This window comes from Macrobrachium nipponense, chromosome 23 (assembly GCF_015104395.2).
Source record: "Macrobrachium nipponense isolate FS-2020 chromosome 23, ASM1510439v2, whole genome shotgun sequence".
NCBI classification, from domain to species: Eukaryota; Metazoa; Arthropoda; class Malacostraca; order Decapoda; family Palaemonidae; genus Macrobrachium; species Macrobrachium nipponense.
Window position 1 is genome coordinate 79334535 of NC_061090.1, and position 132763 is coordinate 79467297.

Here is a 132763-nt window from a genome sequence, read left to right on the forward strand (position 1 = left end):
AGAATGTATCTTAACAGAAAACGAGATAGATCACATTCACGAGTAGGTTTCCGCCTAATAGTAATAGCAATTATGGTAGGTCAAAGGGTGGACGGTCTCATTTTCATTAATTATTCATTAGCAGTTTCTTCACTGAGAATGATGTATCACATTTCCAACCAAACCAGATTGGTTCTCAGAAAGGTATCGATACACAGCAATTAGTGAGAAAGACGTTTACAGAAAGACCTGCAACGGACTTTCTTACAAGAATAGTTCTGTATACTTTATGATAATAAGAGAGATTTTATTTAAAGCAGTTGCCCCTCGATCCCAACTACTTTTTACTTGCCATTTTTGCTAAAAATAAAACGATATGTAATAAATGAAGTTATAAGTTAAGAACCACCATAATTAAGGGGCAGTTTGCATTTAATTCTGTATCTATATTAAAAAATACATTTAACATCATCATTCCTACATATGATTACATAATCGCACAATTTTGCTTAGGTAGAGTATACGTATTCGTGTTGGTGGGCTTCTGTTTTCTAATATTAGCAATTAAAACTTGGTCAATCAATGAATGGTCTCTTTGTCAATTTTTCAGAAGAATGTATCTTAACAGAAAACGAGATATTTCACATTCACGAGTAGGTGGTTTCCGCCTAATGATAGCAATTATGATTAGATCAAAGGGTGGACAGTCTCATGTTTATCAATTTTTCAAAAGAAGTTTCTTCATAGAGATTATTTCACATTTCCAGCCAGAATAATTAGAAATACAGAACAGCTCCAATACACTTCCAAACTTTTTTGATAACTGTATGACCTTAACCGGACTGTTCCTACTTTCACAGAGGAAGCGATTTGAATGTAATGGGAGATATTGTAACTATTACTAATTCACCTCAATCCCCTTCAATTTATATTTACTTTTTTTGCTAAAAATAAAACGTTATGTAAAAATAAAATTGTAAGTTAAAAACCACCGTAATTAATGAAAAGTTTGCATGTAATTCAGTATTTATGTATAATAAAAAATACATTTAACATCATCATTCCTATTTATGATTACTTTATAGCATAATTTAGCTCTATATGGTAAAGAATCGACTGGACTGGCCAAGCCACTGACAACCGCATTTGTGGCCACCCTCCGAAAAAGTACTTTAACACGTCCTGACACCGGAGATGGTCATCAGTCATGAGGTCAGAGGAACAGCTAGACCTCTACTCTCCTTTCGAAATAAGTATTTTCTCCAAAGTTAGAAATTAAGGCCATATCATACGATTAGACAAAGGGGTATGAAAAGTGTGACCAAACGCTGTGCACACTACCCTCATGACGCTTTCGAAATTTTTACTTACAACTAAAAATGTTTCGAAGATTGACGCCATCTCGATGTTTGCAGAGTCGCTTGTATCAACAAACTTCCCATTTCCTGTGCTAAATCCGCACACCACTTGTACCCATAGACGCTAGGGTACTTTCATCACAACAATCGTAAGCACCGACTTCCAACCACTACTTATCCAAGGGAACTACGAATTTTAGTAGAAGCCATAGCGTGCACTAGATAATTATTTAAATAAATAGTTAAATGGCAGTATAAGGTCATGAATTGCATAAATATTTTAACATATTCATGATTATTAATTTGAAAATATCGTTGTTGAAAAAGTAACTACATTCCTGACTCAAATATCAAAAGTTTTGCTTGTGAACGGTACCTCCGCCGTTCTTCACGCTCTTCAATTGTTTATCAAGTTGCCAATTGGTATGTGTTTACCCTCCAAACTGGGTATAAGACTCACACAAAACCGGGGAAATAAGAGAAATTAGCATATCTATTTGTAGTATATATACATAATACATCAATTTTATCATTACTGCACTACTATGAAAACTAGAATTCATGGAAACAGTTTGTAAATGCATCTGCGTATGTGTGAAGCTCCACTAGATTGGCAACGATGCGGCGTCGTCTGCTCGTAAGTACTTCAGAAATATCTAACTTTTCGGGGTTAATTTGGTTGCAAAAAAGGGATAATAGCCAAGAATTAAATAAACATTTTGAAGTAACAAAGTAAAGTTAAACTAAATAATGAGTAAAGTTTCAGTTGTGATGGCAGTGAGGATAAAACCACCGATTACAAGGTAAAAATGAATTTCAGTTCAAACCATGAACCCCGGGAATAAAAAGTTTCATATTTTCACTAATATAGGCAACAAAATGTTGTTTTATTGTGTTGATTACAACTGCAATCTAGAGTAAGATCACTAAACGTTACATATATACGCTAACATTGTTCAAATGAGTGCCGGGAAGGCTGGGAAAGATAGTAGATTGTCTGTGATTACAAACGGTAAGTCACGCCTTGAAAACATATTTTACGAAGAGCTCACATGCTTATTTTAGTTCGTTGCATCCTCACTTCAACTTTGAGGTCCCAATCGTTGTAACGTCTGTAAGCAGGGACACTGTTCCACAGTCCAACGGTATGAGTGTAATGGGAAAAATATTACTTTAATTATTAGTGATTTATTTAGGAATTGATTCATCATCATCCTCGGTTAATGTCTAGGAGAGGGCCGCATGAAGATATCAGTGATTTTCAATGTATTTTTACTAGAATGTGTAGGAATGTATGTAAATAGTGGTATACGAGTGAGATAATTTAGTGAAATTCAATAACAGTCGAAATATCGACGATCAAACTCACGCTACTCTTGTCTTCCTCCCAGAATTTTTCCAAGTCTGTTGTTATTGTTGACTGTGTCTTGTTTTTAGCTCAAATGAGCCCTGTAACTACTATAATCCGCAGACAAACTAGTCCACTATGACGTCTTAGGCTAAGGCCCCACCGAATCCGTCACGGCGCGTCGCGTGCGTCCAACACGGCTATCCGTCTACAAGCGTCTCCGTCTTCTGCGCGTGTGGCCCAACCAGACAAACGAGTGACGGTTATAAGACGGACAATTCAAACTTCAGCAGTAGGTACTTGCCGTTATGAAGGGAGAGCGCGAGGTTTTCCTCTGACTCGGTGCTGTCAACCAAATTAGAGGCGTTGAACAGTAGGAAAATCTGGACTTATGACATAACTTTAGATGAGGAAAGAGTGAATAGGCAAAACTCTTTCATAAGTTACGATAGCGTCCAGACAAGTTTTTTTTAAAATATTGTCGGATGCCGCGGAAAACCTTTGACTTAATTCACGAGGGCATTATATCTCGAATATCAAAATTTGATAACAATTACAGAAGATCCGTATCAACGTAAGAAACTTGTAGTAACTCTGAGGGAAGGATTACTGATTTCGAAATTAAAGTTGCACTTTATTTTATTTAATACAAAAATTAAGATACGTAGAATTGTGTGTGAACTGAACACTTTGATACAGGAACTTCTGAAACAAAGATATTTACATAAATGTATCCATTAGAATATAATAAAAAAAATACTTTAATCCTTTATCATAACCGCAAATCATCACATTTGATTATAACTCAAAGTTGGGTTGGTGGTTCAAATGCAGGTTGTTGTAGGTCTACCACAATTTCTTCCTTCATGCGGACCCCAGCTCGGAGACGCACGTCCACGTGCGGCTAAAAACAAAATGTTTTGTTCCTTGTGCGTCTAGTCCGGTAACGCACCTGACGCCACGCACGCTCATGCGCCGTGTGGGGCCACTCGTGTTTGAACTATGACAGTTGATCGAAACGCACAAAATGCGTAGCCGTGTTGGACGCACGCGACGCGCCGGATTCAGTGGGGCCTTAGCCTTAGCCTTAGCCTTACGCATTTGGCCAATCACAGTTTCATTTTCTGACACCTCATCAACTTTGGCCACTGGCGCGGGTGTTTGAAAATTTTCTCAGCGCGACAATACATTATCTTACCCAGAAATTTCAGTTCGTTCTTAGACATGGAGGCCGTAGCAAGCACTTCAGCTGTTATTGCACAAGAAGTTGAAATTCCAGCTTCTTGTCCTGACTGTTTCCTTAGTTACGGTGAATTTGTTTTAGCGTATTCGGGGACTATTGAAAAACTAGTGGATTTGTGCCAGAGACAAAATTTAATTTTACAAAATAAAATTTGTCCATATTGTCATGAAGTGTGTAGGGTAGAATATAAGAAACATAGTTTTAGGTGGGATAAATCTTACATTACGAAAGGACGTAGACGTAAGCGTTGTTCATATAAAGTGTCTTTGTTTGTGGGTACCTGGTTTTCAAAAGTGAAAGTGGACATTGAAACTAATTTGAAATTTATAGTTTTGTGGGTTCAAAATTGGTTTTGCTACGAAGTAGCCATTTCTGAATTAAAATTAAATAAAGGTATTGTATGCGATTGGTCGTCATTCTGCAGGGAAGTAGTAATTAATTGGGTATTTCGGCGCAGCAAGAAAATTGGCGGCAACAATTGTATAGTGGAAATTGACGAGTCAAAATTCGGCAAGCGGAAATATAACATTGGCCGAGTAATAGACGGCCAGTGGGTATTTGGTGGTATTTGCCGCGAATCACGAGAGTTTTTCCGTGGAAACCCGGGATCATGACACCCTGCTCTCGGTGATTAAGGAGAAGATCGAGCCAGGCACAACCATATTTCTGACTGTTGGCGCGCATATGACTGTCTGGCAGAGGAAGGTTTTAAGCATTTGACTGTTAACCACAGCCTTCACTTTGTTGATCCCCAGACACAGGCTCATACCAATACTGTGGAGAGGAAGTGGCGGGACGTGAAGAATTTAGTGCCTAAATTTGGTGGGAGAAAGCAACACTTCGTTGGGTACCTGGCCACTTCCTACTTTAAGTTGCATGTCAGGGAACCTTCGCAACGGCTTCACGTTTTCCTCAAAGCAGCAGCACATCTTTATCAACCAACAGTTTAAGGTAAGCTTCATTAATTTATAGAGTATATTATAATGGTGGTAGTATAACGATGTATACAGCAGTACCATCACTTTGGATTTGGTTTGATGGATGTGTTAGGTAGTGGCCTTAAGGGGGGGTCGCAGGGGGCGGAGCCCCCCGCTAGGCCTAGGTAGGGGTACAGGGCCCTAGGTTAGGTTAGGTGGTTGTATTAGGTTTGGTAGTGCCCCGAAAATCACTTTTCTCCTCCTCCCCCCCACCCAAAAACCCTGCTTCCCACTGGGGTCCCCCATAATTGTAGTAGTAGGTTTATGCTTACATTTTGTGTGTAAGAGTAAGTCTTACCTTGTTTATTATTCATTTCCTCATGTTTCTATGCGATGTGCAACACCAACCTGGTCGTTTTTTGCCGTTTTTCGTCGTTAATACTTGAAAAATGGGTGCGGCCTTTTCCTGGACATTTACCTCCTCCTCTAATATCTTTACACTGCTGTTGTAAAAGTGATTGGAACTGTGAAATGTTTTTGTTTTTGTTGTGGACACGAGTGCGTGGCAGTGTAGCCAGTCCCTTGTTTTGTTTTTCTCTCACTCTGAGTATGGGAGCGCTGCCCTGAATCTTTCGTCTGCATTTTGGTAACACTAAAAGACCATGTAAGGATCACAAATGCTTTCATGTGAGGAGGATGTCAACCGGTCCATCCTTCATTTTGGCTATTTTACCAAATTGTTAATACAAATGATTATCTATCCCTTGCAAGGGATCTAGTCCAGGAGTTCTGAAGACTTGGTAAATTAACCAAGTCCAGGAGACTAGGCCTGGGAGAAATTTGGCAATGATGTAATGAGTAATAAAGAAACAAGCGGAGTACCAGGAATTTTCTTCAATACCCCTAAAATGGAAATCAGCACTTCAATTGCCTCCCAGTGGGAAGACATCACCTGGCCTCATCAGTAGTAAGACCTATACACACAAGGAATATCATGTAATAGCAGGTAGGACAGGCCTACCCGTGTCAACTATGACAGTACCATTCTCCGACCCCTGTCTCTAGGCAAGAAGACTGACAACAGTGCATATGTACACTCGGCAAGGAATGTTAAGATACAGTTTTTTTTAAATCTTCGGACATATAGTGTTCAATAATGCCACACCTGGCAACTCTAGAAAGGGGGCGGAGCTTCAAAATCGTAGCGTTTTTTGCTTTCTAGATTTCCATTAACTTTACACCATAAAGATTCTGTAGAGGTCCTTTAATAATTCTTACTTTAATGTAGAAACAGGCTCTATATTATTCGTTAATGTTGGTTTGGTAACATCATTTCAGAGTAGAATATCGATCATCCTTTTTTAAAACGTACTGCGAAACCTTATTTATAAGTAATGTTTGACACTAAACTAACGTAACATTCATGCGTAATTGAAGACGGATCTTAAACAATGAGAGAAAGTGTTTTAAAATTTGGTCAGTACTTGTGGAAATCGTGAGGAACAATACAGTAAAGAATCAAATATTATGGCGATAGAGAGAGAGCGCGCAAGCATACGCCTATCGATAGAGATACTTAATTCCTTATATTCACTTTGAGAGATTAAGTGATATTTTTTTCAAATGTTTCAAAAGGGGAAGAGAGAGAGAGAGAGAGAGAGAGAGAGAGAGAGAGAGAGAGAGAGAGAGAGAGAGAGAGCACAAGCATAGGCCTATCTGTAGAGATACTTAATTCATTATATTTACTTTGAAAGATTGAGTGATAATATTTTTTCAAATGTGTTTTAAAAGAGAGAGAGAGAGAGAGAGAGAGAGAGAGAGAGAGAGAGAGAGAGAGAGAGAGAGAGAGAGAATCTGCTTACGTGAAAGCTTAGGCCTATTTATAACTACTTAATTTCATTATATTTTCTTTGGGAGATTGAGTGGTAATATATATTTTTAAAATATGTTTTAGAGAGAGAGAGAGAGAGAGAGAGAGAGAGAGAGAGAGAGATTATAGTATTGGTGACGGACTTGTGACGGGGAAAGGCAGAAGAAAGAGCGGTGAGTCGGTGCACAGATACCTGGGAAACGGGGTGATATGACTGCCAAGATCGTGCTGCACTATGCTAGATAAAATTTGAAGGATCAGAATATTCAAGTCAATTCTCTAAGAAATTCATACCTTAATCTTGATTTCATTCGACAATTGCCATAACATTCAAAGATTGTAAAAAGACATGGAAAATTTTAGACACAGGCTGCGGTCATTCTTGCTCTCTTGATGTAATCTGTACTTTTGAAAATCAGGTTTCATCCACAAATCATTCCCGAAAAAAGCTGTGTTAAGTAAAAATAGTTATTACCACAAATAACTCAATATGTATTGCACAGGCAATTATAGTTTTATATCGTGCAAATAAAGCTGATGTGTTGGGAGATCTTTCAGCCTCGCAGCAAAGAAATGCAGTCGTGTAGGGTTGTAGGCTACTACGAACTGCTTTGTAATGGGAGCATATAGCCAGTAAATCTTTGAGCTGACATGCTACTTTAACCTTGATAAAGATTTATGCTTAATGACGGTAGCTTTGTAAACAGCAACTAGCATTCGATCCATGTCAACGTCAAAGTAATCAGTGTGAAATCCGTTACGTAAGCCAGTATCCAGTGACTTGCGCTTTCCCGCTCGAAGTTCTACGGCTCCTCCACATCATAGAAAACGCTCTTGCGGATGCTACTAGATTTGCTCAACCTACCTTAGCCTTAGCAACATTGGCTGCCATTGACGTCGGCTTACATTAAACGCTTTGGAATACAAGCATGAGTTTGTAGAAGCTAAAAATAATTGCATTCACCATTTACAATGATACAATAATATCCCCGTTCATGAAGGAAAACGAGTATATATTGTCGTCGTGATACATAGTACTACAATCAGAAATTCACATTCTATCTACCAGATCTCTATGAACGAATCCATCTGAGAAATTCCAATTACTTCGGACATATATCGTGTTTTTAAGTATCTGAACGGTTTTGTTTTGCAGTTTTAACTAATATGATATAATTTGCAGTGTATTTTCATATTCTAGATTAAATTTAGCGATATGTCTTTTCAGTAAAAACAAATGGGAAATTCGATGAACGAAAGCTAATGAAAACTGTATCTTCAGTTTTCTTGTCGAGTGTACAATAGTATTATTACCTTTGTATATGTAAAGTAAATAGTATATTATTATTCTCGTATCTTAATGTCATGGTGGGGAAAAATCCTCCCGTGACATGAGGAATAAAGGTCCCCTGTGATTCTTTCTCAATTAACTATTATCTTTTGTTACTTCTTTGAAATAAACACCATATTCTTTGGTTAAACAAAACTATTAATTAAAACGCAAATGGCAACTCGAGATGTTTCAGTGGTCAAGTCGTCTAATTCAGGATATCTAAGGCCTCCTACGAAATGTTGTTATTGGTTAAGCTGGCCTTATGCCAACACGGGCTCTTTATCAGGTACAACAGAGTCTGGAACTCAGCCTACGAAAGGGTTTCATTTAATAACTCTTATGGAAGCTTTTCTAGTATCTTCGATGTAATTTGATATACTAGCTGACCAATCCAGTGCTACCTATGAAAACAATCCTTCTCCCTAACACCCACTCTACCTCTCCTCCTTTCTCCTCCCTAACTTCCCTTCTATTCTCTCTCTCTCTCCCTCCCTTTGTCTCTCTCACTCTCCTCTTCTTATTAAGAAAGTTGTTTAAATTACATTACCCCGCATTTTTGACATATTATATTTCACCCCCAATTCCTACCATGGATGAACTTGGGCTTGAACTACAATGGGAGCGTTATTATTAATCTCAGCAACCACGAAAATTATAGATTAGACACTTTATATACATATGTCAATGTATTTTTCACCCCTTCTCACCACACATTCCTATCAGGACTGAACTTGGACTTAAAGGCATCAAGTGTCACCATTTATCTTAGCAACCTAGAAAACTATGGATTACACACTAAAATCTGTCGTTTTTGGTTATTTTTACATGTCACATCCTTTTGTTGCCAGTAATGTCTTGCCCCCACAGTTTTCTTTTCCAGGTAGTAAGTCATATGCATACCGAAATTATGTATGATGAATTTGTAAGAGTTTATTTAGCTACTAGTCTATGGGCAGTATAGGTATACCAGCCCCGTTTCAGGGAAGCCAGCCCTTCCCACCCCCTTCAGTACTAGTGTGAACTTAACAGCAACGCTTCCTCCTCACAATCTAAGCAGGAAAAGTGGATCCACTTTTCCTGCTTAGAACAACCATATTCTCTAAACGGCATAGCAACACAAACTTCATTATATGTCCATAAGAAGACCCTGATGGGGAATCTTTCCTACAGGAAGAGAGCAAATGCATATTTAGGAATAGGATCATATATAAAATTCGTTTTCCATTCTAGCCAGACGTCTATCTCTGTCAAGAGTAAAACGTTATGCAATAAATGAAGTTATAAATAAAAAAAATCTAATTAAGAAACAGAAAGTATTTAGTTTTGAGATGGTCCTATATATATGGAAAAATCTCGCAAGGGCCACTGACTTGAAATTTAGGCTTTCAAAGAATATGTTGTCCATTTGAAAGATAGTAACAGAGGGTAATAACAGGAAGTAACAGTGAGGGCAAAAAAGAGCCCGTGCTGGCAAAAGGCTTGATTCATCTAAAAAAAAAAAAAAAATACAAATCTTACATTATTAGTTCATTACAGGTAGGCATCATACCAAATTGTAACTGCGGTTAATCCATTTTCATATACTGGTACTTTAATTTATCTCTTTCCTAATATGTAATCTCCTTTCTGTATATCCCATTCTCTTTTGTTACTTTCAGGTCAACACCATATTGTTTGGTTGAATAAAGCGATTAAAACGCAAATGGCAACTTGAGGTGAATCAGACGTTCTTTGGTCAAGTCGTCCAATTCAGGGAATCTCGGGCTTTCCACGAAAGGATTCTATTCAATAGCTCTGATGGAAATTTTTCTAATGTCTTTAATATTATTTGATACAAGCTGACCAATCTGGCAACCTTAAGCAGTTACAACCACTGTTTAAGTTTAAAAAAATAAATAAATAAACAAAAAACTTGGCACCACCTCAGCAACCAAGAAAAAATAACAAAAGTTCTACCAACGTAAATAAAAAGGTGTCTATTTTTCCTCTAGTCGATGTACATGCCTAGCCTGCTTAATTTTACAATAATTGCTCCCTTTCCCATAACTCATACAGACTTGAAAGTAACTATTATTGTTCTCTGACCAACTTCACGAAAAGTTGTAGTTATTTGGTAATACCAAATACCCCATTATAAATACTATGAGCAAATAGCTTTTTTTTTTTTTTTGGAGGGGTGGGGTATGGAGGGCATAGTGGCACAGCTCACTTTCACATTACGCAATCCAAGTAAATATGAGTTATTTGATATTACTCCCTATAGCCATTACATGAAGCGACAATATTACTCCCTATAGCCGTTACATGAACCAACAATATCACTCCCAATAGGTGTTACATAAACAAAAACAATGCCATAACATTAACCAACAATATTATGCCATATAGCCGTTACACGAACCAACAATATTACTCCCTATAGCCATTACATGAACCAAAAATATTACTTCTTATAGCAGTTACATGAACCAACAATATCACTCCCTTTAGCCATTGCATAAACCAACAATGCTGATCCCTATAGCCGTTATAAGAACCAACAATACTACTCCCTATAGCTGTTACATGAACCAACAATATTACTCACTATAGCAATTACATGTACCAACAATATCACTCCCTACAACCATTATATGAACCAACAATATTATGGCCTATAGCCGTTACATGAACCAACAATATTATTCCCTATAGCTGTTACGTGAACCAACAATGCTACTCCCTACAGCCATTACATGAACCAACAACATTACTCCTTATAGATGTTACATGAACCAACAATATCACTCCCTATATCCGTTACATGTACCAACAATATTACTCTGTATAGCCGTTACATGAACCAACAATATTACTCCCTATAGAAGTTACATGAACCAACAATATCACTCCCTATAGCCGTCATATGAACCAACAATATTACTCCCTATAGCTGCTACATGAACCATCAATATTACTCCTTATAGCCATTAAATGAACCAAAAATATTACTCCCTTTACCCGTTACATGAACCCAAATTATAACTCCCTGTAGCCGTTATATGAACCAACAATATTACTCCCTATAGCAGTTACATGAAGCAACAATATCACTCCCTATAGCCGTTACATGAACCAACAATATCACTCCCTATAGGTGTTACATAAACAAACAATGTTACTCCCTATAGCTGTAACATGAACCAACAATATTATGCCATATAGCGTTACATGAACCCACAATATTACTCCCTATAGCCATTACATGAACGAACAATATTACTTCTTATAGCAGTTACATGAACCAACAATATCACTCCCTTTACCGTTGATGAACCCAACAATTACTATTCCTATCGCCATCCATGCCACCAACAATACTAATCTCTAAATAGATCACATGAACCAACAATACTAATCCCTATAGCCATCACATGAACCAACAATACTAACAATACTAATCCCTATAGCCGTTATAAGAACCAACAATATCACTCCCTATAGCCGTTACATGAACCAACAATATTATGGTCTATAGCCGTTACATGAACCAACAATATTATTCCCTATAGCTGTTACATGAACCAACAATGCTAATCCCTACAGCCATTCCATGAACCAACAATATTACTCCCTATAGTCGTTACATGAACCAACAATATCACTCCCTATATCCATTACATGAACCAACAATATTACTCCATATAGCCGTTACATGAACCAACAATATTACTCCATATAGCCGTTATATGAACCAACAATATTACTCCCTATAGCCGCTACATGAACCATCAATATTACTCCTTATAGCCGTTAAATGAACCCAAAATATTACTCCCTTTAGCCGTTACATGAACTCAATATATAACTCCTTGTAGCCATTATATGAACCAACAATAGATTTTACATTAACCAACAATATTACTCCCTACAGCCGGTACATGAACCATCAATATTACTCCCTATAGCCATTATATGATCCAACAATATCACTCCCTATAGCCATTACACGAACCAACAATATTACTCGTTATAGCCATTACATGAACCATCAATAATACTCCCTATAGCCGTTACATGAACCAACAATATTATGCCCTATAGCCATTACATGAACCAACAATATTAAGCCCTATAGCCATTACATGAACCAACAATATTACTCTATATAGACGTTACATGAACCAACAATATCACTCCTGTAGCTATTACTTGAACGAACTATATTACTCCCTATAGCCGTTACATGAACCATCAATATTACTCCCTATAGCCATTAAATAAACCCAAAATATTACTCCCTTTACCAATTACATGAACCCAATATATAACTCCCTGTAGCCATTATATGAACCAACAATATTACTCCTTACTGATGTTACATGAACCAACAATATTATTCCCTACAGTTGGTACATGAACCAACAATATTACTCCCTATAGCCGTTACATGAACCAACAATATCGCTCCCTATAACCATTACATGAACCAACAATATTACTCCTTATAGCCATTACATGAACCAACAATAATACTCCCTATAGCCATTACATGAACCAACAATATTATGCCCTATAGCAGTTACATGAACAAACAATATTACTCCCTATAGATGTTACATGAACCAACAATATCCCTCCCTGTAGCTATTACATGAACCTACAGTATTACTCCCTATAGACGTTACATGAACCAACAATAATACTCCCTATAGCCATTATATGAACCATCAATATTACCTCCTATAACCATTTCATGAACCAACATTATTACGGCCTCTAGCCGTTACATGAACCAACTATGCTACATGAAGCAACAATATTACAATATTACTCCCTATAGCCATTCCATGAACCAAAGTTATTACTCCCCATAGCCGTTACATGAACCAACAATATTACTCACAATAGCCGTTCCATGAACCAAAAATATCACTTCCTATAGCCATTAAATGAACCAACAATATTACTCCCTATAGCCGTTACATGAACCAACTATATTACTCCCTATAGCCGTTACATGAAACAACTATGCTACATGAACCTACAATATTACTCGATATAACTGTTTAATGAACCAACAATATTACTCCCTACAGCCGTTACATGAACCCAAAATATTAATTCCTGTAGCTATTACATGAACCCAAAATATTACTCCCTATAACGATTACATGAACCAACAATATTACTCCCTGTAGCTGTTACATGAACCAAGAGTTGATTTTATCTGGTATTTCTTCATATCCCATCACAAGAATCACGTAAAACATAGATTTGTGATTATTTGTAACTATCCGATCACTTGAAAGACTTAGGAGGAATTTCGATATTAGGCACTACATGAACCTGTGCGTGCGCTCAAATCGTCTTTACTACAGATCTTTGATTCTGAAAAAAGACTAAGTTTATAATTTTCTTGAAAAGCTTTTGGTTATGGACGCAAGCTTCTACTCAGTGGGATTAAGTCTAAAAATATAGCGAAGACGTTCAAGTTTTGAATGATGCCGTCAGAGTATCATCAGTATCAATCAAAGAGTGAATATTTACTAAAATATATTGAGGGATATGAATCCGACATACATTGGGAAACGAATGGGTCTGGTGAAGGATACAAGACTCGTTGTTATTATTATTTTCTTCTATCTCAGTCACCCTATTCAGCTGGGTGGTTTTTAGTTTGGGAGGGCCGGGGGCGTTCTGGGTTGCATCCTATCTCCTTAGGAGTCCATCACTTTTCTCAGTACGTGCGCAGTTTCTAATAACACGCTCTTCATCATGAGTCCTGGACATTGGTGTCCGCAGAAAAATTGCAGGGGGGGGGGGGAATTATATGTAGATCACTATAGTGGGGGAGGGGCTATCCCCTTCCCTTTAAAAATAATTGTATCCCGAAGTGCTTAGATACAAAATAGTGGCATTTTTTAATTTTTTATCTAACAAAGTAGCTCAGGTACATCATCTGTGGAGCATTTTGTGATCATTTTATTTTTCGGAAACCTTATTTAACAATTAACGTACGTGAATGACAGCGAATAACTTCGATTAGAGTAATTTCACAAAACAGGCAGAAAATTAGATTTCGGGGAAAACCGAACAATTGACTATGGAAAGGTAATACTAGAACATTGAATTATAGAAAACTGAATGAACAGGAGAGAAGTGTTCCTGATATTTTACTGATTTTGCATTTTTCATGTAATTTTTTCTATCATTTTGTATTTTCCATGTATTTTTTTCTAAATATTCTACATGGGACAAATACCCGCCTTTGCCGCCCCCTGCGGGCACCCATGATCGTCGAGGTACTTTGGCATTTAGTTTTTCTGGGATCCTTTTCAGGGATCTTAGGATCGTGCCTATAATGTTCCTGAGATTATGCTCCCCGACCTCATGAATACAAAATTGAAAAAACAAAATAAGTAACTTAGGGTTCCATTAAAGCTCCACGTAGTATGCCTTGGGAAAAAAAAAAAAAATAAAGAGTTATCACTAAAGAACACTGCATGCTACATTTTCAGAGGTATAATTTTCTTTAGTGCAGCACTGAGATACATCGCTATCACGAAAACGACGAATAGTACAGTGACACTTATTTTCCTTATTCTTAATTACATTTTTTTCTTTATAGAACAATAGGTCTCTTTTAGCCGAGGTTGTGAGTTATGATCTTCACATAAGTATTATTTATTCATTACCCTACAACATTACTACCCTAAAAACAATTCTCGTTCTCATTTGATAAGTTACTCACATTTGTATCAGTTTACTTATCGACTTTTTTTTTTCTTTTCTAGTAATAACAGCTTTCCTTATGTATTTCAAATTACGTCTTTCAAGTGAACACCACATCCTTTGGAAGCTTGAATCTCAACAGCAACAGAAAGTATAATGAAATACAGAGAAAAGATCAGTTATTAGAAAAAAATAATGTGATCAATTAGCTTATAAATGAATAAAGACTAAGGGCCCTGAACTCGTCAAATGTCATAGTTTACCATGAAATTCAATATTAAGAACAAGTAGAAGCGCCAAAGAAAACGACCATCAATTGTGATGACAGACAAACCGCCTAATCCAACCTCCTAACACCCGAAGGTGAAGAAAACAAATGGTCAAATAAATTCAGTAAAATAGATTTTTTTTTTATATTCCGGTTTATTCCTTTTTTTTTATTGCATCAGAAGGAAAGTTACACAGCGAACAGAGCAACAAATAATTTTCTGCTTAGACTGTGGGAATTGCGAGTAAGTCTAGGCAGGAATTTTAATTGGATCATAGAATTTAGACCAAAAGCCAAGCGGTGGGACCTATGAGGACATATCATATGTCGTTTCAAATTTTAGCAGGCTATCTTTGACTGTAAATTGTACTTTACGACAATGCCCACATCAATTTTGTTGCTACATCCGGCTGCAAAAATTCACTCATAATAGCTACTGTGTCGCTTTTCAACATATGGTATTTTGGAGTTGTGACACATGATACATATATTATCCTGCGATTTGCCAAACGTTTGTACATGCTTATTGCTGGGAGATATCTCATATACATTACTAAGTTTCCTTTTACATGTAAATATATCAGTAGAAATGATCATTTCCATTCCACGCATATGGAAAGTGGCAAGTAGGCATTAATTTTCCCTTCCCTCAACAAGTTGCAGATGGATATTACAATAAACTGTGTGTCAGCAACCACTGTCTGAGTCCTAAGAAAGACCCAATTCAGTCACTTTTCCTCCAAAGTCCCATCGCACTTACACAGTCTCCTGGGAACAGCCCATATTGGTAATTTTTGCTAAAATATGTTCTCAAGTGTGGATGTCTACTTCTGCAAAACATTTATCTCCTTTAGATAGAGTATACGTATTCGTGTTGTAGGTTTCTGTTTTCTAATATTAGCAATTATGACCCGGTCAATCGATGGATGGTCTCTTTGTCATCATTCACTCGCCTGCCAGCCACCGGCCAGGAAGGTTCTCTCCTATAGAAGCTCCAACAAGCAGCCCTCATTAGAAGCTCCAGCCATAGCCTACCAAGGACAGGATCCCCCATTCTTATCATTATTCCCCCTAGCCCCACCCCATCCCCTCCACCAAGGGCCTAGCCCCAAATTTCTACTCACCCTTGTATCTCTCCAAACCTCAATCTCACAACTTCTTCCAACTAACACCATCAGCAGCCCTTTTTCCCCTGGAGTAGCCATTGTGGTCTTAAAACTCTCTAGGGGCACTGGGAGTGCTACACCGTCCAGGCTCATACTTCTTCAGTAGTGCCTGCATAGAGATAGGAGTTAGGTATTAGTCACTGCCTCCCATAAAGTGACTGCTAACACCTATTATTCTAATTTCTTATAAAAACGGTTTTTTGGTTCTACCACCCTTAATAATTGGAATTCTTTATTTTTTTGAAGCTTTGTTGAAAAGTTAATAATTCTCCACCTTACCCCCCTTTCAAAAATCATCCCCCGTCGCCGCATCACAATTTTCTCAAAATTTTGAAATTCACATAATTACCCAAAAAGGTTGTGCAAATCCCTTGATTTATTTTTCACCTTTCATAAAGAGGGAAATAATAACTGCTTTTACCATGACATAATGGGAAAAGTTAAGATCAGGGACACTAGCCAGGGACTTTATGAAGAATCATGTCGCCTGGCAATCTGGAATGTTCTACAGGACAAGTCATGCTTTATCCACAAACTTACTTACCAAGGCTAACAACTACTACTTAGCTGTAGCTGATGAAGCCACAATAGAGAAGATAATTCATCCTGACACCAAACTTGCACTACAAAATAAAAACTTTGAAGTTCTGGACCCCCCTCATTTGAATGCCTCACGTACATGTACATTGGTTGTATCCCAGGCTGACAGTCTGATATACAATCAATCAAAAGAAGAGATTAAGAATGAAATTGAACAACGGAATGGCATTAAGGTTTCAGCAATCATCAAACTTCCTACTACTAAAACTACATTTAAGGTGAAACTTGAATCTTCTCAAATGGTGAGAGACTGTCTCATTAAAGGTCTTCTCATCTCTAGCCAATCCTTCCCACCTAGATACCTAAGTCAGGAGATTTATGTTTCTCTATCCCAGTGTATGAGATGCTACAGTTATGATCATACCAAAAAGAACTGCCCTAAACCTACTACTTATAAAATCTGCTCCATATGTGCCTCAGAAGATCACTATTGGACCGATTGCTCCAACCAAGCAAACCAAAAGTGCATCACATGTAATGGTGATCACTCAACCATGGCAGCAAGATCTCCAATCAGGAAAACTCTCACTAAGACCAGACTAAAGTGATCAGAAACCAGCAATCCCAGATTACACTCAACAAGACCTTCGCTCAAGCCACAGCCACAACTACTCCAAACAGTGCTATTACACCCAACAACAACATCATCTCACTCCAACAGCTTACTGTAATGAACACGGCAATAATCACGGCAAATTTGAGTGAAGCAGTCGAACCAGGCACTTTCCAAACAATGATTGACGCATTCTACAAAGCTAATGGCCTACCGTTGGTTAAAATTCCTACAGAGGGTATCAACGCTAGTCAAGAAAGTATCAACAATGTTAAAATCAATCACAATAACACCAGCACTAATCAGCCCCTGACAATCGACGACGACATGGAAACTGAAGAAGCCAACAGGAAAAGAATACTTAGCGATTCAGACTCTGAAGTTGAAATGCCTTCACACACTGCAAAAAAACAGCCACCACAACAACCACAAGCATCAACCTCAACCTCTAACACTACAGACCCTGAAATACAAGAAGCTATGGCTCTTCCAATCCTCCCTTCCATCAATCAAACTAAGAACCCCAAAATTGGACTAAGACTGTACATTTCCATCAACACGGTAAACCCCGAAAACACAACCCACAAACCCCTAAAGAGGATAATTTTCGACAATAAAACAATGAAATACATCTTCACAGAGAAATTAGACAATAACGCAGTCAAACAATTCATTACGGAAAGTACAATAGAACTAGACAAATATAGTAACAGGATCACGAGGATAAATAATGACAAATTCCAAAAATTGAACTCAGGCTACTCTCTCACAGTCATTTAACATAACGTCTGAAAGCGGACTTTACTTCGTAGTAAGGAACTTAGTAACATTTATTCCTCTTTCTCCCCACATCTTAAACTTCTAAACTCCACGGGGATACCCAACTCCACTCGTATCAAGATCTGGAACTATACAACGTTTTTCAATGTAACACCACTAACGATCAAAATGCCAGGACGGCAATAGCAATAACACGGGATATCACAGTCAAATTAATTGACGGATTCAATCATGATTTAATTGCAGTAGAACCACAGACAGTTCGGGGACCAGTAATTGTAGCAACTACATATTTACCCCTCAGAAACCTAGTATTTCCTCAGCAAGATATCTTGTCCTTAATGAGATGCAATATCCCTGTCTATCTATTAGCTGACCTAAATGAAACTCACCTGTCCCTGGGCCATAACAGCACAAATCCTAGAGGCACCTTAATCCAAGGACTTATGAACAGAAATTTAGTTCACTTTCTAGGACCAGATTTTGACACAAATTTCAGCAGAAGATCCATGGGTAAACCTGACATCCTTCTGTCTAACAGATATAACATTAACTATTTAATCACTCAGGGTCCTTTAACTGCATCAGACCACCAACCTGTATTATTAAAACTCACTGTGAGACCCATTATGGCAGCAACTAGCCCAACACTCGAGTTGACCAATGCCAACTGGGAACGTTTCAAGGATATTCTCGATGACTCTCCCTCCAACTATGACGTACCTGAAAACATCATAAAGGATAAATCCTATATCGACGATAAGATAACATTATGGTAAAGGATGATCAAAGAAGCCTTAGAGCTTTGTATCCCCCTCAAAACTTTCAAGATCTTACCATATTCCAAAGAAACAGACAATCTCAAGCAGTTACAATATTACTATAAACAAGCACTAGCTTTAATAAATAACCAAGGTCCAACACATCAACTATTAGAATACATACAAAATATCAAAGAACGGATTAAAGTCGAAGCAAAGGAACTCATAAACTCAACTTGGGAGACACTACTAAATAAAGTTGAAGGTATCTATCGAGACCCAGGAAAGTTCTGGAAAATGATCAGGAGACTTCTGGGATCAGATTCTCAACTTATAGCCTACATCCTCCATAATAATAGGAAAATCTATTCACCCCAAGACCAGGAACAGATTGTCAGAGACTTCTGGGACAATATTTTTAGAATAAATCCACGTGAGAATTTAAGGTTTGACCTGCGACATGAGCAACAAGTTATTGAAGTACTTCATGAACATGACGATCAAATGATACCATATGACACTGTAGAGCTTGATAGGTTAGATGATGAAGAGCAGTTTATCAAACAAATCCAACTGCAAGATATTATCAAAGTAATCAATAACTTTAAAAACTAAGCACCTGGCCATTCTAAAGTTAACAAAATTATCCTCAAGCACCTGCCCATTTCCATAAGTATGGGATACTGGCCTGACTTTTTAAAGAGAACTACTTCGCTTTGTGGGGAAAAAGGGCAAAGATCTCACCTCACTTTCTAACTATAGGCCAATATCCCTATTAGAGGCACCTGGTAAGATCCTTGAAAAAATCATTCAAATAAGGTTTAACGAGTTTCTTGAAGACAACTTGCTAACCAACAGTAACCAATATGGGTTTACACAAGGTAAAGGATCTCAGCTTGCATTAACCAGACTCTAGGAGTTCATAGCAGTCAAGAAAAGTCTAGGGTTCGGCTGCAACCTTATCTCAAGGGATGTCAGTCGGGCCTTTGACAAAGTCTGGCTTGAAGGTTTAAAATTCAAACTATTGGAAGTACAATTGCCAGATTTAGCAACCAGACTGCTATGTAACTTTCTAGACAATCGTGTAGCAATGATCAAAATTAAAGATTTCATATAGGTCCAGAGTTCCAGTTACAGTTAGGTGTTCCTCAAGGTAGCATTCTCTTCCCATCACTCCACAACTTTTACATTAATAGAGAGATGAAAAAAATACGAATGCAAAAAGTTAAAGCATTTATTAGGTGAATCTGAAGCAACACTCCCAGCAAGGTAAAAAGCTATCCTGAACTGTACATTCCCTGGAAGACAACGACGCCGCACAGATGTTTGGTATCCTAGGCACTGGGTACCAAATCCCCCTACACTTCGAATCCTAAGAAGAAAGCTATCAATCAACAAGACAAAGTTACGAAGGTTTTCATTAATTTAATATCACAGTTAATTAAAGGATCTCGCAAGTGTAAAAAAATGGACTAACTTAAGAGTTAAGGAATCGAGTTTATTTTTAAAGGTTTGATGAAGGCGCACTAAAATAAGAGGGCAACTTTAAAGTCTTGTTCTGTGTGCCAAACGGAACTAGACTTACCTCAAAGAATGCCTTGCGCTGGTTTGTTCAGTTAAGTAATCCATTCAGGTGCGTAATCCATCCAACGGTCACCAAATTGATACCATCTTGATTGGCAGTTTCCTTGGACGTAGCAGCAGATCTCATGTCCCGCCCATCAGATATTACGAAAGCAGGGATGATAACGTATAGTCGTACATGAACCTCATAGCAAGATAATCCTTACGGTGAAACAGCCGAAGACTTCATGCAATACTGAAAATAATATCCACGTTAAATTATACGAAGATCAGTGACTTGTGTTCGCCGTGAAGAGTAGAAGGAATCTGTCCAGTCTTGGATAACCCTCGCCCAGGTAAACAGTAGTTTTAAGCGGCGGTGGCAATGAAACGCGTAACTAGCACTGAAGGTAGTTACGCTCATTAAGGTATATAAATGGTGTCTCGAAATATTTAAAGCACACAACAAGGCATATTCAAGAAATTTAATAATAAGATCCTTTAATCTTACTGCATATCTATGGATTAAAATGGAAGGAAACTGGAAAACGAAAAATAAAATAGAAAAAATGCACTACAGGTACAGTTTTTCGTATACCCCTCCTCCAACGCAAGGTTGCCTTCAAATCATGTTTGCAGATGATCATACCCAAGTCATAATTATCCCACCAAAGCTAAACGTATGTTACAAAGAAAGACTGTTAGAGAAATAAAAAAAAAAATCAATAACTACGAAAAGAAATGGAAGATAGCAACAAATATGAATAAATTTCAGCTCCTCTCAATATCTGCAAGACGTCCCATGGATACTATAATCAACAACAGGAGAATTCCATATAATCAACAAGCTACAATTCTTGGGTGCAAATTTAAAAAATCAGGCACTCTTCTCATGTACTGTCGGCTAAAAAACTCTTGGCAGTTTCATAATTTTTCGTTCACCTGCCTGACGCACGATTCAAGCCTTATTTATCTATTTTTCATTTCAAAGATGGAAGAAATCATATGTAATGACGTTTAAAAGTCACTGATATCTTTAGAACATTATGTTATGTTATTGTGTAAAACTATTTTCTATATAGCAAAATTGACGTGAACGAAACGAAGTGATAAAAAAAGTCATATCACAACCATAGATATACATTACAAAAAAAAAAAAAAAAAAAAAAAAAAAAAAAAAAAAAAACCCATATCCTAACAGTGTGAACCAGGCGACCTCACTCTATTGCGTTTGACGTTATGTGCACGTGAATCTAATGTCAATGTGTCATTTATCGGTCTAAGAAACATCCCTCGATGAGCGATAGAGAATTATTGCACTGCATTCGGTGCAATTAAGTTCCTGTTGGAGAGATAGCAAGAAAGCTTAATAAACCAGAGAGAATCATACATAGAAAAATCAAATTGTTTAAAGAACGGCAAAATTTAGAACATTGGCCTAGAGGTGGAACACCTCGAAGCACCACAAGAGAGCAAGACAATACAGTAGTGTAAATGTTGCTGAGCAACATTCATTTGTGAATTTTGAATTCTAGTGCCTCGTCACGACATTGCTGAACCAGGAATCATGACTAGCTCTACGCTTATGACTGGTGTCTGATGAATACTTTAGATGGAGAGGAAGAGGTTTTTAAATCTACACTTCAAATCTTTGATAGTTGTCTAATGAATAAGCAAACTTATCTTTGATGGATGAGAGATTCAGTTAGGCTTACTCTTTTTGTTTTGTTTTTTTATCGGTGGCCAGTGAATACCACGGATAGGGAGGGAAACAGTTTCAATGATGCATGCATTTTGTTTTCTTCAAAACCTAAAGAATACATTTTATTGGGAGATACTTTATTAACATCGGCCTAATCCTTTCATCACTCCAATACGCCACCTCCGTTCTCTTCTTCATCTCAGGTTACTCGATCCGACGAACTCGTATCGCGTGAAAGCATCACTAATGATAACGGTTATTTTAAAATTCCCCGCACCGACAACGGACGCCTTAAAATGGATGTTTATAAAATATTTTCTGTTCAAAGAAACTTTATCTTTCATTCCCCAAAATATGTGCGTAAACTCGTGTTACACCCTGTAGCCGTCAAAGAGCAACCCTTGATTAAAGCAGTAGGTTTTACTTGGAAAAAACAAAAAACTTATGAAATAGACTTAAACGAGAACGTCACCTTTCATATTTCTTATCCTTTCAGCTACTTATAATATGCTTATGGTAGTAGGTCTAGGTATACATGTGAAACTAATTTGAATTAATTTCTATTTGATCAACCTAAGAAAGTTTTAATGAAAGGTAAGCCTTTCTTAATGTATTCGTCAGTTTTGACTCCCACAGCTTTCCAACGTGTCCAAATGAAACAGGATGATATGCAAGGAATTCGATAAAAAATAAGACTGAATAAGGTCTGAGTTAATTATGTTAAGCAATTATGAAAAGGATAAGAAGAAAGGCGAACATGGCTAATGAAACAAGAATAAGCGGGAAATAACTCAAATAAGGCAAGATTAATATATTATATAATATATATATATATATTATATAATATAATATATATTATAATAAAAACAAGAATATGGGAATAACAATAAAGCAGATTAATATATATATATTATTATTATATATAATAATAAATGGATAATCAAATAAATTCATATTTAATATATATATATATTATATATTAGTATATTATATTATTATAACATATAGTATATTTATATTGGTCGATTTATATATCATTATAATATATATATTATATATATAATAGATATATTATCTATATATATACCAAATAACAAATAATCAAAAAACCAAGAATTTTAATAATCCATATTAATTATATATATTAGATATATAATTGTCGATTTATATTCATCAATATTACTTATCCGATAGAGTATGCTGCTGGAAAATACCTAGGGAGCTAATCATGTGGGAAAATCAGAAGTCCAATTTAGGCCCACTAAATGTGTCATGCAAATTATTTTATTGATCAAAAGAACAAAATTCGTTTAATTAAACATTGTTTTCAAGAATGTTAACGCCTTGATGTATTATTTATCGGCTGAAGGAGACGAAATGACAACACCCCAGTGCAGTACGATACGTTGAGTCAAGACTCGAGCGGCAGCAATTATGAAAAGGATAAGAAGAAAAGGCGAACATGGCTAATAAAACAAGAATAATGGGAATAATCAAATAAAGCAGATTAATATATATATATATATATATATATATATATATATATATATATATATATATATTGTCAATTTAAATATTCATCAATATTACATATCCGATAGAGTATGCTGCTGAAAATAGACCTAGGCTAATCATGTGGGAAAATCAGAAGTCCAATTTAGGCACACTAAATGTGTCGTGCAAATTATTTTATTGATCAAAGAACAAAATTAGTTTAATTAAAATTATTTTCAAGGAATGTTAACGCCTTGATGTATTATTTATCGGCTGAAGGAGACGAAATGACAACTCCCCAGTGCAGTACGATACGTTGAGTCAAGACTCGAGCGGCAGCAAAGCCACCTTCAAAATCCTTCGGTATGCTGTCACGAAGCTAGAATTGAGAATAAAATTAGAAATCGTGGACCCATCAGTATATATTTTCTTTATTTTGCAAAATAATTATCTTTAACACGTTGAATAAGTCTACTCAATTCTAATGTAATTTATTTCAAGTATATCACCTTTGAAAGGAAATGTTATTTATTGTTAAGTAAATAATCTGGCACCTGCATATGGCAATATTTCCATAACGAACAATGAATTAAGAAACTACACCAATTCTTCGTTGGCCATCTGTACAGGCGAGAATAGCTACCGCGAGGAAAACTGTCAGTAGGCTAAAAAGGTTCAAAGGACTGTCAACAAAAACTCAACTTAAATTATATGTCACTAGCCAGGCCGCAGTTAGAATACCCAGCCATCATATTTGGTGCACTGAGCAAAACATCACTCAATAAAAATGCAAGCAATTCAAAACAAAGCTCTGAGGCAAGCATATAGGGAATGTTCCCCCTACTTCAGCACAATAAGCGATTTGCATAACCGCTCCAAATTGGAGCCTCTAAATGTCAGGTTCCATAGACTTGGTCAGAAAACCTGGGACAAATTAAGTCTAGAAGACAACATTTTATTCACTACCACTAAAGATCTCACCACCAACCGAGTCCGAGATCACTACTGGTGGAGTAAGCTTGAGCCAAAGGTTAATTGTGACCCCCCCCCCCCCCCCCAGACCAAGATATATAAATACAGATTAAAAAAAAAATAACAAATGAATAAAGACATCAGTGGTGCCAGCACATCCCAGTCCTATAAACATTCAAAATCACTTCCAGTTATCACGGGCAATGAACCAAAGAAACCGATATTTTATAAATAGGTCTATGTTTATTCTGCAATGTTAGGATACCATATGAAAAATTTTCGAAGACACTACAAGCACTATAACAGCAGCAACAAAAACAAGAATAAACACAAGAACCAAAATAAAACAGTTGAATATAAGATAGGCCTATAATTAAAAGGTCATAAGCTGCCTAAACCAACATAAAGGCGTATACGCCCTTATAGGTCTACGTCAATTTTTATGATCCTGTTATCTCGAAAGAACATACTACACAGAGCAATAAATCGTAGTAATATCACTTACAATTCTATGAAATCAAGCAAAATATCACAGCAACTCTCCAACACAACACAACAAACATGGCCGTGGCGGCAAAAACGTCGTTCTTAATTCTTGATTACTCAGGTCAGAGTGGAGGTTTGACCTTTGTATTGGCAAAGAAGTTAATTTCAAACTATGCTGGCTGTGATGGTAAGCGGCAAAGCATAATTGTGGACTTTGCAGTAGAAATTTTGCAACAATCGTTCAGAAAAGCAACAATATATTTTTGATAACCGAAAGTTGCCAATTTCGGTGGTAGTTGCCAACATAGATATAAAAGCCTAGATGCCGCATCGGCCGGCTGGACATACGTCAACAAGTCCGCCATCTTGGCGTGGTAATTCAAACAATGCAGCAGGCTGCAGTATATGACATTTTTTCGCCACTATTCGCTTAATATTGCACGGATTTTCTTGTCTGATGGCTCGTTACAAAGCTTACATAATTCCCTACAAGGATCTAATAAAATAAAGTTGTTCCTTATTGTTTGAAAGTTAACTTGCAATGACTTTGTTTTAGCAGGTAGGGGGAAGGAGGGGGCTAGTTGTACACAAATGTTAATATTTACCCATAACTATTGCTGTAAACAATAATTTGAAATGCTGTGATAAGACAGATGACTAAAGTAGGCCTACAGCTATGGATCTGTGCAACTTAAGTAAAATCTTTGTCTCTCGAAGTGCTCTGTTAAAAAATCCCCCAATATAATTTTTGGCACAGGCCTACAAGTTTAAGTCATAAAACTGTAGGGTTGAGCCTAAAATAAACTACAGTAGGCCCTAGAATAACTAGGATTTCTGTGTTATCTAGCCTTTGCATCTCTGCCTGCTCCTTTGAGCCTGGGTGGGGTGGGGGTTCTTCCATTTTTTTGGAACGGGATGCTCCTCAGTGAATTCTGACCTCTAGACCTGGCTTTGGAAAATTTAGCGGGTATCAAGAGACCTCGTCTAGTGGCAAAAGTGACCTATCTCTAGACCTAATTTTATATGGTGAAATAATTATATAGAACTTAAATTTTTCACAAAACTACCTTTAATTTGCTCAGACTAAGATATATCATTATGGCAAGCATTAACAGTTCAATATAGCTCATCTCTAGACCTGTGTTGTCAAGGACCCAAATTATTATACCTTATTTGGGATAAGGGCCTGGGCCATCTCTATACTTCTATAGACCAAAATTGCCAAAATGAGCCAATCCTGACGAGCAACCCTGTATACCCGGTCATAGTAACCGTCCCCCCCCCCACCGAGCCTTTCAGCCTAGACCACAATCATAAGGCCAGTCTAATTTTTTTTCAGCTAACTGTTCATTGATTTGGTCACACATGTATAAATTTAAAGCTGTGGGTGGCCTTATGGGTCATTAAGCCTATACTTTGAAGTAACAACTCTCAAAATGTATTGCACAATGATTTATTTTCATGATATTTGTTCTTACATTGAATGTATATATAACATTTATTGTACATCTGTGCATTTATTTATAAATATTCCCAGCAATTTAAACAAGTTTTTTTTTCATTGCTGTTTCCAACAGTTTAATGATACTACATTGTAATGATAATCTATATGCATTGATATGAAATCAGCAGGCTATATCAAAACATCAACAAAAACTCATTATGTGCCTTGCTTGGCCATTTAGTTCTTATTACAAGGACCAGATTAACACTAATATTACATAGCTAAAATGCAGTGAAAGAAATCTAGAAACATCAAATTAGTGTCCAACATTTTACCCTATTGACCTAATGGCCCTTAAACAATATTGTTTTATCCATTTTTTTTTCGTAGGCTGTCTTATCACAGCATTTCAAATTATTGTTTACAGCAATAGTTATGGGTAAATATTAACATTTGTGTACAACTAGCCCCCTACCTGCTAAAACAAAGTCATTGTAAGTTAACTTTCAAACAATAAGGAACAACTTTATTTTATTAGATCCTTGTAGGGAATTATGTAAGCTTTGTAACGAGCCATCAGACAAGAAAATCCGTGCAATATTAAGCGAATAGTGGCGAAAAAACATCATATACTGCAGCCTGCTGCATTGTTTGAATTACCGCCCCAAGATGGCGGGCCTGATGACGTGCGCCAGCCTATTCAGCTAGCGCCCGATGCGGCATCTAGGCTTTTATATCTATGGTTGCCAACCACGAAATTCTGTTGCCAACCACCTCAGACAGTTTCCAACTTGGCAACCCTGTCTGCCCCTCACTTCTACTATACTTGACTTTCCCTCCACCTTTCCCATCCCGAGTATCTGCCGTTATGCTTGAACTGGATTGTATCCAGATGTACTACTCTTCCTTTTCCCCACTTACCCGTCCTTATCCTGGTCTGGTCTCTTTGTCAATTTTTCATAAGAATGTACCTTAACAGAAAACGCGATATTTCACATTCACGAGTAGGTTTCCGCCTCATAATAGCAATTATGACCAGGATAAAGGGTGGACAGTCTCATTTTCACTAATTATTCATAAGCTGTTCCTTCACTGAGAATATTTCCATTTCCAGCCAAACCAACCAGGTTCCCAGATCGATACACTTCCAGAGATAGACGTTTAGGCTTTTCAGAAAGACCTTCTTCGGAACTTTCATTCAAACATAGTTCAGATACTCTACAGTACTGAGAGAGATGTGTTACAGTTATCATTATTTCCTCAATCCCCTTCACTTTATACTTACTATTTTTGCTAAGAAAAAAACCTTATGTAATAAATGAAGTTATTAGTTAAAAACAACCATAATTAAGGGGCAATTTGCATCTAATTCAGTATTTATATTAAAAAATATATTTAACATCATCATTCCTATTTATGATTACATAATATCACAATTTTGCTCTATAAAACAGATACCTATATATAACCCTTGAGGTCACAGTTAAGGAAAGATTAAAGTGACATGTTTTTTAACATGGATTCGAACAGTTAATTGTAAATTACATCTTGAAATTTATAATTAAAGCTTTTTAAGTCTTCAAAGAAAACGAAACTGACACATGACTTTATACCTAGCTAATAGAAATTGAAACTGATCGACACATGACCTCAAAAGAAAATGATACCCACACCTGACATCAGTTTCTGAAATCATAGTAGAAACTGAAAGTGGCACCTGATTAAAAGTAAGAAGGTGACAAACCTTAATACTGCTACTAGTGAAAATACTGGAATCATTCCAATACTTCCTTTTCCTGTAAATTCCAAAAATAATTAACCTATTGTGTGTTTAGTTTAGTCTACGCAGTAATTAGACATCCGTTTTCTTTTCCACCACATCATCCGTCCTCTGTTAAAGTACTTCTATGGAAATTGAAATTTAAAATATTTACTATGAGATTCAGGGCCTCTGTAACACGGTTTTTTCGCAATAACTTTTAATCTATGCATTTCATAAATATGACCCTTATTCAGAATACACATTATATCTACACATAAATTTTGACTGTATTCTGCATTACGTAGGTTGAATAAATTTGGTACTTATAATGTAAAAGTTACTTTTTTTGAAGACAGGCCAACTTACCCAGAGAAAAGGTTTCGAACGCACTCGTTACGTAACTTATGACAGCATTTCTTCCCTCTTTCTCGATGTATGACAGTACACCTTTATGAACTCTGAAACCTCTCCACTGATAATTGTCATAATGAACAAACCAACAAAATATGTTAATAAATACAAAAAGACTTCGTTTATTAGTCTAACTCCAAGAAAAGTTTCCTAAGAAATTAGTCTACTTTATAGGTCACAATCAGATTGACAAGATGTAGGAAATAGTTGGTAATTTTCAAAAACATAGTAGACAAGCTTGATTTGATAACTGCTATATCAATGTCAAGCAATTTTTATTTATTGTCTTTCTACCTATTTGCTAAAAAAAAAAAAAAAAAAAAAAAAAAAAAAAAAAAAAAATTGCCGTTACCGCATTTTGGCTTTGAACCTTCACCAACAATTATCGTCAGAATGATGACTATATGAGGCTCCACCCACTTTGGCCTAGTAATAATTCAGGATAACACTGAAGGCTATAGTGGGGATTGCTGGATTAGAAAATTTAACTTTTGGCTATAAAAACTAATTTCTCGAGTAGTTGCAAGAAGTGCTAAATGATCCTCCAGAATCCCAGCAGTTGGCCTAAATGTTTAATTCATGTATATTACTGCTATTACTACAGTAGTATTACTACGCTAGCTCAGATACCCCACCCACATCTATGTATCGTTCCGCCATTCATAAAGTCTATCGTTCCGCCATTCATAAAGTCTTTGTCATGGCCACGGGCTTTCTCTTGACTGTAAAAAGTTGCAAGTCATAAGACAATGCAGTTTTGCAACCACGGGAAAAATTCCAAATCCTGTTAGCCATTATTGACTGCTATGGGTTTCAGAGCCGATGGAATAAGGCAAAAGAGTTTCTGTCTGGTGGATGGGCGGGGCAACATTTCGTCAAATGTTGTTTACCTTGCTTACGTAATGAATGTTTTTCGACTCTTGGCTTGTAATCATTGGCCATGGCATCGGCTGGATAATTTTTACTCTATAAAAATTAAAACTATCAGGTTTAGGTCATTGATAATGTTGCCAAAATTTGTGTGTGGTTGTAAAATATACATATGTCAACTTTCAGCTACATCCGATGCTTTGATAAGGAGCAAAGTCCAAAAAACCGTGTTACAGAGGCCCTGAATCTCATAGTAGTGTATGAAGAATATTCGCAAAAGAACACCAAAACCAATATGGCGGCCTTACCAAAACAACAACAAACGAAGTAGTTCCGGAAGTTTAAGCGAAACGGTAAAGGGGGACCCCATTGGGAAACCGTGGTTTTTGGGTGGGGCGAGTCAGATACGAGTGGCGATGACCACCGAAAACTTTATAAAAACGGTAATGGGAGAGCCTGTTGGGAACCGGGGTTTTTGGGGGGCGGGAAGCAGATACGATGTGTGGGAGCAAAAATAACTCAAAATTTAACAGTAGGTTGACCTCTTACTCTGCAATCATGATGCGGGCAACGCTAGCCTACTACTTACCCAAAGTTGGGACTTATTACCTATTTTAAATATGTTGACCTCTTACTCTGCAATCGCGATGCGGGCAATGCTATCCTACTACTTACCCAAAGTTGGGACTTATTACCTATTTTAAATATGTTGACCTCTTACTCTACAATCGCGACGCGGGCTATGCTAGCCTACTGCTTACCCAAATTTAGGACTTCTTACCTATTTTACTCTACAAATGGGAAACAGACCCAGGTAGCCTACTGTACCTACATCTGGTACTACTTACATTTAACATGTTAGCCTACAAACGAACGCGCCAAACCTGATAGAACCTACCTAACCTGACTTAGGGAGAGCGGCCTTCCCTAGCCGGGGGGCCACCCCCCAGTATGGTAACAAAGGTTGTGACCTCACCAATAGAACCAACCTAACCTGACTTAGGGAGAGTGGCCTTGCCTGGCCGCTGGACCCCCCAGTGTGGTAATGAATGTTGTGATCAATCTAATGCGACCAACCTAACTGTGTGTCTGGCCAGTCTAACCACGGACAATCCACCATCTGTCCCAGTGGTAACGAAGATTGTGACCTAACCAAAGAAACCAACCTAACCGCACTTACGATGTAAACTAATGCGACCAACATAATCGTGTGGCTGGCCGGTCTAACCACAGACAATCCAAAGAAACCAACCTAACCGCACTTAGGATGTAAACTAGCCTAAACACATTATTGCAATTACCTTAGACTTGAAAATCTTCCATGTCAGAGTCGGAAAATTCTGGTAGGGTGATTCTGGGCCTTTTGACTGGGGGTGGGACGTCTAGCATTGAGATTTCGGTTTGAACACCGCGTTCATGGGTTTGTTGAGGTTGTTGAGTACTGCGGGACAAAGGATGGATTTTCCTTGGCATTGACTCTGCTTTCTTTAATGGGTATGTGCGTTTAATGAGGTTGAGGACTGTTTTGAACGGGCAACCGCTGTTATTAAAGTAACGTTTTTTTATGCAATACATAGAAAAATACGAAGGGTACAGAGATTTCACTGTACCACTCCGCGGCAAAACGTTTCGTTTTAAAACCTGCCATGTAGATTCGATAGTGTTGGTGTGTATTTTTTTGTCGGTTGGATCGACTAAGTGTAAAGAGTGATTGATATTTAAGTGTTCTTTAAAATGCTTACTTAGTGTTGTGTAAGATTTCCAACAGTCTGAAATAATGATGGAATCTGGGTGAATGTTTTCAATGAGGATGGGAAGCAGAATTTCGGCTGATCGGTCCTGAACGATTTGGAAAAACATGTCCTTTGTTTCGCGGTCTATTCCACCTAAAACCCAACAACCATCAACACGCCAACCTTTGTTGAATTTACGTTTGCCAAACTTTGACTCGTCAATTTCAACAATGTGGCCAGGTCCACTGATTTTATGATTGTCCTGAATTAAAATGTTGATACAGACGTCCCGGCAGAAATGATACCAGTCCACCATGATGTTAGGTGAACCGATCTGAAGAGTCATTTGCATAAAGGCCTGTGGTAGCTTGTGGATCCAGCCATAAATTAATTGGAGGATTGTGCTGAAATCAAGGTGTGAGCGGGAGAAGAAAGAGCCGTTCCGTATTGCGATTCTTTTATGGCACGTGCGTAAGGAGCACCACCACACGAAATTGTCTTCCTCTTTAACGAGGCTGACTGTTCCCACTCTACACTGTTCACAAGTTCCACTAAAATCGCCCAAAAGTCCGCTCTTGAATAGATATGTACGTAATACATCAACGTCTTCACATAATTTAAAAAGAACAAACGTAACCGGACTTGCAGCCAAAAAAGCAGCGAGGGACGGGTGTGATGTGACCGGAGACGCCATAATGACTGCTTTGAAAACTCGCGGGGTTAAGGTCGAGCTAGGTGGAAGGGCATCCCAGGTCGAAGGGACTACTTACCATGGCAGATGGATTTGGTTGTTGTGCGGCTCGGGAAATTGGAAATTGGCTCCCAAAACTGTAGGTAAATAATTACGGAATACGCCTACAACGTCACCCATGTGAATAAAGTGAGATATAGTAACGGGATTTGCAGAAGCAAAGGCAATAGGGGCTGGGTGAGGTGTTATAGGAGACTGTTTTGAATATTCGCAGCGCGGAGACGCCATGTTGATTTGTTTTAATGCGCTCGCCGTGCGGCCCGGGAAATTGGAAATTGGCCCCCAAACCTGTGGGTAAATAAAAACGGCATACGTCTACATCGTCACCCATGTTAACAAATTGCGATATCATGACAGGAATTGCAGAAGCAAAAGCAATGGGGGCTGGGTGAGGTGTTATAGGAGACATGTTGCCTTTTTTTAATGTTCGCGCCATGTTTCGAATGTTCGCTGGGTGTAGGTTTTGATAGGTGAACTGCCACCCGAGGTCGTAGGGACTACTTACCGTGGCGGATGGATTTGGGTGTCGCGTGACCCGAGAAACTGGCCCGGGAATCTGTAAACTACCCCATCCATCTATATATAGATTACATTTCATGGTATGGTTATGTAGCATTAACAATATTCGCTGATAATGTGATTGAACAAAGAGGTAGGAAGAAGTGTACTGACTTTATTACAGGTCAAGGAAATTCATATATAAAGCGTGCAGGCGGAAATGTGGTGTCCGACCCGCAAGAGAGTAAAAAATGGGTCGGTGGCAGCCGATTTGTGTTTTTTAGGAGGCATATAATTATGAATATAAAAGCAGACAAAATATGATGTTACATGATATAGAAATTGGCGGGAAGCCCACTGAACGCTCTCTGGGATGGAAGCAAGAATAACGCAATTGTAGGAATATGTACAGTGAATTTGCGGATGAAGCGTTGTCCTTACACTCATGTTAATTAGGCTATTTAGTAAAATCCCTTGAAAACAAAAGTTGAGGAAATTTTCATATTAAATAATGCTTTCAAATGCTTAAGAAATTAACTAAAGTTCTTTGTTTGTGCTCAAATCCTAAATTGGGTAGATGTCAAAATCTTAAATGTCTATAAGTACCTACCATACGAGTCATTGCAATATGCAATGGTGTTAAAAGTTTGGTCATTTCACATACGAGTAGTGATTACGGTTTGGAAAAGCCTAATTTTCACTTTTTCCAAACTAAATCTTCTATTTTAATGCATGTCTTATGTAATTTCAAAGTTTAGCGGGTTAGCTTTGATTATAATTTTCACTTTACGACAATCTTATCGTTACTTCTGACTGCAAACATTTACTCATGATATTCAGCTTTTCAATTTGCAGCGTTTTGGAGATGTGACACATGACCCATTTATTATCCTACATTTACTAAATATGATATTGTTATGATACAATAAAGTTTTATGCATACTTACCTGGCAGGTATATATATAGCTGTATTTTCTGAAGTCCGACAGAATTTAAAAAACTTCCGACACACGCAGTGGTCGGCCAGGTGGTTAGTACCCATTCCCGCCGCTGGGAGGCGGGTATCAGGAACCATTCCCATTTTCTATTCATAATTTTTATTTCCACTGTCCCCTGAGGGGAGGTGGGTGGGTACTTGAATATATATATATCTGCCAGTTAAGTATGAACAAACTTTATTGTATCATAACAATATCATTTTGCTCATGAACTTACCTGTCAGATATATATATATAGTTGTTGAACCCCACCGTTGGAGGTGGGAAGGGACAGAATAGAAGGATTTTGGGACACAAATGCATGCAGATGATTTACATCTTGGTTCCACCTGTTAGCATAGCCGACTTCGTGATTACTGTCACCCAAGTCTGCTTCTGCTTTACTAGAGTTGCCAGCGAGGTAGAGACCTATGAAGCTGGTGCACTCCAGATGATCTGTCAACGGGGGCGTGACCACAATGTGACTAGACCATATTGACCATACCATGAGGGCTAAGAAGTAAAATAATATATATATAATATAAATATATATCACCACCTGACCAACCTAGCCAAAGTTAATGTGTGTTAACTAAGGCTTCAGGTTAAGAAGTCGCCGTTGTCAGCGACTCCACAACTAAATTAAGAGCTCTTCCTAACCATTTTCTACAGGATAGGATGAGTAGTACTTCTTGCCCCCAAGATTGTGTCTGCAGACACGTATGGCCCTAGCGAGCAGCAGATCTCATATGCCATCTTCACATCTCGCAGGGAGTGTGAAGTGAACCCAGAGTTGCTTCGCTAAAACATGGTACTCAGGATGTTGCTGAGTGCCATGCTCTGTTGAAATGCTTCCGAGGCCGCGCCCTCACCCTCGTGAGCATTCAGATAAAAAGCTTTCAAATCTTTGTGCAAACACAATGAAGGAAGGAGCACTTTTTTGAAAGAACTCCTTAACCCTAAAACCAGGGTGTACTTCGATATGGGCAAGTCTGGTCTTTTTCGGAACACTGCAGATTGCCCGACTGACTTCGACTTTCTTGATTTTAAGTAGATAAAACTTGAGAGACCTGACAGGGCACAGGACTCTCTCTGGCTCCTGCCCACTAACTTGTGCCCAAGGACAAAAAGGGTTTCCATTCTTAGGCCATAACGAAAGGCTTAGAGAGCACACCTCCTTGTGTTCTCTAAAGCCAAAACTTGTGACGATGGCTTAAAATCTCACTAACCCTCTTTGTCGTATCTAGGGTGGTTAGAAGAAGGCCTTCCTGATCACATACAAGAAGTTAACAGGCAGGAGAGGTTCGAAGCTTTGCCATCACGAACTTCAGACTACGTCTAAGTTCCATATTGAAAGCTTCGATCCGGAAATGCACAGGTCTGTACTAAGTCAGGTGAACGACCAGTTGACCAGTCAGACGAATCAAGGACAGCAAGGCTGTACCCTGAAGACCAAAAGGCACTATTCTTAGCTGAAGGATGAGTGTCTGGACTGCCTGGGCGATTCAATCTAAGCAAACCTTGGGGGTGTATCAACGCAACCCAACGTCGCCCGCAATCGACTTCGTCAATAAGAAACTCAGGGCTACTATATGTCGCCTGATCTCGCACGAGTGTCTGACTCCGAGAAAACAGGCGAGGCAAAAAGTAGATGGTGAGCTAGAATCGAGATTCCACAGACCTCAATGATCGTGAAGGTCTTTGTTGTTTGACAGATGCAAATCTGTCAAACAACATTCTCTGTTGTCTGTTCGCACTGGCAGAATTTTCAAACTCTCGGCAACCGCTAGACCACTGGTAGTTCAGGTGATCTCCCCCACGTTCCCGTGGCGCTGGTACTTGGAACTATTCCCGTTTTCCTCAGATTTTCTCTGAACCCTGTCTCCTGAGGGGAGGAGGGTGGGAATTTAATTATATATACCTGCCAGGTAAGTATGCATAAAACTTTATTGTATCATAACAATATCATTTTTATGCATGACACTTACCTGGCAGGTATATATATAGCTGATTGACACATTTGGAGGTGGGTCACAGACAGCAACATCGTCATAATTCAAAAATTAACTAATTTTTAAAATTATTTAAAATTATTTATTAAGTTCCTTACCTGCTAAGGTAGCTGACTTCGTAGGTCCTGCCTCTTAGCCTGCTAAACCTTAGTAGCTCTCAACTAGATGTGACCTGTTTGTTGAGAAAGCTAATAACAAGGGTCTGGACAACTGGACGGGGACCAATTTGTTGACAGGAAACCCTAGCCCTCTCTTACCAGGGGCATTCATGCTAGGATAAGTTAGACCACCTGAACCACACACAAAGCTAACGTAACACATTACACTTCACATACTGAAGAGGAAATAACCCTCTCAGATAACCATAAAAAGAACACCACTTAATTAAAATACCTAGCATGTTAGTAATCTATCGTTGCTGCCGTCGATCGAGACGATTCGTACGGACTTTTGCAATCCTGTCGAACCTCTAGATGATCGTTACATTCTACGTGTTGTTATAATAGGCTCTTTCTCGTAAACTCGAGCAGGGACCGAGAGAAGATACTTCTTAAGATATGAGAGAGCTGTGGAATATCAGAGTTGATGTGGACACTGGTTCCAAAAACTCGTTTCGAGGACTGGAGGGACTACCGAATTGCATTTACTTCTTTCAGATTAAGATCCAGGACATCTGAAACACTATCCAGATGTCCGGCACCTTCTTTTTATCATGACGCACTGAGAGATGTTCAGAATAATTCCTAGATCTTGAATAATATTTCAGTTTCCCGGTAGGAAAAAACTGTGGTCTGAATTGCAGTCTATTCGGGGAAACAAACTTCTTCAGGAAGGAAATGGTCCCCAGCAAGCTCATCCATTCCCTCCCCGAGTATGCTTACTTCCCTATAAGGCTGCGCTTTGCCTAAGCAGGAGAGCATATAAAAGTGCAATGTTGCGGTAGACTCGTAGTTCTATACCGTGCGGTAAGAGCACCGAAAGGATTAAGAGATAACTCTGTTGAACATAGTAAGGCAAACTAATGCAACGTTTATTCATTCACGTAAGAAATCCCCTCAATCTTAGGCTAAAGTCCGTGATTGTAGGACAGAGATACAGTTAGTCAGTCAATCCCGCAGGAGAGACGTAACCGCCAGCACAGAGATACGGTTAGTCAGTCAATCCCGCAGGAGAGAGAGACGTAACCTACAGCGCATGACAGCGCACGATCTGTTACTGGTGGCTCGGTTGGAACTTGGACAGTCAGGCCACACAGCAGCAACCAGCAGCTTACGAACGTCGTCTCTTAACTTTATGTCTGGGTTGCCAGCTACCCTATTCTACGAAGAAATAGGTCCGTTATTTTTTGAAACAAAAAGAGACTCTCAAGCTGGTATATTTAAGCGAAACAGAAAACGCTAAATATATAGATGCGTTTGTGTCGTCAGAACACTACCATACAACGGTAAAAGATAAATCGGAAACTCCTGGAAGGCTGCAGGGAGTGACGATTAAATGTCCTTAAAATAGAAGACAATAGACCTCTCGGTTGCCATCCGAAGAGGTAACTACAGCAAGCGTGTATGACTTGAACCAACCATAGTAAAATAACGCAAGGCAAAAAATTTTATTATATCACAATAAAGTTTGTTCATACTTACCTGGCAGACATATATATAGCTGAATTCGGAAATACAGCTACATACATATCTGACAGGCAAGTTTCATGAACAAAACTTAGAGAATGGAAGCAGACATCTCAAGCTTCTTAAGATACTGGACATAAGCGTTCATTGACGTAGTCTACAAGTCGTATTTCTTGTACGAGTCTGCGAATGAGGAAGGAGAGCTCTTCCGAACCTTGTCCTTATTCGCTTACGCAATATCAAGTTAATGAGATGTTTGTCAATGAGAACTAACCCATTAACGGTACAGAGAGATATTTTGTCAATGAGGGGAGACCCACTTACTTACTTGACAAAACGATAGTATATTGTCAATGGGGGAAAGTCACTGAATTGACAAAACGTAATCCAGGAAGTCGAGCCTTTTATTTTTCGATTCCCGTCTCAACAAGGAAGGGACAAGAATCCTGTTAAAAGACTGGGCTTACGGTAGGTAGAACGACGATGCTCAATCGGCATGGAAGTCTCGACTAGAAACTAACAAAATTCTATCATCTGAAAAACCCTTTCAGATGGTTCCTAAAAAAGCTTTCAAATTTATTGGCAGTATGGCAAAGGAAGTCTCGTCTTGCGCTTTGTTCCTTGAAGAGCGTCCTTTTGATGAGTGCCTTTGCAAGAATCCTACTGAACGTTTTGCCGAAAATCCTGACGTTCAGGGACGTCGAGCCTTTACATAACCCGTAACTGTCTTATCTCAAAGTCTTGACTGAGGTAGAGAAAACGAGATCTTCCCTTGAGCTTTCCTTAACTCCATCCACCTTTGCGAAAAAGCAATATAATATTGACAGAGACCTCTTGAATTCACGAAACCGAGGTCTTGTTGGGTTTCGAAGACGAAGTTCTGTTCACTTTCTTGAGGCTCAAATCTTAAACAAGAGCTTGAAGAGTTCAACAGAAACGTTCTGGTGCGCGCTCGGCGTCCACTGGCGAGGACGCTCGGCGTCCTGGTGCGCGCTCGGCGTCCACTGACGAGGACGCTCGGCGTCCACTGGCGAGGACGCTCGGCGTCCTGGTGCGCGCTCGGCGGCCACTGGCGAGGACGCTCGGCGTCCACTGGTGAGTGCTCCATCCGAGCGTCCTGTTCAAGCCGATCGTCCAAATAAGCGTGCAGAAAAGCGTCACGCTCCTGACAGGCGTCAAAACAAGCTAGAGAAACTGCCTTCTTTTTCCTTTTTCCTATTTCTTGGTGGAAAGAAGTACACGTGATCAGGCAACTTTCGCCTTCTTACTTCTCACTGAAACACATAACGAGGGAGAAGGGACGTGAAGCGTCCTCTTCTATAAAGCTTCTTAGAGGGCGCGAGTCCTTCCGAGAGCTCCAAACCTTGTGCGGGGGGGTGAGGACGCCTCGGAGGACGAGAAGCAATCCTTCAGGATTCGTGCATGTGCACGCACTTTGGCAGTCTGGGTATTTCATCAGAAAACTGCGAAGCACGCCAGATCGGTGGGGTTCCCTGTAACCCTCCTTCGGCTTTCGACATGCCCTCTCCCTTGGTTCTGGGAGTTCGACAGAGGTCTAGACCTAGAGGCGTTATAAGGCCGATCTGACGCACCCTCCACTAACACAAGGGCGCTGTTCACTGCACTTAGCCACTTCACTATTGCTCTCTAAAGCAAACACTTTCGATTCTAAGTTACGAATCGAAATAGTATAAGAGAAAGGGCAATAACCTCTACAGACACTGTTTTAGGGCCCGAAGGCAACATTACAGGGTTAGGCGTAACAAAAACAGAAGTAGAACTCTTCACAACAATGAAGGAGAGCGATCACCTCTCGCAGACATAGTCATAACCCGTAGGCCATACTACAGCGTTAGGCAAAATAAAGTCTACCGGTAAGGTTTAGCAGTATCACTACCCTGACTTTCGTAATTGATTAATAGCGTACATACTAAACAAACTTTTTCCTTACGGAATTAGACACGTTTACTGATTAATTGCGTACATACGAATCAATACTTTTTCCTTACGGAAATAGACATGTTTACTGATTAATTGCGCCCCCCAAGTGCGGAACTACCGAAGCTTTCGGTAGCCCACACCCTATCTTTGCAGACAACACCCTCTGAAACTAGCCTAACTAGATTCAGATATCTTATGCAAAAATGAATCAAATTCAAATCAATTTAAGATAGCGTATGCCTAGCCACAAATCCAAGTAAATAAATTAAAAGACAATTAGGATACTTAGCGGCAAATGAAGTTTCCAAAATCCTAAGCCGGAGGTACTGAAAACAGGTGTTTTCAGTACCGGCGACAGAAAATTTATGAATAGAAAATGGGAATGGTTCCTGATACCCGCCTCCCAGCGGCGGGAATGGGTACTAACCACCTGGCCGACCACTGGCGTGTGTCGGAAGTTTTTTAAATTCTGTCGGACTTCAGAAAAATACAGCTTTATATATACCTGCCAGGTAAGTGTCTGCATAAAACTTAATTTTTACATACTTATTCCTGAAATATCTCATGTACGCATTAATAAGTTTCCTGCCGCATATATAATTATATATATATATATATATATATATATATATCTATATATATATATATATATATATATATATATATATATATATATATATATATAAAGTAGAAATGGTTATTTCCATTCCACACTAGGCACATGGAAGATCGGAGAGCGGCGAGCCTTGCAGCCTTGTTGGGCAGCGTCAGCTTTTTAGCTTTCTCCAAGAGTTCGTCGTCGAGGAGGGTGTATGCGTCTGTTAGCTGTCCTCGGACATCTGGCTCGAGTTGCCACAGGAATATTTCGCGGCCCAGGCAGATTTCCATCTTCTTCCCGTCGGGACCTACTTCGGGCAGGCGGGAGGAGGCCCATCACCGTTTCCCAGGTATCCTGTGGGTCGGCAATAGCTGATTTGTGTTTCTTGTGAGACATATAATTTAGAATATAAAAGTACACAAAACATGATCTTGTAAGATATATACATTTTCAGAAAGCCCGCTGAACGCTCTCAAGGAGGGAAGTAAGAAAAACGCGATTGTAGAATTATAAACAGAGGAATTTGCGATAAGGCGTTGTCCTTACAAATACTCCCCCCCTAAGACAATAATTAGGGCGTAATTGTTGGATGATTTAGTGCTTCTGATCGCTACTTGCAGAAGCGAGCGGGAGGTGGCCTCGGGTGCGAAAGACCAGCTGCTGTGGTAGATCCTCGGCCTCGGAGTCCTTGGGTTTTTTTGGGGACGGGATGCCTCCCCTGAGGTGATCCTTGGGGGTTTGACCGTCTTCTGAGGGCGGCCGCGGCTACGACTGGGTGGTTTGGTGATCAATGGTGTCGCTTCTCACCAAGGAGGAGGAGTGAGGGGCCCTATGTGATCCGCGTCGGCGTACTCTTCGTCCATCAGGAAAGCTGGTTTCAGTCGGTCGATTGTGACCCAGTCCTCGCGACCATTTATGGATATGAAGTATGCCTTGTCAGTGCGTCGGAGGACGCGGAAGGGGCCTTGGTAGGGTCTCATCAGTGGTGGGCAGCGGGCGTCGTCCCTGATGAAGACGTGTTTGCAGGACAATAGGGTCTTAGGGAGGAAGTGTTTGGTTCTGTTGGAGAAGGTCTTGATGCAGGGCATGAATTTTCCGGTGGATTCCCGAAGTCTGGTGATGGAGACGTCTGGGTCGTTGGCGTTGGTCGGGAAGAACTCTCCTGGGACTGCCAATGGTTCCCCATATACCTTCTCTGCAGGTGATGCTTCACCGTTCGCCCAGAGGCCGAGGAGGACCCAAGGTAGTTGGCTCTTCCAGTCCTCGCTGGTGCAGCGTGCCATTAGGGAAGCCTTGAGAAATCGGTGGACCCTTTCCACCATGACGTTAGCCGCCGGGTTGTAGGCGGTGGTGGCATGTAGTGATGTCCCCATCAGGTGGGCCAGGGCGGTCTACAACTCCGATAGGAAAACAGGTCCGCGGTCCGTCGTGATATCATCCGGCACTCCGAATCGACTGATCCAGCTGGCGAGAAGGGCTTGGGTGCATGCTTTGGTGGTTGCCTCCAACATCGGCATCGCCTCAGGCCATCTGGTGGATCGGTCGATTATCGTCAGGAGGTATCTGGCACCTTCAGACAGGGGCAGGGGACCCACGACGTCTACGTGAATGTGGCCGAATCTTTGTTTCGGCTGCGGGAACTCCCCCATGCCCGATTCTGTGTGCCGACTTACTTTACTTGATTGGCACGGAACGCAGGTCCTGGCCCACTTGAGGGAGTCCTTCCGAACTCCGTGCCAGACAAACATCTTCGTCACGAGGTGCATCGTCGTCTGGCCAGAGGGGTGCAAGAGTCCGTGTATGATGTTGAATACGGCTCTCCTGCGGGAGGCTGGAATCAGCGGGCGCGGGCGACCCATGCTGATGTTGCAGAGGAGCGTCGTGCCTGCGGGTCCGAAGGGCACGTCCTCCCACTTGAGGGAAGTGATGGCTGTGTGATATGCGGCAGTCTCCGGGTCAGCGGCCTGTTCCCGGGCGAGGTCTTTGTAATCGATCCCGAGGTGCACTGCGTTGATCTCTATCCTCGAGAGGGCGTCAGCCAAGGGGTTCTTCTCGCCTGGGATGTAATGGATGGTGCAGCCAAACTCAGCGATGGCTGCCAGGTGCCTCTGTTGTCTCACCGACCAGGCGTTGCCCGCCTTGGTGAAGGTGTGCACCAAGGGGCAGTGGTCTGTCCTGATAGTGAAGGGGGCGCCCTCGAGGAGGTAGCGGAAGTGGCGCACTGCTTGGTATACCGCAAGGAGCTCATGGTCGAATGTGCTGTATCTCGTCTCGGAGGGCGACAGTTTTTTACTGTAGAAGGCGAGTGGCTGGGAACTGCCCTGGACCATCTGCTCGGGGATGGCCCCTCAAGCAACGTTACTGGCGTCAATGGTGAGGCGTAAGAGCGCAGTGGGGTCCTGGTTGGACAAGGTTGCGGCTCTGGCAAGGGCCATCTTCGTGTTGTGGAAGGCCTGCGCTTGCTCTGCTTCCCACGTCAGGTTCTTTGGTTTGCCCTTCAGAACCTGTGTTAGAGGGGACATGGTGCGGGCGACGTCAGGGATGAACCAGTGTTAGTAATTCCCATTCTGATGAATTCTTGCAGGGCCCTGACCGTAGTTGGGGTCGGAAACTTTGTACTGCATCTACCTTCGAGGCCATGGGGCGCATGCCTGCTGCAGAGATCTCGTGTCCGAGGAAGTCCACCCTCTTGGCGCCGAAGGTGCACTTGTCGAATCAGACGACCAGCCCGTTTTCCTGCGGCCGTTTCAGAACAGCTTGGACATGGTGTAGGTGCTCCTCTTGGGACCTGGAAAAGATCAAAACATAGTTAACGTAGCAGACGCAGAAGGCCAGGTCCCCCAGGATGCCGTCCATTAGGCGCTGGAAGGTGGCCCCTGCGTTTCTCAGGCCGAAGGTGGAGTAATGGAAGACATAGGAGCCGAAGGGCGTGATGATGGCGGTCTTGGGAACATCCTCGGGATGCACCGGAACCTGAAAAAAGGTCCTTTTTTGTGAAGATTTTTGATCCATGGAGGGCCCCAGTCAAGTCCTGCATGCTTGGCAAGGGGTAATGATCGGGGATCGTAGCGAGGTTGAGTCTCCTGTAGTCTCCGCAGGGCCTCCAGGTTTCTGTACCATGTGGAGGGGCGAAGCCCAAGGGCTTGATGCTTTCCGGCAGGTACCCATTCATTCCATTTCCGAGTACGCCCTTTTTGCATCCTGAAGGCGGCCTGGAGGGAGTAATTGAAACTTTGCGTGCGTCGGGGGCTCCGCAGCGGTGATGTGGTGGAATATTCCATGCTTGGGCGGCGTCCCGGCTACCTGATGAAGTTCCAGTTTGAAAATTTCGGGGAATTCCTGCAGGAGGTTGCCGTACTTGTGGGGGGCGATGGTGCAAATTGTGAGGGCGCCTGGGCCCGCTGTGAGTGGTAGGGAACGGCATATCCCCATGTCGAGGAGGCGTTTGCGACCCAAGTCAACCAGGAGGCCGTTATGCGCCAGGAAATCCGGCCCCAGTAGTGGAATCCTAACGTCTGCGATGGTGAAATGCCAGACGTAGTTGTGCCCCAAGATGGATATTTCGAGGGACTTCATGCCGTAGGAGTGGATGGGGGTCCTGTTTGCGGCGACGAGGGCGGTTTGGTTGTCAGGCCCGCGGCTGCGGTCCTTTCCTGACGGCGGGAATATCGAGTGCATCGCCCCGGTGTCCACCAGCATCCTCCGGCCGGAGATCGCGTCGCGGACATAAAATCCTACGGCGTCTGGTTCCGACGAGACATATAACTTAGAATATAAAAGTACACAAAACATGATCTTGCAAGATATGTACATTGGCGGAAAGCCCGCTGAACGCTCTCAAGGAGGGAAGTAAGGACAACGCGATTGTAGAATTATATACAGAAGAATTTGCGATAAGGCGTTGTCCTTACAACATTAATTTTCCGTTCCCTCAACAAGTTGCAAGTGGACATTATACAATAAACTGTTATCATGCACTGTCACATAGAAGACCCAATTCATTCATTTTCCCTCCAAGGAGCCCATCACACCTGCGAAAGATCCAGTTTGGTAATCTTGACTAAAACATATCTCCAATGAGGATGCTTCTGTCAGAGATTTACCTCCATTAGATGGAGAAGCTTGTGGTGGTAGGTTTCTGCTTTCTAAATTTGGAGTTGTGGCCCAATGACGGATGGTATCCTGTTGTCAATTTTTCATTCTCTTTGTATATTATAATTTATGTACATTTTTATTTATGTATTTAGTGATTTATTAATTATTTTACTTCTAAGAACAGCTCTCTTCTTGCTAAATTGACTTCCTGTTATTTTATTATCTTTTGTTAGGTCTTTTATATGAACAAAATAATCACAGTGATAAATCTTTTGTTAGGTCTTTTATATGAACAAAACAATCACAGGTCTTTTATATGAACATAACAATCACAAGTCTTTTATACGAACAACACAATCACAGTGGATACCAGATTCATGACAGTACGATTCATATTCGGCATTGACTACCTACAAAGATATCTCTCGGAACTTTCTCAGACGCAGCGCTTTTATTTTTTGATCTTTCGGTCAATACAGACTGCTTCCTACTTACCATTTCGGGCAAAAATAGAACGTTATGTAATAATGAAGCTATGAATAAAAACAAAGCAATAATTACGAAAAAGAGTACATTTAATTTAGTATTTATACTATAAATCATAAGAAATACACTAAAAGTCATCATTCCATTAAAATGCATTGTTGCATATTTTCGCTCATAACCCACCAATTTATACCTGTAAATCTTCCGGGTTCCCTTATCTTTTTCTTAGTAGCCGCAAACTGTAACTATGTTTATTATTATTATTATTATTATTATTATTATCATTATAATTATTATTATTCACAAGATGAACCCCCTATTTATAAGGAACAGTCTCACAGGGGCTACCGACTTGAAATTTAAGCTTTCAAAGAATATGCTGTTCATTTGAAAGATAGTAACAGAAGGTAAAAACAAGAAGTAAAGCAAGATATCAGTTCTTAGAGGTAAAATAATTTTAAAAATTAACGAATACATAGATAAAAATGTGACGAAATTATAACATACAAAGAGAATTGTTATAGACAGTAAAAATAAAATAAAATAAAATAAAATGTATCTTCACTTAAACTTTTGAGTTTCCAAGTGTCGTAACTACAAATGACCCACCGGCGACATATCGGCCACCTTCCCGATAAAGTACTTGAATTTGCTGCCATGATCACACCAGTCAAAAGTTATGGCCCATCCAGGCAACACAACGTGACCTCTATACTTATCTCGAAGGAAGTGTTTTCTCCTAAATTATGAAATAATGGCACAATTTAAGTGTTTTTTTCGGGAAGTGGCCGCGTCCCGGGATCGGTGGCCGCTATGTCGCCGCTCGGTCATTTATCCTATAAGCAGGAAGGCTGTTCCACGGTCCAACAGTGAGGAAAAAAAAAAAAAACTTAATCATGAGCACATTACGGGTTTGCATCATGCCAGATTGTAACTACTGTTAATCTCATCGCATTGTAACAATTTACATAGGTATACCTGTTATTTATTTACACTTTATTTCTTTCCTGATATGAAATCTATTCTTCCTGTATTTCCCATTGTGTTCTGTTCTTTCAAGTAAACACCATTTTCTTTGGTTAGATAAAACGATCAAAACGCAAATGGCATCTTAAGGTGAATCAGACATACTTTGGTCAATTCGTCCAATTCAGAAATTCTTGGGCCTACCACGATATGATTTCATTCCAAAGCTCTGATGGATTCTGACTTCATAATAGAAAATAAACGGATACCTCACTTCATAATAGGCAATGAAACTGACACCTGACTTAATAACAGGAAATAAAGTGACACCTGGCTTCTTAATAAAAATTGAAACTAATTGACACCTGACCTCATTAAAGAAAATGAAACTCACACCTGACATCACAATAGAAACTGAAACTGGCACCTCTAAGATAGCTACTGGTGAAAACGCGTTCAAACTTAATCAATCCTACTTTCTTTTCCAGCAAATTCCAAAAATAATTTACCTATTGGGTATTTAGTTTAAGTTTGTTTGTATGGTGTTTTTCCATTGCATGGAACCAACGGCGTTACGTGACTTCCGAACCACGCGAGAGTGAACTTCTATCACCAGAAATACACATCTCTCACTCCTCAATGGAATGGCCGAGAATCGAACTCGCGACCACCAAGGGCAACACCATACCAACCACGCCACTGAGGCGAATGGTATTTAGCTTAGTCTGTGCAGTATTTTACATTCGTTTTCTTTTCCCGGTATCATCCGTTCTCTGTTAAAGCACTTCCATGGAAATTGAAATGTATATCATGATTATCCAGAAGGTATTTCTACAGAAGCAATCCGCGGTTGTCTAGGCTATGACAATTGACGTTTTCCTATGTTATTTTACTTGCTGTACAAGATTTGAAACTAATATTTATTCGGACGGCTGTAACTATGCAGTAATATACCTTTGAAGACTACATGACAGTACCAACGGGTCGACGTACGAGTTCAAAGGTAAATTAAAGTTTAGTTCCAGTAGAACGAAAAAAATATTCCCTTCAACTCTTGTAAAGCAAGTAAAATAACATAGGAAAACGTCAACTGCCATAGTTGAGATCGCCGTGGAATAGTTCTATAGACTGACCTACCAAGTGTTTAGCGAAGTGTAAACACAGCCGCCAAGTTTGAATTTCGCAATTCGCAACCACCACGGAGCCATATGTTCACTGGGGGGAAGGCGGGGTACTGGGGGCACAGGAGGTACGAGTTGGCTAAATGACGATGGGTCGTTGGGTAGTGGATGTGGCAAATAATTAAAACTAACCAACAAAACCTAACACTTCTAACTGAAAATGACTAAACTACGCTTGCGAACTTTACCTTAATAAGGGCAGATGGTACAATTCAGATACGAACTTAGGCATGCCGAATCTCGTCGTCGTCTCCGATGCTTGAAAGTCTGCCAATCTTAAATCTTGAACAGGTTTTCGGCCAAATACCAAACGAATCACGAACACAGATAGGTTTCCCAAAATTATATTATGGTGTCCGTATATCGTAACAGTATATTTAACACTATTACTGGTGAAACACGGTCACTTTGAGAGTATGGGGTATGGTGTGTTTACACTGTGAATGTTTCTTGCTTTTAAAACGCAAATTATACAATCTGGTGAATGTAGTTATCGGCAGCGCTTTGGTGACAAGGCCTCTGATTGGTCAGAAGAATTGTGGGCGGGTACATTGAAGGGGATGATTTCATACGTTGGTGGAAACTAACATCGTATTTTCAGAACAGGAAAAAAAAGTGCAATAATGCGTAACACATACGTGAACAGGATATTGTAATGAACGTTCAGTGCAAGAAATCAGAGGGGCCAGTTGAAGAGACAATGAGTATTCTGTAAAATCGTAAAACGTAGTGTCTGTAATTTCTATGAATCCTAAGGTATTGTGTATATTATTAAAGGAAATAATATTGCAATGAAATGTTGTGTAACCTAACCTAGTAGAACATATTACTTGGCCGGGGGGCAGAGCCCACCCGTACCCTCTCCCCCACCCAGTAAAAGAAGCCAAATTTAAAGGTAGACCAAGATATAACCAAGCTAACTTCACCAACCTAACCTAACCTATCCTAGTAGAACGTGTTACCTGACTGGGGGGTGGAGCCCCCCTGTACCCCCCCTTAAAGAAAGCCAAACTTGAAGGAAGGTCAATATATAGGTTACCATACTAACCTAACCTAACCTAGTAGAACATATTACCTGACCGGGGGGGCCAACCTAACCTAGTAGAACATATTACCTGAACGGGGGGCCCCGCCCCCTCGTACCCCCCCATAAAGGAAGACAAACTTGAAGGTAGACTAAGATATAACCAACCTAACTTCACCAACCTAACCTAACCTAACAGAACATATTTACCCCCCCTTCAAGAAAGACAAACTTGAAGGAAGACCAACATATAGGTTAACATAGTAACCTAACCTAGTAGAACATATTATCTGACCGGGGGGCAAATAATAAATTAGAGTCGTCCGAATAAATATTACTTCAAATTCTTGTTCAGTAGGTAAAACTGCATAGGAAAACAGCAACTGCCATAGTCTGGGCCGCCGCTGATAGGTACCCTAGATCTACCATATATATATATATATATATATATATATATATCTATATATATATATATATATATATAATAATAATAAAATAAAACATATCTATATATTATATATAATAAAATACATACATTATATATATTATAAAATATTATATATATATATATATATATATATATATATATATTATATATTATATATAGATATATAATATATATATATATATATATATATATATATATATATATATATATATATATATATATATATAATATATATATATATATATGTGATATATTATATATATGTATATATATCATATATATATATATATATATATATATATATATATATATATATATATATATATATATATATATATATATATATATATATATTATATTATATATAATAATATAACGTTCTTTTGCCTATATCAAGGATCTAAAGGTGGAATTGGAAGAAATTAAGCCAGACAACATTAACATATGAAATAAATATTATAGTAATTACCGAGTATGGACAACAAAATTGAGTTAAGGCAACGTCAATGTAAACACCCTTTAGCAACGCCTACAGTGTACCATGTGAAAGCAGATGTTGCTGCTCTTCCAAATGCTGCTAAAGATATTCTGATCACTGCTTGATGACTCGATAATGTGGAGCCTTGACTCAATTTGTTCGAGTTTCTTAAATTTGTAAACAACAGGCCTTACCGCCTCTGCTAAGTGACTAATGGGTTTGTTTTCCCTCTCCCTCTCTCTCTCTTACACTAACACCTATCTTTCTACCACATGAAAATTGTCCCTCCCTATTTCATCCCCCCCAAGAAAATAAATGTTCATAGGACATCAGAAGAACATACTTTACAACCTGGCGAACTTTAAGCCCCAAACCTAAAAAGTGCTTGTAATACGTCTAAAGAGTACCCGTTTTCGTGTACACTTTTGGGTTTGTGCAAGCCTTAAAATGTGCTTTGTAAGATGTGTTAGGATGAAGCTGCTGGCAGTGCCTATGTGCCGCCCATATAAGTGACGTCATTGTCCACGTCACGAGCTGGTTGTACTTCCTTCCGCTGTGAGTTAGCTGCAACGAAGATACCAAACTATGCGCTGAGTATCATTTCCTGATCCTGCCTAGCCTTAGACCCAACGGCGCAGTGAATGAAGAAATCGGACCTACAGCCATAACCATAGCTCAGCATGGCACCACTGCCAAGACAACCCTCGTTTGCATCCCCTAAGGGCAAGATTGCAAGGACAGGAAGCTCAGGAACCAGCGTCAGGATATCGCCGGCTTCAATGCTGCAGGCTCACCACGTGTTACAAACCCAGCAATAGGCCATCCAGAATCTTCAGGCTGAGATAACAGCGTTGTTACTCTGGGGTAGCAATGTCCCCCAACCAAGGATTCCTTCGTCAGCAGTTCCAGAAAAGTGCGAGGCTGAGGTGTCCCCTGCAGCCTTCAGGTCTTTGGAACGGTCAATATGGAGAGTTGGTTGCAGCTATGCAAGTTGAAGGCTAACGAGGCTATTCATCACATAAGGCTACATTGTGTCCTGATATTGCAACGTGCTCTGGATTCTAGATATACTGACACTCAGTGGAGTGCCCTCTCTACTGAAGGGGTATTCAATGCAGTTAAGTCAGTGGTAAAAGCTTCTAATCAAGCAATGCAGTGGCTAGAGTTTTTTTATTTAGCCCAACAACCTAGTGAGTCCTTTAATGATTTTTTTTATTAAGTGTACGCAAAAGGCTACCGATTGTACATTCACATGTCCTAATTGTAATCACGATTTATCTGGATATATGCTATTGCATAAGCTCATGGTAGGACTAAATGATGAAGTGCTAAAAAGGCAAGTATTTCAATCATATAATGATATTCGTGATATCAACTCCCTTAGTCATGTGCAGTGCGTTTGAGGCCGCCCATGACGACACCCTTTGTAATAGGGCATCGCCTAGCAGCTCCCCAAGAGCAGCTGCTGCCGGAGTGCGTGAGGAGAAACCCGAGGTGGCTGCCACCCTTAGTAAATGTGACAAGAGTGCCCCTGTGAAAGTACAATCATGCCCCTTTGGTAATTGTGCCATTGGTCATACCCCTGGGTATTCCTCATGTCTTGTGGGAAACATGACGTGTCATGGGTGCAGTAAAACAGGACACCCGAAGAAGTGTTGCAGAGGGCGGAGCACCAGGAAAAATGTCAGTGGTCTGGCAGCGGAGTCGGACATAGCGAGTGCAGTGATCGCATTTTGCAGATGTGGCTGTCGCCGCAACCCACTATTCGTGTTGATGTATGCTTGGCCAATTCGGGAGAGTGGTCTGGTGTACAAGTGGTGCCAGACACTAGTGCCAAGGTTTGTGTTGCGGGACCCGCTATTCTTGCATTGAACATGAAACCAGCTAAAGGTAGGTTTACACCTAGGTACTTTTGTGTTGCGGGCTGTTATGGTGTGGGACCACAAGAAATAGCACGAAAAATGATGTGGTGGGTAGAAAAAATTACCTTTATTGGGTGGCGTGGCGTGGACATGTGCGGTGTGTTACGGCGTGTTGTAGCGGTGTCTAGCGGAGTGGTACGGAGTTGGTGCAGTTTTATGGTGGTTGTTGCTATGCCAGGGCACGCGCTCTTGCAGCTTTGTTACTCCGTGTAGTGGTGTGTTGTGGGTGGCTTGCAGTGTTGTTGCAGAGTGGGCGCACATCTGCACGAGACACGTGGAATGGTGCATGATTGATGCACATGCACCATGCCAGATATGAACCTTGGGCATATATAGAGGCCTGCCAAGCACATCCTTCATTCCACGCCCACCCAGCATGCAATATGGACCTCAACAGCCTCTCACCCCAGGAGACCCAGAGATTTTTGGTAGCTGTCCTGTGTCTCTGTGCATTCCAGGTCATTGGCGGGTGAGAAGACGTACTACAGTGCCACAGCCACCTGAACAATTACGCAGAAAGGACGGCAGGGCAGGGCAGATTTGGGCTCGGGAGTGGCTGACACAGCAACGACTACATGGAGACTACGACCAGCTACTACAAGAACTGAACAAGGAGGACCAACAAGGACACAAGAACTTTCTATGCATCTACCCTGAATTGTTCGAGGAGATGGTCGAAAGGCTGACGCCCATTTTGAAGGACATGAAAATGCGGCTTGCACAAGAGGTGGGACTCAAGTTGGCGGTCACTCTCCGCCACCTGGCAAGTGGGAACGACTATACAAGCCTCCAATACAGCTTCAGTCTCTCTAAGAGTTCCATATGCCGATTTATCCCATTAGTCTGCCAAGCCGTTATCGACACATACAAACCAGAAGTGATGAAGTGCCCCAAGACACCAGAAGAATGGAATGACGTAGCAAAACGATTCGCCTCAAAGTGGAACTACTTCAATTGTGTGGGAGGCCTGGAAGGGAAGCACATTGCGATCAAGAAACCCAAAGGTGGATGATCACTGTATTTCAATTACAAGAAGTTCCAAAGCATCGTCCTCATGGCCCTCTCCGATGCAAAGTACAGGTTCCTGTTCATCGATGTCGATGCAGGCGGAGGTGCTGGGGATGGAGGAACCTGGCAGAGGTGCAACCTGGCCAGGGCCATCACAAACAACAGAGCAGGACTCCCACAAGACAGAAATCTGCCCAATGACGATGAACCCATCCATTTCCACATAGTCGCTCTCAATCCATGGTTGATGAAACCCTACTCCCACCAATCACAAGATCCCACTGAAAGACTACACAGCTACAGATTATCTCACGCTCGTCGTGTGGTGGAAAATGCATTCGGCCTGCTGCAGATGAGATCCTTACCTTACAGACCTTACAGTTCGTTCGGGTTGCCCCAGGTCCCTCAGTGTGAGGCACCTCTAATGTCTACCAGAGAGTTGCTAGTACATCTTCCGGTATATTTTGGATCTTCCAATCTTGGATGGTCTGGGATGCAGTTTAGATATTTGTCGAGCTTATTCTTAAACACATCTACGCTCACTCCTGATATATTCCTCAGATGAGCTGGCAACGCATTGAATAGACGCTGCATTATCGATGCTGGTGCGTAGTGGATTAATGTCCTGTGTGCTTTCCTTATTTTTCCTGGTATTGTTTTGGGCACTATTAATCTACCTCTGCTTGCTCTTTCTGATATTTTTAGTTCCATGATATTTTCTGTTATTCCTTCTATCTGTTTCCATGCCTGAATTATCATGTAGCGTTCTCTTCTCCTTTCTAGACTATATAATTTTAAGGATTGTAGTCTTTCCCAGTAGTCAAGGTCCTTAACTTCTTCTATTCTAGCTGTAAAGGACCTTTGTACACTCTCTATTTGTGCAATATCCTTTTGATAGTGTGGGTACCATATCATATTGCAATATTCAAGTGGACTACGAACATATGTTTTATAAAGCATAATCATGTGTTCAGCTTTTCTTGTTTTGAAGTGCCGTAACAACATTCCCATTTTTGCTTTACATTTTGCCAAAAGAATTGCTATTTGATCATTGCATAACACGTTCCTATTCATCATCACACCAAGGTCTTTAACTGCTTCCTTATTTGTGATTGTCTCATTATTAGGTCCCCTATATGCATATAGCTTTCCTTCTCTGTCTCCATAATTTATTGATTCAAATTTATCAGAGTTAAATACCATCCTATTTTCCTCTGCCCAATCATATACTTTGTTAAGGTCTCTTTGTAGAGCGTTCCTATCTTCATCACAAGTAATTTCTCTACTTATTCTTGTGTCATCAGCGAAACTACTCACTACCGAATCCTTAACATTACTGTCTATGTCTTCCATCATAATAACAAACAGTATTGCAGCTAACACCGTACCTTGTGGCACACCGGATATTACCTTGGTTTCATCCGATTTCTCATCGTTTGCAATAACTATCTGTTTTCTGTTGTGTAAAAATTCTTTTAACCATCTTCCTACTTTATCTACGATATTGTGTTTTCTAATTTTCTTTGCTAATATATTATGGTCTACTTTGTCAAAAGCTTTTGCAAAGTCTAGATAAACCACATCTGTTTCATTTCCGCTTTTCATATTTTTGAATATGTTCTCACGGTGGACTAACAGTTGGGTTTGTGTACTTTTTCCGGGTACGAAACCGTGTTGTCCTATATTAAACAAATTATTTTTTATTAAATGTTTCATAATATTTTTCTTCATTACCCTTTCATACACTTTCATAATATGTGATGTTAGACTCACAGGCCTATAATTACTTGCCTCTAGTCTTGATCCACTTTTGAAAGTAGGGGTGATATATGCTAATTTGTGCTCATCATAAATCTTGCCTGTATCTACACTTTGTCTTAATAATATTGCAAGTGGCTTTGCGATAGAATGAACTACTTTCTTTAACAAAATAGCAGGGATTCCATCAGGTCCTGCAGCAGCTCCATTTTTAATTTCATTAATTGCCAGCACAATATCAGCTTCATTAATTTCTATGTCAGCTAAATATTCACTATTTTCGTCCCTTACTTCTATATCATTATCTTCATTATCTATTCTAGGGGTGAATTCTCTCTTATATCGTTCTGCCAGTATGTTGCAAACTTCCTTTTTTTCATTCGTTAATCTCCCTTCAATTCTCAGAGGGCCTATTTCTATTCTTCTTTTATTCATCTTCTTCGCATATGAGTATAATAGTTTGGGGTTTTGCTTGATATTTAATAGGGTTTTTTCTTCCAAGTCCCGTTTTTCATTTTCTTTTGATTGTATAATCTTTTGTTCTGCATTTTCTATCTTACTTTTTAGTTCTATAACTTTCCATGCATTTTTTCTTTTGCAAGACCTTTTTTCCACTTTCTGATTTTCTGGAATAAGATCCTTCTGTCTCTTGGTATGCATGAATGATGTTTACTTTTCTTCTTCGGTATATATTTATCCACTATTTTCTCTAATATTTTATATAATATCTCCGTATTTACCCTTATGTCATCGCTTACGAAAATGTTATCCCAATCTTTGTTTAATTCTTCATTTATTTCTGACCATTTTATATTTTTACTGTAGAAGTTGTATTTTCCATATCCTTCCCACTTTTTCATTTCTTGCTTATCTCTGTTTTCACTTGCTTTGGAATGAACTGTTAATTCTATGACATTATGGTCTGAAATACTCGCATTATAAACTATTATTTCTTTAACATAATTCATCTCGTTCACAAATACTAGGTCTAAAGTATTTTCCTTTCTTGTTGGCAGGTGATTTATTTGTTGAATGTTGTATTCTAGTAGCATATCTAATAGCTTTTCGAATTGCCTCTTATCTTCTGCAATACTATTACTCTCTTTTTTATACGTATAAGTACAACCACAATCTCCTATTCTTTCTTTCCATTCTACGAAAGGAAAGTTGAAGTCACCAGATAGGAGAATAGTCCAGTCCTTGTGATTTCTACATATATCATCCAATTTTTCAATTATTAAGTCAAACTCTTTTGTATTAGGAGGTCTATATATTACTATGTTCATTAATTTTTCAGATTCAAATTCTACCGCTATTAGTTCACATTCTGAGTTACTATATTTCTCATATATTTTTCCTTGTTTTTTTGTCTTTCCCATATATTGCGGTTCCCCCTTGATTCCTATTTTTTCTATCTGATCTATAAGTTTGGAACCCTTTTATTTGATCGTCATTCCCAGTCTCTTGGGAATACCAGGTTTCACTTATATTCATTATATCTATTTTCTTTTCAATTTGGGTTAGTTCTTCTAAGAACTTTATTTTTCTTTTTGAGTTACTCATAACTAAACCCTGCGCATTCATCACTATGATGGTTTGCGTGTTTTCTCCTTCATTTAATATTGGTAGTAATAAGGATTTTCCCATGTCTCTTTCCTGTTCTGGTATGTTGTTCTTTTTTTCATTTCCAGAAATTCTGACATTAAAAAATCCAACTTTTCCATAATATTTGATCTTCCTTCATCATAATTATTCATTTTGTGTCAATCTGCAATTTTCTCCGTTTCTGCAATATCCTCTTGCATAATAAATACAGTTATTATCCCTTGAGTAGAATTTTGGAGCTGATGCTTTGAAATTTTTTGCTGACATCTCTGCATATCTCATTGGTGGTTTGCTTTTCTCTTTTACCTGATATTCTTGATTTCTCTCTTTATTTGTTTCTTTCTTATTTTGGATTTTATTACTTGGTTGGTTATTTATTTGATTATGATTCATGGCTACAGGTGCATATTTGCATTTTTTGTCGAACTTACATCCTTTTCCTTCTTTTAGGTTTTTGCATATTTTTGGATGCAGATCTCTGCAATCATCCCCATATCCATCTAGGTATGCACATTTACCATATATTTCATAGTTGTGACATACCTTAGGATGTTTGTAGTAACATCTTTCTCCAAATCTGCAATTCCCTCTTTTCAAAAGGTTGCAGATTTTGTCTTTCTTGTCTATTTTTTCCTCTTTCCCGTCATTGTGTAGATCTGGGTAGAGCCTCTTCGGGATTTGCTTTTCTGTTGCCATATCGTAATTTATTTCTTCGTAGATATGCTGCTTTATTGCCTCATATGTAGTATCAATGAGTATCTCTGCATCCATACTTTTATCTTGTTCTTTGTTTTCCTTATTTTTTTCTGTCATTTCATTTTTGTTTACTTCTCTTCCGTTTTCCTCTTCTTCTTCTTCTTCTTCCTCTTCCTCTTCATCCTCAACTATTTGTACATTCAATCTTGATTTAATAACATTGTCTATCCATGATAGACATGTTGAACAAAAAATTCTTGTATCTTTGGGATGACGATGCAACAGGATGTAGAGATGTGCAAGAAGATAACTTTGTGCTCATGTGTCATGCACAACCTGGCACTGCAACGCTACCCATGTGCAGGCACCGACGTCGACCACGAGGACCAACACCATAACGTCGTACCAGGTACTTGGAGGCAGGAGTCGCTGAACCTTATGGAACAACTCATGGCAAGAAGGGGACCAAACTACACACATCGAGCGAAGGCCATCAGAGATTACCTGGCCCAGTACTACTCACCGGATGCAGGCACAGTGGAATGGCAAGAGCAAATGGTGTTTCCTCAAGGACGACCAGCAACTGACAAGTAGAGGACCCAACCCAAAGAACTCTGTAATAAAACATAACCAAACCAATGTACATAATTGTAAATAAAGATCATGATGTATTTCTTATTGTTTTATACTCCCATACTTTTGTATTGTCCTAATAACAATATTAAATAATAAAGAATATTGACATGCTGATTGGTACATATAATAAATGATGTTGGAAAATAATTAACTGAAAGTAATAACAACATAATTCATAATAATGAGACAAATGAGAAGCAAATGATGGACATAACAAAAATACTTATACTAAACAAACATGTAAAGCATAGAAAGTAAGAAAATGAACATGAAAAGCATAGAAAGTAAGAACATGAACATGAACAGCATAGAAAGTAAGAAAATGAACATGAAAAGCGCAGAATTTAAGGAAATGAACATGGAAAGCATAGAAAGTAAGAAAATGATCATGAAAAGCATAGAAAGTAAGAAAATGAACATGAAAAGCATATAAAGTAAGAAAATGAACATGAAAACCATAGTATGTCAGAAAATAAACATGAAAAACATAGAATATAAGAATATGAACATGAAAAGCATAGAATGTAAGAAAATGAACGTGAAAAGCATAGAATGTAAGAAAATGAAATTGGGACTTGCTTTATACCATAACATTTTCAACTGCAAATATCATATATTATCAACTGAGGTCAATATGTCTTTAGTCTGTAACTGATTTTACATTGTTCCCCTGTTAATAAATATGTCCAGTCAATATTAATTATTGTTTCATTATCATATTTGTATGTGTTCATGTTCTCAATATTATATTATTGTCTTTTACCTTGTATGTTATTATATCATTTGATGGCCATATTTATTTCATGTTACATTTCATTTTATAGTTCAAGTTATTTTCCGAGTTCTATTTATTTCATATATCATTTTTCATGTTAGATTTCCTGTTATATTTCTTCATGTTGTTATTCTTTATGGCCATGCTTTTTTTTATTCAATTTAATTTCATCCAATCATATCATCATATATATTGTCATGACATATAAATTAAGCATCAATAAGGAAAATATAAATGCAAGTCAGTATTTCAAAATATTTATTACAAACAGAAACATTATGAATGTTATAAAATTTACAAAATCATTTACTATTACGAAGATAACTAAAAAATCAATTATTATTGAAAAAATAACGTTATATTTATTTACATAGTTTACGATATAACTCACTCCATTGATTTTGGGTCAATGTCTTCCTTTTGACCTGTGGAGATGGGCAAGTCGTAGGTGGGGGGATCCTCTGCGGCAGTAGGTTTCGGTGCCGAAATACTGGCGCCAGGGGTAGGGGGCTGCAAGTCTGCCAAGAGACTGTTGACCAACGGCGACAGCGAAGAAGTGTTAGGTCGAGGAGAGAAGTTCAGAGGTGTCGATCGTCCACTGGGGAAGAATGACGGTGTCGCTACCCGTGTTGCCTGTGTCGAGTACACCTGCTGCTGTTGAGGGAGGGGATCATAGAACACAGGTTGGGGTTGAGATGCGAACGACTGGTGTGGTGATCCACGAATCGGTTGTACTGCAGAAGCTGTCGAAGTTCCTGGTTTGGTGTGCGTATCTTTATCAACTTGTGGGGGCGTCCAGTGGGACCAACCCCCACGAGCCATGGCCTCTTTCGTCGTGGCATCCTCTTCCTCGGGTCCCTCCAAACTGTGACAAAGCCTGATGACTTGCTCGAAGAATGGCTTCTGGTATCGTCGAGGCACGTACTCCAAGCTTTGAGTCAAGTACTGGACGAATACGGTGATGTTACGATGCGTATTGTCCTGTGCTTGTGGCATCAGTGTGTTTATGCTTGTCATAATCTGGGTCAGTTGAGTCTGCAGTCCTTCTGTAGAATCAACTGTGTCCGCGGATAGCCGTTGGTCCTCTGGTAAGTTGGTCGGTCACTTCTGCTTCAGCCGCCTCCTCCGCTGGATCGAAGCTGCTGATAGGTCCGACATGTCAATAGATGAATTGTCTGCATCGGTTCTGTGCGATGTGACCACCCAGAATGTCCATGTAGTCATCACCACGTCCTCCACTGGTGTCCTGTTGCGTGCAGCCTACCCGCTCTTGTACTCCCTCTTCTCTATCTTCTCGAAGTCGGTACGGCGAGCCTCGAAGTACTTCTGAACTTGCTGGAAGGTGCAATTCGTGAAGTTCACTGCCAGTTCATGCCAGAGTTCCTCCTTCCTCCTCAGATTCGACCATTGCCTGTCCCGCTTGTCGTACAAGGTAGGGTGTGACTTGATGAATTCGATGATGACATCCTTGTCCTCTGGCGTTAATGGGTAGTCTTGCATGTCCTTCTTGCTGGGGCAATAGGATCGGCTCAACGGTCAGCTCTTCCTAGTGGTCGTGATCGGACGTCTCCTCCCGTTGTGAAGGCTGGATGTCCTGGGTTTCCTGGGACTGCTGGGTAGGCCTGGGGGTGGTCTTCCGAAGAGGCATCGTGTCACGTGGGTGGGCGAGCGTGGGTGGGTGAGAGTGGCTTGGTGAGCGTCGCTGGGTATCCGTGTCGACAGGCTGTCAGAGCGCGAATGATGATGCCCCCATGGTCAGTCAGGCCCTTTTTATCCTCCCAAGAATGTGCGGCAACCTTCCATCCAATCGACCTAGGGAGACGCTGTAACACGCCGCATGCCCTGCAACATGTGCGTGCTATGTATGGCACTGTGCAGGTTCTTACCTCTTTAGTTGCTGCGCCGCGCCACACCGCTTACGGGTTCATGCGACTTTATCACACCGCACAGAAATTTGAAATGATTTAAAATCCAGGCGGCGTCATGCGGCTTTAACAGTCCGCGCCAGCCACCGCCATCGAGGTGGTGCGCTTGTGGTGCGAGAGGTAAGAAACCGCACGGTGCCGTGCCACACCGCACGTGATGTGATGTCGTACCACCAGCGAGGGAGTGTTACGGAGTGATGTTACAACGCCGTGCGGTGCCGTCATACATGATTAACACTAGCGCGCACATATTGCGGAGTGTGCAACGTGTTACGGCGTCTCCCTAGGTCGATTGAATGAAAGGTTGCCGCACATTCTGGTGAGGATAAAAGGGGCCTGACTGACCATGGGGCATCATTCGCGCTGTGACAGCCTGTCGACATGGATACCCAGCCATTCTGTGACCAAGCCACTCTCACCCAGCGATGCTCATCCAGCCACTCTCACCCACCCAGTGACGCTCACCCAGCCATGTGACACAATGCCTCTTCAAAAGATCATCCCCAGGCCTACCCAGCAGCCCCAGGACACCCAGCCTTCACAACAAGAGGAGACGTCTGATCACGACCACGAGGAAGAGCTGACCATTGAGCCGATCCTATTGCCTGTCGAAACCCTGGACATCGCAGGCCCGAGTGGTATCGTAGTGCAGCCGAAGAAACAATACCACCCCAGCAAGAAGGACATACAAGACTACCCGTTCACGCCAGAGGACAAGGATATCATCGTCGAATTCATCAAGTCACACCCTACCTTGTACGACAAGCGGGACAGGCAATGGTCGAATCCGAGGAGGAAGGAGGAACTCTGGCATGAACTGGCAGCGAACTTCACGAATTGCACCTTCCAGCAAGTCAGAAGTACTTCAAGGCTCGCTGTACTGACTTCGGGAAGATAGAGAAGAGGGAGTACTAGAGCGGGTCACCTGCATGCAACAGGACACCATGGGACGAGGTGGTGATGACTACATGGGCATTCCTGGGAGGTCACATTGCCCACGAACCCACAGTATCAAGCGATTGGTTCTCACTGCATCATCCACAGAACCGACACAGATGATTTCTCTACTGACATGTCGGGTCTATCAGCAGCTTCGATCCAGCGGAGGCGGCGGCTGAAGCAGAAGAGACCGACCAACTTACCAGAGGACCAACGGCTATCCGCCGACACAGTTGATTCTACAGAAGGACTGCAGACTCAACTGACCCAGATTATGACAAGCACAGGACAATACACATTGTGACATCACCGTATTTGTCCAGTACAGTGGGGCCTCGTTATCCACGGGGAATAGGGCCCAGAACCCCCCCGTGATAAGTAAATACCCGTGTTATCCTGATACCCCCCTCAAAAATTGCTTAAAACTGCCTACTTTAATAGTTAACCCACCCAAGACCACTATTCCAATGTTTATAACTGCCTACTTTAGTTCAAACACCAAATATGTTTTCAACTATCACCTAAAACTAAATTCAAGACAGTTTTAAAGTTATTGTACAAAATTAGCCTTAAAAAATAAATGTAGTATATGTACTACTGTACATATGTAGCCTACTAGCCTAGGGATTACAGCGAGAAGCCTACATACGCATGGTGGGCCTCTTTTTTTTTTTTTTTTACAAGGAAAGAGAGGATGAGTGGTAAGAGAACTATCAAAATTATGTAAATCATATGGGTACTCACCAACAATCTATGTTGATAAAAGATGGCGACGATTTTGCAGTGCAATCCAGTAATATAATAACGATAATGCTACCAACAGTATGCAGCGAAACATCTCTTCCCTTCGTCACAACATGTTAATAGTATATTCCACGTAAAAACCTTCATCTGACCTTTAGGCGTCTTTCCCATAAGAGTAAAAGAATCAGGGCTTTTGGATGCCACATAATTAACTCGTTTATATGGGTACAATTTAAAGAACGCGGTTCACACCACATTTCATAACAACAACAAACAAACGTGAGTAGGCCAGTGTTGCCAACTGGGAATGGCAATTTCTTGCTAGATTTTGTTCCATAAAAGGCTAAAAAAAATCACATACCGTATATACTCGAATAACGTGCAATCTCCCATATCGTGCGACCCCCAAATTTTCACCAATAAACAGTGGTTTTGTGTTTTGTCATGTATCTCATGTATCATGCAAGTTCATAAGGTTGGTGGTTTAGCCTGCTAATGGCCGAGTCATTCAGATGTGTGCTGATGCTAGTCAATTTACGGTAATTTTCTTATTAATCTCGAGAATTGAATAGAAAATCTCATGATTAAAAAAAAATCCCAAGATAATAAAATAATTGTAAAAATAACACGCCTTGGAGTCCTTAATCATTCTCTCTCTCTCTCTCTCTCAGGAATAAATACGTACGTACTGTAATTTGTCTTTCACCAACGGGTATCAGTAAATGTGTAGACATTGTGTGCGTGTTTAAAAAAATGTGCAGTACACACACATTCCGATGTTTCGGTTTTTGGAATTTTTCAGATTTCGGAAATGTGAGGTCAGATACATAATCAAACAAACACCACTACTGCAGCAAAAACATTTTTTCCCTTTATGTTTTTCATTATTGTTATTTACTAATTACAGTTTATTTAAATAAATATTAATATAATACTGTTAAATGAATGTGAGATAATTAAGATCACCTATAATAAAATAGTGGGACAATTAATACCATACGTTCACTAATAGGTATTATTTTCAAAACAAACATTCCGTAAAACACAAAAAATATATGTACATAACAATCAAAATATAATAATGTTTTGCAGTTCAACTTGTGAATTTTAACAATAAGTATGACTATATAATATATTTCACCATATCGACCTTGAAGTTGAAGTCGTAAAATTCTGAGGATGGTCCGGGAAAAGGATTTGTACTTTGTGATTACGTATCGCTACAACACCATGTGGTATTTTCATACCACTATATTGATAACGCATCGCTATGAGATACTGGTGTTTTTCATACCACTATACGTTAAAGTTAAAAACATGACATAGAATCGACTTTGCGACTTCGTTCACTTTGATATTTTTAACGATACAATAACTATCATTTGTACTACTAAAACCATCTTCACATAAGTAATTTTTCGTAAGATATGTGTTGTTGCAAAAGCTAGCTTATACATAAAAGGCTTTTATAATTTAAGTCATCTTAGATATACATATGACCCAAACTCATTGTGGGGAAATTTACTACTGTTTCCTCGGATATTGAAATACTTTAGCATCATTCAAACACTTTAATAATATAATGCATAAATACTAGGCTATACATATTTACATCGTATACAAATACTACATACAGTTATATACACATACTTTTATATACAAAGTTAACAGTTATATACACATAATTTTATATACAAAGTTAATCATATGAGTAGTGATCAGACGACAGCTGTGCACATGACTACGTACGTACTACTTGGAAGATAAAACGAACAAAAATTTTGTTGTTGTTAGTCGCTGGGATAGATTAACATTTTTCCAGAGATTAAAAAGCTGAATTTTGTTTTGAAGGTATGTCAACCGCGTTATTATATTATTGTTTTCACGAAGGAATAATTATATAAAGAAAATTATTGAGTAATTTTTGCCGTTAGCAGTCAGAAAATCACGAACATGGTAACGTTCAAACCTAGTGCCATCCATGGCATATGTCTATAAATAGAACAGAAGCAGAGGGCAGTCATTGGATAACAGATCTCCATGGCTACCAACCAACCAATCAGGTGTTAGTTATACTACTCTGTAATTTCTTACAATGAACGTTTACACACACGAAGCTAACGATGATGTATGTGTTTTGCATACAGTACGTAGTTTAGTTTTTATTATTAGTGTAAGTATTTTTACTGATTCATGAAGAATAGAATGATTCCTTCTCATTACTTTGAATGCAAAATGGCTTGAAGATTCTTCCGCAAAAAGAAGAGAAAAAAAAAATTCCTTAGAAGATGATACCTATTTACTAACGCGGTTGACATACCTTCAAAACAAAATTCAGCTCTTTAATCTCTGGAAAAATGTTAATCTATCCCGGCGACTAACAACAAAATTTTTGTTTGTTTTATCTTCCAAGTAGTACGTACGTAGTCCAGTGCACAGCTGTCGTCTGATCACTACTCATATGATTAATTTTGTATATAAAAGTATGTGTATATAACTGTTAACTTTGTATATAAAAGTATGTGTATATAACTGTATGTAGTATTTGTATACGATGTAAATATGTATAACCTAGTATTTATGCATTATATTATTAAAGTGTTTGAATGATGCTAAAGTATTTCAATATCCGAGGAAACAGTAGTAAATTTCCCCACAATGAGTTTGGGTACATATGTATATCTAAGATGACTTAAATTATAAAAGCCTTTTATGTATAAGCTAGCTTTTGTAACAACACATATCTTACGAAAAATTACTTATGTGAAGATGGTTTTAGTAGTACAAATGATAGTTATTGTATCGTTAAAAATATCAAAGTGAACGAAGTCGCAAAGTCGATTCTATGTCATGTTTTTCCTAAACGCGTTGACTTAAAGGAGAACGTTATTTTGGTTGTTTTATCACTGCCACAAACCCATAACAATGCAGTGTATGTATGATAATTCTAAACTATTATTCACTACCAAAATAAGGATGATATTTTGTATTGAAAATTAATGTTACATATATTCCAAACATTATTACTATGTAGCATGAATAGTACTATAAATATTTCGAAAGATAATCTTGCTGTGAACGCTACCATAATTTGATTTTCATATTCGTACTTACATTTGGTCAGCTGGCTGGCCTCGCATAGATAAAATTGATTTCACTGATATGGAATTACTCCACGAATAGCCTTTTTATTATGAAGATATGACGATAATATATAAGGTAAAAAATGCTTTTATGTATTTCGTTTACGCTTCGTCGCCAATAACAAACAGCAATACTTACGATAATCTATGACAAATAGCGTTTGTATGACTTCATTGTTCAGAGAAGTTATATACGAATACTGCCAAAATAATAATGAAGTTCGAATTAATTTTAGCCTTAATGTTATTACTACTGTAATTACACTACCACTACTATTAAAATTTCTAAAAGTTTATCAAACAAAAAATGTCGCTTTGAACGCAACCGTATACATAACCATTTTCGTACGTAAAGGTATATGCTTACATTTTGTGGCTGGCCACTCCGACGATAAGTTGAGTGCAATGATGTGGAATTATTCTTCGAATAGGCTATTTATTATGAAGATATGACTATAATATATATGGTAAGAATGGTTTTATTACCTTTATTGTCAGTTAATATCATAATGTGAATGTTTGTGTACGTTGGTGGTATCACACTGCAACTACGCTTAGCCTACCAATGAACGTCGTACATAAACCTTAAATAGGCTATTTATTTCGAAGATAGGACAATAATATATTAGGTGAGAATGGTTTTATTACCTTTATTGTCAGTTAATATCATTATATGAGTCTTTAAATGAATGTTGGTAGTTATCGGACCACGGCCGAGGGTTAGCCTACCGAAAAACATCGCATACGCAACACAACAAACCCGTGATGCAGCGATTCATACCAGTGATGTAACATGAGAAACGGTCCAAGAAAAAACCTGTGATTAACTGGATCCGTGAATACTGATCCGTGAATAAGCGATGCCCCACTGTACTTGACTCAACACTTGGAGTACGTGCCTCGACGATACCAGAAGCCGTTCGTTGAGCAAGTCATCAGGCTTTGTCACAAATTGGAGGGACCCGAGGAAGAGGATGGCACGACGAAAGAGGCCATGGCTTGTGGGGGTTGTTCCCACTGAACACCCCTATGAGTTGATAAAGAGACGCAGACCAAACCAGGAACTTCGACAGCTTCTGCAGTGCAACCGATTTGGGGATCACCACAACAGTGGTTTGCATCTCAACCCCAACCTGTGTTCTTCTATGATCCCCTCCCTCAACAGCAGCAGGTGTACTCGACACAGGCAACACGGGTAGCAACACCGTCATTTTTCTCCAGTGGATGATTGCCACCTCTGAACTTCTCTCCTCGACCTTCCACTTCTTCGCTGTCGCCGTTGGTCAACAGTCTCTTGGCAGACTTGCGGCCCCCTACCCCTGGCGCCAGTATTTCGACACTGAAACCTACTGCCGCAGAGGATCCCCCCACCTACGACTTGCCCATCTCCCCAGGTCAAAAGGAAGACATTGACCCAAAATCAATGGAGTGAGTTATATCGTAAACTATGTAAATAAATATAATGCTATTTTTTCAATAATAATTGATTTTTTAGTTATCTTCGTAATAGTAAATGATTTTGTAAATTTTATAACATTCATAATGTTTCTTTTTGTAATAAATATGTTGAAATACTGACTTGCATTTACATTTTCCTTATTGATGCTTAATTTATATGTCATGACAATATATATGATGATATGATTGGGTGAGATGAAATTGAATAAGAAAAAGCATGGCCATAAAGAATAATAACATGAAGAAATATAACAGGAAATCTAACATGAAATATGATATATGAAATAAATAGAACTCTGAAAATAACTTGAACTATAAAATGAAATGTAACATGAAATAAATATGGCCATCAAATGATATAACAACATTCAAGGTAAAGAACAACAATATAATATTGAGAACATGAACACATACAAATATGATAATGAAACAATAATTAATATTGACTGGGCATAGTTATTAACAGGGGAACAATGAAAAATCAGTAACAGACTAAAGACATATTGACCTCAGTTGATAATATATGATATTTGCAGTTGAAAGTTATGGTATAAACCAACTCCCAATTTCATATTCTTACATTCTATGCTTTTTATGTTCATTTTCTTATATTCTTAATTTTCATGTTCATTTCCTTACTTTAAACTTTTTTCATGTTCTTTTTCTGACATTCTATGCTTTTCATGTTCATTTTCTTACTTTATATGCTTTTCATGTTCATTTTCTTACTTTCTATACTTTTCATGTTCATTTTCTTACTTTCTATACTTTTCATGATCATTTTCTTACTTTATATGCTTTTCATGTTCATTTTCTTACTTTCTATGCTTTTCATGTTCATTTTCTTACTTTCTATGCTTTACATGTTTGTTTAGTATAAGAATTTTTGTTATGTCCATCATTTGCTTCTCATTTGTCTCATTATTATGAAGTATGTTATTATTACTTTCAGTTAATTATTTTCCAACATCATTTTTATATGTACCAATCAGCATGCCAATATTCTTTATATTAATATTGTTATTAAGACAATACAAAAGTATGGGAGTATAAAACAATGAGAAATACATCATGATCTTTATTTACAATTATGTACATTGGTTTGGTTATGTTTTATTACAGAGTTCTTTGGGTCCTCTATACTTGTCAGTAGCTGGTCGTCCTTGAGGAAACACCATTCGCTCTTGCCATTCCACTGCCCCTGCATCCGATGAGTAGTACCGGGCCAGGTAATCTCTGACGGCCTTCGCTCGACGTGTGTAGTTTGGTCCCCTTCTTACCATGAGTCGTTCCATGAGGTTCAGCGAATTCTGCCTCCAAGTACCTGGTACGACATTATGGTGTTGGTCCTTGTGGTTGATGTTGGTGCCTGCACATGGGTAGCGTTGCAGTGCCAGGTTGTGCATGACACATGCGCACAAAGTTATCTTCTTGCACACCTCTACATCCTGTTGCATCATCGTCCCGAAGACTTGCCATCTCATCTACAGCAGGCCGAATGCATTTTCCACCATACGACGAGCACGAGATAATCTGTAGCTGTATAGTCCTTTGGTGGGATCTTGTGATGGTGGGAGTAGGGCTTCATCAACCACAGATTGAGAGCGAAGGCATCGTCAGCAACTATGTGGAAATGGATGGGTTTGTTGTCATTGGGCAGATTTCTGTCTTGTGGGAGTCCTGCTCTGTTGTTTGTGATGGTCCTGGCCAGGTTGCACTTCTGCAAGGTTCCTCCATCCCCAGCACCTCCGCCTGCACCGATGTCGTTGAACAGGAACCTGTACTTTGCATTGGAGAGGGCCATGAGGACGATGCTGTGGAACTTCTTGTAATTGAAATACAGTGATCCTCCACCTTTGGGTTTCTTGATTGATCGCGACGTGCTTCCTATCCAGGCCTCCCACACAATTGAAGTAGTTCCACTTTGAGGCGAATCGTTTTGCTACGTCATTCCATTCTTCTGGTGTCTTGGGGCACTTCATCACTTCTGGTTTGTATGTGTTGATAATGGCTTGGCAGACTAATGGGATAAATCGGCATATGGAACTCTTGGAGAGACTGAAGCTGTATTGGAGGCTTGTATAGTCGTTCCCACTTGCCAGGTGGCGGAGAGTGACCGCCAACTTGAGTCCCACCTCTTGTGCAAGCCGCATTTTCATGTCCTTCAAAATGGGCGTCAGCCTTTCGACCATCTCCTCGAACAATTCAGGGTAGATGCATAGAAAGTTCTTGTGTCCTTTGCGGTCCTCCTTGTTCAGTTCTTGTAGTAGCTGGTCGTAGTCTCCATGTAGTCGTTGCTGTGTCAGCCACTCCCGAGCCCAAATCTGCCCTGCCCTGCCGTCCTTTCTGCGTAATTGTTCAGGTGGCTGTGGCACTGTAGTACGTCTTCTCACCCGCCAATGACCTGGAATGCACAGAGACACAGGACAGCTACCAAAAATCTCTGGGTCTCCTGGGGAGAGAGGCTGTTGAGGTCCATATTGCATGCTGGGTGGGCGTGGAATGAAGGATGTACTTGGCAGGCTTCTATATATACCCAAGGTTCATACCACTACACAGAGTAACAAAGCCACAAGAGTGATTGCGCTGGCGTAGCAACAACCACCATAAAACCACACCAACGCCGTAACACTCCGCTAGACATTGCAACAACACGCCGTTAACATGCCCGTAACACACCGCACAGGTCCACGCCATGCCGCCCAAAAACGGCAATTTTTTCTCCCCACCGCATCATTTTTCGTGCGGTTTCTTGTGGTCCCATGCCGTAACAGCCCGCAACACAAAAGTGCGTAGGTGTAAACCTACCCTAAGCAAAGGTTGAAGGGAGGGTTGCGAGACTTTGAAGTGTTTAGGGTCAACCTCTTATACTACAGAATACAAGGGGAGGCACACAACCCAGGAAGTGTATTTTGTAAAGTCTTCCATTGACTTTTATCTATCCTTGGACGCTTGCAAGAAACTAGGTCTTGTGCCAGAAACATTTCCAAACCATGTCCCCTTCGCGGACTCCTCCCCCACAGCAACAAGTGCAACCCTTACTTTAGCCGAAGCTACTGATCAACCTGCAAGACCGTCGACCATCCTGTTTCCCCCTACTGAGGAGAATATTACCAGATTAGAAGTACAACCTTCAACACCGAGAGAGAACCACTCCTGGTAATGGAAGGGGAACTCCACCACATCCACCTATTACCTGACGCAGTTTCTTATGCCTGCCACACACCTGCGTCAGTACCCAAGCACTGGGGGGGAAGGTGAAAGCCCAGTTGGAGGAGGACATCAGGAGAGGGGTCTTAGAGCGAGCCCCCCTTGGAGAGCCAACAGAATGGTGTTCACATATGGTGGTTGTGACCAAGAAATCGGGGCAACCAAGACGTACAGTCGACTATCAAAAGCTCAACGCAAGTTGTAGAAGGGAGACCCACCATACCCCCACGCCCTTCGATATGGTATCCAGCATTCCCCTCTGCTCATACAAGACTGTGCCCGATGCCTATTGGAGATTTCACCAGGTAGAACTGGACAAGGAAAGCATACCCCTAACTACATTCATCACACCTTGGGGCAGGTATCAATATCGAAGGACACCAATGGGGCATTGTTCTGCCTTCGACGCATATACACGGCGTTTCGATGATGTCATTGAAGAAGTACCCAGGAAGTTCAAGTGTGTGGACGACACACTTCTCTATGATTCAAGCATGGAAGGGGCCTTTTGGCATGTGTATGACTTCCTCGTAGTCTGTGCATATAAAGGCATCACCTTAAAACCATAAAAATAAACCTTAATAAAAGCCTTGAAAGAGCTTCAAAATATGAAGTTTTCATAATAAAATTAATATTGTAATACTTACCTGAACACCTGAATTAACCTTGTTCACTGACCACCCCGAACTATATCCCCACATATTTACCCACTAAGTGGGTAATTTTAACTGTCAAGTGTTACAAACGCTGCAGGTAAAATCTAGTCAAATGAGTTATCTGTGTTACCGTTGGCAACGCTGCCACAAATACCAGCCACTGGCCACCAGAGGCCTGTCTCCTCAATTGAATCATTCACTGTCAAATTGAAGTGGGGAGGAGGGTGGGAATCATTCAGGTGCTCAGGTAAGTATTACAATATTAGTTTTATTATGAAAACTTCATATTGCAATACACTCCCTGAACACCTGAATTAGCCCGATTAACAACATTTACTCGGAGGTGGGATCAATCTAATTCAGCCCGACCTGTCCACGGAACATACGCAGGTACCTCATAAACAACCTACCATGTATAAAAGCATGTATTCTCACCTAGTTATCTAACTCGGGGGTGAGGATGTTTACAAAGAAAGTACTTCAACATCAGTGTTGAGTCTAAGGTACCGTCTGAGTCAGAAGTACCTCCCATGTGATAAGCTATACTTCTTATTCATGGAGGTAAAAACAAATCTCCTCACCTGGTTGTCCAGCTCAGTAGGTGAGGATGCTTGCAAAGAAAGTACTTCAACATCAGTGTTGAGCCTAAGGTACCGTCTGAGTCAGAAGTACCTCCCATGTGATAAGCTATACTTCTTATTCATGGAGGTAAAAACAAATCTCCTCACCTGGTTGTCCAGCTCACTAGGTGAGGATGTTTGCAAAGAAAGTACTTCAACATCAGTATTGAGTCTAAGGTACTGTCTGAGTCAGAAGTACCTCCCATGTGATATGCTATACATCTTATTCATGGAGGTAAAAAGAAATCTTACCTGGTTGTCCAGCTCAGTAGGTGAGGATGCTTGCAGAGGAAGTACGTACCATACCGTCGGTGTCGAGTCCAAGGTACCGCCTTAGTCTGAAGAACCTCCCATGTGGTATTCTATACCTCTCATGTATGGAGGGGAAATGGTGAACTTCCCATGTGGCTATCTAGCCTCTCATGTATGGAGAAGTTGAGTGTGCAGGACCTTCAGTTCTCTACTGCTCACTGATGTGGATGACTTATGCTGAAGAAGTTGTAGTTATTCCAACATGACCATTGGGATCTGCCTAACCTCAAGGGCCTAAGGAACAATACACTCAGTCTAAGCTTGACCAACAGAAACACTAGAGTTCCTTAGACTATCACTGCCTCCCTAAATTTCTAACCCTAAAGTTCATTTAGACTATCACTGCCTCCCTAAACTTCTAACACCCTAAAGTTCATTTAGCCTATCACTGCCTCCCTAAACTTCTAACACCCTAAAGTTCATTTAGACTATCACTGCCTCCCTAAACTTCTAACACCCTAAGTCTACCAAGCCAACTATAAAACGGAGTTACCGCAAAGCAGGACCACGCGAGTAACCTCTCTGAAGAAACTGAAATTCCCTAAGGTACGGTGTTCTGAAAACCACACCAACTCTCAAATAATCACCTACATGATCACTGACACCAAAACATTCCTCCGGAATCCAAAGGGTAGCCCTCCGCAATACTTTGCGCCCTTGGATTGACTAAGAACCCCTTCTTAAGACTGTCCAGATAGCGCTGAGGCAATTATTTAACAAGAAGTCCCTCCTTACCTTGACAAGAACATAGTACAACCATCAGAAATGTTAGTCTGGTATGCAAACCCCCTCGAAACCAAAGTGAAGAGGTTATCAAACAGTCCAGGCTCAGAGAACATCCATCAACTCTCACTACATCCACACAGAGTGGGACAAGGCCTCCCACTGGCTGTGAAAGGTGTCTTCCAAATACGAGCCTCATGATCCGTAACCCCTACCACACGGATCAATGAAGGAGCCCAATAGAGAAAAGCCTCAACTGACTCGTAAACTGGAAGTCAAACTCCGGCAGAGGAGTTACCCGCTACCTCATACAGAAAGTGATGCTAGCCTAAGTCCTTCCCCAAAACTGTCCGACTCGCCAAAACCAGATCAGCCTACTTGATGTTTGAGAGACTGCTGGTTTGGTTAAATACAATGTATCAAACATTACTTGAATTAACTGAAATTCCTCCGGAGCCTGGAATGCGGAAAGAGAGAATGGACAAAGTCCACAATCCGTTAGACTCGCTTCCTTCGCCAGAGAAACAAAAACCCACAACTAGCAAACGAGTCTCTCTTCAAAGGTATCTATCCTCTGTCAGACCTGTCCGGCCACACCGGAACAGGAAAAAGGAGAAAGACCGAATCCCCACAAGAGCAGCACCCAAGAACCTGGAACCTACTACGCCTGGCTGCTCGACACCAAACAACATACAAGATCCCATCATATCTGAGCCTACCGATCCGATTGCGCAACAATATACCAACAAGATGATAAACTCCTGAGCAAGTCATACTCGACTGCACAACCCGCACTCCTCCCACACATGATGACGTAACCCCTGTCTGACCGCTGTCCACCCCCTCGCAAGAGCTAAACTGTCACCAGTTCTGCAAAACCTGTAAGAGTTAGTCACTCGACTGCGCAAACCCTCACTAAGTGACGATAACGTTACACCTGAGCCGAATATACCTTGGCGATGAACGCCTAACCCTGCGAGTCATTCCCACACTGTTGCGCCAAACGTGTACCAACCAAGACGATGACCTAACCTTGAACCAGTCTCACTCGACCGCGAAACTCCGCACTCACCGGTGACTATGACAAGAGACCGGGCTGACTACAATAGGCGAGCAAAACCCCCTAAGAGCGAAGAGGTCGCAAAATGTGATCAAACTAAAGCCCGTTACCAATACTAAACCTGGACTGGAGTCCGGAGTAAGTGAGGGAAGGAAATACTCCCAGTAGACATGGAATCAAGGTCAAACCCACCTTGAAACCCCTTAAGGTGGAACAAAAAAGCAGCAGGAAAAAGTTGGGAAAATAAGCAGAAGAAGAGAGAGAAGTCACTATGAGTAACCACCGGAGCATCTAACGCCGACATTGTGCAGGTGGAGAACCAACTGTGCGGTACACAGTGCTTTAATGACGGGTTAGTAATTAAAATCGGCACTACATGACAAATAAGTCTTCCTATATCTCTCGCGCAGCTGGCGTGCAGTCAGACAGATTGTTGGGTTTAAAATTGAATATAGGCCAAAGGCCGAGTATTGGGACCTATGAGGTCATTCAGCGCTGAAAGAAAATTGACAGAAAAGTGTTTCAAAAGGTGTAACAGGAAGAAAAAACCTCTCTGTTGCAGAATGAATCAAGTGTTAGGAGAGGGTGGAAAATAGGATGAATATAGCGAATATGAAATCAGGAGAGAGAGAGAGAGAGAGAGAGAGAGAGAGAGAGAGAGAGAGAGAAATTACAATCGTCTAACATCTCCACCTCCATAAATTGCACCCTCAAGTTAAAAAGTATTATCTTAATGATAATATATACTCGTATAACTGCGTACAGCTATGAACAACCGAACAAGAACTTGTTGCTAATACGATTGAATCCGATAGCAACATCATTTATTGTATTCATCCGCGTGCGACAGCAATTACTGTATTCATGTTATAAATGTAGCTGAAGCTGATAAGGTAATATTACATGCATCAGCAACCTGGATAGCAGTCCCAAGCTTTTGTATGAATTCAAACGCAGCCGTGGTAAAAATAATATTGTAATGATACAATAAAGTTTGTTCATACTTACCTGGCAGATATATATATAGCTGTATTTTCCGAAGTCCGACAGAAATTAAAAAACTTACGACACACGTAGTGGGAGTCAGGTGGTTAGTACCCATTCCCGCCGCTGGGAGGCGGGTATCAGGAACCATTCCCATTTTCTATTCATAATTTTATTTCCACTGTCTCCTGAGGGGAGGTGGGTGGGTACTTAAATTATATATATCTGCCAGGTAAGTATGAAGTTTTTATTGTAAAACTAATATTGTAATACCTACCTGAACACCTGAACTAGCCCTGGTCACTTACCAGCCCGAACCATCATTTATTAAAAATTTACCAAATCTTTGGTTAAAATAAACGATCAGTGTTGCCAATCTCCTGGCAAACACCCTCGTTACCTAGTTACCAGCCCACCGCTAGTAGCCCTGCCTCACGGGCCGGTCACACCTGCCCTCTCACGTCAATCATAACTCAATAACTGTATGAGAGGGGAGGAGGGTGGGAATCATTCAGGTGTTCAGGTAGGTATTACAATATTAGTTTACAATAAAACTTCATATTGCAATACACCCCCTGAACACCTGAATAAGCCCGATTAACAACATTAATTTGGAGGTGGGGAATCAAATCTACCCGGCCCTCCACTGTACCAGTTGTCAGTCAATATAATGGAGTACGCGGGGTCAGTCTCAAGTTCATTTGTCACTCGTCCAAACTAATCCCCATGTGTGGCCTTCTAGGCCTCCCATATGTGGAGGGAAAAACTCCCTGCACCTCTACCCTAAGGTCAAAACTCATTGAGTGCGGGAGGGATACAAACCTGTTTCCTCTCAGCTGGCTATGTGCCTCACCTGAGTAGAGGAAAAACTGAAGACCTCCCATGTGGCTCTCGGCCTCTCATGTATGGAGGGAATCTGAAGACCTCCCATGTGGCTCTCGGCCTCTCATGTATGAAGGGAATCTGAAGACCTCCCATGTGGCTCTCGGCCTCTCATGTATGGAGGGAAACTGAAGACCTCCCATGTTGCCTTAGGCCTCTCATGTACGGAGGAGACAACCATGTCCATCGGTGCGTCTGCGACGGTGTCGTCGATCGTAGTGATGTCCTCTCTTGTAGTGTTGTACCTGCCTGTCTGTACTCTGCCTGGTTGGCACTTGGAAGAATACCCTCAGATAGAGCCAGACATGTTCTTTCCTATCTGTCCTAATACTTAAAATCCTCGCGTGATATATCATACATGAATACCTTGATACATTCTTCCTAAATATTCGCTCCCTACTCTAATACTAACTCAGACAGCAAGATTGTTGGGTTTAAAAATAGAATTTAGGCCAAAGGCCGAGTATTGGGACCTATGAGGTCAGTCAGCGCTGAATGGAAATTGACAATGTTTGAAAAGGTGTGACAGGAAGAAAAACCTCTGTTGCACAATGAGTCCAGTGTTAGGAGAGCGTGGAAAATAGGATGAGAGAATATGAAATCAGAAAAGTAAGAGAAAGAGAGAGAGAGAGAGAGAGAGAAAAACAATCGTCTAGGATAAAGAAGAGAGATATAAAATCAGAGAGAAGAGAGAGAGAGAGACGAGAGAGAGGTTTGAGAGAGAGAGAGAGAGAGAGAGAGAGAGAGAGAGAGAGAGAGAAATTACAATCGTCTAACATCTCCACCTCCGTAAATTGCACCCTCTTCTAAGTTAAAAGTGTATTATCTTAACGATAATATACTCTATGAACAACCGAACGAGAACTTGTTGCTAATGCGATCGACTCCTATAACAACATCACTTTATTATTGATCAGCATGTGACAGTAATCGAATCCGATAGCAACATCCGTTATTGTATTCGTCCGCGTGTGACGGTAATTACTGTATTCATGTTATAAATGCAGCTGAAGCTAATAAAGCAAAATTACGTGCATCAGCAACCTGGACAGAAGTCCCGAGCTTTTGTATGAATTCAAACGCAGCCGTGGTAAAGAAACTAATAGCATGAAAGAGCTCATACTGTTGTTTTTTACACAGACAAAGAATTAATAAAGTATATAAAGTGTAAGGTTCGTAATACCTATGAAAACGAGTGAAAAACGAACAGAATCCTAAATTTAACGCCATCTAACCCGAGGGAAAACTAGCTTCCAATGAGACGTATCAGTCAAATTTTGGTCTTAAATTACATCGTAAGACGAATAGTATGACTTCGTTCCATAAGTTAAGTATCCAGATATTCATTAATATGCTAACTAGGGACAAAAACATTAGCCGAGACCAAGTGATATGGTTGAATCTGGAGCCAAGGAAAAAAAAAAAAAAAAAAAAAACAGACTAGCCGGCATCCTTGTCTGTCTAAGCCACACCTCCTTACAATAGTGCTGTTTGACGACAAGCTAGTGTAATTGTAATTTAATTGAAATGTAATAAAATAATATTTAAAGGTAATAAAATTAACTTTATTAGGCCCAATATTAATTTCAGTTGTCATTGTAATTTGATAATACGACTGGTAATAATTTGTAACTGTAATTGACATAAGCGCAATGTAATTACCGACGGCAATAGTCGGTTAAACGTATGAAGACGTCATACATACGAATTCCTTATATCTGACATCTGATTATATGCCCCAAGATAGATACCTCATTGACTATGTTAAAATGTCAACATAGTGAACACACGTCTCCTTCAAGACGTTTGTACAAACTTGGCATAAGTGAGTGTGTTGTTACGTTAGTCATTTTAGGCAATCAGGAGAGAATGAGATGGATACGGCGACGCAAACCCGTATTCGTCATCCACTGATTCCAGCTTGAATGACTGCCGAGTTAAGTGTTTATACTACGCTAATATGATGATACATATAATACAATTATAATGCTTTAGTCGGACAGAATCCGATCTTCATTCTGTTTGATTACATTCATATTAATTATCCTCAGATCGGACTCTCGTTCGTTTTCAATTACACCTGTACTGAATTATCCGAAGTCAGAATGCCTTGAGCCTACAGCGTTAGCCAATATAAAAATAATTACCGATATGTTGTACAGCGAATACTTTAGGCTAGGCTAGGCTACTGAATATGCATACGATATATCATCGTGAACACTTGGCTAACCGTAGTTAATTTTATTCGATTTCTCTCCATACTGAATATCGTAAGTCAATATGCATTGAACGGAGAATTAGTTGATATTAACAATTATCGTATCGTATAAGTAGAGGAAACGTAACCTTAAAGACGAAGGGAGCATATCTGAAGACCAACCATGGCCTAAAAGCTTCTGATGCAAGGAACTCGAAGCAGAAAAAGCCTAAAGAGCTCTAAGGACACTGTGCCTCTATAAACTACTACTTTTAATAGAAAACCGACCCGAAGAAGCCTCTTCCTAAACTAAACACTATGTAGCCTATTATCCCTACTTGTCTATATCTGACCTAAGTTTTTATCATCCTGAGAACTTACACATCGAGGGAAGGGGAATCTGCTGCCAACACTGCCTGCTCCGCGCCAGGGGGGACGGCGGATCCTGCCCTGTGGGCTTGCGGATCCCCATAACCCCCAGCACTGGTTAGGGCTGGTTCTGGAACAGGCAGGGGAGCTGGAAAAGAACGATTAGTAATTTCAGTATCCCTATTGCTCGATCTATCCTCACTTAATCTTGACATAAAATCGGTAACAGAGATGTCATACTCGATGTCAGCCTACTCTCAAGTCTCTTAAAGAACACTGTCTCTAAGTATTTATATTGATCTACGTTAGTCTCTTCCTGCCTACACTTACTTCTTAATACGAGACCTTTCCTACGTTTGAGATACCCTAACATCTGGTCCAAAGACCACTCCTGACATTCAAAACATCTGGTCTTTACATTATATTGAACAGGCCTACAATTTACGCATAAGGAATGACTATCGTGTCATAGGGTACTCATCCTTTTCTTGCATTGTTGGCAAAGACGATACGTTGTTGAACTTCCGCTCGTCGTTTTCTGTGATGTCGTGGCCGAGAATGCAGTAGTCGTTGTCGTAGCTTGTGTTGTTTCTTCCTTTGCAGAATCAATGTCTGATGACAAGGTATTAAGAGCAATCCAACCGTAATCCAAAGGGATGCGTAATTCGTCACCAAAATCAATCAAATCAAAGGTGCAAATGAAGGCCGGGCAAGACCAAAAGGAGTTCGCTGTGGATACATCTGTACTCCACCGCGAACGATTGATGTGAGAGGGCAGGTGTGACCGGCCCGTGAGGCAGGTCTACCAGCGGTGGGCTGGTAACTAGGTAACGAGGGTGTTTGCCAGGAGATTGGCAACACTGATCGTTTATTTTAACCAAAGATTTGGTAAATTTTTAATAAATGATGGTTCGGGCTGGTAAGTGACCAGGGCTTATTCAGGTGTTCAGGGGGTGTATTGCAATATAAGTTTTAACAGAAAAACTGGGCGAGAGAGAAAACTAGACCGACTCTGTTCCCCACGATAATCTGACAAACATTAGAAATCAGGAAAATTATTCAAGACGTGATCGTGAATACAGTCCGTATTGAAGCTACAGTAATTGACTTGCGCTACTTCGATTTACAATGGGGTTAATAATTAAAATCGGCACTACATTGCAAATAAGTCTTCCTATATCTCTCGCGCAGCTGGCGTGCAGTCAGACAGATTGTTGGGTTTAAAATAGAATTTAGGCCAAAGGCCGAGTATTGGGACCTATGAGGTCATTCAGCGCTGAAAGAAAATTGACAGAAAAGTGTTTCAAAAGGTGTAACAGGAAGAAAAAACCTCTCTGTTGCAGAATGAATCAAGTGTTAGGAGAGGGTGGAAAATAGGATGAATATAGCGAATATGAAATCAGGAGAGAGAGAGAGAGAGAGAGAGAGAGAGAGAGAGAGAGAGAGAGAGAGAGAGAGAGAAATTACAATCGTCTAACATCTCCACCTCCATAAATTTGCACCCTCTTCTAAGTTAAAAAGTATTATCTTAATGATAATATATACTCGTATAACTGCGTACAGCTATGAACAACCGAACAAGAACTTGTTGCTAATACGATTGAATCCGATAGCAACATCATTTATTGTATTCATCCGCGTGCGACAGTAATTACTGTATTCATGTTATAAATGTAGCTGAAGCTGATAAGGTAATATTACATGCATCAGCAACCTGGATAGCAGTCCCAAGCTTTTGTATGAATTCAAACGCAGCCGTGGTAAAAAAAACTAATAGCATGAAAGAGCACATTTACCGTTGTTTCACACCGACGAAAGATTAATAAATTAAGGTTCGTAATACCTATGAAAACGAGTGAAAACGAACGAAATCGCTGAATTTTACACAATCTAACCTGAGGGAAAAACTAGCTTCCAATGAGACGTATTAGTAAAATTTTGGCCTTAAATTACATCGTAAGACGAACAATATGACTTCGTTTCATATAAGTTAAGTATCCAGATATTCATTATGCTAACTAGGAACAAAAACATTAGTCGAGACTAAGTGATATGGTTGAATCTGGAACCAAAGAAATAGACTAGCCGGCATCATTGTCTGTCTAAGCCACACCCCCTTACAATAGTGCTGTTTTGACGACAAGCTTGTGAAATTGTAATTTAATTGAAAATGAATCAATAACATATTCAAGGTAATTAAATGTAGCTTTATTAGGCCTGATATTAATTTCAGTTGTCACTGTAATTTGATAATACAACTGGTAATTATTTGTAACTGTAACTGACATAAGCACAATGTAATTACTGATGGCAATTAGTCTGTTAAACGGATGAAGACGTCATACAAACGAATTCCTTATATCTGATTATATGGCACATGATACCATTATTGACTATGTTAAATGTCAACATAGTTGAAAACACGTCTCCTTCAAGACGACAAACATGGCATAAGTGAGGAAGAGTTGTTACGTTAGTAATGCTAGCCAATCAGGACAAGAATGAGCTGGATACGGCGACGCAAACTCGTATTCGCCATCAGCTGATTCCAGAGCGAGAATGACTGCCAAGAGTATTTATACTACGCTAATATGATGATACATATAATACACTTATAATGCTTTAGTCGGACAGAATCTGATCTTCATTCCTGTTCGATTACATTCATGTTGAATTATCCAAAGATCGGATTCTCGTTCGTGTTCAATTTACACCTGCACTGAATTATCCAGTCAGAATGCCTTGAGCCTACAGTGTTAGCCACTGTAAAAATTACTCTACCGATCTGTAGTACAGTGAATACTTAAGGCTACTATGAGATTCAGGGTCTCTGTAACACGGTTTTTTGGACTTTGCTCCTTGTCAACGCATCGGATGTAGCTGAAAGTTGACATATGTATATTTTACAACCACACACAAATTTTGTCAGCATTATCAATAACCTAAACCCGATAGTTTTAATTTTTATAGAGTAAAAATGAACTAGCCAACGCCATGGCCAATGATTACGAGCCAAGAGTCGAAAAACATTCATTACGTAAGCAAGGTAAACAAACACCTTTTGACTAAATGTTGCCCCGGCCATCCACCAGACAGAAATTCCATCGGCTCTGAAACCCAAAGACTTTATGAATGGCGGAACGATACATAGATGTGGGTGGGGTATCGGTGCTAGCGTAGTAATACTACTGTAGCAGTAGTGCCACAACAGTATAGCAGTAATATACATGAATTAAACGTTTAGACCAACTGCTGGGATCCTTGAGGATCATTTAGCACTTCTTACTACTACTCGAGAAATTAGTTTTTATAGCCAGAAGTTAAATTTTCTAATCCAACAATGCCCATGGTAGCCTTCAGTGTTATCCTGAATTATAACGAGGCGAAAGTGGGTGGAGCCTCATGAAGTCACCATTCTGACGATAATTATTGTTGAAGGTTTAAAGCCAATATACGGTACCAGCTATTTTTTTCAGTAAATAGGTAGATAGCCAATAAATAAAAATTGCTTGACATTGGATATAGCAGTTATCAAATCAAGCTTGTCTACTATGTTTTTGGTAATTACCAACTATTCCCTACATCTTGTCAATCTGATTGTGACCTATAAAGTAGACTGTAATTTCTTTGGAAACTTATTTTGGGAGTTAGACTAATAATCGAAGTGTTTTTGTATTTATTAACATATTTTGTTGGTTTGTTCATTATGACAATTATCAGTGGAGAGGTTCCAGAGTTCATAAAGGTGTACTGCTTTGCTTGTATTTAAATTTGTATGTCATTGTTGCCAGAGGTTTAGCCTTCGTTACGAATAGCCAATCATCCATCGAGAAAGAGGGAAGAAATGATGTCATAAGTTACGTAACGAGTGCGTTCGAAACCTTTTCTCTGAGTAAGTTGGCCCGTCTTCAAAAAATGTCACTTTTACATTATAAGTACCAAATTTATTCAACCTACGTAGTGCAGAATACACTCAAAATTTATGTGTTGATATAATATGTATTCTGAATAAGTATGTTATTGTCATGATACAATAGTTTTATGCATACTTACCTGGCAGATATATACTTAGCTATAGACTCCGTCGTCCCCGATAGAAATTCGAATTTCGCGGCACACTCTACAGGTAGGTCAAGGCTGATCTACCGCCCGCCGCTGGTGGCGGAATAGGAATCATTCCCGTTTTCTAAGACAGATTTTCTCTTCCCCTGTCTCCTGAGGGGAGGTCGGGTGGGCCATACACCGTATATATCTGCCAGGTAAGTATGCATAAAACTTTATTGTATCATGACAATAACATTTTTATGCATTCAACTTACCTGTCAGATATATACTTAGCTGATTGGCACCTTTGGTGGAGGGTAAGAGACAGCTAATTTACTGAAATAGACAGGAAACAACATATGTTGTAGGTAATAAAATTAAAAAAAACCTTGATTCCTACCTGTGTTAGCAAAAGACTTCATGGCTACTGCCTAGGAGCCCGTATCGCTTCAAGAGCCTCAGCGAGGTAGTGACCTCATGCTAAGAGTTCTTGATGGTCTGTTACAGGGGTCTTACCCACTTACGCTTCAGAACCTTAGGATCTTTGTCAATGGGGTCCTATCCACTAACATGACAAAAAACACCTTGCCTATTGGCATGATCATAGAGCACGACACTAATCCCGATCACCTGATCCTGACAGGGGTTAGTACTAAGATTGAAAGGAGTCATCCCCGAACATCCTTTCAAGCAACCCACAACTCAACAACAATATTAAAAATAATTATTAAAAACATAAAAGCAAAATTAAGGATCAGCGTCTGCTCCATTTCTCAGCATAGTATCCGCTGATACATAAGGTCCAAGAGAAAAACATTTATCATATGTTACTCTAACATCCTTTAAATAGTGGGATGCAAATACTGAATTGCACCTCCAATAAGTTGCTGCTAAAATGTTTCTCATGGACATATTTTTAGTAAAAGAAAGGGAAGTTGCCACAGCCCGGACTTCGTGAGCTTTTACTCTCAGCAGCTTTAAAGAGTTCTCTTTGCAATTCCTGTGAGCTTCGGTAATCACATTTCTGACAAAGAACGCCAGTGCGTTCTTTGACATAGGTCTCTTGGGGTTTCTTACCAAACACCAAAGACTTTGTCGACATCCCTGAAGCTGTGTCTTCTTTTTTAAATAGAATTTTAAGGTCCTGACTGGGCAAAGGGACCGATCCAACTCTCTACCTACCAGAGAAGAGAGTCCCTTGACTTCAAAACTTCTAGGCCAAGGTTTAGAAGGGTTTTCATTCTTTGCTAGGAATAGATCCTGGAAAGAAATAACAGCCGAGTCTTTTTTAAATCCCACCCGAGAGTCCAAAGCATGCAATTCACTGATCCTCTTAGCAGTTGCGAGAGCCAACAGGAATATGCATTTACTAGTGAGATCTCTGAATGAGATTTTATCTAGAGGTTCGAACCTGTCCGAAATCAAGAATTTTAGGACTACGTCAAGGTACCAACTCGGGGGAATAGAAGATCTCAATTTCTTAGTCTCGAAAGACCTGATGAGATCATGAAGATCCTTATTATTTTCAAGATTCAGCCCTCTGTTTCTAAAAACAGCTGAGAGCATGCTCTTATATCCCTTGATAGTGGATACGGCCAATTTTGGACTCTTCTCTTAAGAAGAGGAGAAAATCCGCGATTTCGGTTACAGAGGTATTGGAAGAGGACAGCTTCTTCGACCTACACCATCTACGGAAAACTTCCACTTCGATTGGTAGACCTGCAAGGTAGAGGCTCTGCGGGCTCTAGCAATTGCAGTTGCCACTTTCTTTGAAAAGCCTCTCGCTCTGACCAGTCTTTCGATAGTCGAAAGGCAGTCAGGGAGAGACTTTGGATGTTTTTGTGGAACCTCTCGAAGTGGGGTTGTCTGAGCAGATCTGTCCTGTTTGGTAGAGATCTGGGAAAGTCCACCGTCCATTCCAGTACCTCTGTGAACCAGATTCGGGAAGGCCAGAAGGGAGCAATTAGAGTTAGTCTCGTTCCCTGTTCCGATGACACACAATTTTCCTTAGTACTTCCCCCAGCAATTTGAATGGGGGAAAGGCGTAGGCGTCTATGCCTGACCAATCCATTGGGAAAGAAAGCATCGATCGCCGTGGTGGCTCTGGGATCTTTTCTTCTAGTGAGGCAGAAATTGGTGCTATCTTCCTGGAGAGGAACGCGGCAAAAAACAGGTCGATCTGAGGGTCGTCCCGAGGGACCACATTTGTCTGCAGACTTCTGAGTGGAGCATCCACTCTGTCGGGCCTGGTTCTTTCTGCTCAACCTGTCTGCCCTTAGGTTTTTTACTCCTTGAACAAACCTTGTGCGCAGAATAATGCCCCGTTCCTCTGTCCAGGTTAATAGATCTCTCGCTATTTCGTTCAGTGAGAAAGAGTGAGTGCCCCCTTGATTCCGGATGTAAGCCAGAGCTGTGGTATTGTCGGAATTGACTTGAACTACCACTCCTCTGACTTCCGCTTCGAAGTATTCCAGGGCTAGATGAATCGCCAGGAGTTCCCTTCGCATTGATGTGCAGTGTAGTCTGTTGTTTGGTCCAGGTACCTGCACCGTCCTTTGGACCCAGTGTTGCTCCCCCACAACCTGTTTTCCGAGGCATCGGAAAACAACACTCGGTGAGGGTTCCGAATCAAGAGGGACACCCCTTCGTCTTTGTTAATGGGGTTTTAACTACCACTTCAGGTCGGATTTTATCCCCTGTTGAATGGGAAAACAGTCTGACAAGTCTCCTGTCTTTTGACTCTACATTTGTTGAGATAAAATTGCAGAGGTCTGAGATTTAATCTCCCTAGGGAAATGAACTGCTCTAACGAGGAAAGGGTGCCCAGCAGACTGAGCCATTCTCTCGCCGAGGTCCGTTCTTTCCCTAAGAAGTTCGAGATTTTTTCTAAGCCTCGAGCAATTCTCTCTTGAGATGGAAAAGCCCGAAAACCCCGAGAATCCATCTGTACCCCCAGATAGACTATGTTCTGTCTGGGGATCAATTGTGATTTCTTGAGGTTCACGAGTAGTTCCAGAGATTTTGTCAAATCCAAAGTCTTCTCCAAGTCCTTCAAGCACTGAAGTTCCGATTTTGCTCTTATTAGCCAATCGTCCAGATAAAGGGATATATTTATCCCTTCTAGATGTAGCCATCTCGCAACATTCATCATTAGACTCGTGAATACTTGAGGGGCCGTAGACAGGCCGAAGCATAGGGCTCTGAATTGGAATACTTTTTCCCTGCATCAACGAATCGGAGATATTCTTCGATGATGGATGCAGGGGGACATGAAAGTAAGCATCTTGTAGATCTAAGGAGACCCATCTATCTCCTGGACGAAGAGCCGCAAGAACCGATTTTGATGTTTCCATAGAGAACTTTGTGTTCTCTACAAATCGGTTCAATGCGCTCACATCCAGGACCGGTCTCCACCCTCCCGAGGATTTCAGAACCAGAAAAAGACGGTTGTAGAATCCTCTGGAATGCAGATCCCGAACCACTTCGATGGCCTCCTTTTGCAACATCTGTTCTACCAGTTGCAATAATGCTTCTTTCTTGGCAGGGTCCCTGTATTGGGCTGACAGTTCCCTCGGGTTCGTTGTCAAGGGAGGCCTGTCTCGAAAGGGGATCATATATTTCTGCCTGTCTCAGAGTCCATTCTTCGGAAAATTTCCGAAGTCTGGCTCCTACCGGTGCTTGAAGGACTGGTTTTTCATTTGGCCTTCTTGATAGGTCTGAATGAAGACCTACCTCTCTTCTGTACTCCTCTCTTCTTAAAGGAGGGTCTGGCAGAGGAGCTCCCTCGAAAGGGCTGTTGAGGAGTACGATTCTCTCTCTTCACAGGAACCGAAGCCCTTGATTTCTTGGCAGATTGGGCCAATAGATCTTGCGTGGCCTTTTCTGTCAAAGAATGAGAAATGTCCTTAACTAGTTGTGCAGGAAACAATTAGTCCGAAAGAGGAGCATAAAAAAAAGAGATGACCTCTGAATGGGAGTAACTGCTTTTGTCAGAAAGGAGCTAAATAAGACTCTCTTCTTCAGAATTCCAGTTCCAAACAGCGAGGCCACCTCTCCTGATCCATCTTGAACTGCTTTGTCCATGCAGGACAGTACACTATAAAGGACTTCTGGACTAAGAGATTCATTCTCTTGAGTCTTCTTGGCCAACACCCCAAGGGACCAGTCTAAGAAGTTAAAAACTTCTAAGACCTTAAACAATCCCTTGAGGAGATGGTCCATCTCAGAAGTCCCCCATGTGATTTTTGCAGATGACAAGGCTTGTCTCCTTGACGAATCCACCAGATTCGAAAAAATCTGCTTCGGCAGTGGTTAGGGAGAGCTAGACCAGTGACTCGCCCATTCTGTCGTACCAAATTCCCTTCTTTCCTGAATAGTTGGAAGGAGGGCAGGCAAAGACTGTCTTTCCCGCCTTCTCCTTGGATTCAAACCAATTTCCTACGAATTGGAGAGCCGTATTCATAGAAATGGTTGGCTTCATTTTAACGAAGGATGATGGCTTCGAGACCTTCGTACTTGTAAATAAAGACCTCGGAGAAGGAGGAGCAGTAGGGCTTAAAGAGTCCCCAAACTCTTGAAGTAAGAGGGCTGCCAGCATCTTGTAATCTGACAAGCCTGGAGCCGAGTGATCTTCCGAGTCCGAAACCTCTTCCAAATCCAACTCCATTTCCGAAGAGGATTGTTTATTTTCAATAGGAGACGGGTCTCTTGCAACATCTGCTCCACTCTCGCAAGAACGACGACCGCGTGTGCGGCAACTTGCGTCCCTACGAGAGATAGGTTGATCCTGCAACACGACCTTATCCTTCTCCTGGCAAGAGCGACGGCCGCCTGTGCGGCACCTTTCTCTCCTGTCAGAGGAAGGATGTCCTCTCCTATCGCTTTCCCCGGAACCACCCATATCCTGACAAGGGCTACGGCCGCCTGTGCGGCACCTAGAATCCCTGTCAGGTAAAGGTTTATCCTTCCGAAAGCTAGACAAACCCTCCTGGCTTAATTGTCTTTTGGAAGAAGTCCGTCTCTGTGGCTCATTGCGCCAGGTTGGCGCTCGTGGCTCCTTGCGCCAGGCTGGCGCTTCTGGCGCATTTCGGCAGGTGGCGCCTTATGGCGCATTGGCGCCACGTGGCGCATCTGGCGATCGGCGTTCTGACTTGTATGGAGCTTCTAGCGCATCTGGCGCATTGCGCCAGGTTGGCGCTTTTGGCGCATTCTTTTCTTCTTTCCTTCCCTTCGTTCTCTTTATCGGAAGGAAAGAGTCCTTTTTTCTGGGAGTCTCCTTCGTGAAAACTCCTACTAAAGCGGAAAGCTGCTCCTGTACATTTAGGAGAATTTTTGCAGCCGCATTCTCTTTCTCCTTTCCTGATTCAGGTGAGGGAGGTCTAGAAGAGGAAGGAGACTCCGATTTACGTTTAGGAATTAATTTTCTTTTCTTCCTTTCACATGGAGATCCATCGGAGAAAAGTTCAGGGCTTGAATTCAAAGTTGGAGCCTTCCAACTCCTCTTTAAGGGGCGTGACAGTTCATCAGAGCTCCAGCCCCTTACATTAGGTGAAGAATCTGACGACGAAAAACACTTTTTTAGGATGCTTTTTCGGTAGCGATCCTTGGCAGTTCGGGTCGTCACAGAATCTGCAGAGGGGACGCCTGATCGGTGAGGATTCTCCATAACCTCCGTAAGGCTTTTGACATTCCTTCTCCTCTGGGCCTGTGAGCTTGGAAGAGGTCTAGGCCTGGGACGCGGATGGAGCCGATCAGACGCACCCTCCACTGCACTAGGGACACTTAAATCACTCTCACTGTGCTTACCTTGTAACATCAGCATATTATGTTCCATCCTTTGTAGTGCAGCTTTAAGATCTGCAATTTCCGTTGCTGGATTTGCAGTCTTAGTACAAGAGGAAGAAGATACAGGTTTAGGGTTAGGTGTTATTTTAATAGACTCGTTAGAACGAGACCTACTTACGCTTCTGGAGGAAGCCTTCCTAGCCCTATCCATATCTAATTTCCTTAAATAGGAATTTAAATTCTTCCATTCATCCTCATTCAAACCTGCACATTCATCACAGGTGTTAGATATTGAACATTCATTCATTCTACACCCCTTACAAACTGTGTGAGGATCTACCAAAGCTTTCGGTAGCCTCACCATGCATCCCTCATTTACACACTGTCTTCTAACCATAAAGCTAGAATCCGACATTATGAGAAATATCCAAAAACCAAGTCCAAATAACAGTCCACGAAAGAGTATGCCAAACCAAAGATCCAATACGTCACCAAAATAACCGGCTTAGAAGATCAATAGCGATGAAAAAACACGAAAATCAAATCAGGAGTAACAACAACAATGTTGCTGTCACGGCCGATAGAGAAAATCTGTCTTAGAAAACGGGAATGATTCCTATTCCCGCCACCAGCGGCGGGGCGGTAGATCACCTGACCTACCTGTAGAGTGTGCCGCGAAATTCGAATTTCTATCGGGGACGACGGAGTCTATAGCTAAGTATATATCTGACAGGTAAGTTGAATGCATAAAAGTCATATTTATGAAATGCATAGATAAAAAGTTATTGCGAAAAAACCGTGTTACAGAGGCCCTGAATCTCATAGTAGGCTACTGTATATGCATACTATCTATCATCGTGAACACTAGGCTAGCCATAGTTAATTTTATTCGATTTCCTACATACTGAATTATCGTAGGTCAATATGCATTGAACAGAGAATTAGTTGATATTAACAATTACCATATCGTATAAGTAGAGGAAAGGAACCCTTAAGACGAAGGAGCAGTATTCAACTCTTCAGAACCCGACAGACCCGAAACCAGATCTGAACGACCAACCATGGCCTAAAAAGCTTCTGATGCAAGGAACTTGAAGCAGGAAATACCCAAAGAGGCTCTAAGGACACTGTCCCTCTATAAACTACTACTTATAATAGAAAAACCGACCGGAAGAAGCCTGCACTTCTCTTCCTGAACACTATGTAGCCTGTTATCTCTACTCATCTGTATCTGACCTAAATTTTCATCATCCTGAGAACTTACTCATCGAGGGAAGTGGAAATCTGCTGCCAACACTGCCTGCTCCGCGCTGGGGGGGGGCCGGCAGAACCTACCCACTCGGAGGCTGGTTCTCCATTACCCCCAGCACCCGTTAGGGCTGGTTCTGGAACAGGCAGGGGGGCTGAAAAAGAACAATTAGAATCAACTATACTACTACTACCACTATCTCTATTTTGGTTAAATTATTCCAGGCTAGAAATATGCTAATTTACAGGGTTGGCAAAAACCAATGTTTTTTTTTTTTTAAACCAAAAACCTTGGTTTTTTTGGTTTAAACCATGGTTTCTTTTGTTTAAACCATGAAATATGGTTTTATACGGTTTTTTCATTTTTTTGTGCTACATAGTTACAGGTTTTTATGGGTTAATTCATTTTTGTGCTACCCAGTATAAATCTAAAGCACTTTTAATGATAATCATACATTTCTGTGGCCCTATATGTATTTGACATACAAATATGATATATCCATACACTTTAAGAAGGATTAACAAAATTTAATAGTTCCATATCTGTATGGCCAAAATTAACAATCTCCATATATATATCTCTTATAACACTATGGTTGAAAGTCCAAATTTTTGGTTTAATGCAATACTTCAAACAACTGCATATGAGAGAGAGAGAGAGAGAGAGAGAGAGAGAGAGAGAGAGAGAGAGATGCTTTAGTTTTGTGGATATGTCATGTCTAATACCTGTATCTGGTTTGTTTACAAGTTTGAATCTGATTGAGTCAAATATCAAGTTACCAATTTACCATTTTAAGGGTTATATTTTTATTAATGAACTTTTCTGACTATCTATATTCAAAATGATTTTTATTTATTACATCTAAAAAAGTAAATAAATACCAGATTTAAATAGCACATTAATATGATTACATGATCATGGTCGTTTAATCATAAATATGGCTAGTTGGTAACTGTAAGAACACTGCCAAGCTAGTGCTACTGGCATGCCTGGCATAGTGGCATGTTACTTTAGTCATGGTTGGCTACAATCACTCTGTGGTTGTTTTTCAATAATGTGCATGACTGCAAGTGATCATAGTGCTGAAAATAACTGATCAACATGACGGGTAGAAAAGCAGACATCATTTGGAAATTTTATGAAAAAAAAGTGGTGGAAGGCAGAAAGGGTTGTAGAGCTATTTGCAAAAAATGCCACAAGGCAATGGAAGGGCAAATAGCAAGAATGAAGGCTCATTACAGTAATTGTGTTGCCTTGGAAACTGGCGATGAAATTGGTAAGAAAATGTGTTATGGAAAGATGTTATGCTTCAGGGGGTAATTAGTTGTTATTTTAATTATGCTAGACTAGGAAACAGAAATTGACATTGATGGACTAACTATAATTTATGACTCAAAATTCATAAATCCTTGGAAATAATATCAAGTAGGGTAGGTTAGATACTTTTGATAACAGAAGCCTAGGCTAATAATTTAACGAGTAAAGTTTGGCCTAGGCCTAACTTCTGAATCAATAGTACTAAAATAATTATTCACTTGGAAGAAATTTGTGATTTTCGTAGAGAAACTTACAAAAGCTATTAGATCAGGCTACCAATAAGGATAATACTGGGGTATGTTTTTAAGGCCAGTCAGACACAATGCAGTCTGATTTTACGATTCCATCTGAATGCATACGCTTGGCCTTGAATTAGGTAGTTGATAGTCAGTCCTCTATTTACAGGTAATCTATAATTCTCTTTTCCTATAATAAGGATAAATCTCTGACAGCAATTGCATGCATTTGCAGGATAGCCAAAAATATATATTACCTAAAATAAAAGTTATAAAGGAAACATGAAGACCAAAAAATATAAAAAAAAACAAAAACCAAAAAAACCATGGTTCTTTATTGACTGGTTTAAACCACCAACCCTGATGCTAAACATACTAGATGATAACCTGTCCACTAATTTCTTGAATAACTAACTCTGTTTCCTTATCTCCTGACCAAGACAAACATCTCTGACTGGTATTGCACTGAACCTTCCTACACGAAATAACGAAAAGAACGTCGATCATGTGTGAGGGTACTCATCCTACGCTTGCAGGGCGTGCAGAGCCGATGTCCAGCAGTAGAAGGCTCGATCGTCGAACTGTAGATGAATTAGAAGCAGAGGTGTTTATTTTAGAGCCAATGAGCACCAAAATGTCCAGCGGCGACGATGTTTATTTTCTAACTTATCCATAGTGAGTACAAAGTAGCTGTCCCAAGTCAAACGGGAGAAAAAACGTTAATCACAGTCCAAGGTCGTAATCTGTATCCAAAATACGAAAACTCTTTGAGTGGGGTCGGGCTAAATGACCAAAAGTTTGCCTGATGTGGGACTAATCCGCACAGCATGGCGAACAAGAAACAATTGAGGAGACAGGGTCACAGGCCTCTGGTGGCCAGTGGCTGGTATTTGCAGCAGCGTTGCCAACGGTAACACAGTTTACTCATTTGACTAGATTTTACCTGCAGCGTTTGTAACACTGAGTTAAAATTACCCACTTAGTGGGTAAATATGTGGGGATATAGTTCGGGGTAGTCAGTGACCAGGGCTAATTCAGGTGTTCAGGGAGTGCATTGCAATATTATTGTATAAACCATCTAAAAGCTTATATAGAACCTTAAATAGGCTTTAAAATATTGTGGCCTCGGTTTTGTATGAAAATAACCTACACATGCACTCAATTGATTTTTAACTCAGTAACAATAACCCCATTCCATAAAAAAAATAATAAAGGTATATATAAAGTATGTATGTACATACATACGCACATGAGGCTTATGCTAATGGACATCTATTTTTATAAAAAGCACATACACATAAAATAGTCTGTACCATACTGAAGATTGCAAGCACTTCGAATGATACAAACAAAAGATGAGAAATTCAAATATATCACATCCCACCAAGCGCATGAACCACTTGTTTTGGTTTTATTTCTATTTTTCTTTTGGTAACAGATATATGCATGTACAAACACTGAAAATATACATGAAACAAACCTTATAAAATATGCCAATATGTGGATACATATGCTATAAAAAAACATAATTTGGAAACACACACTTCCATCTCCCTTCCTCTGTGGAATCATTGATTTCTTCCTCATAATTTACACTGAAGAGTAATGGCTGCCAAAAACTGACTGTGATACAGCTCCACCTTTTCAACCAGATGCCATGACACAATTCAGCCATGCCTCAACCTTCATAAACAATTGAAATTGCATTGTATGTCCCATTTTCTAGGTAGAAAGAGCTACGGTGTGTTTGCCTTTAGGCTTTTATCTATCCTGCATAAGTAATATGTGTAGTTTTCCCTTTCTTTCACATTAGGCATTGTGTGTGTTACTGTAGCCTACAGTGTTTTTTAACTGATTTTGCAAAGCTTTCATTCAAATTTATTGCGCCTTATTAGTAACAAATGATTAACAAAAATTAATATGGTATAATGAATTAATTGTCCTGGTAACTCACTACTCAGTCCATTGTACTGTAATAAGATAATGAACTTGTAGACTCTGAGAAAAGTATAAAACTATTACTCATTCATTTTATCTCGAACCGTGCAAAAGGCAATAGCCCAAACGAGTTCCAAAGCCGAACGCTGATTTGCTGCTACTGTACTTTTACAGGTCTGAATTATCATTAATTTTTTTTTTGCATTGGTTTCACAAATACAGTGCTTTATCATATTTCATAAAAATGTAAAGGCGATACTTATCACAACATTGAAACCTACTATGAGTTTTAAAAAAAAATTATTTATTTGGTACTTGAACCAACCAATAGTATCCTTTCTTAAGATTTACCAAGAATATCTGTTCCTCAAACTAATTGCACTTTTCTTTCAATGCTGGAGGTCCTCCAGCAATGAAAGGCCTTATTTTTATTTTTTCCATAAAAATAATAAAAAAAAAAACTGGGTAATTCTTACTATTAGAGCCACACAAGCTTATAAAAATAGTAGATGTCTAGCATTAAGGAGAATAGTGTGTAGAATGCATAGATAAGTCATAAGGGAGGAAATGTCTAATAATGAAAATAATTATGTTTAAAGTGGAGGTTAGGTTAAGCATTATAGGTTAAGTTAGTGCAAAGAAAAAAAAAACTACATTTTGTATACTAGGCTAAACTATAACGTTTAACCTAACCTGTGTGTCAATTAAGCATTACTTGGACTGGAGGCAGCTTTAAACAAAATTATTTTTGTTATTTGACATTCCTCACTTAATGACTAGCCTAGTAACTACGCATTCTATACAATATCGGTAAGAGTTAAGAATGCGGGATCCAATGACCAATAATGGAAATAAATACAACTTAACCTAATATTACTTAACCTAAGCTAATATTACTTAACCAAGCCAACATAGCCTATGTTATCATTAAAACGCTGATTTATTGTAAAATTATGAAAGTTAGGTTAAGTAATCCTAATACTAAGTTAGACTATAGTAGTTCTAAATAAAGAAAATGAAAAGGATACCACATTCTTTACCCGTACCCCCTTTTCTCCTCAACTCAAAAGTGCTGAAAATTAATTATTTTGAGATGTCCTCTGGAAATTCACAATTTCAGAATTAATATGTCATTTAAAAAGAAATGTCATCGAAATTAGGATATTGGAAATTGAAAATTGTCCTCTGGTACCAGAGCTTCCAATTTCTGGCACTGTCTTAACTTTTGGTGTCTACTTTTTCATAAGCTTGCACAGCCTTAATAATCCAGTAAGAATCACTAAGTTACCAACCTTCTGTTTTGTTTATCTATAAAAAAAATCGGTAGATCTAGTGTACCTATCCGCAGCGGCCCAGAGTATGGCAGTTGCGGTTTTTCTATGCAGTTTTACCTCCTGAACAAGAATTTGAAGTAATATTTATTCGGACGACTCTAATTTACCTTTGAACTCTATCCTACGGTAAAGGGGATCCCCATTGGGAACCGGGGTTTTGGGTGGGGACAAAACCCCAACTCTATCCTACGGTAAGGGGGACCCCCAGTGGGAACCGGGGTTTTGGGTGGGGAGAAACCACTTGGGGGGAGTTTTTGCCGTGTTATTGTGGTATTTCCCACATTTATCACTTTTAAAAACACGAAATACAGGCGGAAATAAGAGATAACAAAACTAGTGATAGTGGAGCCGTTCCACATCCATATTTATCTACTACTACTACTACCACAACACTGAATCCTACTACGCATGCGCTAATGCTACTGCGCATGCGCTAACTGTAAGGGAGCTTTTGGCCTAAACTCAGACTTCTTAGTGAGGAAACAAAGGGGGTTTACGGGAGGGATACATGTATTTAGCCAAACACGTTACAGTATGACCCCTACATTGCTACCGGACTGAGTGAAGGATTGGGTGGTAACAGGGTTCCCAGATTTGGCAGTTTCTCACCAAATTTGGCTTTTTTTCCTAATTTGGTGGGTAAAAATTCACTTTGGCTGGTTAGTGGTATTTTGGCTGGTTTTCAAAAACTTTCTATTTGGGAATTTTTGAAGGTTTTCACAAAAATCTGGGGAATTTGAATAGGTTTTCAGTAAAAACTTGGTAACATTTAAGCAAAATATGTAGATGGAATAAATAAAATTTCACACACACACCAGACGACCACAAAACAGGCCGCCGGATTCTCAGAGAACGAGCCTCATTTCAACATTTCAATTCATTCTCGTTTTTTTTCCTGTATTCTTGTATTAGTTTATATTATCTAACTAAAACTATGATGTCGCTATACAAGCATATATATGATAAAAATATGCATTTATAAAGATAAATATAACGCACATATATTTGCCGGTTATTTGGGTTGGTTTGGATTTCCATTTGGCGGGATTTTGGCTGGTTTCATGGTAGACTTTGGCTGGTTGTAGTGGTGTCATCTGGGAACCCTGGCTGGTAACCATACGTTGAGTTACATAAAAGCATTTACCTAATTTGTTTATTAAACATGTTAGTGAATTCTAGTGTTTATTCCTTTTCTTTTTCCATAGTATTTGTATAATAACTGTTTTGAAATATCCCCACCTAATCATTTCACCATATATAACTTGAAATATTATGTTATAATTGAGGACAGACACCTAAAAATGCCTACGTGTTGATATAGAACTCAGTTTTCAGGATGTTTCGATACCTACCTACCTACCTGTTATGTGAAATTGCACATTGCGTTGCATATTACATACACACTCCCTATATCATTTATACACAAGTCAATCCTCCCCTTTCCAGTATTCACGACTGGCTCTTTACGTTACAACCATTTACAATGCATTTCTCACCGATACCAATACCTAGATTAAAGTTTGCCCATTATTATTATAAAACCTCCTAATATTGCAAATATATAGTTTGCCATTTATTATTATAAAACCAACCTTACATTTAAATATATTCCATTATACAGTTTTACAGACATTACAATTTACACCTCCTTTCCAGTTTCCTTACTATTATGCAGTTATGTATGGTTACTTTTAACATTTTACAACACTTCCACACCCATCAAAGTTAGGTTTATATGTCATTTTACCTACTGGGGGCCGAATCCCCTCCCCCGGTTAGGCAACATACCCTACTTGGTTTAGTTTGTTATATGTTGGTTTACCTACTAGTTTTACTTCCTTGAAGGGTGTTACCCGGTTAGGCTAGGTTGGTTAGTTCTTCAGGTGGATACCGGGGGGGCGGGGGGGCGGGGGGCGGGTTGGTTAGGTTACATTCCCTACTTGGTACCTACTATGGTTAGGTTTTGGTTAGGTTACATTCCTTACTAGGTTACGTTAGGCCTTTAAGGGGGGGTACTAAGGGGGGGTTGGGGGGGCGAAGCCCCCATGGTCAGGCATATTCCCTACTAGGTTAGGTTAGGTTGGTTTGGTTAGGTTTACATTCCTTACTAGGTTAGGTTAGGCCCTTTAATGGGGGGACGCGAAGCCCCCCTGGTCAGGCTATTCCCTACTAGGTTAGGTTACATTGGCTTTAACTGTAGGTTCCCTACAGGTTAGGCTTAGTTAGGTTACCCGGTCAGACAATATTTCCCTACTAGGTTAGGTTACGTTCCTTACTAGGTTAGGTTAGGCCTTTAAGGGGGGGTACGGGGGGGCGAAACCCCCCTGGTCAGGCAATGTTCCCTACTAGGTTAGGTTGGTTAGGTTACATTCCTTACTAGGTTAGGTTAGGCCTAGTATTTCCCTACTAGGTTAGGTTAGGTTACGTTCCTTACTAGGTTAGGTTAGGCCTTTAAGGGGGGGTACGGGGGGGGTGCGAAGCCCCCTGGTCAGCAATGTTCCCTACTAGGTTAGGTGGTTAGGTTACATTCCTTACTAGGTTAGGTTAGGCCTTTAAGGGGGGGTACGGGGGGTGAAGCCCCCCTGGTCAGGCAATATTCCCTACTAGGTTAGGTTGGTTAGGTTACATTCCTTACTAGGTTAGGTTAGGCCTAGTATTTCCCTACTAGGTTAGGTTAGGTTACGTTCCTTACTAGGTTAGGTTAGGCCTTTAAGAGGGGTACGGGGGGGCGAAGCCCCCCTGGTCAAGCAATGTTCCCTACTAGGTTAGGTTACATTCCTTACTAGGTTAGGTTAGGCCCAGTATTTCCCTACTAGGTTAGGTTAGGTTACGTTCCTTACTAGGTTAGGTTAGGCCTTTAAGGGGGTTCGCCCCCCCGGTCAGGCAATATTCCCTACTAGGTTAGGTTAGGTTGGTTACGTTACATTCCTTACTAGGTTAGGTTAGGTCTTGAAGGGGGGGTATCGATCACGCAAAATCCCTACTAGGTTAGGTTAGGTTAGGTTACATTTCCTTTTACTAAGGTTAGGTTAGGACTTTAAGGTGGGGGGTAATTGGGGGGCCAAGCCCCCCACTTAGGCAACAACCCTTCTAGGTTAACTTCCCTACTAGGTTATGTTACATTCCTTACTACGTTAGGTTAGCCCTTTAAGGGGGGGGGTATGGGGGGCAGAAGCCCCCCCGGTTCCAGGCAAACCATTTCCTAACTCGGGGATTTAAGTTCCCTACTAGGTAAGGTTACATCCCCTGCTAGGTTAGGTTATTCTTTAAGGGGGGTTACAGCAGGTCCAACCCCACCCCTGGTCAGGCAACATCCCCTACAAGTTTAATTAGTTTTGTTATATGCTATCCTATGTTTAATTTGGTATTTTGTATTTATTAAAACTACTTTAGGCCCTATTACACATTTACCACCCAGGACTTAAATCCCACCCCCTCCTGGGCCCGTTATATATGTATTTGTATTAATTCATATTTTGAACCCATCCCACATTTACATTTAGTTCCTTAACTACCCATTTACTTTTATTACCCTTAACATTGCCAACTTATTTGGTTAAGTGCTTGTTCATTTACCTCAGCCCCACCCTGCCTCAACCAATAGCATCAAAGCATTTTTACTACTCCACCCCACCTCTCCTACCCAGTTTTCTATGGTCTGGCCTCCTGCCACCTCCTAACTGTAGAACTCCAACACTGTTGAATCTGCCGCCATGACATCCACTGCTGCATCAACTTCACGCTCGCCCCAGCCCCTCACCAGGAACTCTTTGCCAACTTCATGTAACAATTGTTACATGAGTTACAAAGATTTCTCTGCCTATTACTCAGGTAATTATGATCGACTAATCGGTTTTTGCCAGGACCACGGCCTCCTGAGAAAGCAGGTCTTTTGCCCCCATTCAGTTACAAAGATTTTTCTGCCTATTACTCAGGTAATTATGAACGACTGGTCTGTTTATGCCAGGACCACGGCCTCCTGAGGAAGCAGGTCTTTTGCCCCCATTGTGGGAATGAGTGCCGCCTAGATCTGCAAAAAAAGTGCTTTAGGTAAATACCTTACGAATAGTTTGTTGGATTCTACATGTAACCGTGATATGACCCGGCCCTAGATTAATGCCAATATTGTATTACACCTATACCATTTATGACCTACTCCATATTTTCATGTTTATATGTAATTGGTATTTTTCCCTCCACGTTTACCTTTAGGTGTGACCGGTTTTATCGACGCATAGTAAGAAAGCGAAGAAACACTGTTCTTACTACTTTTCCTTGTTTAAGGGCACTTGGTTCTCTGGGTCCCACCTTGATGTTGAGACAGTTCTGTTCTTCGCATACCTGTATGTGAGTGATTTTTTTTCTTACAAGGTTGCGAGAACAGAACTTGGACTGTCGGACTCAACAATTAATGATTGGGCCAGCTTCTCCCGGGAAGTAAGTATTTTGCTTATCCCCTCACCATTTTCCATTCCTACCCCCTCCTTCTCCCCCGCTCTCTCCCCCCCTCCCTCTCTCTCATACACAACCTGCCTTGTATTATTATGAAATTTACCCTACTTAATTACCTCCCCTAACACTGACTTTTATTTCAGGTCATAGTTACTTGGTGCTTCCAACAGAAGAAGCAAATAGGTGGGCCCGGCACAATTGTTGAAATCGATGAGGCGAAGTTTGGGAGAAGAAAATACAACGTAGGTCGCCTCATCGAAGGCCAGTGGGTATTCGGTGGTATCTGCAGGCAGACCCGGGAGTTTTTCGTTGTTCCCGTACCCGACAGACGAGTGGGACTCTGCTTGCAGTTATCAAAGAATACATTGTGCCGGGTACCACTATTATTTCTGACTGTTGGAGGGCTTATGACTGCCTGCGAGATGAAGGTTATGTCCACTTGACAGTCAACCACTCAATGAACTTTGTGGACCCAGAAACCGGTGCCCATACTAATACTATCGAGAGAAGGTGGAGGGAACTCCGGCAGTCGACTCCACCCCAAGATACGGGAGGAGAATGTATAACTTCGTCGGGTACTTGGCTGTTGCTTATTTCAAGCTGCATTTTGAGGAACCCAAGACCCGCCTCCACGCATTTTCTTAAAGGCAAGCTGCTGCTTTGTACCCTCCACCCCTTTAATTTAAAGGTAAGGTCCAAACATTATTCTTAATTATTATTTTTTAGGAAAGTGAGTGTTAGGCTTTCGCCGAAAGTTGCGTCAAGGTATGTTACTATTCAGTGGGGTGCTGCTAAGACAACTCGTACCTTCCACCTTACCCCGCCACCCACCCTGTGCGTTACCCCCCCCGCCCCTTAGTGAACATATGGCTCCGTGGTGGTTGGGGAATTTAAACATGGCGGCTGTGTTTACATTTCCTTCACCATAACGAATACTTGGTACCTTCCTATAGGACCGTTCTTCGGTGACTTAGACTATGGCAATTGACATTTTCTATGTTATTTTAGTTGCTTTACAAGGGTTGTAAGGAATATTTTTTTCGTTTGGTTGGAACTAAACTTTAATATACCTTTGAGTTTGGTGCGGCTATTATGTAGGTAACTTTCAAAGGTCAATTACTGCTCAGTTACAGCCGGCCGAATGGATATTACTTTTAAATCTTGTACAGTAACTAAAATAACATAGGAATCAGTCAATTGCCATAGTCTAAGCCACCGCGGATTGCTTCTGTAGAAATACCAAAAAATCTAGAAAAACCCTTGGTTAGTAAAATAGGTAGTACACCCTTTATTCTATAACCACCCTTGGGTCCCCTATGGAAATCGGGGGTTTTGGGCGCACTAGCCTAACCTAAGCCTCTGCGTCAATCAAGGATTACCTAGATGGGGGGTTTGTCCCCCATACTCCCTTTAAAGGGGACTTACTACCTAATTACTATCTAATTACTTAGGCGGGGACTGCCGTTGGGCGCCATAAATTAGGTAAGTAGTAGGGTAGTACTATAGGCTAAGTTTACTTAATTTTTGGCCGAGACCTTGTCACCTTGTACAGCCTACATTCTCACATTAAAACCCTTACAACAAAAGCAGCTCTTCTTAGAGTCGAATGTAGCTATTTCAATTCCCCATAGAGAATGCAGAATTAGTATTCCCTGCTGTAGACTAATGGTGCTTTTTCTCTCATATATTGTACTATAAGGATATACTATAAAATGATAGAGAAAGCTAATAGCATAAGCTGCTATCACTTACCAATGGGCCCTGGCTTTCTCAAGTCGTCGTAATAGTATCTATATCAACTCGCATGCTCTTGGAATTTGAATTTAATTCAGTCGCTTTGTCAAACAGATTAAGTTCATGCAGCCCGCCAATTTGTTTACGCTGCTGCACTGCAGAGACATCTGGTGGCAGCAGTTGGTAACCATTTCCCGCAAAGTTCAAATTTCTCGATCACAGATAATTGCCGTGTAAGGACAACGCTTATTCATAATTTTCTCTGTATATAATTCATCATTCGCGTTGTTCTTATTTCCCCCTGAGAGAGCATTCAGCGGGCTTTCCGTCAGTGTATAAAGCTTGTATAACCACATATTGTACTTTTATATTTTTGTATTTTATGTCTCTCAAGAAAACACAAGTCGGGTCTCGCCGACCCCATTTTCTTTACTCTCTGTCCGCGGGTCGGTGACCACCATTTTCCAGTCCGCCATGCTTGTATATTTTCATATTTCCCTTGGACTGTAATAAAAATCAGTACACTTCTACCTGCCTCTTTGTCCACCTCTCACAACTGGTGACCTCCCGGTTTGGACGGTGACCCAAGCGGTTTTGGCTCAGCCATTAAGGGACTCACTACAGCCGCTCACCTTCAGAGATCTTTAACGGACTCATACGGCGCCTCAGTAATAGAGTCTCTGAAAGCTCCTACGTGGAAATAACCAACGCCTCTAACGGACTAAATACGGCATACCTGCCCAAGGTGTGTTCAGGCGTTTCCTCAAACGGTTTGGCCCGCCATTCACGACTCTGTCGACCGTTTTTGTGAGAGAGGACAATGGGCGCAAACAGTACCCCGCGGGAAACCTCGCGGGAAACCCGGGCCTCCCCCGCCCCAGCGACGGACTCTGACACAGCGGCCGCTCAAGCTGTCAAATTGCCCCCCTTCACAACGGCTGACCCGTCTTCCTGTTCTTCCGAGCCGAAGGGCAATTCCGGATCGCGGGGCTCACAAACAAAGTGCTGCAGGCTGACCTCGTCGCAGCGGCTCTCCGACAGAGGTGCTCGACCGAATATCTAACTGGCTGACCGTCGAGCACGAATCGGACTTGTCACGCTCGACGAGATAAAAGAAGGCTCTTGACAGCTATTCCCGTGCCTATCGCTGAAAGGGCCCGCCCCGCCCGCCGCCCCTTGACCTAGTCGCGAACCCCAATGCGCGGCGCCGACACCCAAGATGCCTGGACACTGTGATGGGCCTCGTCCGTCTGCCGAACTAGGCCCCCGACGGAAAAAAGGTAGAGATCAGCCTGAGCCGCGAAATATTCCTGCGGCAACTCGAGCCGGACGTCCGAAAGCAGCTGACCGACGCGTACACCCTAGAGGACGACGAACTACTAGAGAAGGCAAAGAAGCTGACGTTGTCGAACAATGCCGCGAAGCTCGCCGCCCCCCCCCGCCCCGATCCTCCGTGTGCCTGGCCGCAGAGAAGGAAGAAGACGACGACGACCCAACGCAAGAGATCGGCGCCGTATCCCAAGGGAAGTCCTCCCACACGCAGCGAGGTGAAAACTCCTGGTGCCGCTTCCACCGGAGGTTCGGGAGATTCGCCAGGAGGTGCGAAAGCCCTTGCACCTTCCAGCAGTCAAAAAACGGCGACGGCAAACAAAACCAAGGCCGCCCGTGGCAACGGCCGCATCGGAACCACACACAGTAGGGTTCTACGTCCGCGACGCGATCTCCGGCCGGAGGATGTTGGTGGATACGGGGGCAATGCACTCGATATTCCCGCCGTCAGGAAAAGACCGTAGCCGCGTGCCCGACAAAACAACCTCCCTCGTCGCCGGCAAACGGGACCCCCATCCGTTCCTACGGCACGAAGCCCCTCGAGATATCCATCTTGGGCGAAACTACGTCTGGGAATTCACAATCGCTGGACGTCAGGATCCCGCTACTGGGGGCAGACTTCCTGGCGCAGAACGGCCTCCTGGTGGAACGTGGGCCGCAAACGCCTCCTCGACACGGGGACATGCCTTTCCCTTCCACTAGCAGCAGGCCCGGGCGCCCCTACAATTTGTACCATCGCCCCCCACAATACGGCAACCTCCTGCAGGAGTTCCCCGAAGTCTTCAAGCCGGAACTTCGTCAGGCGGCAGGGACGCCGCCCAAGCACGGGATATTCCCACCACATAGCCACCACAGGCCCCCCGACACACGCGAAGTTCCGACGACTCCCTCCAGGCCGGCCTCAGGGGCGAAGCAGGCGTTCTCGGAGATGGAACGAATGGGCATCTGCAAGAAAGCATCGAGCCCTTGGGCGTCGCCCCCCCCTGCACATGGTACAGAAACCTGAAACCGGCACCTGGAGGCCCTGCGGAGACTACAGAAGACTCAACCCTCGCTACAATCCCCGACCAATACCCCTTGCCAAACATGCAGGATTTGACAGGGGCCCTTCATGGGGCGAAGGTCTTCACAAAAATGGACCTCTTAAAATCCTATTTCCAGGTTCCAGTGCACCCCGAGGATGTCCCAAGGACTGCCATCATCACGCCTTTTGGCTCCTTCGTGTTCCATTACTCAACCTTCGGCCTGATGAATGCAGGGGCCACCTTCCAGCGCCTGATGGACGCATCCTGGGGGACCTGCCCTTCTGCGTCTGCTACGTCGACGATATCTTGATTTTTTCCAGGTCCTTGGAGGAGCACCTACATCACGTCCGAGCGGTCCTGAAGCGCCTGCAGGAAAACGGGCTGGTCGTCCGTTTCGACAAATGCACCTTGCGGCGCCGAGAAGGTGGACTTCCTCGGACACGAGATTCCGCGACGGGCGTGCGCCCCATGGCCTCGAAGGTAGGCGTGGTGCAGAAGTTCCCAACACCAACCACGGTCAAGTCCCTGCAGGAGTTCATCGGAATGGTCAATTACTACCGCCGATTCATCCCCGCCGCCGCCCGCACCATGTCTCCTCTAACACAGGTCCTGAAGGGGAAACCAAAGGCCCTAACGTGGGAGGCCGAACAAGAGAAGGCTTTCAACGAGACGAAGAGGGCCCTCGCCAGAGCGGCGACATTATGCCACCAAGACCCTGCTGCACCTTTACGCCTCACCAACCGACGCCAGCAACGTCGCCTGCGGGGCTGTCCTTGAGCAGGTGGTCCAGGGCGAGCCCCAGCCACTCGCCTTCTACAGCAAAAAACTATCAGCCGCCGAGACGAGGTACAGCACGTTCGACCGCGAACTCCTGGCAGTGTACCAAGCAGTGCGACATTTCCGCTACCTCCTCGAGGGCTCCCCCTTTACGATCAGGACGGACCACCTCCCTTTGGTACACGCCTTCACCAAGGCGGGCGACGCTTGGTCAGCGAGACAACAGAGGCACCTAGCAGCCATCGCAGAGTTCGGTTGCACCATCCAGTACGTGCCTGGCGAGAAGAACCCCGTGGCAGACGCCCTATCGAGGATAGAAATCAACGCCGTGCGTCTCGGGGTCGACTACGAAGACCTCGCCTGGGTAACAGGCTGCTGACCCGGAGACTGCCGCATACCGCACTGCTATCACCGCCCTCAAGTGGGAAGACGTGCCTTTCGGACCCGCAGGCATGACGCTCCTCTGCGACATCAGCTCTGATCCCAGCCTCCCGAAGGAAAGCCGTGTTCGACGTCATACACGGACTCTCGCATCCCCCTCGGGCCGGACGACGGTGCGCCTCCTGACGGAGAGAACGTTCGTCTGGCATGGAATTCGGAAGGACTCCCTCGAGTGGGCCAGGACCTGCGTGCCTTGCCAAACTAGCAAAATCAGTCGGCACACGGAATCAGGCGTGGGGAAATTTCCGCAGCCGAAACGAAGATTCGGCCACATCCACATAGACGTCGTTGGCCCCTGCCCCGTCGGAAGGCGCCAGGTACCTCCTGACGGTAATCGATCGCTCCACCAGATGGCCCGAGGCAACGCCGATGTCGGAGGCGACCACGAAAGCATGTGCCGAAGCACTCCTCGCCAGCTGGATCAGTCGATTCGGAGTGCCAGACGAAATCACGACAGACCGCGGACCAGTTTTCCTGTCGGAGTTGTGGACTGCCCTGGCCCGCCTAATGGGAACGTCGCTACATGCCACCACCGCCTACAACCCAGCAGCTAACGGCATGGTGGAGAGAGTCCACCGTTCGAAATCAAGGCTTCCCTGATGGCGCGCTGCACCGACGAAAATTGGAAGAGCCAACTACCGTGGGTCCTCCTCGGTCTCAGGACTGCCCCGCGGGCAAACGGCGAGGCATCACGACCGCGGAGAAGGTATACGGGGAGCCATTAACAGTCCCTGGCGAGTTCTTCCCGACCCCAATGCCGACGACGCTGACGTCTCCATCGCCAGGCTTCGGGAATCCGCCGGGAAGTTCACGCCCTGCGTCAAAACCTTCTCCGACAGAACCAAACGTTTCCTCCCGAAGGCCCTATCATCATGCAAGCACGTCTTCGTCAGGGACGACGCCGCCGCCCGCCTCTAACGAGACCCTACCGCGGTCCCTTCCGCGTCCTACGACGCACTGACAAGGCATATCTCTTATCCATCAACGGTCGCGAGGACTGGGTCACAATCGATCGCCTGAAACCAGCCTTCATCATGGACGAGGACCTCGCAGACGCGGATTCCACAGGGCGCCTCAATCTTCCTCGGAAAAAAGCGACTCCTTCGATCGCCAAACCTCCTAGCTGTAGCCGCGGCCGCCCTCGAAAGACGGTCGAACCCCCCGAGGATCACCTCAGGGGAGGCATCCCGTCCCCGGAAAACCCCGAGGATCTACCACAACAACTAATATCACGCACCCGAGGGCGCCTCCGCCGTCCAGCTCGCTTCCGCGAGTGACTACCCGAAGTACAAAGAAGTCAGCCAACAATCATACCTAATTATTGTCTTAGGGGGGGAGTATTTGTAAGGACAACGCTTATTCATAATTTTCTCTGTATATAATTCATCATTCGCGTTGTTCTTATTTCCCCCTGAGAGAGCATTCAGCGGGCTTTCCGTCAGTGTATAAAGCTTGTATAACCACATATTGTGTACTTTTATATTTTGTATTTTATGTCTCTCAAGAAACACAAGTCGGGTCTCGCCGACCCACTTTTACTCTCTCGCGGGTCGGTGACCACATTTCCGTCCGCATGCTGTATATTTATATTTCCCTTGACTGTAATAAAAATCAGTACACTTCTACCTGCCTCTTTGTCCACCTCTCACAGCCGTATCATTTTGGGCTTATATAAACATATTTCAGTACTCTATATGCTGCCGTTTGCTCACCAAATGAGGACGAATGTTTAAAACAACAATTAATAAAGGAAGTCTTTCTATGAAATGCAAAAACCTTTATTTTCCCTCGAAAGGTGAAATGAGGTTTGTACATGTTTTTGTACACTAAAATATTACGATTTTTGCACCACTATTTCTGCATGTGACAGGTCTAAAATCAATGAGAAAACGCATAATTTACTGTACATCGAGTTACAATATCATTGACGTCCTAAGTATGTGAAAAAAAAAAAAAACGTTTGTTGAAAGTTTGTGAAGCACTCGCCTAAAAAGTGCCTTCATGAACCTGAGATGAACAGCGTATTTGAAACTCACGAACGTTCGCTTCCGGGGGGTGGGGGTTGGGTGGGGGGATACTAACCCACCCTCTCTCTCTCTCTCTCTCTCTTCTCGTCTCTCTCTCTCTCTCTCTCTCTCTCTGCGTGTATATGTGTATCAAACACCCATATACCTATCTATCATTCCACACAAAATTCGTTCTCACTGTTTTTCATACTGCCTTTTCTCTCCGCGCGCGCTCTCTCTCTCTCTCTCTCTCTCTTTCTAATGGCCGAGAATGGTCGGTGGGGAGGGGAGGCCATCAGAAGTCAGAACGCTTTAATTAGGCTTAATGGGGAAATGGAATGGTTCGCCTCCCTGTTGGTCGCTGAAAAACCCTTCGAAATTCATAAGAATTTCCTTCAAAATGCCCTAGGAATTTCGTCCATGAGGGCTACCTTTCCTTCCAGGGTTTTGGGTTTTTTTTTTTACTTGAACGTCCCATTTCATACCTGAAGACCGCCCCCCCCCCACCCCCCCTTTTTTTTTTTCCACCTCAAAATCCTATTTTACGTTTTCATACTGCAGTTACTACCAAAGATTGGCCACAGTCATATATATATATATATATATATATATATATATATATATATATATATATATATACGTATATATATATATATATATATATATATATATATATATATATATATATATGAAGTAATAAAAGTCCACACTTATGTAAAATGTGTATAAAAAATACTTAAAAGACGGCTGATGAGGTCTACTGATCAAGTAGACGAAAGCTCCCGTCTTTTAAGTATTTTTTAATACACATTTTACATAAGTGTGGACTTTTATTACTTCAAAATATTCCAGTCACGTTATAGTGATTTTATATATATATATATATATATATATATATATATATATATATATATATATATATATATATATATGTTTGTGTAAGCACACGCTTTATATATATATATATATATATATATATATATATATATATATATATATATATTTGTTAATTTATTTATCTATTTATTTATTTAAGAGAGAGAGAGAGGGAGGGAGAGAGAGAGAGAGAGTGTGTGTAATATATAAATTCAGCATTACATGTTACAGACATGCAGAAGAATCATATATGGCGGCCACTTATCGAAATCCAGTTGTCATCAGATATTAATCTTAATCAACAAATGTTCCCCAACTGACCTAATTCGTCCGAAGTCAGGAAATAAAAAGCTCTACTCCTTTCTTTTTTATCATCATCATCATCATCACCATCTTCATCTTTTTCTTTTTCTTTGCATCACACAAGAAGGGATTGATGTATTATTATTATTATCATTATTATTATTATTATTATTAGAGAATGGCGAAATAGCCCCCACACCAACCCCGACCTTTTAAAAGCCTGGTTCACACTATGCCAGTAATTTAGTCAAGTGGCGAGTAATTTAGCTACTAAACGTGTCTGAACACCAAACAGTTTAGTCAAGTAGTTTAATAAGCAATTTAGTGATTTAGTGTTTAGTCGATCCAAAATGTTCTATTTTTACGGTCAAGTAGTAGCTCCGCCCACTTGTCATTCGTCCACTAAACCAGTGAGAACACGTGTTGAATTTAGTAATTTAGTGGAGTTCATGAGTTGTAGGTTGCCGCAGAAATGGCAGTTCGATGCAATGAAGAGACAACACTAAAATCTATTTCAAAATATTTACAACATGAGAGCTTGTGGAATGTTAAATGTCCACAGTATAAAAATAAACAAATCAAGCAAAGTGCCTACGCTGATTTGGAGAAAACTATGGATATACCTGGATTTGGAGAGAAGGAGATACAAGCGAAAATCAAGAACAACAGGTATTTTCCATTTTTATGCCTCCGTAATCATGTTAATAATTTTTTTTCCAGTTGTGATAAGGTTAAAATTGGTTAAAAACGGCTATACTCGTATGTTTTGCTTTATTCATGTAATTACATTATTATTCTATATTTGTTTGTTTTCTTCTCAGATCAACCTACTTACAAGAATTGAGAAAAATCAAGGAATCCAAAAAATCTGGTGCCGGGACGGACTCGGTTTAGGTACACTCCATCGGTGAAATGGCTCACCATATTAGATGAATGCCTAGGGAACATGAATGCAATAATAATGGAAAGTGAAAGCAATTTGGTAAATACATTTATTTAATTATGTCTGAATTATAGTATTTCCTTACAATTCTTAATGTATCATTCTTGCCTGCCAAGGAACAGAGCCATCTTCCACAAAGTAATTGGCATATCTTTCCCAAAGATCAGTAGACCGACCAGAAGAACGGTTGCTTAAACATGTTGGTGATGGTTCCAATCCTTGAGGTGCTGGCACCTCTCTCCAATTACCGGGGATGACAGTTGCTTCATTGAGATTTTCTTTGTCTACTGTATATACAAACTGCGTGTTCTGTAATGTTGTTTGTCTGAGCCAATTGTGTAAAGCGCAACATGCCTTGACGATGCTCACCACTTTCTTAGGACTACTGTAGGGCATTGGTTTCTCAAACACTGAATCTGGCGGCTAGTATACCAAATGCGTTTTCAACTATTCTCCTAGCCCGCGACAAACGATAATTAAAAATCTTTTGCTTTAATGTTAATTTACTTCCTGGGAAAGGTTTTAACAGATATTCTTTCAAGGGAAATGCATTGTCGCCAACTAGGAAATGACCTTCTGGTAGCATACCATTCTCTAAAGATTGATACAAACCACTGTTACTAAAAATCCTCCATCAGAAACTCAACCATTACAACCTATGTCTATATAACTGAAGCAATATTTATGATCTACAACTGCCATTAAGACAACACTGTTTGATTCTTTGTAATTGTAGTATAAACTTCCTGAGTCATGAGGGGCTTTTATAATGACATGCTTGCCAGCTATTGCTCCACAGCATCCAGGAAAATTCCATTCTTTCTGAAAACCATTTGCAATCATTTTCCAATCTGTTGTACCAGGAACCTGAAAAAAGTAAAAATAAAGTTAAATTGTGGTTTCAATTGAAACTAATATATTATAGTGGTGAACGGTAGGTACTAATCCCATTAGTATGTCCACCACTTTACATTCCCTCCCTTTATATTATAATGGCTCCTAACTTAAATATATACCTATTAAAATACTTTTTTGTTCCAGATTAACAACGATGGCGTACATATTGCAGAAGCTGAACACAATGACTCTGTAGTGCAGGATAGTTTAGTACAGGACCCAAAACCTACGCCTGCTAGAAAAAAAACGAAAGTGATGCAGCTATCTAGTATGGTATCCCAACTGAAAGACATATCTGAAGCTGCTATGACAGATGAAAAAGAGTTCGAGGTTTTCGGGAGACACATTGGGCTTCAACTTAAATCTTTGCCAACACTATTGGCACTCGAAGCCCAGGAGCACATTCAACTCTACATAAACTAGAGTTTCGACTTCAGCATCTGCTAGGCGTAAATGAACCTCAAACAATTAGCAGACCAATCACACCACTTTCATCTGCGTGATTGCAATGGAAGGAAGAGCTCTTATAAATCTCCGCAGTCTACTAATATCTGAAGTACATTTGTTGAACATAATACGTGTAGCCAGGAGTCTGCAATAATATCGACAGACATAATTACTGAAGCCTTTAATATTGCTAATTATGATAACTAAACATAAATGTAGCAAATGTTTAATTAATAAATGATTTGTGACATATATTTATGATTTATTTACTCTTACCTTGATGACTTCCTTTAATGATTCGTAGATACAATCGCAAACCTCTATCAAAAATTCTGAAATAGTTGATTTCCCAAGTCGAAATAGATGTGTGAGTGTTCTTAAACTATATGCAGTAGCAAGAAGGTATAGAACTGCCTGTAATTTGGTTTTTGCCGGAACTGCACTCCTTAAATGGGTATCATTTCGTTGAATTTGTGATTGCACTTTCATCAACAGAAAGTTAAACATTCTTGACTCATTCTGAATGTTGAGTAGTATTCTTTAGGATCTTCTACTTCTAATTCCTTGAGAAGTGAATTAGTAGCTCCTAGTTGATTTCTTCTCTGAATCCATTTTCGTTCCCATAATTTTTTTCTTTTTGACACACTTATTTCTTCCTCCACTTCCTCTAAAAAATAGCTATTGCAATATCTCTTCTAGCCCCCGTTGCTTTGCTGCGTTGCCTGTGTTCATCTTGCGATGCCTTACACACTAATGTACTCTACTTGACTGGTTGTGCGAACGAAATTGAACAGTTTAGTAGGGAAGTAGTAACTAAACTACTCGCCACTTGACTAAATTGCTGGCATAGTGTGAACCAGGCTTAGCTGATCAGAAATACCCTATCTCCGCCCACCGCTCCCGCATCAGCAACCCCCCTCCCCCTCCTCCAGCGTACACTAAACTTCTTGAGGGGGGGGGGGGGGAACTTCATTCAACACTTTTCAAAGAGATTACAAAGTGTATATCCTTTATATGATGCAACTTGTAAGTGGTATGTACTTCACCCAAATCCAGTTTGACAATAATGCCTCAATCTCTCTCTCTTTTAACAATAGTAATAATTAATGATAATAAATGTTATTGTTATTGGTGTATATATTTGAATTTTACAGATAAACTATGGTATCATAGTCATTAACGATTCTCTCTCTCTCTCTCTCTCTCCCTCCCTCTCTCTCTCTCTCTCTCTCTCTCTCTCTCTCTCTCTTGAAGTGAGATTTCGTCTGGAGCTGCCACACATCCTCTAGAGTCTAGGCTGAGAAGCTGAGTTGGACTGCTTTTATAATAATAATAATAATAATAATAATAATAATATAATAATAATAATAATAATATTCTCTAATTTCCGAATAGCGGTTTTTTCCGTGCTACTTAAACAGGCTAGTAGAGGCTATGATAAAATACAGTCAAAATTGGTGTATATATTTGAAATTTACAGAAAAACTATGATACCATAGTCATCAAAGTCATTAACGATTCTCTCTCTCTCTCTCTCTCCTCTCTCTCTCTCTCTCTCTCGTCTCTCTCTCTCTCTCTCTCTCTCTTTCTTTTTCTTGAAGCGAGGATGTCTGGCGGTTCCAGACGAAAGCTCGCTTTAAGAAAGAGAGAGAATATCGTTGATGATTTTGATGACTATGGAATAATAGTTTATCTGTAAAATTCAAATATATACACCAATTTTGACTGTATTTGACCACGACCTCTATAGGCGCTCTATTAGCCTGTTTACGTAGCACGGAAGAAGCCGCTATTTGGAAAATAGAAAAGAATCTCTACAAGTGTAACGCTGCTGAAGTAGCCATTACTTTTAATAAAGTATGCTTGAGAGAGGGTCTGTTTCCTAATAATAATAATAATAATAATAATAATAATAATAATAATAATAATAAAAAAAACAAGTTACATACGAAGGCGGAGTACCAACAACTCTCATAAATGTGCATCAACAATGTTATTTATTATCATTAAAATTTTCTTTTAATAAACCTGAGACTAAGCTTAACTTCGTTTATAATATTTTACCAACATATAACCCCCCCACAGCACCCCCCTCCCAACCCCACATCACCAACCACAATGTCAACCACCCATCCACTTTCAAGGGGGCAACACCCCGTTTGACAAACTTCTCCGAGTATTTGGATATGATTACGCCCACGGGCGTTCGAGGAGCCTTTCATATTGACGAGTGGTTTCGAGGAGTGGGCGTGATGTCGAATATGTAGCCGGGGGATTCTTTGAAATATATATATATATATATATATATATATATATATATATATATATATATATATATATATATATATATATATATATATATATATATATATATATATACACATATATATAGAGTGGGGTAAAAGGCCTCCCCCTATTTTCTTGCTTATGACATATCATAGCAACTTAGTCAGCTGATCAGTGCAGCAACAACTTCTGCCTGAAGCTTTCTAAACCAAACAGCCAGGGAGAACTAGAATGGGATACAGCCAGCGCGCATTTTTCTTCTTTGGACACATTTCATGTGAGTATGCGTGCTATATCAGGGATATCCTGTGAGGACATCTTTTCAGTAGAGTCAGTACTTTAACTACAGTTACTTTAAATGAGAACTAAGAAATGTCTTGCAATTCAATCCAGACATGAAAACTCAATTGAAGCACAGGTGGATTTACTAGTTTTCTTAAAAAATGGCGTGTGGGGTAAAAGGCCCACCACGCTTTGGGGCAAGAAACCCAGGGGGCTTTTTACCCCATCTGATCAGTTGGACGTGTAACCAGTGGTGAAAGAGGACAGACTGCATCTTATTTGTGCAATGAAGGCAGCTGGAGTTTGTCTTCCTCTTACGTTTATATTTGCCCGTAAAAGGATGACTTCACTACTTATGATCGGCAGCTCACCTGGATCATTTGCTAGATGGACAGCAAATGGATGGTCTAATGCTGATTGTTTCGTAGACTGGCTACATCAGTTTGTTAAAATTGTTTAACCAAGTCGAACAGAAAAGCACATTACAAATTCAGAAGGCCACCACAGTCACTGGACTTTAGCCAGAGAGAATGGAGTAATGTAAAGAAAATTAGTCTACCCTTTTTACTTGTGTAATTCTTGTTCTTATATAAAATTTATCCATTATATTTTTTATTTGTGTTATTCTAATTATTTCTAATTGTGCTGTTACAGCTGTCATGTAGAAGTGTCAATTTATTTTACAAGTTTGCTCATTTCAGTTCCTATGAATACCAAAAAGTTCCCAGGTTTTACTAGAAATTAAGAATTCTAAATTAATTACTCTATGTTTTCCAACATTATTCTCGAATATTTTTGTGTGGAAGGTTGAATTTTTTATATTTAGCAAAAATAGACGCCTGGGCTTCTTACCACACCCATGGAGAAAAAGGACCCCTTCGTTTTTTTTTTCAGGTCGTGTTTTTACTATCCTAAATTGCTGACATCTTCTCATGATTATGATCGTTGATACACCAATAACAAAGCTTTCTATAAATATCTCTATTAGGTAAAAAGCTGCAATACTGTAGCCAATATAATCATTTCTACTTAAGGTGGGCTTCCTACCTCACTCTCCCCCATATATATCTATCTATCTATCTATCTATCTATATATATATATATATATATATATATATATATATATATATATAAAAGATATATACCTATATTGCGTATATCTATATATATATATATATATATATATAATATGTGTGTGTATATATATTATATAATATATATATACATATATATATATATATAGATATAATATATAATATATATATATATATATATATATATATATATATATATATCTATAGATATATATATATAGATATATATATATATATATATATAGATATATATATTATATATGTATATATTAATAATACATAGGCAAAACATATATATATATATAGATATATATTATATATATATATATATATATATATATAATGGTGTGTGTGTGTGTGTGTGTGTATACATATATATACGTATACTCAATATATACGTATATATACATATATATATATATATTTTTATTTATATATATATATATCTATTATATATATATATATATATATATATATATATATATATATATATATATATGCATACAAATACAAATCTACACACACGCACATAATATATGTGCATATGGAGAGGGAGGACATAGTCATTCAGCGATGTTCCTCTCCTCTCCTCTCATATATTAATATATATATATATTATATATTAAATATATATATATATATATATATTATATATATATATATATAATATATATTTATATAATATAGGAGAGAGATAGAGAGAGAGAGAGAGAGAGAGCGAGAGAGAGAGAGAATAGATGATCTCTCTCTCTCTCCCTCTCTCTCTCTCTCTCTCGTTCCGAGGCGGCATTCTTTGCAGCAGGAATTTAAAGACAAAAATCGAAGCCGCCCACGAAACTCCCCTATAAGGGGTTTTTGTATGGAAGTTTTTTTTTCTTCCTGCGTCGCCGTTCGATGCGGACTGGCGTGGAATGTATAAGCTCCAAAATCCTTTAGCTTCTATTGCCTGGTGAGTTTGATAATGACGGCGATGAGTCTTTTGAGACGGAAATACCGAAATACCAGCTTTAAACACTGGGAGACGACGCATCCGACATTATACTCCTACGTGTGATGTATATATATACATATATATATATATATATATATATATATATATATATATGTATGTATATGTATATATACGGGATACGCCTATGTATAGAAAGGCGTCCCGTTGGATGTTATACCCTGCGACGTTATACGCAAGTATCTGTTTGTCTACTTCCCATTCTCGTCGGAGTGACATCGATGCAGAGAGAGTTTCTAAGTTTCGTTATTATCTTCTTTGAGTATAGAGGTGAAGATTTCAAACTCATAGTTGTCAAACTTAGCATATATTTTGAAACTACATCTCTTGAGTAGAGGAAGAAGTGATTTCAGAGAACTTGTCTCGATGAGTGGAAGTAGAGATCTAAGTTACAAAGTCTTTACAAAAGATAGTAGAGCAAAGCTTAGCTCAGCCTACATAACATACAGACAGACTAACATGTGACTAGGAAGTCACGTGTTGTCTCTGCGGGTTATAGGTCACCATGTTCTCAGACGAAGGCACTGTGACCTGTTTTACATGATAGACAATGCTTTTGATTACACAGGCAAATGCAAACCAGGGCGTCACAGACACAACGCGGCAGCGTCTAGCTTGCGTCCTGTTTATTAGCTCTTATCGTACTCCTTGTTCTCGCCAGTGACCCCTTGGGTCATGGGCTTATTTACATATATGGAATATATATGTCTATTAAATGTGATCATTACATTAAACGCTCGGTCAGCTACAAACCAAACACTGAACATTAAAGCTTAATTTGTATATGACTCATAGGAGTGTGATAGAGAAATTAATATGAATATATAATTAGTCCTGGTTACCAGCAAGTGGTTAAGGAATGATTTTCAACTGATTATATGTAAAAAAAATAAGATATATAGAAATACCCATAAGTAAAAGAATAATGCATGGAAGATACAGATCCATGTATAAGATAAATGCATATAATATCATACTAATATTAAAGATAACATGTCATACATAATGATAGTTATATACTGTTAGTCATGAGGATACATACTCAACAGAAAGTACTGACGTACTGCTGATGATTGCATGACATAAGAATTGCATTCTAAAAAGCATATATGGTTAAATGGTACCAAAACTGTGATAAGATAAAAGGTAACTGATTAAGAATAGGTGCTACCTGATTAGCATATACATGTATAAAATGATTCATGTAAGATAATAGGTAACTGTTTAAGAATAGTTGCTACCATATTAATAATAATTCAAACAATTTCAGATAAGTGTGCACATCATATAGATTCCAGGTGCATACATGCACAGACGTATTGATACGTGGAACTTCAATTGATTTTATTAGGTGCGCTACCAGATATATTGAAAGATAATTGATAATTAAGCTTCTCATACTTTACATATGGAATGCAATGTCTCGGAGTTTCCTGTTACAGATTTAGCCAGCGTTCAAACCGCTTTTCACACAAAACACAATTCCAAACAACTTTCCTCCAAGTCAGATGAAATAGCCAATTTCAAGTGGCTCTACAGTCAAACGCCTTAAGGGCACCGGGAAAATTGTCTGGGCGGGGTATGACGTTCTGTTGATGATCCATCCGTGTTCGCCTCAAACTTCGCCAAGCAAAGATGTTAGCGATGACTAAAACCACCACCAACATGCATGTCACAGCCAGCAGTGTGTAGAACCGTAGATCCTCGTCGACATGGTAAGCCCTTGAAGTGTGGTCCATACTAGCCAGTTTTGATAGTTGATGGGCCACTTTCACATTGTATGGAAGGGGTAAAGCTGGGATGATAGTACTCGACTACGAAAAATTCGCGAAGTAAGCTCGTTCTCGTATGATGGTGGTAACTCCACGGACCGTGTTGTTGGTTGTTGTTCCAATGCAGCCGTCCGCGGCGACAAACATCTGTGAAGAGGCCGTTGATCCGTCCGGGCATGCAATGTGAAATCCTTCCCTGTCGTATCGTATCCACGATCCGTTGTTCAGCCTGTAAGCGAACTTATACTTGTCAAAAAAGTAAAGTTGTTTCAGACATCTTTCGCGTGTATGGGAGAGAGAGCCGTTTAGCACTAGACCTAACTCGCATGAATCCCTTGATATATGGTGGAATTCAAAGGAGTCAGCTGTACAAACTTTATTGCCCTTGTCATCTGAATAGTGAGTGAACCTATCGAGGTCTCTGATGACCGTAAATGTTTCCTTATTAGGGGAAATCAATACGTGTCCCGTCAGATTAGATATTACTGGTAATGAGTTATTTGTCATGAAAGTTGGGAATGGTGCAATTTTGTAAGATTGCCAGGCATCAGAAGAATCAAAAGGAATGGTAATCATGATCCTGTAATTCTCAACACTTACTGATATTAAGCTATAACAAAATTCTATCTGATATTAAGGTATAATAAAATTCTATCTTATGCGCGTCTAACAAAGGAACATAACCCAGTTTCTCTCGTCCGTTCTCTAAGGTTAATGTTAAATCTTTAATAGGCAGAAGATGTGGCGACAGAACACCCTTTGTAGCTAGCGTGATAGTTTCCACATAGTCTTTTGATTTTCCAATAAAATGTGAAATTTTTGTGCGGATATGGTCTACCTTAGAACTGTAATACGCTAATGTTGCCAGCAAGTGTTGCACCTCCATCATCTGATTGGTATTACTTGAATGTTCGTTCACCAAAGTCATAAGTTGATTAATTGATGATAATTGTTTACGAAGTTTGGAAAAAAATAATTCGTTTTCATGTTGCAAAAATTCAATTCTCTTATTCTGATCATTAATTTTAAGACGATTTGAAATTCCTAAACCTAAACTTGCAACAGACCTGAAGACGTTGAGCGCAGCAAATATAAACGGGTTACGTCTTTCTAGGCTACTGTGACGCACGGTCCACATAAGCACATCACGAGCCAGACATTCTGCTTCAGCAGTTTTGTTTTGCAAGTCGAATGATAACATTTCTGCAACACTTAGAGTTTGTGCTAGCAAAATCTCTGGATTAAAAGGAAAATGATGTTGATGTAACTGATCCAATGGTTCGGCAAACCGCGACAAGTCGCTTTTTAGGTTAATGACATCATCTGGCAGGAAAATCGCTCGCAAATCAACTTCTAGAACTATATTGCTTGCTGTAATGAAAATGTCCTCTGTTCTTTCAATTATAGAGCCATGTGTAAAATGTATATTTTTTTTTAGCACTCTTCCCACACGACAAGAATGTCTGAACGAACAGTACCACTCCGAGCAATATAAGCTTCATGTTGGAAACCTGCAATTAGTGAAATATATGTGATTACTCATGTTTAAATTATCTACTTTTATACAAAACAGAAAAAATGTTTTCATACAAATATTATATATACATACTTTTATCATGCAAGTTTCATAGATACTTTTTATTAGTTATGTTTCATATATAGGGATACATAAATTTCTCTCTCTTTCTTTCTACCTTTTCTTAAATGCGAACATGAGCCAGCGGTATTATTCTCACATCAGTGGGTTGGGATATATTTTGAACTTTAAATCTGTTGGCCGTTAATATTTCTAAAATGCTAAATGGGCCTTCAAACTTAGGTGTTAATTTGTAGTTCAATCCCTTGCGTACATATACTTGTATGTAGACTTGGTCGCATAAAGTATATGTTTTGGTTGGCTTAGCAATTTTATCATAATTTCTTTTCATTATGATTTGTGATTCTTCTAAATTCTTACGAAGTATATTATATCGACTTACACTTGCTTCCATAACATCCCGTAGGGAATTCGATAAATGGGTTGTAGGCGTAAATACATGGAAAGGTGTCCTAGCGGGAGTACCGTACAGTGCCTTGTGCGGCGACATTTTGATAGATACATGATATGAATGGTTAAGAGTACTTAGAACCGCAGGTATGGCAATATCCCAGGGGTCCATTCCCCCGAGTGTAACTCGTAATACGTTTAACACCATCCTATTTACCCTCTCAACTAATCCATTAGACTCTGGGTGGTAGATCATGGTATTGATTTTCTTGATGCAAAGGAATTCACACAACGAGTTAAGGAAATGATGATTGAATTCTCCACCCGAGTCAGAGATTATCATGTGTGGAATTCCATGTTTACAAATGTAGCACTCGTAAAATTTTTTAGCGCATTCAATTGCGATTTTAGTTTTTAGTACTATCAATTCTGTATATCGAGTCAAGGCATCTATTACCACTAAGAGGTGCTTATTTCCTCAGTCTGACTCGTAAAACCCTGTTAATAAATCTAAGTGTACTCTTTCAAAGGGTTGGTTGGGCACGGGATAAGTACCCAAGCTGACAGGTGTCTTAGTGTGCCCTTTGTTTTCCTGACAAGTGCGACAATTAGCTATGTGTTTTTTTATATCTGTAAGCATCGTATGCCAATAAAATAATAATTTTGCTTTCTGCGGCATGATAGAGAACCCTGGATGACCATGTAATGGATTGGAATGCAACCAGTTTAAGATGGTTGGTATAAGTGAGATTGGTACCACTACCTGGTTGTTAGTCACCTGCGGGGTGTTGCAGGTTTTCCTTGTCACGGACCTACACAGAATATTATCCTTAATTATATAATTCTGCTGCGTATACTTCACATATTCCTTTTCCTTAGGATTCCCGTTCAAAGCATCTATTATTTTCTTTAACTGCTGATCTTTTCTTTGTTCAGTCTGTACTAGTTCAGCGCTCCAACCCGGGTCTTCCTGTTCAGATACAGTTTTAACAATAGGCAAGGATGTTGATATATCTACTAGTTCAGCTAATGGCTCCATACAAGATGGCGCGGGGTTGCGTGATAATGCGCCAGCAATGATATTTGCTTTCCCAGGTAGATATCTTATCCTTGCTCTAAAGTCTTGAATGATCATATGCCACCGAGTTTTTTTGGGACTGTGACTAAAGCCTTTAAAGAAGTCGGTGAGGGGGTTATGGTCAGTAAGAACCTTGACAGGATAGCTGTATATTATGAACTTAAAATGCAATAGTGAGTTAACAATAGCTAGCCCTTCCTTATCTATTACTGCATATTTACTTTCAGAAGGTCTCAGTTTATGTGAATAAAAGGCTATAGGGAAGAACTGTTTGTCATATTGCTGAAGCAGTACCCCTCCTACCCCTTGGTCTGAGGCGTCAGTTGCAATAAAGAATTCCTTACTGAAGTCAGGAAATTTTAAGATAGGTGAACTGCATAATTCCTCTTTCAAGGTATCGAACGCCTGTTGATGCTTTTCAGACCATATAAAATCTATGCCCTTCTTTGTAAGATCGGTTAGAGGAGTAGCTATAATTGAGTAATTGCGTATAAAACGGCGGTAATACCCACTACAGCCTAAAAATTGCTGTATCCCCTTGACGTTAGTAGGTATCGGAAAGTTACGAATAGCCGACACCTTATCATGGACTACCTTAAGACCTTGACTAGACACCGTAAAACCTAAATAGACTAGTTCTGTTTTTGAAAAATTCACACTTAGTTATCTTTACTCTTAAATTATGCTGCCTTAGTCTCTGTAGCACGAGCTCTTGTTTACGTAAATGTTCTTCTAAGGTATTAGAAAAGATTACAAGGTCGTCCATATAGGCATGTAGGGTATCCCCTAACAAGTCTCTGAACACTATATTAATCATTCTGGTGAATGTAATTGGGGCGCAACGTAAACCAAAAGGCATAAAACCAAAAGGCATACGTAAAAATTCATAATGTCCCCTAGCTGTGCTGAAGGCGGTGTATGGGATACTCACTTTTTCTAAAGGTATCTGGTGAAAGCCTTTAATTAAGTCCAAACTGGTGAAATATTTGTTCTGTCCTAAAAAGGATAAAATATCGCCAGTACATGGCACTGGGAATCGATCGGGAATCGTTTCCTCATTTAAGCGACGGAAATCTACGCAGATACGCCAGGCTTGATCTTTTTTCGGAACGACGATTAAGGGGAAATTATAAGGGCTGTTCGATTTCCTAATGACTCCTTCTTCTAACATTTTACCTACTTCATTATTGATCTCATTCTGGAATTTCATAGGGAGCCGGTACGAAGGTACATAGATGACTTTATGCTTGTCTTTTAACCGTATTTGTTGTTCAATGACATCCGTTTTTCCCAAGGATCCCTCGGTAGTGGAGAAAACATCATGATATTTAGTTAAAAGATAAAAAAATTTCTGCTGAATCTCCTCTTCTTGAATGTCTTTATTGATTTTACTTTTAATAGATTGTAAGAGGGATTCATCCACAACTGATTGAGCGTGATTAATTTCGGCAACGGTAAGAATGCGATATTTATAAACTTCCACATCCACGATGTGTTGATTTTTGTGGGTCACCAGAGCGGTATTCAAATGATTGCAGACTTCAATGTTAACTTGTTGCTGTGAATCAACAGTGTAAATTGCTTGTGTTACGGACAGTCCGTTAATTTTCAGTGTCGGAAAGGATTAACATTTCAGATCCCGGCAAAGTCTTCTTTACATGCACTAATATATTCGAAGGTACGTTCGGCTCGAGAGTTTGCGTGCAAGCTGATTACGGGTGTGCAAGAATTCTGTTGGGTCGCTTGACCAATGTCATGATTCATGAGACAAGTGATTGGTTCCTCAATGTACGTTACTGTTTGATTGTTTGTCCTTCCCGTAACCCAAGTGGAATTACGCAAACTATCCTGATATTCATTCAGCCGGTCAGCAATTAGTGCCGCCCTCTCTACAACGTTAAGCTGAGTCATAGAGGTCAGATTAAGGATGTTCCTCAAAACTAAGACTACGTCCAAGGCTTCTTCACTGCCATATATGGCACGTAATCTAATTTTAAATTCATCCCATGTATCCGCCTCTTGGAAAGAGACTCCTCTCAGGTACGAACCTGCATCTCCTTTAGCAAAGTCAATGAAACTTTTAGCTTCCTGTAATTGTACAGATGGGTCAGTGATGCATTTTGCTTTTAAATGAGCATCTACTGACGAGATCCAAGATTCAACACTTTGAGGCAAGAACCCGTTGACCCAGCCTTGAAAGGGAGCAATTGCAGACCTTGCGCTGACCAAAGTAACAACTGGGTTGGGTGAAAGGTTACTGGGTGCAGGAGAACTAGCTGCAGCAGTGGCCATCGTGACTTTTGCTTTTTTCTTATCACTACGATTCCTAGCGATCCTATCGAAATATCTATAGGAATACACTCATCCACTGCGTAAACGCATCTGCAATATAAAATAAGAAAAATGTTTTACAGATAATAACAGTCCCCCAAAATGATAAGATTAAAAACAGATAATATGATAAAGATATTTCTGGAGAACTTCTGGAAGAAAAACAAATTACCAACAAAGATAAAAAAGCCTGCAGGGCGAGAATCTGTAGTTGAAGATAGATTCCTGCAAGGAAGGAAGATTAAGACTAACGTATAACTCACCCCCAGGAATAATGGACGATCGATCTTGTGTATGGAGAACACTCACAGTCACACACCAAAATGAATAAAGAATGGTACTTATCCGCGGTATTTAAGAGGAAGAGTGTAGTGTTTTGATGACATCACGGCCTCGCCTTTTCCCGTCCTGCTCCGCTGTTGACCGATATCTCAGCTCGCCCTCTGATCATGCGTTGTTTGTTTGTTGAATGATTCGGTTCCCGTTGCTGCAGACACGTACAGTTTGTTTCTTGAAGATATGTGATGAAAGACGTTCACTAAATGATACTATAACCTCTTCAATGCATCTCGATGAAGGACATTTCTTAAGTGTTTGTAGGATGCTTTTTGTTGCCTCTAAGTTGCTTGAAGATCCTCTTTCCTCTGTTGACTTCTGATATATTACATTTTCTATGATTCGTTAAGCTTCAGTTGATGTAGAGACGTCTTGCTGCCACCAGATAAACGGGATACGCCTATGTATAGAAAGGATGTTATACCCTGCGATGTTATACACTAGTATCTGTTTGACTACTTCCCATTCTTGTCGGAGTGACATCGATGCAGAGAGAGTTTCTAAGTTTCGTTAGTATCTTCTTTGAGTATAGAGGTGAAGACTACAAACTCATAGTTGTCAAACTTAACATATATTTTGAAACTACATCTCTTGAGTAGAGGAAGAAGTGATTTCAGAGAACTTGTCTCAATGAGTGGAAGTAAAGATCTAAATTACAAAGTCTTTACAAAAGATAGTAGAGCAAAGCTTAGCTCAGTATACATAACATACAGACAGATGAACATGTGACTAGGAAGTCAAGTGTTGTCTCTGTGGGTTATAGGTCACCATGTTCTCAGACGAAGGCACTGTGACCTGTTTTACAAGACAATGCTTTTGATTACACAGGCAAATGCAAACCAGGGCATCGCAGACACAACGCGGCAGCGTCTAGCTTGCGTCCTGTTTATTAGCTCTTATCGCACTCCTTGTTCTCGCCAGGTACCCCTTGGGTCATGGGCTTCTTTACATATATGGAATATATATGTCTATCAAATGTGATCATCACACACACACACACATATATATATATATATATATATATATATATATATATATATGTATATATATATATATATATATATATATATATATACATATAATATATATATATATATATATATATATATATATATATATATTATATATATATATATATATATGGTCGTAGATTAATCCCCAATTATTGTGAATTACTTGATGACAGGGGATTTACTATCTGAGTATTAAAAGTATTAGAACAACACTGTGTAAAATTAGGGTCAAACGTATCATACATATATACATACATAGCTACATGCATACATAAAAAATGCAGAATTTACTGGCCGCCGAATCCCTCGAACGATCCGTTTAAAAACGATATGTATAAAACTGAATGAAGAGTTGTCAGAACTGAAACAGTGAGAGAGAGAGAGAGAGAGAGAGAGAGAGAGAGAGAGAGAGAGAGAGAGAGAGACCCAGGAAATAACACTGGAAAGATATGAGAGACTAAGAGAGACTTCTCGACCGAGAGTCCAGAAGAATTAAGAGGATGAGGGATCGACTTCGGACTGCCCTTCTTGGAGAAAAAATCAAATATGGCTTCCGATATGAAATCCAACTGGAACTTTACGAGATATTTGAGAGAGAGAGAGAGAGAGAGAGAGAGAGAGAGAGAGAGAGAGAGAGAGAGAGAGAGAGAGAATTTGGGATACCTGGTAAAGAGAGAAAGATAGTGTATTCTTGGCTATCTAGTAAAGAGAGAGAGAGAGAGAGAGAGAGAGAGAGAGAGAGAGAGAGAGAGAGATGGTGTATTCTGGGCTACCTAGTAAAGAGAGAAAGAGAGAGAATTCTGGTCTATCTGGAAGAGAGAGAGTGAGTGTTCTGGGTTATCTAGTAAAGAAAGAGAGAGTATTCTAGGCTATCTGGAAAAGAGAGAGAGAGAGAGAGAGAGAGAGAGAGAGAGAGATGGAACTGTCCAAGAAAATGGCGACGAATTTTTTTTTTGTTTCTTTTCCCCAAATGGAAGAAATCAGATTTTTCAAGAAATCTCAGCCTTAAGAGATAAAGCGAAATTGGCTCCTTCTGACAACAGATTAAAAAAAAGTGTGGAACTGAAGAAGCTTAAATTTGATTTCAGAATACGTTGTGATGAGTCGATTTCCGTGTAATTCGATTATTATCTTATTCTGTTTATTCCTCTCATAATGTCTATTATTTGTTCTATTAAATGTCCTAGAAATTTGTAAAAGAAAGACCAGGTCGCTATAAGTTTTTGCTCGTGAAGAAGAAATCTAGGCAAAGAGAATATCATTGTTAGAGAGAGAGAGAGAGAGGAGAGAGAGAGAGAGAGAGAGGAGAGAGAGAGAAGCAGTATTCTGAGCCATCTCAAAGAGAGAGAGAGAGCGAGGGGGAGTGGCGAGGCGGTGATAGCATTAGAAGAATTTCCATGAAATGAATAAAAAAAAATCTTTCAATTCTCAGAGGAGATTCACCTTAACTAATATAAAATAAATTTTCGTAAATCCTTCGATATTGTAATAAAAAAAAAAACACTTCATGCATCTTTTCCTCCACGAAACTAAGTAAACTTACAAGTGTTATATTAGAAATAAGTATAAGTGTTCTCAAATACCTTCTAGAATCTCTGCTAGTCTATCACGACAGATAGAGACAAAAAATTTTTAATTCTTCACATTTTCGCGAAAATCGGAACAGACCGATATTTCCTTCATATCGCGATAATCCAAACCAAGTTTCTGCTGAAACTAAGTTAGACCTGATGATCAGTGAGTAAAACTGACCGCAGGTAAGTATGTTTCAATTCCCAAGGAGCAACAACGTTTGGATCTTGTGAGAAAATAGAAATGCAATCTGTAGCGCTGTGAATATTCTTACACTAAATAAAAGCGTTTTTACTCTACGTCACAACAAACAAAAATGACACAGGAGGGGCATTTTCATACGTTCTAAGGTAACAGGGCTTTTCACGTGGTCAAATGATAATTTAAGATGTATATATTTATTTTCTAAAATTTACAAACTACAAGATTCTACATACAACCAAGAAGATTGCACAAATACAGACGAAATACAGTTGAATAATTAAACTACAGCTGATCATGTATTCGGAAACTTCAAAAATGAACAATTTAAAATGAGAAAGAGGATAACCTTTAAGATATCTGTATATTTATTTTTTACAAGTCAACAGCTACAGGCATGTTGGTATGTGACCAACAACATTCCCTAAATACAATGGGAATGCAGGGGAATGTATACACTACAGCCGATACTGTATTTGGGTAGTACTTAAAAACTGGAAAATGAATCAAAAACAAAAAGACATATGATAGCAGAAACTAAACAATGTGCCCAAACTTTTATACGACTTCCTGTTCTCTCTCCACCAGTTCTGTACATCTTTTGCCAACGACAGACAGACAGACAGACAGAGCCACGCAAACACAGTCTGGCAAGTGGGCTGGAGTTTTGTTTGCGTTCTCCAGACTGTCAACTTTGATCAATTATGAGTGACGAGGACGTCGCTTGAGAATTCAGTGAGACAACACCACTCACGCACGATTACGGAGGAACATTGTTCTTGACATTTCTCCTTAAGCATCCCTTTCGTAATCAGAGGCTACACCCGGACGCATCTCTCTCTCTCTCTCTCTCTCTCTCTCTTATATACGACATAAATACGTACACACACACATATGTATATATAAATGAATATATATACATGTATACGTACCATACATATATACATACATATATATATATTATATATATATAAATATATATATATTATATATTACTAATTGCAAAATGCATATATCTTCTCCTAGACTCTACGAAATGTTATATATAGAGTTTTGCAACATTTTCCAGATTCCTTAACTAGCTTACAGTTAGGATGTCTCAAAATGTTTGTTGAGATTTTGCATAACATAATGTAAAAGTTAGTATGTAACGTAGTATGTAAAGAAAGAGAGAGATTATCTTTGTCTGTTTGAAACTAGAGTTGTTTCCCTAATATGTCAACACCTTGCGATAAGAGACCCCGAAGTCTCTGCTTTGTTTTCCTAATCTGTCAACACGTTTGATTAAAGAGATCTCGAGGTCTCTGTTGTGTTTGGGAATTCTGTCATTGCATCTGATAAGGGACTTTTGCTTCAATCGAGTCGAATACGTGTCTTTGTTGAGCTAATACGTTCATGACTCGTTTTATACGCGTACTTCTTTGCCGAAACCACGTGTAGATTTCACGATTTTTCTGTAAAGTTACGTCATATTAGAAGCTTCTAGAAAGGATTGCATCATCTTTCGCATGCCCAAAACGTTTTGTGCCATCTCCACTGTCCAGCTTCCGTAAGGAAGAGAATTTCATTGTTACTTAGAACCTCATTGCGTTCAGATCTCTCTCCCCCCCCCCCCCCTCTCTCTCGCACGGCACTTTTCATTTGAATTAACATAACGTAAATTGGTCACTAGTAACTTGTAGATTTCAGATTTAATATTTCTTAGAGTTTTTTTAGTTATTATTTAGTGTTTTTTTGTGGAATCTGAACAAACATTGTACAAGTGTATAACGGCGCCTAGTTTTGTGAAATATTGTGAATTGGTGAATTTGTGAAGAAAGAAGTTGTTACCAAGGTAAAGTGTTATATTTTTATTAGTTGCAACTAATAACTAATAGTTACAATGGTTTGAGTGAAACGATTTCAATTTTTACACATTGCAAATTTTTATGTTTTGTGTTTGTTTCCTTTGAAGTGATTTTCATGTTTTGTGCATTTATTCAATTTCTTATTGAAGTATTTGTTTTTATTTTATGTTCTGTGTAATTAGTGCTTTTTGCAATTTTGGTATTTTCCACATTTTTCTGTGTTTTCATTTGCAATCACAATTTAATTAACTTAGTTATTTTCATTACTTTATCGTTGCACATTTAATTGAATTTAACACTTGTGAATTAATTTGCACTTAGAATTCTTTTCAAGTGTCATTTTGTAAGAATTTCAATATTAATGTTGTTTTTAAATTTTCAAATACACTGAAAAACATACTATAAGGAATTTTATATATATATATATATATATATATATATATATATAATATATATATATATATAGTGAATTAATTTTCTTGATTGAATTAATTTTCTTGAATTTTTTGATAAATTAAATTTGATTTAATTTTACTTAATTAATTCAAGAATTATTTAAACTTTACGTTGTTTTCAAGTAACAATAATTCTCCCTGATATTGTGAATTTCACTTATAATTTTGAGTTGGATAATAAATTTTTGTATTTAAAATTTTTTTTATAAGTGTTTCTTTTCACCAGTATTTGTTTAATTATGATTAGTTTAGGTAGAAACATAGAGTGGTAATTGATCTGTTTTCCTTCAATTTACTTGAAGGTGAGTTTGAACCAGGGAAGTACTTAGACTTCTGAAATCAGGGAAATACTTAGACTTCTAAAGTTGTTGATGGAGTGATGCCCTTTGATTAATTTAAGTACTTAAAAGATTACCTCACACCTGTTTTGATGAACTTAGTCTGATTTACTGCAATACTGGTAAGTTGTTAAGGGATCACTGTTGCCTTTAGAGTATTCAGTCGTTTAATACCTGTGATGAGGGTTCAGGTGTCTGGCTGTTGTGAGGTAACAAATAATGAATGGTAAGTGTAGTAACCAGATACTTGGCACTTTGTCACAATATATATATATATATACACACACACACACACACACATATATATATATATATATATATATATATATATATATATATATATATATATACATATATACACACACACACACACACACACACACACACACACACACACATATATATATATATATATATATATATATATATATATTACGTGTATACGTCGCCAATCACTTCCAAAAAGACTTGAAGGACGTCTGTCACGCAACGTAAACTTATCATTTCATTATATTTTTTTTATATTGCAAATGAATAAATTAACATATGCAAAAACGCGTTTGTCTTTCAAAACATTTTTCCACAATTCTCTAATGTAATAGCTACCAATATTAAAAAAAAAAAGTTTGTCAGGTTTTGAACTGACAAGTATTGTTATGCCATGAATATTGCCTTTCGTTAAAAATGAGATTGAATGAGTGATTTATGAAGAATCCGTGGCTTCCGTCTTGCATATAAATAATCCATCAATTCACGAGGAAATAAATAAGAAATAATATAGCACGTGTAAATAACAGCATACTGTGATTGGAATTGTATTTTTTCCATTTTAGTTTTAAGTAAGGTCTGTTATTTCTCTTCAATGGAATTGGAACAAAAGCTTCTGAACCCATAATAATTCTGGATATATATATATATATATATATATATATATATATATATATATATATATATATACATATATATATACATATATAAATATATAATAATATATTATATATATATATATATATATATATATATATAATATATATATATATATATTATATATATATATATAATATATATATATATATATATATATATATATATATATATATGCTAATATGTTACTAAATATCGCGTGACAATATATTTAGCCAAGGCCACATGAAAAATAAAAGAAGGATTACCGAGCGTTTTCGTGTTATTTCAACACATTTTCGAGGTATAATGTTAAAAACACTGAGAATATCTAACAAAGTAAACATAAAAACTGAAAAAAATTAAAAACAAGTATTCAAAGTCCGGTTAAAACCAGTACAGCAGGTACTGAACAACTCAACAGGTGATTAAAAAGAAACAACCCTACAAATCTCGTTAACAACAAATGGGTCCTGTTTGTACATAACCTGTCTTACATTCATTAAGACACAGTGATATTTAAGAAAAGCAGATTCAATAATTTTCTTATGAGTTATATTATTACAATATAAAACAACTTTTGCCCCTTCCCAATGAATCATGTGATTAAAATTATTAATGTGTTAAAACAAAGCATTCGACATTCGTCCTGTTCTCACACTATATCTATGTTGTTTATTTCTGGTGTCCAGTCCCTTCCCAGATTGTCCGAGATAAAAACACTTGCAGTTCATGCAAGGAACCCCGTAAATGCATCCCTGAGAAACTTTGGGAGAATTCCTTATTAGTATGTTTTTCAGTGTATCTGAAAATTTAAAAACAACATTAATATTGAAATTCTTGTAAGAACTTGGAACCCTCCGTAAGAGATCATCATATGGTAAGACTAGCACATTATCATTATTAAAATCCATTCTCGTAGTTGCAGAATGAGAAGTTTTTGTGCTTTTTGTAAAGCACATTCAATAAAATATTTAGGGTATTTTAATTTTTCTGATATGTTGAAAAAATTTTCAAACTCTTCCTGAAGAAATTCCGTGCTGCAGGTACAGTTGGACACAGGTTTCCCTGGTACACCTTCTTGAGGGACTTCGAAAAATTATATGGTAACAGTGTTTACTGAGGGGGATGGGGGGAGGACTCGTCCTCTCTTAGCAAGAGTTCCACCAATAAGCTCTGGAATTCTTTCAGTGGGAGGAGTCATTAGGTATGGTTGGAGAAACCCACACACACACACACACACACGGAGTAAAAAAAAAAAAGTAATCTGAACAGGTTATATCGCTGTAACTAAGATTACTGTCTCACTTTTAATATAAGTTTGTTTATTAAGATTCCATTTAACTTTCGTCTAAGGCGTTATCTTACCACCGTGTCTGTTATGTATCGGTCATATTCATTACGCAATACTTAAAATTGATAAAAATTTTAAGAGTTACATTGGTATTGGAGAGGATCACGAACATCATAGCAGGATATTTTAACCTTATCATGAAAGCCAAGTTTATAGTATCGGTTGCAGTGCGTTTCCTACCAATAATATAATAGGAAGCATTGAACCATACCCAACACTAAGTGAACGAGTTGAAAGTGTCCGACGCCTTAGCTCCTCTCTCTCTCTCTCTCTCTCTCTCTCTCTCTCTCTCTCTCATATTAGCTACTTTAAAGTGACATGTCATCTAGAAATACCACTGCGCTAAGTATGCAGTTTTGATATGTCATTAACACCCTCTAATCTTGACTAAACTAATATATGCATATATATTTTTTCGGGGGCGGGGGGGAGTGGTGTCGGGGATTGAGTTCTTGTTGTTAAGCCGTCTTACAGGTTTTGGAATTCTAAAATGTAATTCAAACTGACAAGCTTCTTGCTTTTGCTGTACCGATGTCCTCAGCCTGGCTTTACTACAACTGAAATGGGTGGGGGACTAGGGGTAAGGTGGGCCTGTTGCGACCCCGATGAGTGGACGAAGTAGATATGCTCGTGGATAGAGCGTATGGCTAACGAAAAGCTCCACTTTTAAATATTTTCTTGTTTATTCTTAATGCCTGCGTGTTTTTTAGTGTTCTAATATTATTATAATACTGTAGATTTTCTGAATACAACACATTTACAAGAAGAAGGATGGGTTAAACTCACTCTCTTGTAAATACATATAGAATGAAAAATGAGAGAGAGAGAGAGAGAGAGAGAGAAGAGAGAGAATAGAGAGAGAGAGAGAGAGAGAGAGACTGAGGAATCAAAATGAAACTACTAGGGACAGAGAAAATTCCACAACGTGTAATGGAAATTGAAGAAGGACTCCCAAACTTGGTGCAAACTTTAACCATTCCCATATGGTAAACTTAATTCGTTTGCCAATGATAAACAATTGTTGATGTTCAGAGGTTTCATGTATTCATGGTTGGGTTTTTGTATTCCCTTCTTGAATATACTGTAGAGGTTATTCCCTACACGCCCTTCATTACAATAATTATTACATGATATGGATAAACACATCTACTTGGCTTATATTTTCTAATATATTAATTGTGATACATGTTTTAATGTCATACGGACAGAAATTCCTTTCGCTCTTATCATTCGTGTGAGGATAAGAGAAAGACGTCTCTATTGTTAAACAGCCCTTTCAGTCGTTTACCTGTCCATTGTGGAAAGAGCTATTTGGAGAAATGTAGTTTGATGATATTGTCCTAGGGTTCTCTTTTTAGATAATTTTTTGAGAAACAATCAGGATAGCGAAATTCCCTTTAGATTTTGAACTCCTTTAAGATATCAAAATTCACCTTTCTAATAAATAAATTATAATAATCAATACCTGGAGCTAAACGATATGCATAGGTCTGTTTTACGATTTTTTTTACATCATACGACATGGAAGTTCAGCGGAAGCCATGGGGTAATCCAAATATCACACTCAATTTTTACATTTATTTTTAATATTAATGAGAAGTCCAGAAACCTTCCTTCTAGATCACCTCTTACAATCTGTTTAGGCATAGAAGATTCATGGTTTCTGACGATCTGTGGTCGGTTGTGGAAGAGTTTCCATTGTGTTCCCAGAGGTTCATAAGTTGATCTGGTCTCATCTCCCTCTCAGGCTCCCAACATTTTACCAAATTAGCCTAAATATTCTCAGTGAGGTTCATGTCTGTATCCTTACTTGGCCAGTCAAGCAACTGCAGATCCTCTCGACCTTGAAACCATTCCTGGACTATTCTGGCCGTATGAATGGGGCAGCGGTCGTGAATGAAAATGACAGGAGCAGGTGGGGAGGAATAATTCCGCTGTTGATGTGAAGGAAGTTAGAAATCCCGAAGAATTTCAATGTATTTTCACCAGTGAACCTCCACTCAATCCTGGTATATCATCCATATAATGTAAGAAGTATCCAGCCCCAAACGTTTACTGTGACGTGCCCATTCCTGGTCACCTCGTAAATTTCCTCTGTAGTATCTGAAGGGAAAAAATCTAATTTTTAACAATTTACGCTTTGCTTTTCGTAATAGGGAAAAAAATGCTATATCGTTTTGGGAAATAAAATGCTAAGTAACAACCCTTGGAATAAGTTAAGAATGTTTATTAATCTGCAATGATTAATACTTATAATAGCATTAACTTTAATCTGCAACAGTCCGTTATGATATGATATTCTTTAATTCAGTAAACAGGCTGTACTCTATATTATAAATTTGCCTACGTGATTATTCATAACATTAATAATGCATTTGATTAATGCCTGAAAGCTGGCCATAGTAGAACTAATGGGGGTTTTCAATGAAGAATTTTTATTTTCACACTTCTCGTGGCAATATAATTCAATTAGCGGAAAATACATGGTTATTGACAAAATTATTATCTTTTGATTATAATATTACCCTTGCTTATAATTATTATAATCTGACTGTTATTAATGATTATAGAAACTCACCTTATATTACTCGGTCTTCAGTTATGTATTCTGCCATGACTTCTGCTAGTAAAAGACCTTTCGTCACTGCATACAACTCGAGACCAAAATTCCATATGCTCCTCCACAAATTGTTGAACAAAGGCAAGCCTATCAGCACGATGCCGTTCGGCGAGAAATTCCTTCTTGGCAGGAATTCTATGAGGTAATCCTGCCTCATCCAGACGTCTTCGCACCGTCATAGCCGAAACATTTAATGCCAGACGTTCACGAATAGCAATAGTATTGGTAAAAGCATCTTCTTATGCTGCTCGTCGAATGTCGTCGTTATCCTAACGGGTGGTCTTTCGTGGTGGAGGTCTTCGAACTGAAATACGTAATTAACATGCAGATACCTAGATAATCAAGATTAATTATAACCTGTTTACTTATGGGAACGCTATTTGGTATTCTGGGAAGTAAAGAGAAAGAATCACTATTAGAGTTCAACAGGACCAAGGCAACTGTAATTTAGGTTTCATGATTTTACGAGTTTGTAAGGTTTATTGTTTAAAAAATTAATAAATAAATGAAATAAATAAATGCTATCCAAAGTCGGTCAATTTCCCAGTCTAAGCTTGCCTCCTTTTCCATTTATTTACTGTTGTAGGGGAGACGTCAAGATGCTGTGCAACAGCACGTATTGGAAGCCCACTTTCTCGTAGAGCGACGATCTGCGCCAGGAGAACCATATGTTGCTGTTCATTTGGAGACTATAACGAATACTACTAGCAGAGGACAGATAACCTATCAAAATTTATACAACACCTCAGTCTAGCCATGATTGGGTGACAAACTTGTTAGCGTGTAATAGGGTGCTGTAGCAGTGATATCGTTATCACTGAACAAAGTGATATATTAAATCATACGATTACTGGGACTGAGTGATTGATTGGTTGTTACTGGCATTGCAATATCTCAGGTCATTACTGTCATTGATAACGTTTAAAATTCTGTATGTCTTCATAATGATAAATTGTTAATTGTCTGTTTGAAACACTAAAGGTGGTGGTGTTCCTCTCTTAACGTGAATTCCATTAATCTGCTTTCGGGCTGTTTTAGTGTATAAGAGGTTGGAGGAGGCAAACTTGTAATAAGTAGTTAATCATCATAGATGAATAAACATTATCTTTAATGCAGTGGTTGTTACTTAGCATCACATTTCCCCAAACGATATATCATTATTTTCCCAGTTACGGAAAGCAACGCGTAAATTGTAAAAAATTCAGATTGTTTTCCTTCAGATACCACCGAGGAAACATTTACGAAGTTGTCAGGAGTGGCTTGTAACCGTAAATGTGTGGGCCTGGATTTCCTTACATGGTATATGTGATATCACCAAGAGTAAGGGTTTCCCCAGTGGAAAATACGTTTAAAATTCTTCAGGATTTCTTACTCCCTTCACTTCACCAGCGGAATTATCCCTTTCCACCTAGTCCTGTCATTTTCATTCATGACGGCTGCCCCATCCATAAACGGCAGAAATATCCAGGAATGGTTTCTAGATCGAGAGGATTTGAAATTGGTTGACTGGCCAAATAGGGTGCAAGACATGAATCCCATAGATCCCGAGAAAGATAAAGTAGATTTATTAAATATTGAACAATTCACAGTGCCCCGAGATAAGAAGCCGAAGTGCAGTGGAAAATCACTGAATTTCTAATCAGTTTTCTCCCATGTATACATAAAAAAAAAAAAAAAATCATTTTTGTTCCCGTTATTTTTATGCTCATACCATTTCGTATGAAGTAGCTACTGTCGCATATCTTATGTAATATAAGCATTAAGCAGGTTTAGGAGATTAATTACGTTTGCTTTATGTCTATTACAATAATTAGAATCATAATTACCTGACTTGTTATCGAATTACAGTTACAACTTCAATTACAAGATGGGGTAACAATATCAAATACAATACAATTTTAATATTTCAAAATTGTAATCACGGCTACAAATACATATATAAAACGTATTACTCAATTACATTTCGCACACCTATTTTAATTTTACAAGAAATGCAGATAGTTGCAAAGACTTTATACTTGAGTTTTGGTTTCCTTTTACAGTCAATTTCTGCAACAATTGTAAGTTGTAACTTATGATACCTTTATGTACAAATACAAAACAAACATATCTAATAATTTGACCTGTAGAAATTATCGTTTAGCATCCTATGATTTGCCTAAGTAAATTTTTTAGTATGTTTTTGGTGGTGAAAATTATTATGCTGATTATAAGAAAATGATACTGAAATACAAAACTCAAATACTGGAAAAAAATTTCACAAAACTTTTTGCACAAAAAAGGAAATAAATGGAATAAAAATTTTTTTTTTAGAATTGGTAGCTGGCTTGTTAAGATTTCTCCTTAATTAATAATAATAAATGAATTGGGAAAGCGACTCAAAACATAACTCCATTGCATTTGGTCAAGATGAGTTCTCGAAAGTAAGAGGCTGCTCTAGGTATAACAATCTCAAATAAAGTTTTTCAGTTTACAATTACAATAACAATTACCATTAATTATAAATAAAAAAACAATGGAATTACAGTTAACTTCAAAAAACGTGTAATTAAAAACATATCAGATAAATGACAATTATCATAAGCCTGAATAAAAGGTAAGGTTTATTTGTAATTGGTAAAGCTCTCTTACTGTGGGTTTCACAGACAGTGCAGTCACGTTTTTGGTCAATAACACTGTAATGAAGACTGGTATCAGTACGAGATTTTGCTGTAATTTTTCGGTATAATCAAGGCTTTAACTCTATGGATGTCCGGTAAAAATGCTCAATTTTTATTTGTAACACATAGAGTAATCTATAACCAGTTACCTATTCAAACCAATTCTGTAGGCAATTGGCGGCTCTCTTCTTGCTAAAAAAAAAAAAAAAAAAAAAAAAAAAGTTAAAAAGTTGCGTGACAAACGGATTTGTTTTTTCTGGCTACCATATGCCGACAGCTATGTTCCTAGGCGGCCATCTCTTCTTCACCTTCGTAATGCAAGCATATGGCTGATGCCCTGAGTCCAAATGAAGCTTGCGAAGGAGGTAACTAAACACAACGTATAACAGTAGATTTCCATCCATCAATCACAGTGTCTATCGTTCTACTACTCACCATACATGCAGATATCTCTTACTCCAATA

At 39.8% G+C, this 132763-nt stretch overlaps 1 long non-coding RNA gene across 2 annotated transcripts; it reads right to left on the reverse strand.

Moving 5' to 3' along the window:
• Positions 1–20131: 20131 nt before the first annotated feature.
• Positions 20132–98250, reverse strand: LOC135197118 (uncharacterized). Of its 2 annotated transcripts, none has more exons than XR_010310563.1 (3): positions 98136–98250; positions 20476–20709; positions 20132–20262 (listed from the first exon to the last, which is right to left on the reverse strand). It is a non-coding gene; the product is annotated as an uncharacterized LOC135197118 (long non-coding RNA). The 2 variants fall into 2 exon arrangements; XR_010310562.1 differs by lacking the exon at positions 98136–98250 and adding an exon at positions 46646–46904.
• Positions 98251–132763: the final 34513 nt, after the last annotated feature.